General features: G+C 38.4%; 1 long non-coding RNA gene and 1 other non-coding gene across 2 annotated transcripts; both read right to left on the bottom strand.

Annotated features, from left to right (window-relative positions):
- Positions 1–13,828: 13,828 nt before the first annotated feature.
- Positions 13,829–103,725, bottom strand: LOC139355444 (uncharacterized). The gene is made up of 3 exons (XR_011606079.1): positions 102,355–103,725; positions 17,669–18,440; positions 13,829–16,826 (listed from the first exon to the last, which is right to left on the bottom strand). It is a non-coding gene; the product is annotated as an uncharacterized lncRNA (long non-coding RNA).
- On the bottom strand, positions 67,346–67,425 carry LOC112428686 (small nucleolar RNA SNORD11). Its single transcript, XR_003020741.1, has one exon. It is a non-coding gene; the product is annotated as a small nucleolar RNA SNORD11 (small nucleolar RNA).
- Positions 103,726–113,037: the final 9,312 nt, after the last annotated feature.

The following is a 113,037-nucleotide window of genomic DNA, read 5'->3' as shown; positions in this document are numbered from 1 at the left end:
TTGCTTCTTTCCTTCCTTCCTTCCTCCCTTCTTCCCTTCTTCCCTCCCTCCCTCCCTCCCTCCCTTCTTCCCTCCCTCCCTCCCTCCCTTCCTCCCTCCCTTCCTCCCTTCTTTGCTTCTTTCCTTTTTTAGTTCCTTTTTCTTTCTTTCTTTTTTTTTTTTCGCCAAGAGGGGGTAGTTACTTAAGTGAGTAGATATGTTTTGTGGGAATCTGAATGAGGGAATACATCTTCATCCTGAAATCAAATCCTTATTCTCCTACATTTTTTTTTTCTGTAGTATCATTTTTGGGGATGTTCTCCTGCGGTCCTCACTCCCTAGATGAGTTAAAGATATGTCCCCTATACTTGTCTTCAGTGTAAAGAGTTTGCAACTGATTCATAAAGGTTAACCTGGAGTTGAACTACATCATAGAGAAAACCTCAGCATCTCAAAACTTCTGATAAGTGTAGAAATACCATGCTAAAGCATGAAAGATGGGCGCTGATAGGTTAGCTAGGCTGAGAATTGTGAATAGATGGGTGGCATTGAATGCTTAGACCTTGAAGAGCCAAAATTAAGTACAAAAGGTGCGTTAAAAAAACAGGTTAGAACAAATATTGGTCGTCTTAATACAAAACACCAAAAGATAAAGGCTAAAAATGGAAGTTGCAAGAAGGGAAAATCCAGTGGAGTCTGGGTTGGTCTAAGAATTTACGGAGAAGGTGAAGTTTGAGTCAATCCCGGAAGGACAGATGTGTGGAGAGGAAAAAGCATGGCACAGCCCTTGGAGTGGTGGAGAGGTACTGTGCATGTATTTGGAATCAGTGAATAAGCCAAGCTGTTTTTAGAGTTAGGAAGCATGTGCATTAAGGAATATAGCATGATTTCAGGCAGGTGGATAGGGAGAACGACCTGGTCACTCGGGGTAGAATTCATTAAGGATGGGAAGGAGGAATGGAGGCAGGAGGTACTACAAAAGATGAACTGCCAGACTTGCCAAGGTAAGTGGTTGGTTGTGGACCACAAGGAGAAAGAACTTTCAAGAGCAGTATTTCATGGGATGCTAGTGGAGTTATTTACCCTTTAGTTATGGGGAAGGAGCATGTAGCATCCTTGATCCTCAGAAAGGGCTACTCAGAGGTGCTACTAATAAAGAAATTTCTTCTTCTTCTAAACATTTTATGGTGGCTAGAAAATAAATGCTTTTTTTTTTTTTTAAAAAAAAGTCAGATTTAGTGACATCATGTAATATAACTATAGAATGAACTAAAGCAATATTTTACTTTGTCATAAAATTAATGTATTATATAAAATTTGTGAAACACAGGAAAAATAGATCAAGGGAAAATTCCCATTTGGCCTTACCCCTTAATTGATTTTTTTTTCTTTTGGGCATTTTGGCAAATTTCTTTAGTCTTTCTTCTTTATCTATCTGGGTTATGTAATTGTATTTCTATTGTACATAAAATTTTCTATGCAGGCTTTAACCCTTTTCCTGTTTAGAAAAAAAATAAGTGCAGCTCACTGCCAGAGCTCATTTATTTTTACATAAACACGCTCCTTGAGGCTGAAGCAAGTCTAACTGATTTTCAATGTGAAAATAAAAGACAAAAACTGTTATGGGTCCTCTGTATGCTGAGCGCCGGTCCCCTGAGCCCACTTTTTCTTTCTTTATACTTTGTGTCTCATTTCTTTTCTCAAGTCTCTCGTTCCACCTAAGGAGAAACGCCCACAGGTGTGGAGGGGCAGGCCACCCCTTCATCTTTCTCTTGCCTGATTGCTCTGACCAGGACTTTCAGTACTTTGCTGAATCGTAGTGGTAAAAGAGGGCATCCTTGTCCTGTTCTGGTTTTCAAGAGAAATGCTTCCAGCTTTTGCCCATTCAGTATGATGTTAACTGTGAGTTTTTCATAAATGGCTCTTATTATTTTGAAGTAGGTTCCTTCATGCTTAGTTTGTTGAGGGTTTTTAACATGAAGCAATGTTCAATTTTATTGAAAGTTTTTCTGCATTTATTGAGATGATCATGTGGTTTTAAATTTTAGTTTTGTTTGTACAAGGAATCACACTTACTGATTTGCATATGTTGAACCAACTTTGCATCCCAGTAATAAAGCCTGCTTGAATATGGCAGATCAGCTTTTTGACGTGTTGCTGGATTCAGTTTGCTAGTATTGTGTTGAGGATTTCTGCATTTATGTTCATCAAGGATATTGGCCTAAATTTTTCTTTTTTGTGTATGTCTCTGCCAGGTTTTGGTATCAGGGTGATGCTGGTCTGAATGAATGAGTTAGGGAGGAGTCTCTCCTTCTCAATTTTTTTTTTTTTTTTAAATAGTTTCTGTCAGGCCTCTGAGCCCAAGCCAAGCCATCGCATACCCTGTGACTTGCACGTATATGCCCAGATGGCCTGAAGTAACTGAAGAATCACAAAAGAAGTGCAAATGCCCTGCCCCACCTTAACCGATGCGATGACATTCCACCACAAAAGAAGTGAAAATGGCCGGTCCTTGCCTTAAGCGATGATATTATCTTGTGAAATTCGTTTTCCTGGCTCATCCTGGCTCAAAAAGCTCCCCCACTGACCCCCCACTCCTGCCCACCAGAGAGCAACCCCCCTTTGACTGTAATTTTCCTTTACCTACCCAAATCCTATAAAACGGCCCGACCCTTATTTCCCTTTGCTGACTCTTTTCAGACTCAGCACACCTGCACCCAGGTGATTAAAAAGCTTTATTGCTCGCAGGGACGCGCATGACAGTTTCAGTAGGAATGGTACCAGCTGCTCACATTTGGTAAAATTTGACTTTGAATCCTTCTGACCCTAGCGTTTTTTTCTGGATGGTAGAATTTTTATTACCGATTCAATTTTGGAAACTTATTATTGATCTGTTCAGGGATTCAATTGCTTCCTGATTGAATCTTAGGTTATATGAGTCCAGGAATTTATCCATTTCTTCCAAGTTTTCTAGCTTGCGTTTATAGAAGTAATTATAGTAGTCTCTGAGGGGTTTTTTTGTCTGTTTGCTTCTGTGGGGCAGTAGTAATGTCTCCTTTGTCTTTTCTGATGGTGTTTATTTTGATCTTCTCTCTTTTTTTCTGTATCAGTCTAGCTAGTGGTCTAGTAGTAGTCTTTCAAAAAAAAAACCAACCCCTGGATTTGTTGATTTTTTTGTATGTTTTTCTGTCGTGTCTCAATTTTCTTCAATTTTACTGATTTTGGTTATTTCCTGTCTTCTCCTACCTTTTGGAGTTGTTTGCTTCTGTTTCTCAGTTCCCCTAGGTGTGATGTTACATTGTTTTTTTGTTTTTTTTTTTTTTTTGAGACGGAGTCTCGCGCTGTTGCCCAGGCTGGAGTGCAGTGGCCGGATCTCAGCTCACTGCAAGCTCCGCCTCCTGGGTTTACGCCATTCTCCTGCCTCAGCCTCCCGAGTAACTGGGATTACAGGCACCCGCCAACTCACCCGGCTAGTTTTTTGTATTTTTTTAGATGTTACATTGTTAATCTGAGATCTTTCTAACTGATGCGGGCATGTAGCATTCTATACCTCCCTTTTAACACTGCTTTAGCTGTGTCCCAAAGATTCTGGTATGTTGTATCTTTGTGCTCATATGTTTCAAAGAATTACTTCATTTTTGCCTTAACAATGAAACAATAAAAGTTTACCCATGAGTTATTCAGGAGCAGGTTGTTTAATTTCTATGTAATTGTATGGTTTTGAGTGATTGTTTTTAGTATCGATGTCTATTTTTATTGTTCTGTGGTCCAAATGTGTGCTTGCTATGATTTTTTTTAATTTGCTGAGGATTATTAGGATTGTTTTATGGATGATTATGTGGTCAATTTTAGAGGGTGTGCCATGTGCAGATGAGAATAGTGTACATGCTGTTGATTTTGGGTGGAGAGTTTTTGTAAATGTCTTTAGGTCCATTTGGTCAAGTGTCAAGTTCAGGTCCTGAATATCTTTGTTAGTTTTTTGCTTTGATAATCTAACACTGTCAGAGGGATGTTGAAGTCTCCTACTGTTATTGTGCGGTTACTCAAGTTTTTTCATAGGTCTCTAGGAACTTGCTTTATGAATATGGGTGCTGCTGTTTTGGGTGCATATACATTTAGGATAGTTAGGTCTTCTTGTTGAATTGAACCCTTTACCATCATATATTGCTATTCTTTGTCCTTTTTGAACATTGTTTAAACTCTATTCTATCTAAAATTAGAATAGCAACCCTTGCTTTTTCTGTTTTCCATTTGTTTGGTAGATTGTTCTCTATCTCTTTACTTTGAGCCTATGAGTGTCATTGCATATGAGATGAATCTCTTCAAGACAGCATACTATTTGTTTGTGCTTCTTTATCCAACTTGCCACTCTGTGCCTTTTAATTGGGCATTTAGCTTGTTGACATGGAAGCTTGATATTGTTATGTGCAAATTTGATCCTGTCATCATGCTGTTAGCTGGTTATTTTACAGACTCGTTTGTGTGGTTGCTTTATTGTGTTGATTATCTATGTACTTAGTTGTGATTTTTTTTAGTGGCTGGTAACAGTAATTCCTTTCAGGACCTTTTGTAAGATAGGTCTGATGGTAATGAATTCCCTTAGCATTTGCTTGTCTGAAAAGGATCTTATTTATCTTTTTTTTTTTTTTTTCTTGAGACGGAGTCTCGCTCTGTCGCCCAGGCTGGAGTGTAGTGGCCGGATCTTAGCTCACTGCAAGCTCCGCCTCCCGGGTTTACGCCATTCTCCGGCCTCAGCCTCCCGAGTAGCTGGGACTACAGGAGCCCGCCACCTCGCCCGGCTAGTTTTTTGTATTTTTAGTAGAGACGGGGTTTCACCGGGTTAGCCAGGATGGTCTCGATCTCCTGACCTCGTGATCCGCCTGTCTCGGCCTCCCAAAGTGCTGGGATTACAGGCTTGAGCCACCGCGCCCGGCCGGATCTTATTTATCTTTTGCTTACAAAGCTTAGTTTGATATGGATGAAATTCTTACTTGGAATTTCTTTTGTTTTAAAATGCTGAATATAGGCACCCAGTCTCTTCTGGCTTGTAGGATTTCTGTTGCAAGTTCCACTGGTAGCCTGATGGAGTTCCCTTTGTAGGTTACCTGCTCCTTTTCTCTAGCTGCCTTTAACATTTTTTCTTTCATTTTGACCTTGGAGAATCTGATGACTGTGTTTCTTGGGGGTGCTTATCTTTTGTAGTATCTCACAGGAGTTCTCTGCATTTCCTGAATTTCAACATTGGCTTCTCTAGGGAGGTGGAGGAAATTTTCATAGATGATATCCTGAAATATGTTTTCCAAGTTGCTTGCTTTCTCTTCCTCTCTTTTAAGGATGCCAGTGAATCATATATTTCATCTCTTTACATAATTCCATATTTCTTGGAGGTTTTGCTCATTCTTCATTAAACTTTTTTTTTTTTTTTTTTTTTTAATTTGTATCTGACAGAGTTATTTCAGACAACCAGTTATTGAGCTCTGAGATTCTTTCCTCAGACTGGTTGATTCTGCTGTTAATACTGGCGATTGTATTCTGAAATTCTTGCAGTTTTTCAGGTCTATCAGATCAGTTAGTTCTTTCTTAAAATGGCCATTTCATCTTTCATCTCCTGTATACTCTTATTATATTCATTAGAATCATTGGATTGGTTTGACTTTCTCCTGAATCTTTATGATCCTCATTCCTGTCCATGTTTTAAATTCTATTTCTGTCTTTTCAGATGCTTCAGCCTGGTTAAGAACCATTGCTATGGAACTAGTGCAGGCGTTTGGAGGTAAGTAGCCACTATGAATTCCAGAGTTTCTAGAGTTATTGCACTATTTATTTCTTATCTTTGTGGGATGATGTTCCTGCAATCTTTGAAATTGCTGTCCTTTGGATGGATATTTGTTTTTTCTTTTATCTTATTTGATATCCTCAAGGTTTGATTGTGGTATAAGGTGGGTTCAGTTGAGTGGCTTCATTTCTAGAATATTTTAGGCGGCCAAGGCTCAGCTCAGCCCTCTTGGACTGCATTCTCTAACTCTGAGTGGCTAGTACTGGGCCTCTATCTTTGTTGGCTTGAGATTAGGGACCTGGTGCTGGAGGGGTCAAGGTTGGGTGAGTGGTGAGGCCGCTGGCTTTTGTGTGTATGTTTGCACCAGTGGCAGTGTTAGTGTGATGGTGGGGTGCTGGCAGGTGTAGGGCTACCAGCCTTCATGCTCACATTTGTGGTGGCGGTGCAGGTCAGGGGATGAGGCCACTGGTATCCATGTACATGTCTGTGCCAGTAATAGAGGCCCAGCAGGGGAAAGGGGAGCTCATGCCTGTGGCGGTGGCATGGTAGGGTGCACATGCACATGCACATGCACGCTGGCTTGGGAGGGGAGGCAAGGTTCTCCTTCCTGTGTGCATACCCAGCACAGCAGTGGGAGAGTATCCATGGGCAAATGCATGCCAGCAAAGCAGTATGGAGGAGGTTGCAATGGGAAGAAGGAGGGTGTGGGTGGGCTGGTATGCATCAGTAGAGATCACTCTGCTGGAACTTTCTGATGGTCCGCCACAGTATTCTGGCAAAGGACTTATCATGCGTGACCTCAGGAGGCATCCTGGTTGGGCATCCAAGGCTGCGCTGCAACAAGGCTTGGACAGCCTGAGTCCCTGGAAGAGTCCAGCAGACAGGAGGTCACTCAGATCAGTCTGGTTCCATCTCCTAAGTAAGACCACCCTGCTCTGTTGAGGTCCAACAGCGCCCCCACGGTGAGTCTCCTAGGGGAACATGGCAAGCTTTGGGGAACGTGCATCACTGGCTGTGCTCCTCTACAGACATTCCTGCACCAAACCCTCTGGGTTCTGCACACCTGGAGTCCTGACCTTGCCACCTCTCTCAGCGGCTCTCCCTGCCAGCTCAATTGATTGTTCAAGTCACTCCTTCCCCAGGCGTCATTAGGGTCCAGGAATGAGCCCCAGTGCACAGTACCCTATGCAGGGCTCCCAGCTTTCTCTCCCTTCAGCCCAATGTCTGTATCCTCCCTCCTTCCTTCTAAAGATCTGCTCAGAGTGTACCAGTCTTCCTGATATCTCAGTCCCTCCGTGTCAGATGTTTCCCCTGGTTGTATCCAGTTGGCCATCTTTTTCCACAATCCACCCCAGATATTTTAACATGGATACTTAAAAAAAAAAATCTAAGGCTAATGAGTATTTTTAACTTTCCTCAATGAGAAGACATTAGAAAGCTTCAGATCGAATCGATCTTCTCTCAGATTTTATGCTATGGTTGTTGGTAGTTGGTTTAATTTTTCTTTAATTTGAAAAGGAGATGTCATTTTATACAATCAATATTTGTTCTGATTTACCTACATACTTACAGAAATCTTTGCCTACTATTTCTTTCTGTATTGGAGACTTTTCATTTGATATAACTTCAATAAGAAGCTCACTTTTGAGAATTATGTTTAATAAAACCTGTTGGTAGTCAATTCCATTACTTTCTGTTAACCTGAGTATATTATTTTTACTTCCTATTCCTGAAAGATAATTTAAAGACATATTTTATTGTTGGTTGAAAATTATTTTCCTTCAGCACTTTAAAGATGCCATTTGTCTTCTGGTGTTTATTATTTTTAAAAATCACACAATGAGGCTATTTACAGTGCCTTTGTAGAAATGTCTTTACTTTCTAGCTGCTTTGCAGATCCTCTCTTTGCCTTTGAAGTTTTGCAGTTTCACTATGATTTATATCTAGAAAAGGAATTCTTTTTATTTATCTTGCCTGGGATTTTTTGAACTTCCTAAAGGTGAGGATCATTGTTTGTTTAAAAGTTATGAGAACTTTCGGTCATTATTTCTGAAACTATTTCTTGTTCCAAATTCTCTTTATTATTTCCTTCTGAAACTTTAATTTAGACATACGTTAGAAATTCTCACTCTATCTTCAGTGTCTCTTAATCCCTTTCCACATTTTCTGCTTTTATTACTCTATTGCATTTTGCATAGTTCATTCAGGTCTGTATTCTATTTCACTGATTTTTTTTTTCCTTAGTCACATCTAATCAGTTATCTCATCTGCTGGAGTTTTTATTTTAGCGATTACATTTTTATTTCTGGAAATCTCAATTTGGTTATATTCACATCTGTTTAGATGACTTGTATTATTTTTTTCTTATATTTTTAAGCTTCTTTTTTTCTTTGGATATGTTAAGCATTCCTTTTGTATATTTTGTTTGATAATATCTTAATTCCTTGCAAGATTGAGTCTGAAGTTAGTTGTTTCTGGTTGGAAGTTCCTCTTGATGTTTTGTGATATTTTGCTGTTAGTGCATATTCCTTGGATCTTTATTTGTAGAAATTGTCTAAGAATTGGTTTGAGATTAGGTCTCTTTAGAGAAGAGTTTGTCTTTGCTTCTGATGTTGACTGGTGTATTGCCAATTCGTAACTCAAATAACTTCTGACCATAAACCTGTGTGAAAACTGGCTTGTGGTTATATATTTTGAAGGGAGATTTATTTATCGTCATCTTGCTGTTTACTTTTCTGCAGAATGAGTCTGTTTCTCATTTACCCTTACACTGAGATAGGAGTGTAGACCTTTGGGATTACAGCTTAATGTAGAAATCTACCATTAGATTCTCCTCCTTAGGGAGGTCATAGGCTGTATCTCCTGTCTCCGATACTGTGTGACCCTGGGCAGCTTTTAAATCAGAAGCTCAACGTCACCAGGATTTGGCAGATGCAGTCAGAGTAAATGCAGGGCTGCATGCTGGCTTACTTAGCAGTAATTGCCTCTGTTACTTGTTTTTGGTATCTGGAGAACCATTACAATTAAAAAAGAATATTTAGACTTTTTATTGTTTTCAGTGATTATTGAATGGTTATCGAGGAAGTCTGATGCACCATATTGCCAGGATCAAAAGTCAAATCAGAAGTGAGCTTTAAAATAAATCACTCAACATCATATCAAAGGTATTTCACATAAGATTGATGAGCATTAGGGTAACAAGTAGAAGTACTTAACAATTCCCTCAGAGTTAGATTTTATTTTTGCATTTATTTACTATTTTTTAAAGTCCTGCTATAAACACAGTTTTAAATAATGCTCTATAATTATATGCTTGAAGTTATTTTCGTAGGATAAATTCCTTGCGTAACATTGCCAAGACAAAAGAGATGCGTAGTTTTATGTCTGTTGATGGACTTCACAAAAGCGCTTTTCTGACGGGTTCTACCAATTTACATGATCATCGATAAAAATGACAGTGCTGCATAGCATCATCAGTAGTAGATGTTATTGTTAATATTTTATATTTGCTGATTTGATAAGGAATTGTCTTTCAAAACAAAAATGTATCTTTGTTGTCTCAAAAGTTATTTGTGCTAAAAAAAAAAAAAGCTTTTAAGCCTGAAAAATTCTGTTTTCCACATTTGCCTATGTATACATAAAATATATTATACATGAATACAGAAAGAATCACCTGAGTTGAGTGCAATAAAAATAATAAGGTTTATTTGACAACTCTGGAATACACAGTTGTTTGGAAATAACCTCATCCCCTTACCCCATGGTGTTTAAGAAAATGTCTTTAAGGGCCAGGCGCGGTGGCTCACGCCTGTAATCCCAGCACTTTGGGAGGCTGATGCGGCCTGATCACGAGGTCAGGAGATCGAGACCATCCTGGCTAACACAGTGAAACCTCGTCTCTACTAAAAATACAAAAAATTAGCCGGGCGTGGTGGCGGGCACCTGTAGTCCCAGCTACTTGGGAGGCTGAGGCAGGAGAATGGCATGAACCCGGGAGGCAGAGCTTGCAGTGAGCCGAGATGGCACCACTGTACTCCAGCCTGGGCGACAGAGTGAGACTCCGTCTGAAAAAAAAAAAAAAAAAGTTTTAAAATATTTAATATACTCTCTCTTGATAATCCCTTATTCTGGAGGTGTCTAGAGACTACCCAGGATCGTCCCCATATCAATCCTGATGAGCTCCTCCCTTTTTCTCTTTAATCCACTCCATATGGAAATAAACAAGTACATTTTTTTTTTTTTTTTTAGTAACTCATTTCCAACTGTAACACAAGAGAAGAGAAAAAATAGAAAACACATGTCTTAAAAAAGTAAAACTATTTTACCCTTGGGATTTTCTTTTAACTGTAAAGTCAAAACACTTTGTGCATATAGATGACAGCCTGAGAGACAGAAAACTGAGCAATCAATATTCTGAATTTTCTTTTTTCAGAGAATAAACACACTTTTTCCTACTTAGAGTAATTTTTATGTTCAGGCAGCGCAAAACTTTCCCTTGAAGGTGAGTCTTTGTGGCGGTAGCAGGAAGAGGAGGTTGCCTCTCAACCCTCTGGTTCCCTTAGAACCCGCTGCTCCCTTCTGCAGCACCTGAAACTGTTCCTCAGAGCCTCAAAGCTTTATTTTCAGGTCATGTGCCTCTTCTCCCCCTGCCCCGGGTGACTGGTTACTTCTCACGCAAACCCCAGGGCAGTCCTCTTTCTGAGAGTTCTCCAGCAAAACTAGCCCCCGACAACTTTCCAGCTTTCTTTGATTTCCTGAAGTGACTGGTTTCAAATCAGCAGCTGCCCGGTCTTGCATTCTCTGTGTCCCAAGCGGGATAGTCAGGCTCAGGAATGATTCCCACACAAGGTTGCGACAGGTACTGCAAGGGCCACCATGACTCCTGGCATCATTCTGAAATAATTGCTATTTTCTATTGAAATTCAGTTTTTAGAATACCCTGAAGGTTGTTCTATTCCAATTCTGACAGACTGATTTAAAAAATAATTGATGATAATTATCCAATCATTCTGTTTTTTTTAAAGGTCAGGTTTGATGGACTTTACCCAGAAGGACACCTGCATCTTCAGAGGGGAATTGTTGGTAGTTTGAGTTGTCTGCACATGTTCGATTTATTTTCTGAAAGCCAACTGCTCCCTACCCAGGCCACTGGCTGTCTCTTGGTTTTTATCACTTCTTTCAGTTCAGGATGAAGGAGATTATTTCAGTTCATGCCCTCTGAGACTTAGTAAATTCCTTTAACAAGTTTTAGCACTGGGGAAGGCAAAGTCAGCTGCCTTCTCAGGTCTGGTTCATCTTTGGGTAATGTTACTTGGCATGCGGTGCCTGTGCCTGTGCTGTGACTGGACAATTTAAGAGGGGACCATGGGACAGGCATTCGTTTTCAGGCCTCTCAGCTTGATTCATTTTAGCCTTTCTATCTCCAGTTTCTCTCCCCATAATGATGGCCAATGATACCCCTTATCTTTTTGTTTTGCTTTTTTTATTTAAAGGGGGAAATAAAAGTTTGTTTCCTAAGGAAGTTAATGTGGAATAAGAAGGTAATTTAGATTCTTGACATGCTTTAAAATAAGCTTTCTATAAAAGAAGCCGCAGAATACTCTAGCCAGAAACCATTGGTGAAAGGCTTTTAGCGAGACAGAGTTGAAGTTCATCCCTGCCACTTCTTAGTTGTGTGAGCTTGGGCTGTTTTCTCCATCTGTAAAATGGGATGGCGACCACTAGGTTCCCTACCACTATTCCCATTTATAGGATTATGGCCACTGCTGTATTTGTTAGTAAATTGGGTTCTTAGGAATATCTCTGCCGAGAACACTTAAGATACCTTATCTTAAAAAGGTCATTAGCTGTCTCAAAATGCTTCTTATATTGTTAGGCATTTAGAGAAACTAGTTAAACTCCTACTTTTCTGCATTAAGAAAAAAGCCTTAAGGTTATAGGCTCTTTTCATTTTTCAAGAGCAATAAAAAGTACAACTATTCTGATGAAGAATGATCCAGGTTCAAACTCTGGGAAATTTAAGAGGGAAGGGTGACTTTATAAAAACATTTGCATCTGGGAAGTCAAGGCAAGCATTTGAGGACAGATTATATAGATGAAACCTTGCATTCCTGCCCACCCAATTTATTTGACCTAATGTATTTTATCTGAATTGCCAGAAAAATACAAAATCATGTTTTCGCCTCTATCGTCTTAGAGTCTAGCCTTAACATTAGAACCAGAAGCCCTTTAAAAATATTAAGTCAGATCATGTTACTCTTCTGATTAAAACTCTCCAAGGAGTCCCATCCTACTTCAAATAAAAAGTCAAAACCGTCACAATGAGCTACCAAGTTCAATGTGACCCCTTATGCCTCTCCCCCTCACGCATTGTTCTACAGGCATGAACTGTTCTCAGGGTGCTTGCTTGTGCTTTTGCCTCTGCTTAGATCATTTCCCGCCCTGCCCCCGCACCCCACCTTCCCCAGGTAGTCACATGTCTCATTCCCTCTCCTTCTTCAGATGTCACCATTACAGTGAAGCTGTCTTGTTCACCCCGTTTGAAATGAAACCCTCCCCATCCTCAACTCTCTAACCTCCTTTTAGAATTCATTTATTCCCATAATGTTTATCACCTTCTAATACATCAAATAATTTAATAATTTATTTGTTCTATAATTTGTCCTTGCCTGGAAACTCCCTAAAGGCAGAGATTTGGTTAATTTTGTTCATGAATGATTCCTCAGCTTCTGAAACTATGCCTGGAGCATAGCAAGTAGTCAATGAATGTTTTTTGAATTAGGAGAAAAATTTTAGAAGCCTATGATGGATTGCAGACCATGGGTTTTTTTTAACCTCATTAGACAAAATAATTTCTTTCACAAAACAAGGTAAAACTTCAATGGGCATACAAAAAGTGGAGTTTGTAAATAAAGGGTGTGTGAAATGACGGAGGTTTAAAAACAGGTGCCCTCTTCAATGTCTGTTTTCACCACATTTAGAAAGCCTTGCCTAGGAAGTTGCTCATCTCAGACTGTGAGCAACTCGTACTCTGAGTTTTACCTTCTCTCTTGCAGTAGAGTGGCAGAGCAGAAATTGCCAGTCAACATGATATGAGAGTACTGGGAAGGGAAGAGCATGGTCCCTTTAAAATAACACGGAAGGGGGAAAGAAGGGAAGTGCTGGGTAGGGAAAGGTGGGTCCCTGGCTAGAGTTCCACCCCATGGGCCTAGGTGAGGACAGGAATTTCCTGCCCAAATGTTGCATTTCCCAAGACCACCCCGGCGGGCCACATCCCCATCTTGCGCCTATAAAAACATGAGACCCTAGCGAGCAGACACCCAGGAGGCCAGACGTCCAGAGGAGCACATCCATGGAAGAAGGCACAAGTGACTGGTCATTGAGAGGACGTCGAGAGGAGCTGGTGAGCAGAAGGGCACACTGACAGAGGCTGGCCCGCCGACAGGCCATCAGCTGGCAGGATGAGGAAGAGTTTGGCCAGGGCAGTCGGAGGAGAGCCGGGGCTGCCGAGTGGCTCAAATCCAGGGGAAAACCATTTCCCTTCTGGCTCCCCCATTGGTGAAGACCTTCTTACACTCAATAAAACTTTGCACTAATTCTCCAAGCCCACATGTGATCCGATTCTTCCAGTACACCAAGGCAAGAACCTGGGATACAAAAAACCCTCTGTCCTTGTGACAAGGCAGAGGGTCTAACTGAGCTGGTTAATACAAGCCACCTATAGATAACAAACTAAAAGAGCATGTTGCCGGGCGCGGTGGCTCAAGCCTGTAATCCCAGCACTTTGAGAGGCCCAGACGGGCGGATCATGAGGTCAGGAGATCGAGACCATCCTGGCTAACACGGTGAAACCCCGTCTCTACTAAAAAAAAATACAAAAAAACTAGCCGGGCGAAGTGGCGGGTGCCTGTAGTCCCAGCTACTCAGGAGGCTGAGGCAGGAGAATGGCGTAAACCCGGGGGGCGGAGCTTGCAGTGAGCCGAGATGGCGCCACTGCACTCCAGCCTGGGCAACAGAGCGAGACTCCATCTCAGGAAAAAAAAAAAAAAAAAAAAAAAAAAAAAGCATGCTGTAACACCCGCACACTGGAGCTTCACCTGTGAACATTCACCCCTAGACACTGCCGTGGGATTGGAGCCCCACAGCCTAACCATCTGTATGCTCCCCTGGAGGTTTGAGCAGCAGGGCACTGAAGAAGGGAGCCACACCCCCATTGCATGCCCTGAGAGGGGGACAAGCGAATCTTTCCTGTTTCAAAAATGCTGGCTCTCTTAAATGACAACGATACTTTCTATGTCCTGTGGGTACCACACAGTTTCTAACAAATGAAGCTGGAAGAAAACATCGCCTAGGAGATAAGGAGTGAGCAATTCTAGATATTGCCAATTCTGCATTTTTGGCTTGAAAGCCATTCAGTCTACATGTCTTCTCTGTCTGCGGCCACATACAAGACCCACATTTCCTAACTTGCAATGCTCCCACAGGAGAACGCATGCTCAATTTGCTGATGCAACTTCCAAGTCAATGTCTCCATTTCCAGGAAAAACTATAAAAGAGGCTGTTGCTCTAGACCCTGGGAGAGTTTGTCTCTTTGGAAAAGTGATCTCAGCTTACAAAATAATTAGCTCCTTAGTGCTAATCCATGTGCATTTACAAAAGCACTTTTGGGTTAGGAGAAATAAAGAGTTGATTAGATCTCCATCACTGAGGTGTAACACCAGGGAGCTCTTACCTGCTGGTTGTATTGGCAATAAGGAGACCCAAGACTCCTTAGGTCTGCTCACTAACCCAGCTCTCCTTCTCACTTAAAAACACACAAAATATGTGAAGCTTGCAGAAAACCCTGTAGTCATGGGTTGATTTCCTCTAGAATGTTATTTTGTTATTTATATTGTTGCTTCTATTGGGCTTTTTGGCATTTCTTTGTTCTTAGAAGTTTTAGGGGGTATGTTATAACAGCCCCACAATCCTTCTTTATAACTTGCTTTTAAGATGCTTTATTTGTTAATCTAGGCCACTTATTTCTAAGTCTCTAAAGAGCCATGGGTATGGTGCCTAGGCTTCTAAACAGAGGTATCCAATCTTTTGGCTTCCCTGAGCCACATTGGAAGAAGAATTTTCTTGGGCCACACATAAAATACATTAACACTAATGATAGCCAATGAGCTTAAAAAAAAAAAAAAATCCCAAAAAGCAATCTCGTAATGTTTTTAAGAAAGTTTTTGACTTTGTGTTGGGCCTCATTCAAAGCCGTTCTGGGCCGCGTTGGACAAGCTTGCTCTAAGATATCATCAAAAGAGGAACTGAGAAAGCAGAAATGAAGACAAGAGAGGACAAATTTATGTCAATGAAATCCCGTGACAACTTACTTGCATTTAGATATCATGCACATTTTTTTCCTTGATGAAAGGTTTTTTTAAACTCTTCTGAAAATGCTAATGAGACAAGTTTCATAAAATTGACAGTAATGGAAAACCCGAATGTTACAATGATAACTAAAAAGAAATTATTTCACTCATCTTAATCTTCCTGGAGAGAAGGAAAAAAATGTGAACACAGAAATAAGACAGCTGGCAATTAAAGCCTTGGGATGCCTAAACCTTCTCTTTTGTGCTCCCAAATGAACAAGGTTTAAGCTGCCTTCAAGAGAAAGTCAATCTAAAGTCCATGATGACTTTTCAAAATGAAACCTTAGGGGGCTTTTAAAACTTCAAGCTTCAGCCCAGCAAGGTCACTTTCTAAAGTGAAAATTCTTTTTAGGGTAATGATTGTGGGGTAAGAAAATGAATGAGGCAGGGGTGGCATGTCAAGGTTTGAGCTAAAAGCCATGTCATTGCATCCTCAGAAGTAGGTATCCTCCCTGCGCAGATCCTAGGGAGATTCATTATCCAGCTAAGTAAATAAAGGAGCCCTGTGGGTTTCTTTTGCATACTACTTGCTAAAAGCGTATGGGCTTGTTTATTGGTAGTTAGTTAGCTAATCTCTATTGAAAGTCAAAACTCTGGCCACTGGGGAGGTTGCACAGCTCTGGACTTGTCAGTAAGAGGAAAGCTCAGCTGTCACCAGGTTCCTAGAAAACAGCCTAGATTTATGTTGAATTCCTTTGAACTCTCTGCTTCTTTGTTCAATCTTCACACATTCTCAGTGTTTACAAGCTGTCTTGGTATTGTGATCTGTTGTTTCACAAATGTGCATTCTGAATTTCTGGTTATGCTGTGAGCTTCCAGGGGAGGAGATCATCTTTCAGATCCCATGTTCTCTACCCCGCCTTGTAAGTGGGAAGAGAATATGAGGGAGTGGCCTAGCGCTGAACTGGAGCCACCAGTGGGCAGCATGAAAATACATATCTGGAAACTAGGAAGTGAGTGGAGGACAAACCCAGCTAGCAATTCTGAGGGCTGGATTGGCCGGGAAGATGAGGAGGAGCTTGGAGGTCCAAGCAAGTCCAAATTCAGAGGCCAGTTTAAAGTTGCGGTAAGAATAAGGGCATGAAGTCCGGGCACAGTGGCTCATGCCTGTAATCCCAGCACTTTGGGAGGCCGAGGCAGGTGGATTACCTGAGGTCAGAAGTTCGAGACCAGCCTGGCCAACATAGCAAAACCCCGTCTCTCCTTAAAAAAAATACAAAAATTAGCCGGGCGTGGTGGCACATGCCTGTAATCCCAGCTACTCAGGAGGCTGGGGCAGGAGAATTGTCTGAGCTGGGGAGATGGAGGTTGCAGTGAACTGAGATCGTGTCACTGCACTCCAGCTTGGCCGACAGAGCAAGACTCTGTTTCAAAAAACATAAATAAATAAATAAATAGGCATGAAACAGAGGGCCGTGCAGAATCTGGCCAGATGGCTCTGCCACAGCTGCCTGTATCTCAGCCCTCTCTGAGGTGGATGTCCACCTGCTATTACAGAAAGAAATGAGGCAGCAGCAAGATCAAGAGATCAAGAGGGTCCTTTGATTTGCATCCATTTTTGTGTTCCTGATGGTATCAGGATCCCAGATGGCCCGTGGATTCTGGCTCCGTTACTTCCTTACAGAGTAACCTTGAGCACATTCTTTAACCTTTGCTTTTTATTTCTGCAAAGAAAACAATGGAACTGGAATTAAAATAGGGATAAAACGATCTAGTCATTCAACTTAATGTTAAATTTAGGTCAGTATGCAATAAGGATTTGCTTCTTTCCTCCTCCAGTTCACATGCTGACAGTAATTTATAAATATTTGTTCAGAAACAGTATGTTGGCCGGGTGCAGTGGCTCACGCCTGTAATCCCAGCACTTTGGGAGGCTGAGGTGGGCGGATCCCAAGGTCAGGAGTTCAAGACCAGACTGACCAACATGGTGAAACCCCGTCTCTACTAAAAATATAAAAAAAGTTAGCCAGATGTGGCAGTGCACACCTGTAATCCCAGCTACTCAGGAGGCTGAGGCAGGAGAATGGCTTGAACCCCGGGCGGTGGAGGTTGCAGTGAGCTGAGATCGCGCCACTGCACTCCAGCCTGGGCGACAGAGCAAGACTCCATCTCAAAAAGGAAACAGTATGTTGGTTTTGAGAGTAGAGTGTAGGAGCTGTGGAGCCTGAATGCCTAGGTTCAAACACTCTTAATAACCAGCTATGCGACCTTGGGCAAGATATGCAGACTCTCTGAGATTCCATTTTCTCATGGTAAGAAAATAATAGTGTCCCCCCAGTAAGTTATGAGGAGGATAAAATAACATAACGTGTGCAAATGTTAACACAATGCTGGTGATGCTAGCTTTCCTCATCCTCATTCTTGCTGGGTGGATCTGCCATCTCGTTCCCAGCTTCCCCACAAACAATTAAACGCCCTCTATTTTTCATGAGAAAAAGTGAGAAGAAGAAAGAACATTTAAAACAAATGTCATTTAATTTTACAGATGATACATTTTTAATGTTACCTAGGGAAATGTTGTCAAGGTAGAAAGCTCACACTGCGGAGTGCGGTAATTCTTCCATGATGACTTCATAGGAGTGTTGAGCTGTATGCTGCTGAACTCTTCTCTTTTCTCATTCCGCAAAATATATGTAAGAACGAGCTACGTTCAGTCCAAAGACTTCTGGAATGAAAGTTGTGACCTCAGAATCCCTGTTCTAGCTGGGATCTCCCGGCATCAGAGACCTTCACACATCTTCCAGGGCCCCTTGGCATGCAGTTGTGGTTTCACGTATCTATCTGCCTTCTCGAGCATCTCCTTCCTGGAGTGAACATTTTGGGAAGGAGTTTGCCAACTGAAAATTGCTATCCATGATGGCCATTTTGAGCCACACTTTACATTGGCTCCATATGTAATTCTTTTGGTAGCAGGTTTCCCTGTGAGTTAGGGAAGCTGTTTAAATTTCCTTTCTAAGAGCTCTGGGCTGCCAACTCTGGAGGAGGCTCTTTGATTTCTGAAGTAGGACGACATTCATCCAAACAATATTCACTTTTAAGGACTGAGCAGCAGTGCATTGTGAACATTCATGCTGTTCTCAGCAAGGAGTTACCTGGTCAGGTTGATAGAAGAGAACCTCATGGACTGGCAGGAAAGAGTGGAGCACGTTGATCTCCAGCGTTCACATTTTCAAACACAGGCGTTCACATATAATCAGGATAAAAAGGAGGGAAGGTAGAAGTGAGGAACAGGAGATTCCATTTTAGGTCTCTATGTGTGTGTTTCTCCTGAAATACAGCTGTAGTGTTAGGAAAAAAAAAATATGTGTAACTGAATCATACATTCTGAAGAAAACTCACTGTGGACTATTATTTTCCTGCAAAGTGGGAGCTTTAAATTTGTGATCCACAGATCTTTAGGGAAACTATGAAATTTGAATGTCTGTTGACTCAGGGATGAGGTTGTTGTTGAAAACATAGATTTTAGTGCCAAACTGCTTGGGTTGGAATCCGTCCAGCTCGTCTATTTACTGGATGACTTCTCTGTGTCTTACCGTCCCTGTCTGCTAAGTGGAAATAATAGTAGAACCTACGTCGTGGAGTTCTGACAATTAATGATATAGTATGTGTGAAGCTTTTATGGTAGTGCCTGCCATATAGTTAGCGCAAATAAGTAATAGCTGTCATTGTTCTTCTTTTTTGTTATCTTCATTTACATCTGTAATCAAATAAACTTCAGATTCACTGTTCTAGAACTTGATGAAACAAAACGTTGATGAATTTCTGTAACATCACCAATTAGCAGTTTAATAAATTAGTCTGGAAGTGATGAGGAAAAACCATCATACCCTAAGCTTATACAGTGATTTAGAGTCCATAAAATCCTTTTGTATACAGTGTCCTCAAATTGATCCTCACACTCACTGTGAATTGAAAAGTATTACCTCCGTTTTGCAGATGAGATAATTTGACTCAGGGAGAATAAGTGACTTGCCCAAGGTTCCACAGGGAGTTAACTGCAAAATCGAGGTCTGTTCCAATTTGGAAACCAATGTGCTTTCCTTCACATTATCCTGCCTTCCGCATGCCAAGAGATAAACAGTCTTATAATTAGACTATTGGCTGCATATTATAAATACTGTAACTAATTTATCAAGGAAAAGCCGAGGGATTTAAAAACAACACTGCAGATCCCCGAAGCAGTATCAAGTGAGCTTGTACGTGACTACCATTCAATCACTGTTCACGTTTGCTCTCCAATCACTCATTAGCGGAGGATTCCACAGAATGCTCCGCACTGAGCCAGCCCAACACAGATTGCCGTCTGGAGAGCTTTTGGAAATACATGCTTAGAGGTGGCATTCAAAAAATTCATCACAAATGGGGGACGAGATGACAAACTGCAAATCGAAGGATTTATTTATGTATTTATGCTCTAAGCATGCAGTAATATTGGGTCTTGAATAGACTGATTTGGTCCAGTCCTAAACTTGACCTCCAGGGTAGCTCTGGAACCCTGAAGGATTCACTCCCTAATTCCCAAACCCTACCATAGTTCCTCTCTGTCATTTTGTTGTATTTAGCAATCCAGGATCTATTCTTCAGGCAACAGTCTGTTCGAATGCTACCTATCTTGCAGATCTATACCACATTTTACCTCTGTAGCTAGAGCCCACGTTTATAAAACCTGCTCTGAGCTCCTAGAGAACTGATTTTCTAAATGACTTATTTTGTAGGTAGTGATCATTGGTGTACGTTCTCTTTTCATATACATGCACCCTGTTCTTCCTGCCGAATTACTTTTTCTTGAGAGCCAGGAATACATTCTTTACTTTTGTACATTCCTCACAGAACCTTGAATTGTGCCCTGCAATCTGAGAAGCACAGCACACTCAATTATCAACTGATTACATTAAAGGATAAATTTATACAAACATAGCAGCTATGTACCTGATTAAAATAGGAAAAACCAAGAAGCTGCATAAGTCAGCAATAAATACATTTTAAAAGCTCCGATTCCGGAATAGTCCTTTTTCTCCCAAAGTTTGTGCTTCTGCTGGCATGGAACCCAAGATCTGAATCCTAGTGCTTTTTTTTGAGGACTTATAGGTGGCTAGGATAAAAAAAGGGATATATGAGATATCAGACGGTTGGTTGGTGCTGTTATCTAATGGAGTGACATCAACAAAAATGATAAATTCACCTGTAACCCCTACTTCTCAGGGCTGTCATTCAAAACTAAAGCTAAAAGGGCCAAAAAGAAAATGTGATTGTCACTCTTATGATTCTTTCAAATGTCTCCTCTGGAAAGTAATTTCTGATGCGAAGGTTCGGGTGACAAAGGAGAGCAGGGGAGTGGCTAATCATTTAAGTGGGGAGAGTTCTGCCTGCCAGAGGTTCATGTCGTTGGTAGGGGAAAGGCGGTATCCCATGGAGACCCCTTGGTCCTTATGAAGGGGAATTGATAGAAGATTTGCTTTCTTATGCTGGAAGTGTGGATGGGAGGTGAGGTGAATTCCCAATAATGAAGAAAACTGAACCTGGACAGTTTGTCCTTTGTTCTGGTTAGAGGGTAGCTTTGCCTCCTTAGAACACTTGGATCCTGACTTGAGGCCTCTGACATCATCCCAAATCACAGAAGCAGAACCATGTTAGGAGTTTCAATCTATCTGAAACTGTTATCCTTTTCTTCATTAGACTGCAGTCACTTTATGTATAGGGACTCTATTTCCTATGTTTCAGTTTCTGCCTAGCCCTGGACCACCTCTGTGTGTATGTGTACGTACTCACACATACAATGTCATACTTTTATTTGGCACATGAGTATAATCCCTCAAAAGTTCATTGCTGGAAGCCATTTCTGTCAACGAGAATAGATGTGTATGTGGTTACCTAGTGGTAGTGGTGATAGTGAGACTGGTGTTTAAAATATAAAACCTTGGGCAGCTAGGAGAAGAAAATATTATTTCAGGGTCGTATGCTTGTAGTGAATCTGTAAGGTCAAAAAAAAAAAAAAAATGGCAGCAGGACTAACAAGCCTCAGCAGTCTTCCTCCTGGCATCCTACGTGAGTGTTTTACACACTGTGGTTGCAACCCAATAGTGACTCATGAAGTCAATTTAGAGAGTTACATCCACATTTAAAGAAATAAATACAATACCATATTCACTAAAAATATATATTTAAAATGAGATAGAATGGAAAGAAAATATCAGAATACATTGCATGCTGTAAGAGCATCATTTTATAAACTTTTGTTTATATAAAAGCACATACTGATTCATAATAAAATATGTGTTTCTTAAAGCGAGTCATGATCAAATGTGTTTAAAACCCATTGCTCTACAGTGTTGTGAGGCTTTCCTTGATTTAATTAAGTAATGGGTGATGAAGTATATGATTTAATAGATTGTGATCACCCACTTCTGCCTTATAGAAAAGTATTTTTAAAAGACACAGAAACTACTAAGCCAAAGAGAAAGATCTCTTCTTTCCTTAGAAGAAAGCGGGTATGAGCAGTCAAAGACACCATTCTGGAGCTGCCAACAGGGGGAGACAGACAGGTAACTAAGCAACGGCCCTGCTAGGTCCACCCATTATGGGGCTTTTGACAGCAGACAATAGCTTACACCACTCGGAGAGACTTGGATAAACAAATTACAGCATATATTAACAAACATATCCAACCATCACACGTGAAGGTGTGGATCTACATTTACTGTCTTCGAAAGATGAATGCAACATACTGTTGAGTAAAAAATAAAAGTAAATTACAAAACTAGTAGAAAATCATATTTGAATAAATTTATGTGATTATGTTATGTGAGCATGTGTTTGTGAAGAAATACATAATTGGTAGCATGTTCGCCAAATTAAAGATATTTATCTCTCTGAGGTAGAGTTTCAGTGCATTTTTTTTGTTCATTTTTATTCTGTTTAAATTTAAGAATTTTTTATAATATATATAATATATATTCAATTATATGTAATATATAATCATATATATTTCAAATACATATATATATATTTAAAAAATATGAAAGACCATTGTTACAATGCAGTACATGTAACATGCAGGCACAGGGAATAGAGGAGACTAACTGCTGGAAATGCATCATGGAAGGGAGAGCTCATGAATGGAGTCTTGAAAGAGAAAATGTGTGTGTTAGGCCTAATGAGGGTAACTCAGGTGGAAGCAATCGCCTAGACAGATGAGTGAAGGTGTGACAGAGCGTGACATAGTCAGTGGGTATCGCTGTCTAGGATTCAGGGGTAGAAGATAATCTTACAAGGTTAGACAGGAGACAATTTGTAAGCAAAGAGAAGGAGCTTAGCTAAATCTTAAGTTGGTGGAAAACCAATGGAAGGATCTTAGACAGGGGAGAGTCAAGCAGGTGCTGGTATCGTCCCGCCCATCTCCCACTGCCATCCCCCTCTTCTACTTGACTCTGGCTTCTGATGAAAGCCCCTGCAACTCTCAGCTCAAGAGCTTTAGAGGACTGTAGTAGCGCGTGTGGCTCACGCACAGAACAGTTCAGAAGTGTCAGGAATTAACCTCCTAGGAGCAGCCCTTGACCAAAGTTAAATAAGAGCCAGTGGATGAATAACACAGCTAGTAACTCATAGGTGTGGGCAAACAACTGTTTGATAAGGAAATTAGTATGGATTGTCCAAGTGCTAGTCATCAGGACACTGAGAGAATGACCCCAAAGACATTTCAGAGATCTTTGAGGCCACCAGTCCCACCAAAGGCCGGATGTGCAAGAGCCTTGGGGGCAGAACAGTTTCAAAGGAGGGGCCCATGGAACCTTGGGCTCACTACCCAGTGCTTTTTTAAAGTTCTGCTTCCTGATTTCCACCAAGCACTTTTTCTCTACCTAAGCTTCAGCTCCAGCAGGCCTAGGTGCAGTGGTGGTTGCCCCTCAGGACAGTACAGGCAGAAAACCTTGGTAACACCCATGTGGTGCCATTTCACACAGTGTGTGAGCTGGCAAGACATGGCTGCCTCCCATCTAGATTGCAAAGGATGGGGCTCTCAGAACCTCAAGCACTAAGCTAAGGCAGAGGTCTGCTGAGAGGGCAGGGCCCCTGTGGAGAGTCTTCAACTAGGACAATGCCTAGTGCAGCCAGGAGGGAAGTGCTACCCCGGAGACCCCAGACTGGAAGAGCCACTTGCTTGGGATTCCAGCCTGGGAGAGATACAGGCACCCAACTGCAAGCCACCCAACTGTAAGCCATAAAAGGAGTAGTGTGGGCTGTGCCCAGCTAAGCCAGAGGAGACCAACTTCTGTCCAAGTGTGTCCAGAAGACAACGCATGACAGCAAAGCAGATTATTCTCAAGTCTTCAGATTTAATGTTGCTTGTCCAATTGGGTTTGGGACTTGCCTAGGACCTATCACAATTTCCTTCTTTCCTGTTTTTCCTTGTTGGAATCGGAATGTCTGTCTTGTGTCTGTCATTTTATTTTGGAAGCACATAATTTGTTTGATTTCACAGTATTACAACTGGAGAGCAGTTTGCCTCAGGATGAATCATACCTTGAGTCTCGCCCATTTCTGATTTAGATGATACTTATATGAGACTGTGGATTTAAGTTGTTTGAAGTGATGCTGGAACAAGTTAAGACTTCAGGGGCTAGTAAGATGGAATGAACATATTTTTAATATGAGAGGGACATGAGGTTTTTGGGGGGAGTCAGGAGTGGAATACTATGTTCTGAATGTTTGTATCCCCCAAATTCATATGTTGAAATCCTAACCCCCAAGATGATAGTATTAGAAGGTATTAGGAGATGCAGAGGTGATCAAGTCGTGACAGCTCTGCCCTCATGAATGAGCTTAGTGTCCTTATAAAAGCGAACTCAGAGAGGTAGCGAGCTCCTTCCACACGTGAAGACACAGCAAGAAGACACCACTTATGAATCAGGAAACAGGTCCTCACCATACACTTAATCTGTTGGTGCCATTACCTTGGACTTCCTAGTCTCCAGAAATGTGAGAAATAAGTTGCTGTTGTTTATGGGCTATCCAGTCTATGGAATTGTGTTACAGCAGTCTGAAAGGATTAAAATACCTAGTTTGGGCCAGGTGTGGTGGCTCACGCCTGTAATCCCAGCATTTTGGGAGGCAGAGGCAGGCGGATCAATTGAGGTCAGGAGTTCAAGACCAATATGGCCAACAGGGTGACACCCTGCCTCTACTAAAAATACAAAAACTAACTGGGTATGGTGGCAGGTGTCTGTAGTTCCAGCTACTTGGGAGGCTGAGGCATGAGAATTGCTTGAACCCGGGAGGTAGAGGTTGCAGTGAGCTGAGATCGTGCCATTGCACTCCAGCCTGGGCGATAGCGTGAGACTCAGTCTCATAAATCAATGAATGAATGAATGCCTAGTTTGGCTCACAGATGGGACTCAGTCACAGTTACTGTTAGGAATAAAGACAATCTCTGGGCCTCCAGAAAGTGAGAAAGGCAAGAATCTGACTCAGGGCGCTCTCTTTACTCTGAAGTGGGAAATTGCCCTTAATATTTAAGGTGTATTGAATCCTGGAGGTGTGTGTTTAGTCCAATGTAGTTTAAGAACTGTAAAATCAGAGAAACACTTCTGAATTAATAAAACTTGAATGAGAAAAAAATTATTTTAGTCAGAACAATTAAGACAGATCTTTTAGAAATGGTAAGAAATGGAGGCTTCTAAATTTGAAGTTGCTCTAATGATTTAACTTAGCTGGAGGGAAGATGAAGTCTTCCTGTCAAGCATAGGTTGTTCAGCCAGGAAAAGTTAAAAAGCCACACACAGAAAGAACAAAGTCTGATGTTCATGAGAGGCGATGGTCTTTTCTAAAATGAAGTTCCAGCCAAAATGTAAGAAGTCAGCTAGAGGCAATGATTCCAAGAGTTTCTGAAGAAGGTGTCAGAGAAGACTGATAGAGATGCAAATTTCAAGCTGCTGGTTCAGCTCCAACTCTGTGGAGATCTAGAATGAAGAACTGTTTCCCCAAGACCATAGTGCCTGCCTATCTGGAAGTTAAAAAATGAAAACAGAACGCAGGAAAATAGAGTCCAATTTGGTGGTACTTTGAACTATGGCCAGAGGAAGGTCACTCAACTGCACATTTCCTATTAAAGTCCAGAGACATTATTCTCTTGAGCCCTTTATTCCCATGTTCCCATTCTTCTTCAGGAGAGTTAAGTCAGCCAACAGGACCACCCTCCATTCTGGATAGTAGAGCTGGGTGTTTTCTAAGGAATTCCACTTAGTAGCGGACAGTCTGTGAAGTAGATAAAAATGCACCACACTCTCTCTCTTCCTTTATGCGTGTGAGACAAGCACACTGTTCCTCATCCTTTTAAGGAACACTACAGTAAAACAGGGAGTAAGAAAAATAACTACACTGGTAAAGTTAATGGCTCAAGAAGGTTTTAAGTCCTTCTTGTCTGTCCCTGTTCTGAAGTGAGACCTGGAGGGAGCTGGCTAGCTGGCCTTTGGCCATCCAATATGTGCTAATTTTCGATTTAAGAATTAGTTCAATTAAACCATACCTGCCAGACAGATGGTCCTCATCCAGGGTCACGCGCTGTTGCAACTACTGATTATTGACTCTCATGTCCACCAGTGAAGTGGCCATACCTGCTGTTTGTTAGCTGTTTGGCGGCACCTGTTTTGCTGGGCTGGCAAGGCAGGAAGGACCCAGGCATGTGCTACGGGTGGCACTGAAGGTCAAAGTGCTGTCCAGAACATGCAGCAGGTCTGAGGGATGAGGCTAAAAGCTAATCTGTTCAGCCATAGAAGGAGACACATGCATGTGTGTGTTTTTTTTTGGGGGGGGGGCGGGTGGGTGTGTACAGTAAGTAAAGGGACATAAAAGAAAGGAAACTGCAGTTTTCTGTTTTCTGTCTTTCTTCCCTTGGACTCATCTCCTAGTCCCTGGTCTTCCTGGGAGCCACCTGCCACAGTCCTGGATTCTGTCATTCTACATTCTAGAAACCCTGAACTATGCTTCTGGCCAACTGCTAGTTTCCTTGGATCCTTAAAAATATCATACCACACAGGCCAGTTTTATTCATACATTAAATGACTTGCTGGGATTGCAGCTTTTGATCTTCAAAAAAAAACTGTGCGGATTCACAAGTGATTAAGCCAATAGCTAGCATTTAATTGAGCACTTACCATCTACCAGGCATTCTGCTAAGTGTTTTACCTGTAATATTTCCAGTGAGGTAGGTTTTATTATCTCCAGTTTACAGAGGTCAGAAAGGTTAAGTGCCTAAGGTTAGCTAATAATTGGCCAAATAAGATTCAGATCTAGGAAGGCTGAGGCCACAGCTGTGCTCTTCAATACCCCATCCAAGCCCTTCTCTATGTGACTCCCACTGCTGCTCATTCCCCTTCCACCTTACCAGTCACCTCCCTGTGTCCCTGCCGTCCTGGCTATGTATTCACTATGTGGCTATTTTTCTTGGCTTCGGCTTCTGTTGTCCTAAGTCAAAATCTCAGTCAAATAGAACACACTGCAACATTTTTAAAAAGTACCCCCATAGCTAGTCTTTCCATTTGTAAAATGAGATTGGGGTAGTCTCTATCTCTTGTGGATATTAGGAAGATTAAGAGATGGAATGCACTAAACTCTCAGCATGGTGCCTGGCACGGTAATAAGCACTACCTGAGTGCTAACTATTTTGGGATTTTGCTTACTCAAATGGCCCAGAGGTAATGTTATATTCATTTTGTGGATGTGCAACATGGATCATAAATGGCCAAAACAACTTGGCAAAAGGAAATCCTACTGGCAGAGGTGGAGGAGCCTGTGCCTTAATACTCATTTCCTCTCTCAGCTCCCTGCAACCCTCTAACAACTACCCACATGGTTGGGCATCCCATTGCCTTGGTGTTTAGGATTTGGGAAGTCATTTCCCATTCTCAGCTAATTTGAAGAGCAGAGATAATTTGAATTCCATTTCAGACGATCAAATGTTCAGGTTCGTTTGGAGATCATTCAGTGGCTGTCAGGCATGGAGTGAGGCAGCAGTGAGGAGAGAGACGAAGGCTCACTTCTGATGTTCCTGGGTTGGTGTGTCAGTGTCAAAGTACATCAAGAGAGGGCAGCAAAGAGCCTAAATGCAGGGAACTTGAGGGTGTTCGGTTGGTTGTGTGGTTCTCTGGGATGATAGAGGAAGCCAGCCACCTGGGAGAGGGGGACTCCACTGCACAGGAAGTAAACCTGCAACGGAGAAATCTGGCAGGCTACAGCAGTTCCCTGCCATAATCACAGAGCTGGGGTTTGCCTGGAGTTGGACAGCTTAGTGAGGATCGGATTCATCTATGTACAAAGTACACATCCCATCCCAGAGTCAGAAATAAGCTGTAATGGACAAGAATTACAGGACAGGAACATGGTGGAGGAGAGCAGAATGAAGTGGACTGCTTTCATTTCCTCTGGAAGATGTATCTTGGGCAAAAGGTCTAACTGAATTTAAACAATGTTTGTTTCCAGAAGGGGCTTTGGAATAGGTAGGTTTTGCCCTAAGAGGGCCCTTATTTTTACCTTAAAAATAACAGGCAACGTTTCCATGAAAGGAAGATAAAGTGGTATTGCTTTATGTAAAATTATCTAATGCTTAGAGATTTTTTTAGAAGATGAAGTAAGGCAAATTACTTTCTTATTTATGTTTATACTCTCACCCATATACCCTGCAGTACCTTAAATGCAAAGAGAAACTAAGAATAATAGAGTAAAAATATGATGCAATGCCTGATTAAAAATGCAAATTCGAAGTTGCCAGTGATCTTCTAGCTAAGCAGAGTAAACACCGGAAGGGAGAAAAGGCACTTTGAGGTTCGCTAAAGGGATAGAAATGATCATCCCAAAGAGGTGAGAAATAGGTACCAAGGAGGTAAGGAACATGGAGTCTAGCCTCTGAGGAATAAGAGAATATTGGGTAAGCCCTAGTGAATTGGAAGGGAAAAAGCCAAGTGACCAAAAAAGACAGATTTACCAGGATTGGGGCTTTATTTCTAAGGATTGAGCCAGTGATGCTTGGAAGAAATCTGGTCAGCAAATATTAACTGAACAGCCACCGTGTGCAAAGCATCGTGGTCTGCCTTTCCAGGGCAATAAAGAAGTATAAAGATGAGATAGTCTTGCAGTGTAACAACTAAAAATACAACATGTTAAGTAAGATAGAGAACTTGCACATATTGAAGGAAAGCAAATTAAAGCATGTTAAATGCAAAATAATGGTACACAAGAGAAGTACAAGGAGGCTCTGACTAGGGGGAGGTGGAGTGGCCAGGAAAGTCTTTTGGGAGAGGGTGGTACTTATGATAAGTAGGATAGGATGGGAAAGATTCCAGCCAAGGGGAGAGACAATAGCTTTTATAGAATCAGAACATATTATTAGATAGAAGCAACATTAGGAGTGAAAACAGTATCAGAGAGCCTTACTGTATCATTTGTTAGTGTGGCTCCGCTTGTCTCCCCCACTGCGGGCCTTCACCATCTGGGTCTGCCCACAGAGCAGGGGCAGCACAGTCTGAGAAGGAGGGGTGTGTGGCTTCCCTGAGTGGGCTGTGACTGTGGTACTAGGGTGAAGGGGCAGTGCCTAGTCGGGAGGAGCCATGGGTCCTCTGTGTGGGTCAGCATGACAGATACAGTGCAAAACACTTAATGAGGCAGGAGGCTGGACAAGCACAGAAGGATGGCCGTAGGCCAGAGAACAAAGTCCAGTCAGGAGGATCTGTACTCTGAAAGTATAAACCAAAGCACCCTTTTCTGTGGGATCTGCTGCTCCTTACAAATATTCAAAAATTGTCTATAAAATGTGAATGTGTCATTTAATATTTTCCATAATATGACAGATTTTAGTTCATATCTCTCATATTTTATAGTCTAAACAAGGGGCTCTTAACAGTCATTAGAATCACCAGGAAGGTTATCCAAAATATAAGTAATCAGGAATGAACTGGAATGGTACCCAGATGACAATATTTCTTGAAATCTTTCCAGCTAGACGTGGGAACCACTAGTTTAGCCAAACCGGGGGTCCTTGTTCTTCTTTAAATGTGCTCTAAAATTTCTCTCCTCTATTCTTATTCTTGTGAATTTCATTCTGTTAGAAATGAAACTCTGTTAAGGATGTGATCCTTCTTTATTTCTGTTGAAATTCTTACTTAGAAAATGCTGATAAAGGTAGTAGATGCCCAGTCCAACTTGCTAGTTAGATCATCTTCCTAGGTCTTGTAGATCAAGGGTCTGTGATCCCATTGGTTTTGGCTTTCCAAGGGCTGCTGTGAGCACAGTGCTAAAGAATGCCAGGAGAGGGCAGCAGAGAGCTGGGAAGCCCTTTGATAGAGGCTGAAGGAAGCGAACTAAATGGAGAAGGAGAAAATATTTGATCCTTTCTGGGGTGCAGGGTATGCCAGTTGTGTGTGCTCCATAAATTAACCAAAGACTAGAGTCACTGCTCAGATCAGAAACTGAAATCAATAGGGGATGCCATAGGGAGTGGTAGTTTTAAAACAGGAAGGGATCGAAATAGGCTCTAAGATATTTCTGGGAGCCTACAAAGGTAAGCCAGCTATGGCAGGATGCTGGGCACCTGATAGCTCCTAAGACACAGGCCCCGGTGAATCTATGCCTAGACACAGACCCAAACCAGGAGAAAAATCCTTTACTTAAGGACTGAGCAAGTCTTTGCAACCTAGGGGTGCAGGTGAACAGGATAAAGGAAACATTTTAGAGTAAGATTTCAGGGAACTGAAGAAACATGACATTTAGGAAAAGCAGAAGAAATTCTTATAAGGTCAGTGCCCACCTCATGAGAAAAAAATTCTCAGAAGACCAGGATGGGATTCAAGGGTGTTATGCTGATAGAGGCATGCAAAGGAAGTACTTAATGTGCAGGCCAGGACCAGAGACGATGCACTAGGTAGAGTGCTGCATCTAGCAAAGGTATTTCAAGGTAAGTTCCACAAAGGTTTGGGAATATCACAAGGCTTTGTTGTTGGTAGTACCAATTTAAATCCACCTTAGGCTAAAACTTCCACAATATGATCTAGCACCTTGCTACTTAAAAGTGTGGTCTGTAGACCAGCAGTCCTGGCATCGCTTGGGAGCTTATTACAATTTAGAATCTCAGGGCCTGCCTCAGACCTACAGAATCAGAATTTGCATTTTAACAACATCCCCAGGTGATTTCAATGCACATAATGCATATTAAGGTTTGAGAAATAGACTAGCATCCAGTCCAGACAGGGCTGGGTGGCATTGATGCCTATAGAAGATTAATAAGGACATTCTGTAATAAGAAAGTGAGGGAGAATAGCTGCATTTGAATCACAGTAGGTGCACCCATTAATAATATGTAAACTCGATACTTTATTTTGGTTTATTTTTTTCAAACCCTACTAGATGCCTTATAGTTACATGCAAAAGCAACCAACTGATGTCTTTTTCAGAGGCACCACAGTAGGGGAAACTGCATCCTACTGCAGTTTGAAAGAAAGCGTGAATCCAAATTAAAGGTGTTGCCTGGGTGAGCAGTGGGTTTATCAGAAGGTTTCTGCTATGTATGGTCCAGGGTCTGCATGTCCAGAAACTAGATTTTTAAAACATTTTTAGGCTAACTCAAAGCAATTAGATTCTTAGACAAAGGACCATTGGTACTATTATCACAAGGGAGTTTGTTTGTATTAGTTTGTTATTGTTGCTGTAATAAACTACCACAAATGTAGAGGCTTAAAACAACACAGATTTATTCTCTTACAATCCTGGAGGCCAGAAGCTCAAAATCAGTGTCACTGGGCTACAGTCAAGGTGCCAGCAGGGCTTGTTCTTTCTGGAGGATCCAGAGAAGAATTTATTCCTTGACTCTTCCAACTTCTAGAGGCTGCTGCCTAAATTAATTTATTTTTGTGACTCCTGGCTTTTTCCTCATTTTTCTTTTCTTTTCTCCTGTTCTTTTCTTTTTCCTGTTCTTTTCTTTTCTTTTCTCCTGTTCTTTTCTCTTTTTTTCTCTTCTCTTCTCTTCTCTGATGGAGTCTTGCTCTGTCACCCAGGCTGGAGTGCAGTGGCGCGATCTGGGATCACTGGAGTCTCTGCCTCTCGAGTTCCAGTGATTCTGCTGCCTCAGTCTCTTGGGTATCTGGGATTACAGGCATGCGCTACCACGCCCGGCTCATTTTTGTATTTTTAGTGGAGACAGGATTTTACCATGTGGGCCAGGCTGGTCTCGAACTCCTGACCTCAGGTGATCTGCCTGCTTTGGCCTCCCAAAGTGCTAGCATTACAGGCATGAGCCACTGCGCCCAGACTTTCCTCCATTTTTGAAGCCACCGGTGTAACATCTTACTTGTATTGTCACATTACCTTCATCTTTGTGTCAAATATCCCTCTCCCTAGCTCCCACCCTGATAAGGAAGGATCATCCTCCTATCTATCTCAATATCCTTAGTTGCATCCACAAAGCCACTTTTTCTGTAAAAGGTAATATTTACAGGTTTCAAGGGTTAGGGCCTGGATATCTTTGGGGGCTATTTAGCCTACCACAAAGTTTAAACCATAATTTTAATTAATTGATGAAATAAAATATGTTATTCCGTTGATGACACAGCCTAATCTTTCTTGGTATTGGAAAGTCAAAGTAGTATCAGAAAGTGATTTGGAAACTAGAGAATGAATGAACAAGGAGGTGCCTATTTTGCATGAGCCAGCCAGAGTCCTGATGAAGCACCCCTGACCACAGCAATCCCTCGGGATGGGATGTCTCCCGTAGTGAGGGCTTCTCTCCTCTGCTGTGGTCTTGCTTATGCTGTCCTGATTTGCTCTCAGACTTCCGTGTCCTGCCCTGCTCTCCTCCCTCAGTTGGAAAACTCTCTCTTTGAATGTACAATATTATAAATGAAGCCCCAGGTTTGGGGGCCACATACTATAAGTGCCCACCTGTACTGGTTCAGGGAAGAGAGCAGCTCAGGCAGAAAACCAGGCAGTACAGGCAAACTGCTAGTGGAGGACCTTAGAAGATTTTGAAGCTTCAAGGAAACTTAGAAATTATCTAGTCCAACCCCTTATATACTGATGGGAAATAAGTCTCAGAGAGACAGTAGCATGTACAGGGCCACACTTGGATTAATTATTTAGTCAATGAAAATTAATAAAGCAGCTGCCCTGTGCACGGGTTATGCAGAGGAATAAAATGTGAATGAAAGAAATAAGGAATGGTGACCATGGATATAACTGGCAGGAGGATCCAAGATGCCCACCAGAAATCTGGCAGGATTATCCAAGATGCCCACCAGCAATCAGGCTTTGGGAATTTCTGAATCCAGACTCTAATGCTCTGTAGGCTATGGACAAGTCTTATATATTTGGTGGTATTACACCATCATTGATAAAGTAGAAACAGTAGCATTTGCTTTCCAGTACACATTAGAAAAATAAAGCCTGACCCTCTCTTTTGCAAGGTAGAGAATGTTTGTTTACTTCCCCAGGAGCAAGCTCCCATCTGGCTAAGCAGCAACCACTGCCAGACCGCCCCTTGGGGAAGCAGCAGAGAAGCAATAAGCCAGCACCGTCCACTCCCATGGGCACCCTACAAGGAAATGCATGGGAGCTGATGGATGTGATTACCGTGATTACTGCAGCAACCTGGGTCAGGGTGAAGGGAGCTCTTCTCTTGCACGGAGCACCAATTTGCCTGAGCTGTAAGGAGAACTGAACTGACTGTTTCCCAAGGGGTTTGGGGCTGAGCAAATGATGCTGTTAACTGTCTCCATGTGCAACCATACATACCTTTCACCATATGTCTGTCAACCTGATGTTGGTTACTATATGTCGAACACATTCAAAATCATTTTTTTTTTTTTGCAGCTCTCAGAATAATATACTTAGGCATAATGTGATGGTGATGGCATAAAAGCTGTGAAGTTCTGAGTGAGTCATCTGTCTCATTTTGATTAAAGTCATAATCCAGTGATCTAAGGTTTAAATGAAAAAAATATATATCACAGAATACTTCAGATATAAAGGGATGCCTTAGGATTTGCTTTTCTGAGGAACTCAAAGGAAATTAAAGTCCTCTTACAGTAACAAAAAAGACATTCAGTTAGCATCATAAAAATCACAACCCGATATTAAAATGTCAGTTATTACCCCTTGTCTGGGAATTGAACATGCAGGCTTTGTATGTTTCATTTTGGGGACACTGTTGGCTAGCGAAACTGATTTCTACTATAATTAACTGATTTCTACTGTAACTGATTTCTACTATAATTGCAAGACCTTCTCTCAAGAGTAAGAAGGATGGCCAAAAGGTCTCCTCAGCACACATGACAAAATTATGGCTTTCAGGCACAGGAAGCCGGCAGACATGGGCTCAGCTTCTGTGAGGTGCTGGGACAGGAGAAGGAGTGGGAAGAGTGGCTCAATAGTCCCTTGATCCTGACATGACTGTCCTGTACATGGTTCCTTTAGTCTGGTCACCTGCATGTCCCCACTCCCCAGTGACCCTCAATCCATCTCCCAAGGGGAGGACAACTCAAATCTCCTATTCTCTTTCCAATCCATTATTTTGTCTTAAATCCTATGCCTAGCTCCCCTTGGAGTCTTCTGCTTTCATCCTTTTTTTTTTTTTTTTTTTTTTTTTTTGAGACGGAGTCTGGCTCTGTCGCCGAGGCTGGAGTGCAGTGGCCGGATCTCAGCTCACTGCAAGCTCCGCCTCCTGGGTTTACGTCATTCTCCTGCCTCAGCCTCCCGAGTAGCTGGGACTACAGGCGCCCGTCACCTTGCCCGGCTAATTTTTTTGTATTTTTAGTAGAGACGGGGTTTCATCGTGTTAGCCAGAATGGTCTCGATCTCCTGACCTCGTGATGTGCCCGTCTCAACCTCCCAAAGTGCTGGGATTACAGGTGTGAGTCACCATGCCCGGCCTTCTGCTTTCATCTTAACTGCCTATTTAGTAGATGAAGCCGACTAAAGTTTGCTAGTTTACTGTATCTTTGCCTTCCTGCTCTAAGAACTCCAATTCTCCTGGAGGCCTGTGGATTACTCCAAGTAGGGGAGGACTAAAAATAAGACAGCACAGGAAAGAAAAATTTATTATATTGTTAAATATAAAGAGGCAAAGAAAAATAACTGAAAGGCCATATATCAAAATAGTAACAGGAATTATTTCTGGGTGGTGGTGTTTCTTTTCTATTTTCCAAATTTACTTTTTATCAGAAACAAGGCATCAGAAAGAAAATGATATGTGGTGTTAGTGAGAGTAATTGTGCTTTACTTCACTTTGTAACTATAAGGTAGAGTGTGGAGAGAAAAAACAAGGGATGTCTTCGGTCACTGCAATGGGTCAGGATCACATTAGGTAAGTAAAGGAGAGAAACTGCTCCCACATCATTTTGAACAAAGCATAAAATCAAACTGAATTTGGTTTGGTAAATAAGAAGCCCCAAGGCCAACCCTACTTAAGGTTACTTTATATTACTTCACATAGTCTTGGCTAAATGGATCGTCCATCACCCTCCACACTAATTACATTTGATTAAGGGCTTCCTTAAAAGCTCTTCTTTCACAGTAAATTGAAAATGACCACTAACCTCCATTGACTGATGCTCTGAGGTCACCCTATGAATTGATTAGGGAATGTTGCATTGTGCTTTTGCGATTCTAGTTCTGTGGGGCCCCTGGAACCTTGGCCCATACATCAATGGGAAGGAATGGTGATTAATATTTTGTTGCTACTTCTGTGCCGTAGCCCCTCTATGTGATGTCACCATCTTATCCCATTCCAAATTGGCGTATTGTCTGCTTATCTAGTTTTTATCTTTACACTTCTCAAAGGTATCTTGCTCGTAGCTGATTGGTCAGCCTGGATCCATTATTTCCCTCATGGTTTGTTCCAGAGGGTTTTGTTTTGTAGCTTTATGTCTACAGAATGGATGTCAGGAGAGGGTGGGGACTGCTGAAAAGCAAGTGGATTTAATTATTACAAATGTCAAATTGAGACAGAAAATGTGAGGTGAAGTCTGGAGCTGACTAGTCGGAATTCATTGTTAAACAATATTGAAAACATATGTTGTAAACAGAATGATGTTGACTGCAGAATAATCTTGTTCAATAATGTGTAAGTATTATATGTATATTTAATCCAAATACATTTCTAAAGTTAACAAAAGCTTTAAGCTCACAGGCTTTGAAATAAAGATGATCTGTTTTTGGTATACAGATCTTAATCGAGATTTAATCATTTTTCTTTCCCTTTGGCGTCTAGCTCTAACTATGACTCACACATAGCCCAGGAAGGGAGAATGAGAGAGAAGAAAGAAACCAAGGGTCACACCATTAAAGCTCATTTCAAGTTTCAACTAAAGAATCCTAAAGGAAATTAAGCTATGGAAAAGGATGGCTATCCATGCAATAGATGTGGGCTTCTGGGAAGAGGAGAAAATTTAATTTTACTTCATTGGAATAACAGAATTCTCCCAGAAGTTTTAACTAAGCAGTCACTGCAGCCTCATGCCTGTATTTGATTCCTGGCTCCTCTGCAAACTGGTTGTTTGGCCTTGGGCAAGTTACTTAACCAACCTGTGCTTTTCATCAGTAAATAGATTATAGTAACACCTACATTATGATATTATTAGGATCAGTAAGCTGAATCTAAAATGCTTAAACAGTATGTGCTTCAAATTAAGTATGCTATAAGTGCTAGTTCTTATTGTTTGTGTAACTTTTATCCTTTGCAGACATTTTGTCAAAGTTTTCTTAAGAAAAGTCATGTGTTGGTGTTAGAAGCTTTGTGTGTGGTTTGAGGTGTTTTTTGTGGGTTTTTTTTTTCCTTTTTCCTTTTTTCTTTTTTTTTTCTCATTTGTTTTAGCATTTGTTAGGTTTCTAGCTTCTACCCAAATGCTGCACTGCATTTTGAGATTTCTTTGAGGAAATCGAGATATTTGGGCTATCATCTTTTCCAAACATCAAGCAAGCCCTTGCTATCAGAATAATAACAATAATCGCAAATGTTTACTGAGCACGTTTTATATGCCAGGCTTTATGCACATTACCACTTTGCATGGATTAATGCATCTGTTCCTCGTAAAAACCCTATAGCATTATCCCCATGTGACAGATGAAGAACTTGAGTATATGAAGGTTGAAGGATCTTGCCAGAGATTGTCCAGCCAGGAAATAGCAGAGACACAAGCCAGGTCTGCAGGCTGGCTCCAGAGGCACACCTCACTTTCTGCTGTAACTACAACCAGCCACCAAGTTGATCGCTTTTACTTTTTCTTTGACCAAATAAGAGTTCCAGCCTTATTGTATGATTGGTAACCAACCAGAATTTTTGAGTCTTGGCTCGTCAATGACTATGTGGAATTTACTAGTGAAATTCATAAAATGTAAGTATTGTTTTCTCCAACAATCAAATTGACTAGAGACACAAATGTTTTTCTAGTAGTGGTTCTTGTTGATTTGTCTCCATGTGATTTATCTGTAAGCTGCTCTTTCAGTATTTATGGCTTCACACATAAGAAGGGAACATATCTCACATTTTTAAATCCCTCTTGGTACCTGCAGTAGCCATGGATGAACACTTGTAATGTTGGGCCTCTCACCAATGCTACCGTTCCTTTGTTTCCCATGTTAAATTAGCTGGTGAATATTCTCAATCCATCTGTCTTATCTCTGGGTTATGTGTGAAAGAGACTTTGCTAACTTGCAGAACCTGGGTAGAAAAAATTGGCTGGAATTGTGCTTATTAAAACTGTTTGCCAAATATGTAAAGGAGCCCAGGTGTTAGAAATGAAAGGCTTCTTTCTAAAGGACAATCTCTCGGGGGCCTCTGTCTCTTGGCGGTGGACCCTTTAGAGGGAACTCAGGCCCAGAAGGAGGATATGCGTCAGGGTGACTGCTGGAAATTGATAGGTCGGTCTGTCCCAAGGGTTAACTCTGAGCTCTGTAGTACTTTTCCTGTCCTTTTAAAAAGGATATTCTTATAGCTAAATTTATCAACTTTAAATAGCCTATCTTCTTCTTATACTCTTTTAGTCAATATTTGCTTACTTACTTTAATCTTCTTTAATCTTTTCTGTTTTATTCTTGCCTTTTTTAGTATATTTTATCTATTCTGAATTTTTAGATTGCTATTTTATCTCCTTTATACTACAGTATTGCCTTTTATCTAAATTGTGTTTGCTTTACATGTGTGGTTTCAATTTTTTTCACACTTTATTTTATCTTTAACGGCAAAAGAAAGTACAGGCATAAGGTGATCAGCTGGAGGGAAACCCCTAGCCTGAGTGTATTGGACTCTATGTCCTTCCAAATATCTCACTCAATAATAGCCCTCTAAGTTTTCCACTGAACATTTCTTTTTCTTTCCAATGATGAAACTTCAGCTTAAAGTATATCAAGCTAATTGTATAGATTCACCTGTCAACTTCATTTTCTCTTACCTTTACCCCATATTTCCATGAAGATAATAATATGTATTTTTAACGTAAGTCACTTTGAGCTAGAATGGTGCTATCTCCTTACAGTATTTGCCCAAACTTTCTAAGTGCTTCTTGATCAAAATTTAGTTTTTAACTTTTTACAACTGCTAAATAATGTAGGACTTACACACAAATCACGGGCAATTGAGGAAAACACAGTGGGGAGGATTGTTCAGAATAACCACCTACTGCATGTTTAACCTTTCTCTAACATTGCACGTGTTCCTTCTCTTCTTTTCAATGATCTCCATCCCATTATTATTCTCTAACCACTCTGATAACTGGATACATGGTCTCCCCAGCTTGAGTCTCTTTTCCTGTATTTCTTCCTTATGAAACTCTTCCACATAGCTTTTCTTGAAATGTACCCATCTTCTCAAATGCCTCCACGGGTTCCCAGTGGCCCGTGGAATAAAGTTCAAACTCCCCAGCCTGTCATTTCAAGGCTTCAGGGTTGTCCCAAGCATTCTTTTCCAAAAAATGTCTCTAATTTTCTTCTTCACATTAGAAAAACCAAATGGGAGGGTTGCTATGCTTCATTTATGACTCAAACATTTCCACAGTAGTTTTTGTGCTTATATGCTTTCTTTTTAAAGATATATTTTTTCCCCATTTGTGAATGTCCATATTCTATTCTCTTTAAAGTTCATTTCCCACTTTTTGGCTTCCCTAGGTGAAAATAACCAACATTTGTGTGATCGTCCATGGATAAATACTATTTTATGAAGTTAATGCGAGCTTCAATTCTAGATGAATCTCAGTTAAAATCCTGGCTTTGCTACATAATTATTTCACCTAAGCAAGTGGTTTAACTTTTTGAGCCTTGCTTTCACATTTCTAAAATGAGGATAATATAACCTATTTCACACAGTGATTGTAAAGAATAAATGACATGAAGTCTTGAAGTACTGAGGTCTTCTTGGATTGAGAAAGCTTGAGGCTGTCACTGAGTGTTTGAGGAGGAGGAGGAGGAAGAGCTAGGAAGGGAACGTCTGTCACGTTAAGGGTTGCAGAGAGAGGTGCGCGCGGACGTGCGCACGCGCGCGCGCACACACACACAAAAGGAGCCTCAACTTCAACTCCTAAAGCTGAAATTCTCATTCGATACAGGTTTTTTTCTAGCTTGTCTGATCATATCTGGATTTAGGGGGCTTTTTACATATGGAGATACTTCTTTTTGTCTGGGAAATACCAAAGTGATCCTAGACAGACCATCTTGGAAACAAGTCAATTTGCATAACATCTTTTAATAATTGAGGTCTATTTGTATCTGGAGTAAGTTCAAACTATGCAAATATACTGATAATCAGTATATTAAGTATCTAAAATAAATTTAAAACAATAAAATATTAAACTAAAAAAGCATTAAAAATGACGTTAGTGAAGGAATTCTAGCATGTACAGGGAAATTGAGGGGACAAAAGGCTTCTTAAGGAAAATGTAAAGAGGCTAGCAGTCAACGATAGGTTTGTGAAATCAAAGCATTCATCAGCACAAGGAAAATGAGGATGACTTTTACCTGGTTATTCCAATTTTATGATGGAGGCTGTGTTATGAAAGGAATTCAGCCAATGTGGCACAATTTACATGAACACAGTCATCCCCAGGACAGCACCATGTGTCTAAAGCTATAGAGGCAGACGGAAGTTTGAAACAGCAAGCAAGCAAGCGAGTAGTATTTCAAGTGAAGACTAGTCTAAGGTGAAAGCTGGTTTTTACATTAAATCATACTGCTCTCTGATCTTTCTATGTTAATGTCACTTCAGGTTGAATAAATCAGATTGGAAAAGACAATACTATGTTTTGAAAATAATAATAATAATAATAATTATTATTATTATTTTTTTTTTGAGACGGAGTCTCGCGCTGTGTCACCCAGGCTGGAGTGCAGTGGCGCGATCTCGGCTCACTGCAAGCTCCGCCTCCCAGGTTCACGCCATTCTCCTGCCTCAGCCTCCGAGTAGCTGGGACTACAGGCACCCGCCACCACGCCCAGCTAGTTTTTTGTATTTTTAGTAGAGACGGGGTTTCACCATGTTAGCCAGGATGGTCTCGATCTCCTGACCTCGTGATCCACCCGCCTCGGCCTCCCAAAGTGCTGGGATTACAGGCTTGAGCCACGGCGCCCGGCCTGAAAATTATTTATCCTTCATAGAATGTATTAAAGAATGTGGAGATTTTCCTATTTTCCTTCTCTTTGTTCACAAGAATTGAGGTGCCAGATAGGCTTTTAAGCTTCCTTATCTTAGGGAACCTAGAGAGACTTCTCATCAGCTAAGAGGAGAAGGGAGAAAGATGCAAAGTGACAAAACATCAGAGACTGTGGCTGTGCAGGGCAAGTCCATTATTATATTTGAAGCATTTTAAAAGTATTAAGCATTTCTATGCTACATATGTCAGAGTCTTAAAAATGTTACCTATATGCATACTTATATATATGGTGTGCTATAGTAATTTTAGTTTCTTAAAACTAAATGTATTATTTAGTGTCTGATGTGTGCTATTTTATCAATATTATCTTAAATACTGAAAACAACTCTAAAAAGTAGATATTATTTCAACTTCGGAGATGTAGAAACTACAGCTCAGGGAGCTTAAGTCCCTTAATGAAGCTGGCTCTAAGTGGCAGAGTCCTAAGGTAGAGTCATAGTTCTGAGGTCGGTCTGATTAAAAGCAAAACAAAACAAAAAACAAAAACCACTTGGCACAACACTGAATCATCCACAATTTAAACAGTGCAAACTTTATAAACATCGTGTGTATCAGGAAATTTTGTGATTCTTTTTAGTCAATATTTTAGGTTTAATTATTATATGGACTAGAATATTGGTTTGTAAATTCTCCAACCTTTGCATGTTGACTGAAACTATTCTCTTTAATTCCTATTTTCCTAATGAGTCTAGTTCATGCAAATGGCAAAGTCACCAGGCTTCTCTATTAGTGCTACTGAAGCACCTGGCTCTTGCTAGCACCTGGTGACAGCAACATTCAAGGGATCAGGCATTGTTTTCAGTTAGACTTCTGAAACTTTAGATAACAGTAAGCACAAAAATGGTCAAAACTATAATAAACAATACAGTAGTTGGCTCCTGTCGTAAGCAGTGCTGAATCCTAACACCTGAGACTGAAGGCCAGCGAGTTTTCCTTTAGTTGGGCTATGCATTGTGCTAATTCAGCAGTCTCTGGCTGGAGCTGGGGAAAAATATCCATAAATCTGGAGCCAGACAGGTAGTGGAAAAGGCCAAAAAGGGGAGGGCCAGCATCAGCAAAAGAGCTAGGAAACTAGAACAGAGCAAAGACCCTAGAGGGAAAAACAAAGTCATCTGGTAGGGCACAATAGGATAACACTGCTATGTGTGCAAGCTGTCATGGACATACCACATCTCCTTCAGGTCCTCACATTGTCGGGGCAGACATGCACCTCTGAATACACTGTGTGTGCTCCTGGCTTGGTTCTCCCCATTTCAGTCAAATTATTTTGTGAGTAGAGTCACACCCTTTACACACATACTGATGAGATGAATATATGATATATACTGCAAAATTAAATAATTCATCCTTTTTAGGACCGGTGTCATTAATTTTAATGTTTGTCTTTGACAGAACAATCATCCTTCATCTTCGTTATACTGAAAGGCAGTTCCCCCAAACTGTCTCAGAAACATGTATCCATTTATGTTTTCAATTTACTTTGCTCTATTTTTCAAAAAGTCAGGTCACGACCTAATTTCTGAAGCAATCTTAACAGTGCTTTTTTGTTCACCAGTGGCTTATATGATTAAGGAATCCATCAGGATTTTTTGTTGTTATGTTTTCTCTAGCATCTCCTTTGCTGATACCTCATTCTCTGTGGTGTGCAGTTCAGCATCTTGAATAAAATTTCATGACTAGAAATGGGTGTTATGCTTTGGAAAATGGCAGCTTCATCTCAACAGCTATATAATTTCTTAGAATTTGTGCTTTCTTATTGTGAACTTCAATCATCTAAATATTAAAAAGTATTCAAATACTTGCAGTACAACATCTACCTGAGATGTAACAAGGTACCCTGGTTTTCTTTCAGCCACAACAATGGTACCCAAACACTCATTCCTTTAAAAAACTCAAATGATTCATCAAAACACAAATGGGGCTGGAAAGTTGACAATTCAGTTATTATATTACTGAATAAACCACTTTGGTAAGAATATTATGGAAGTTGCTAAGATATGAGAAAAGAAGACTGAAAATATGATACAACCATAGGTCCCTCTACTTTTAGAATGCCAGTAAAGAGCAATTCAGTTCAAGGCATATAAAATAAAAATCTTTTTAAATCCTCAATTTGCTAGCTGCCTACATGCCTTGCAGCAGGCTTAGGAAGGAAGATAGGCACTTAAAGGGGTAGTAAATGGACAGAGGAAATGAACTTCTCATTAAGTTAAATGGCATTCATTTAGTATGAATGCTAATGGTGCTAGGACATGTGGAATCAGGAATGACTATGATATCACTCCTTTTAGAGCTCATGTATTAAAGTAACACTGATGTGGAAAACATAAGAACAATTTTACAGTGGAACAGAAAACTGCCATGATATGTGGATTGAAATGAACTGTCTATAAGACTATAGTCTACATCTTAATATTTTCCTCAATTTCAGATATTGTCTTAACCATATCATATAATAAAAACCCCAAACACTGAATACCATCTAAAAATTGAAATATATTAAATTTTCTGTAACTGAAAAAAGGGCTACAGTGCCATAAGTTGCCAGTGCCTAGGACTGACCTCCCTGAAAGTAATCTATTGGTTTGAAATAATTCTATTATACAAGAAAGAAACTGTAGACATAGGGGAAAAGATTGAGTGTCAAACTTACCTAACATTAAATGCAATTTTTAATATGTCTTCTAGAATGCATTACTCTAAGTGAAATAGATTAGCTAAAATGGTCTCAAATGACTAAGACTCTTTACTAATAAAAAATGAATTAAGCAGATATACACTTAGTATTAACAATATAAATTTAATTATTTATATTGGTATATTTATTTCAAAAATGTCCATTAAATTTGATTTTAATCCATTCATTTATTCATGAATTTTATTTTAATTATTTTAATAGGTAGATTTTATAAAACTATATGTCATAATTTCAAAACTTTATTGCCAAAAGGCCAAGAAAATAATAGAACAGAAAGAAAAATAGTTTATATAATTAATTTTTAAAAAGTGATATAGAGCTTCTAAGTGGTCAGAGTAAAAGAGAATGAGATATAATTGATGATAGAACTTTTTTTCCTATTAAGAATAAAAGTTATATCAGTTTTTTAGGAGAAACAGTTTTCCTTTGGACTTTGGTATGAATTATAGTTCTTAAGTGGATCTTCTCAAATGATTATTGAGTAATGTATTGGTAAATACCATTACCTATATAAACATGGCGAATGCAATACCAACTTACACAGCATCTAGTGATTTGATTTCTATGTGTTTCGCCATAGTCCTAGCCCTCTTCCCTAGTGTGTCTCCCATCTTTAGAACAAAGTATCAAGTACTCTTCTACACACCCTCTCTCCTTTTCTAGCCCTTCCTGAATAATGGGGTCTTTATCCAATGGTTATATTGCAACACATGAAATACATGCTAACTTTTCAAATGATAAATGACATCAGAGAGTTGTGAAATCTCTTCCTGGCTACTAATTGTTGCTTTTACTATACAGTATTATTAAATTAATATAGCTTTTACATTATTAATAGCAGATTTCTAGAAAATCATAAATATATTCATGGTAGACAGGTATTAGGTAAACTGGGTAAGTAGCTAGAAAGGAAAGCTTATTGTGAAGTGGGGGAGCAAAAACCAGCAGGAACACAGAAAGACAATCTGGAGTCCACATCTCTCTCTTATCACCTTCAGCCTCAATAGTGCTGGTGACCTGTGGAATTAGCTAATGTTTTTTTACACAGTTTTCCATGTGATTCTGCATAAGAACTTGGAGAAGCTGAGGGAAAATATTTTGGAGGCAGCTACAGTAGTTGTGGATTTGGGTTCTGTCCATGTCAATAAAGTGAACCAGCAGATCAATAAAAGTCTACATGAGCAGCCACAGTGCCTAGCGTCCTGCACTAGCCTTCAGAGCAAAAAATTCATTGTTTCTTCGCTTCTGCTTTCCAAATCCTGTAGATAAGGTAAATGGCCAATTCGAAATCAATGTTATACAGGTAAGAAAAGTCTGGGACATTTAGTTCCAGTTTAGCTAAATTAACACTGGGAAAACCATCATGTTCCATTCTTTAACCTGGCATCCAAAAACAGCTATGTTGTTTATTATTAATCTCTTCACTAACCCTCTTCCAAAATAAGATACAAAGTCCTTTTATCAGTCTTTGGGAGATGTTCCTTAATCTACATGAGCATATTTGCATTTATTTACTAAGATATAAGGTTAACTACTGTTAACATATGGGAAATAGAAAAGGGAAAGACAAATGATTAATATAGTCACAATTTGTTTAGATCAAAATATAGAAGACATGAATAACTATTACAGTTCTCATTTCTATTACCGGTCACATGGTCATAGCTGGCATTTAAAACTATCTTCTTTCACTATCCATTTCATGTTCCCTTTGTTCTCAGCAAGGGCCTCAGATGTTAATGGTTTATTGCCTGGTGTGGTAACCCAAGACTTCATTTCTGAAAGGTGTGGACCTTTGACAGTCTAACATTTATTGTACTGCGTAGTTCTACATTAACTTTTACCATGAGACATGGAATTATTGAGATGTTCCTCAGTGGGACAATTTAATTTCCTGTAGGGGCAATTTAATTTCATTTCTGAAAGTCAAGATCCATCAATCTAACTGGCAAGGTAACTCCCTTCTTTGCTTATTGATTCATTGGCATGAGAATCCCAAAGTGGCTGGTGGCAGTATCAACTTTCAGTTTTAATGAAACCATGGTTATGGGATTCTTCCCTTGGGAAATAAGGTCTTTGGACTAGCAAACCCAAACTTGTGAGTTTAGGGTGAAAATCCGTTGCTAGCTCACCACTAGGAATGAGAGGAGACACTCCATTTTATTCTTAATTTCCAGAAACATTAACAGTACATATTCCTAAATATTTATTTCTGAGAGGTATTGTTATTTATTTAGCTTTATGGATGTATTATATGCAATAAAACATCTATTTTAAGTATATATTTTGATGTTTTTACAAATTTATACACTGTGTGACAACTCCTACCATCAAAATATAGAACACTTTTCATCACTTTTCCTTTCTTGAAAACTTCTCTTGTGCCCCCTTCCTGCCAATTCCCCCAAACCCTTACCCCAGGCAACCACTGATCTATTTTATGGCAATATAGATTATCTTTGTATTTTCTGTAACTCATAAAAATGGATCATAGACCATTCACTCATTGGTATCTGACCTTTTACACTCAGGAAGATTTTTTAAAAAAGATTTATCCATGTTTTTATATGTACGTTAGAAGTTCATTCTTCTTTTGAGTAGTATTCTACTGTATAAATGTATCATAATTTATTCATTCCTCAGTTTATCAAAATTTATGTAGTTTCCAGTTTTTACATATCTTCACCAACACTTGTTATTATCAGTCTTTTTAGTTTCGTCTATTTTAACAGTTTGGCAGTGATCATTCATTGTGATTTTAATTTTCATTTCCCTTATCCCTAATGACATTGAACATATTTTCCTGTGTTTATTGATCATTTGAGTGTCGTCTTTTGTGATGTATATGGTCAAATATTTTACTCATTTTTAATTTGCTACTTATTGAGTTGAAAGAATATTTTGGATGCCAGCTTATTGTTATATATAGAGATTGTTATTTATTTTTTCATTTTGCTGTACTTTTCAATTACTTAACCAGGGAATTCAAAAAGCAGAAGTTTTCAATTTTGGTGAAATTCACTTGATCAAATTTATGATTCATGATTTTTTAGCTTTTATCTGAATAATCTGCCTATTGTAATCTCACAAAGATTTTCTTCTATATTTTATTCTAGAAGTATTAGAGTTTTAGTTTCACATTGAGCTTTATTTTAAGAAAATTTTTGTTTATGGTATAAGGTAACTATTAAAGTTCAGTTTTTTCCATAAAGATATTTAGTTTCTTCCAGCACAATTTATTGAACACATTTTTCTTTTCTCAAATCTTCCAATATTAATATAACCAATCCAATATTCTTATTTTGACTGTACACTTATTTTCTTCCTTTTATTTTCAACTTATTGTATCCTTCTACTTAAAGTCTATTTCTTCTAGACAGAATATAGCTGGTCTTGCTTTTTTGAGCTAGTCTAACAATATCTGCCTTTTGATTACAATATTTAGTCTAATAATTAAAATTTAAAAAGAACATTTAAAAACATACAAATATATAAAACAAAAAAATAAAAAGTACAAAATGGTTGAGAATAAATTTAATAAACAGCTTTAAGAAAAACTTTTTACTGACAAAACTGTAGTAGGTTTGCCAATTCCTAAGGCTGAACTCTAATTCGACAGGATAAAATGAAAGAAATGGTCAAATGGATAATATCACATTTTCTATAGAAATAAAGATTATTTACTTTTCATTTATTTATTCCACAAATACTATTTGACAGCCTAGTAAAAACTATCTTTGCATAATTAATATTGAGAGTAAAGAAATGCTTCAGACCTGGTCCCTGACCTGAAGGAACGTACTGTTTATGGAAAGAAAGATACATAAGACATTTATAAAGTAAGTACTATATCAAGTTATGCTAAGTTATGCAGTGATAACACAGTAACCCCAAAATCTAAGTGGCTTTACGTAACAAATTTTTAGTTTTTTGCTTATGCATTGCCTGCTTTCAGTGTGAGTGTCTCTAGAAGGCAGGTATTCTCCATGTGTTAGTTACTTGTTCCAGCTGCTTTAATTTTGTAACAATCCCACATCAACAGGTAATTTCAGAATCCTCATGGCTAGGGAACAGAGAGCTGGGGAGTAGGGCATCAGAATTAAATACTCTAACAGGAAGTGACATTTGGCACTTCTATCCATATTTCATTGCCCAAGCAAGTTGTCTAGCCATGCTTAATTTTGCCTCAGGACTATACAACCACCCTATGTGACTGTAAATAGAGGAGAATTTCATGTTAGTGAAAAGTGCTAGTTTCTCCTGTATGATGTATAATAGAAGTATACTTAAAGAAGTATTACTCAGTAGTCAGTAACAGTGGACACTGCTTGTATTTTCTTATAGTTATGGATTGGAAAAGTAGGTTAAGTCCTGACATATATAGTAAAGAGGAAGGTAAAAATTTAAAATGAGAATCTTGCCATGCACTTTAAGCTCCAATCCATAAATACAAATATGAATTGTGCACCTATTTGGGCAAAGTCCTATGTGAAGTGCAATATAAATAGGCATAATTCTGACTCTTAAAGATCTTACAATACAATGGAAGAGGTGAGGCAAGTCTAAAGAAATGCAGTAAAAGCTGATTAATCTGATAACTTATGGGCTGGAAGTCTTTATTATACATGTATAAGACCATGATAATGATAACCTTAGAACTCTTCAAACCCCTAAAGTATTTTCAGAATCATTAAAGGAAAGTTAAATTATTTTCAGTCTACGTTTGAGACTATTATTGAATTTTAATACTAGACAATTGTCCATTCATGCATAGGATAGACTTATTTCTAGTAACTTGAACCAATGATGAACTAGAGTACACCATTCTCTGATCTTTTGTAAACAAAATTAGAGAAACAGATAAACATTTGCTTCCAGCAACATCTGCACAGAAATGGTTATGTGTATTGAGCAATCATAGTGATTTATAATGAGAGCAAGATGGAAGTAGATTAAGTAGGGATTTATGTAAAAAGGCTATCTGAAGGGTATGTTTTCAGGAGAGGCAAGAGGTGTTTTGGTGCATAGGAAGATGAAAGTGGTGGAAAGCATCTCAAGAAAAGAAATGAGATAGTTTAGAGAGAGATACGTGACCTTGATCACATTCATTGTTTGTGTTCGGAAAAGACTATATAATGGAAAGTAGGAAGGGGAAGAAAGTTCCATTAATAGTCAACTTAAAGTTTTATCATAAGGGTTATTTTATATGGTTTAGAGTGCAAATTCAAGTCCATTCAGGTTCTCAAAAGCAGGCTTGGAGATAGATAGTTCCTGGATTTGTTTGTAAGGTACTTGTACAAGGAAAAGCTGCCAAGATGGATGGTTCTGGAGAGCAGACATCAATGACCAGGAGCTGCCAGAACGGAATGTAAAACTAAAGACTACAGGGAACGATCAGTAGATTGGGTGTTCTTTAGTTTCTGTCTGACATAACACTTTTTCACTATTCCAGTGATCACATTCATGGCAAAAATATCAACTATCCTCTATGTGCTTACATAATAATTCTTATGTGAAACAGAAAAAAATGCACAATATAGTGTGCACTCTGGAGACTGCCTAACTTGGAATGCCAACTAGACCACTAGCTATCTGTGACATTCAGCAAATTGTTAAACTTTTCTGAGTTTCAGATTAGTTTCCTAATTTGAAAACAAAGATAATTATGTCTTCTAAACTAACAGTGATATTGTACAGATTCAATGAGTTAATAGACATATTTATAATAGTACCTGTTATATGCTAAGTAATCAATCAATACGTGTTTGTTATTATTATATGTCTCCCAAGATCTATTTTTTTCTAAGAGAAAAATTTGTATGTCTATCTGCTTTTCAGATCTCTCCATTTGGATACCCAAGAGAAACCCCAAGTTCCACAAGACAGACACATCCTCTCTCTACCCAGGCCCACTCTTGTGCTGTATTCCCCTTCTATTCAACCTATTGAAAATATCTCTAATATGTTCATCATTGTTTCTCCACATTGTTTGCCTACATATAGTGTATGACAAATATATTAAATTCTGAACATTTCATATGAATAAAGACTCTTTGAGGGCAATAAAGGAGTTGAATTGTGAGCATGACTTCAAGTCCTAAACTTAGATAGAAATGAAGTTGGAAATTGGAGGGAAAAGAATGTGGGCATGAAAAACAGGTCTCAATTGTTGATATTACTTAACAGCTGCTTTCCTTAGCAAGTGCTTTAAATTGACGAAGCATAAAGCTTAGAAAATGCAGGTTTTTCTACAAGCAATTATTTATTGCTTTTGAGCATTTCCACACCTTAACAATTTTGTCTTCCACTCCCTTTGAGAAACAAAACAATGTTTGACAAAGAAAGAAAGAAGATAAAACTCTCTTCCATCAAGGAATCACAGCATCTGCTTGACTTATATTACCTTAAAGATAAGAGGTTACATCCTCTGGAAAGATTCTTAAAGGACACAAGTTGACATAATTTTATAGGAGAATAAAAGGGCATGCTTTCATGGATGGATGATAAAAGCATGGGGGAAGAAGAGCATATTTCAGGTGAAGAAAATGACAGATAAAAAGAGATTAGTGAAGGGTCAAAACAATATATGAAGGTATCAACATTTCTTGCACAGTCATTCAATAAAAATGTCAACAAGCAAAATGCTGGCTGGCAATAATACAACCAAAATGGGTAATTTAAGTGAAGGAAGTAGTCTAACTGAGCTCAACATGACTATTAACACTTCTTTACTGGTCTCAGTGGAATAAAATACTGAAAGACAAGAGCTTGAAGTGAATAAAATTGTATCCAATTTACAATCAAATGAAAAGATGATGGGCTTAGAGCCAAAAAATATTCCTCAATTAAGCTTCTTTTCAATGGCTTCAGTTTAACCAGCTGGATTTTTATTTAAAATTTAAAAAAATCTATATTATTCAACCTTTTGAAAAGCAGGGTTTTCCTTTTAATGGGTAATTTGTTTCTTTTTATAAAATGAAAGTCAGCAAAAACTGGTGTTCTGCACATATGGAAGCATAATAAAACTGGCATAGAGAAATGGAAGGTGCCGCCCCTGCTCTCAGAGACATGACATTCTATGAAGAAATATGTGGCAAATGGGATATAAAGACAGGTCATGGGCAGGCAGCTCAGTGGACTTACCTTTCAATTCAAAGGTTTGCCAGTCAACTTAGGTGATAAGTGATAATTGTGGTTCTATGCTTAATATGGTATAATGATTTTGAGGATAACTCCTCAATAAAAGGGTAGCTTAAGGTCAAATTGTTCCAATTAAATAGTACTCTTACCATATATCAATACATGCAGTGCAATTTCATGAAAATTTCATTTCTAAATGTATAAAAGTAATTTAAAATTCTGGAACTCAAAGAGGTAAGCTTTTATGGAAGCTTACCTGGAAGATTCTCTGGAAGATTCTCTTTCAGCATGAAACTGAATAAATTGAATGCTGCTATAGTAGGAAACATGTTTTATCTTCCACCCTAAAATTTCATAAGTACAAATTTATGAAAATTTGTATTTTTATAAATATAAATTTAATATATTTATATATAATATAAATATACATGATGTCCCTGTTTAGTAAATTCAATATGAAGGGACAATTCAATAGGTTAAAGTACTGATTTTTTAAAATGTCAAATAATTAAAAATAATGTTCCATCTCCACACATGTAAATGAAGATGAAAAACTGTAAATCTGCAGATAGTCCAGTCTAATCAACAAACATTTATATGCCTTCCTTAGCAAGTCTGAATGCTCCAAATGCCATAAAGGGCAATCTCCATCCTCACTGACTCACTCATTGGACAACCACTGAGATATTTCTAGAAAAAGAGAAAATATTATAAACGTACAAATAATTAATATGAAACAGAGTAAACTGTGAAGCAAAGTAGAAGGGAAACACATTTAAGAAAATGAGCAATGGCTCCATAGAGATACTGGCATTTAAGAAGGGCTTTGAAAGATAAGTAGAAGTGACCCATAAGATAGGGTGTTTCAGGGACTGTAACAGCATAAGAAAAACTAAACAGGTGGTAAATAATGAGATGGATGGGAAATACTGAGGCATACAGTTCTAAACAAAGAATATTAAATAGGGAAATTGGTAGATAAGCTTGGGTAGATTGGCTTAACAGGGTAAGACATTGAATGACAGAGTAAGGCTTTTGTATGCCTTTCATGTAAAACATACTTGTTTTATCATGCAATTTGCCTTAAACCAGAGACTCTCAAAGTCGCTTTTGAGTACAAATGGTTCAGGTGTCAGAGCTTCTACAAAAAGCTAGGAGATATGTATGATCAGGTTTCCATGTGTTATTAGTATTCTTAAATGAATTCAGGTGAATTATTTCTTTCCTTGCTAATTTACGTCCTATTCAACAGTTGCTTCATTGGTCTGTGCTGTTTTGGTTACTATAGTCTTGTAATATAGTTTGAAGTGGGGAAATGTGATGTCTTTGGCTTTGTTCTTTTTGTTTAGGATTGCTTTGGCTATTTGTGCTCCATTTTTCTTCCATATGAATTTTATAATAGTTTTTTCTAATTCTATGAAAAATGACATTAGTAATTTGATATAAATTATGTTGAATCTGTAGATTGCTTTGGGCAGTATTGAGATTTTAATAATATTGATTCTTCCAATCCATGATCATGGAATGTGTTTCCATTTTTTTTGTGTGTCATCTGTGATTGCTTTCAGCAGTGTTTTGTAGTTTCCCTTGTAGAGATCTTTTACCTCTTTGGTTAGGTGTAATTTTGTTTATTTTGTAGCTGTTGTAAATGAAATTACATTTTTTATTTGGTTCTCAGGTTGAATTTTATTTGAGTATTGAAAGGCTACTGCTTTTTGTATGCTGATTTTGGAACAAAACAGAGAACCCCAAAATAAAGCTTCACACCTACAACCAACTGATATTTGACAAAGTCTACAAAAATAAACAATGAGGAAAGAACACTCTATTTAATAAATGGTGCTAGGAAACTTGGCTAGCCATATGCAGAAGAATGAAATTCAACCCCTACCTGTCACCACATAAAAAAAATTAACTCAAGATGGATTAAAGACTTAAATGTAAGATCTCAAACTAAAAATCCTGGAAGAAAACCTAGGCAATGCTCTTCTGGACATCAACCTAGGCAAAGAATTTATGATTAAGTCCTCAAATACAACAAAAACAAAAATTGACAATTAGAACCCAATTAAACTAAAGAGCTACACAGCAAAAGAAAATATCGACAGAATAAACAGACAACTTACAGAATGTGGGAAAATATTTACAAACTATCTGACAAAGGTCTAATATCCAGAATTGACAATGAACTTAAACAATTGATCAAACAAAATACAAATAACACCATTAACTTTGGGAGGCCAAGGCAGTAGGATCACTTGAGCTGAGGAGTTCAAGACCAGCCTCGGCAATAGAGCGAGACTCCGTCTCTCTTTAAAAAAAAAAAAAAAACAGGCAAACACTTTTCAAAAGAAGATATACACAAAGCCAAGAGATATTAAAAAAATACTCAACATCACTAATCATCAGAGAAATGCAAATTAAAACCACAGTGAGATACCATCTTATACCAGTCAGAATGGTTATTATTAAATTTTTTTTAAAGCTGATTTTTTTTCATGATATTGTGGAGAAAAGGGGACACTTATATATTGTTGGGGTGAGATTGTACATTAATTCAGCCCCTGTGGAAAGCAGTTTGGAGATTCCTCAAAGAACGAAAAATAGAATTACCATTTGACCCAGCAATTGCATTACTGGGTAATATACCCAAAGAAAAATAAATCATTCTACCAAAAAGAAACCTGCACTTGCATGTTTATTACAACACTATTCACAATAGCAAGGTCATGGAATCAACCTAGGTTCCATCAACAGTGGATTGGGTAAAGAAAATTTGCTACATATACGTCATGGAATACTATGCAACCATAAAAAGGAATGAAAGCATGTCGTTTGCAGCAACATGGATGCAGCTGAAGGCCATTATTCTGAGTGAATTAACACAGAAATAGAAAACAAAATACCACATGTTCTCACTTATGGTGCTAAAAATTGGGTACACACAGACATAAAAATGGCAACAATAGGCAGTAGGGACTCTAAAAGGAAGGAGAGAGTGAGAGGAGAAGGGCTGAAAAACTCCCTATTGAGTACCATCTTCACTATTTGGGTGACAGGTTCAATAGACCCCCAAACCTCAGGATCATGCAATATATCCATGCAACAAACCTTCACATGTTGTTTCAGTGACACCCTTTACAAATACTTATGAATGCAGTTTTTTTATAACAGATTTATTGAAATATTATATAATTCATGTACCATAAAAATTCACCTTTTTAAGTTGTATAATTCAGTTTTTTGCACATTTGCAGAGTTGTACCCTAACCATTATCTCATTTTAGAACGTTTTTAATCACATCCAAAAGAAATTTTTTTTTTTTTTTTTTTTTTTTTTTTTTTTTTTTGAGACGGAGTCTCACTCTGTCGCCCAGGCTGGAGTGCAGTGGCCGGATCTCAGCTCACTGCAGCTCCGCCTCCCGGGTCTACGCCATTCTCCTGCCTCAGCCTCCCGAGTAGTTGGGACTACAGGCGCCCGCCACCGCGCCCGGCTAGTTTTTTGTATTTTTTAGTAGAGACGGGGTTTCACCGTGTTAGCCAGGCTGGTCTCGATCTCCTGACCTCGTGATCCGCCCGTCTCGGCCTCCCAAAGTGCTGGGATTACAGGCTTGAGCCACCGCGCCCGGCCCAAGAAATTTCATATCTATAGGCTATCACATATCCATTCTTAGTGCCCCCAATCCATGGAAACTGCTAATCTGTATTGTCTCTATGCCTTTGCCTATTCTGGACATTTCATAGAATACATGATGGAATTATATTAAATATAGAATATATATAAGAATTATGTAGAATTATATGATATATGGCCATTTGTGTCTGGCTTCTTTCTTAACATAATGTTTTTAAGGTTCGTCCATGTTATAGCATGTATCTGTATTGCATTCCTTTTTATGGTTAAATAATATTTCGTTGAATCAATATACTACATTTTATTAATTCATTTGTTGATAGACCTTTGGGTTTTACTTTTTGACCATTATAAATGGTGCTGCCAAGAACATTTATTTATTTCTTCTTTGTCACTTATGCTTTTGGTGTCACATCTAAGAACCCGTTGCCTAACCTAAGGCTATAAAGATTTACTCTTATGTTTTCTTATGAGACTTTTTATAAGTTGTAGATCTTAAATTTAGGTCTATGATCCATTTCCACTTAAGTTTTCTTGTGCGATCAGGTCCAACTTTACTCGTTGACATGCTTTTATCTAGCTGTTCCAGCTAAATGGATTTTTATCTAGCTGTTCCAGCAAGATCGATTTTTATCTAGCTGTTCCAGCACCATGGATGAACTGTTGTGGTTCTACAGATGTGATTATATATTTAATGGTCACCATACCTGTTTAAGCACATACTTAGCCTTTACCAAATTCTTTCATAAGTTTTAGATTAAGTATACTATTTTCCAAGTGGAAGTTTATGAGAAACATGGATGGATTAATTTCTTGTATGTAACTTATGTGGCCTTAGAAATTGACATAAGAAATTTGGCCTTGTCTCTAATTAGGAAAGAAGACCCCTATTAAAATCCCAAAGGCTAATAATCTTTCTTTCAGCATTTGGTTCTCAGAGAATCAAACGAAGATATCTCCAGTGAGGGGATAGGACCTCTCAGTGGACAGGCTTAGACATGGTCAAACACAATTAGGAGCCTATCATCTCTGTGGCAGTCCCACTCAGAAGATGAAGAGGAGAAGAAGGCTCCAGCTATGCCTGTCCTGTTTCTCCTTCCAAAATCACCAAGAGTAAAGTGGAGGATTGGAGGGAGACCAGGATTGTAATACTAACACATAGTCTCTTGTATAAAAGGAAACCTAAGAGATGGAGAATAAGCATGTTCCCTAAACCATGTACCAAATACCTCAGGCAAGGTGGCAGGCTCTGGTGCAGGTCTTAATTTTTTCCTGCCCGCCTCTCCACTCCACCCAACCCATTACTCAGTAAGAACAATCTGACACCCATCTTGTTCACCTATGATGTTAAGATGAGGGATTCCTACAAACATGCTGATCGAGAGTTAGGCTTTGTGTCCCCACCCAAATCTCATCTTGAATTGTAATCCCCATAATCCCCTGGTCAAGGGAGTAGACCAGGTGGAGGTAATTGAATCATAGGGGTGGTTTTTCCCATGCTCTTCTCATGAAAGTGAGTGAGTTCTTACGAGATCTGATGGTTTTACAAGTGTTTGGTAGTTCTTCCTGCATTCATTCTTCTTCCTGCCACCTCGTGAGGAAGGTGCCTTGCTTCTCCTTTACCTTCTGCCATAATTGTAAGTTTCCTGAGGCCTCCACAGCCAGGTTGAACTGTGGTCAATTGAAACGTTTTCCTTTATAAATTACCTCGTGTCGGGCAGTTTTTGTTGAGACGGAGTCTCTGTCACCCAGGCTGGAGTGCAGTGGCACAATCTCTGCTCACTGCAACCTCTGCCTCCTCGGTTCAAGCAATTCTCGTGCCTCAGCCTCCTGAGTAGCTGTGATTATAGGTGCATGCCATCACACCCAGCTAAATTTTGTATTTTTAATAGAGATGGGGTTTCACCATGTAGGCCAGGCTGGTTTTGAACTCCTGATTTCAAATGAGCCGCCCACTTCGGCCTCACAAAGTGCGGGATTACAGGTGTGAGCCACCGCATCCGGCCTCAGGCAGTTCTTTATAGTTGTTTTTATGGATGAATACACATGCTATAATTGCTTCTTTATTGTAATGCTTTTTGTGCAAACAGTCACCTCAGGCGATGTGTTTCTTCTTTCCTTTCACCCAGTGACCAATTGACTTGTGATGTGCTCAAAGCAAAGGAGAACTTTGTTAGGAAACTTATTTTTTTCTTACGCTACTGTAGGCAAAGAGGACATTATTGCTGACTTTTTGAACTAAATATACTCTAAATTTTGGACAAAATTCATGGTAATTCTATTTTTAGCTGAGAATTCACTTCTGGGACCTATGAAATGACATTTTTGGCTCTACTTTGTATGAAGCAAAAATAAATACTTCATTAACATTTGCAAGCAGTTTCTTTGCATCCACGGTCTGATGGAAATGACTTGGGAGCCAGAAAATGTGAAATGAATTTCTACCTCCATTATTGACCTTGTGTGTAATCTTAGAACTCTTAAGTTCCCTTAAGTTACTTCCTCTACCTGTAAAATGGGAACAATGATATTGTAGATATATGCTTCACGCAGTTTATTATATATGATTTTTTTTAAAAAAACTCTTTCACTAGTGAGCAGGATACAATTAAGTTGCTCAATTAAGTTACTTTCATATAAATGCAATTTTTATGAGAAACATATTCCTGAAAATTTGTTATAAATTTGTTATATTTATATAAATATTTGTTATAAATATTTGTTATAAATATTTGTATAAATATTTGTTATATTTGTATAAATATTTGTTATAAATGTTTGTATAATTATAAATATTTAAATATTTGTTATAAATATTATAAAATATAAATCACTCTTTTTCATTTTCAAAATGTTAATGTGTCCACATTAAAAATTATTGATTTCAGCACATAATAGCAATTGTTAAATTACATTTTTAGCAACTTGGCTTTCTTATAAATCAGATGTATTCTTATTTCCAAAATTTCAGTGCAAACCATTTTTAAATAATTTCTAGGTTGCAGCAGACTTTTGTTACATTTGATTTTGTGTTTGAGAATAGCATAATATCCAAGCCTACATAATAACATGATAGCCATTATGCAGTTCTACAGTGCAAAAATCCATTAAAACAGACACATTTGGAGGTGGTTTTAGATCTCTAAATATTTTTTTAATTCAAAAAATAAGCTATTTTATGCTTCTTTAGATAGCAAGCCCATTTCAACTAATGAAAAGATTCCAAGTTTGCACAAATTTTAAGAAACACATCTGTCATAAGACCAGGGCACACTCTACTCTCAAGTTGTGAAATGAAAACATTTCAGATTGCTTGCTGGATCCTTGGGAGCAGGAGAGTCTCTTTAGATGCAGCATATAGCTCTAGTTCTTTCAAGTCAACTTTCATTACAAGGATACCCAGTGTATAAAAGAAAAGCTCTTCGTTATTTCCTCAACCATATTGTAGCATTTATGCATTGAAACTAAAGAGGTTTATTTTGGCTCCACTTTCATTTTATGATATTCAGAGATGGAGCATATCACCGAGTTCTTTCATTCTGCATATTCTTTTAGTTATGTGACTAGGTGGGTGTTAGGCTAACCTTGTTTTTGCAGAAATAATGGTAACAAGGCTACTCCAAGGGACTTCATTACCCTCACAAAGCAGCTCCCAGAGTAGATGACAGTCGAGTGGAGGCTATATTGCTTGTTTAGCAGTTATTCTCAAATATAAAAACAGATTTATTAGGACCCTCCCATATTATTTACTTGGTTGGGGAGGTGATTCGGGAGTTTGAATTTAAAGAAAAAAAAACCCTCAACTCCCTTCCATTAATTAGCCTTCTCTTACCAGCAGCAGGAAAGTCAGCTCAATTCAGCCTCCATCCCTGACTTCCATCAGCCATAGAAGACCCAACCCCAGTCTCAGATCTACTCCACTCCAGCACTATAGCTGTAGCAGGAGTTTTCCTGCTCATCCACTTCTCCCCTTTAATAGAAAATAAACTATCAATCCAAACCTTTGCATTATGTCTAGGGGCTATTACTACCTTATTTACAGTAATCAACAAAATCTTTTCAGGTCTTTCTGATATCAAGCCATGTGTGAGAATTACTGCCTTAATTTCTTGAAGGCCTCCTAGATCCAGGGCCAATGTCACTCTGTATAGTTTCTGTGTCACCCTGTAGTTCCAACATCAATGTTCTGAATGCCCAGTCTGGGCTTTATGTGGGCTTCTTTCGTACCTGGACATGGTACTTGTTCACACTACCATGGTACTTGTTACTTGTACACAGCTGTTGCTTGGTCTCTTCCTCTTCATTTGTGCTATAAATACCACATTGATTTATTTTTCCCAATTATGGCGTAACATGGAAGAATTTGAGATTTAGGCCAGCATCCAAGTACTTAGTCCATGTATTCTTTCAAAGTCTGTCAAGTATGTAATATGTATCCTGGCAGGTACATTTATTACATACATGAGAATGCAGAGGAGGAGACACCCAACCTCAGCGAATCTCTTCTACATCACACAGAGATGCTAAAGTGGGCAAGGTAGAAAGGGGATAAAAATCAACTAAAATCCAAACACCAAAACAATAAATGCAGGATGACAGAAAGGTATCTTATTCATTCTTGATCCCTGCCAACCTCTTACACACATTCTTTATCCCCTTAACATCTTACCAGTATAGGTTGTACATATTCACCAGTTAATGTTGTATTTCTTATTTCTTAAAAAAAGACTGTCACCTTCATTATGGAAGGTTATTTCAAATTCCTAATTCAAAATGCCTGGGAAATATTAACACCAAGCAGACATTTGAAGGTCATTCCTTAAAAACTACCAGATTGAGTAGCTCTAACTTCACTATGTTCTGCATCCTGCATATCATTACATTCTTGAGGATATTAACTGAAAATTATTTTGGATTTAAGTCATCCTTTTATGTCTTCAAAGTAGAATACTCATATAGGAATCTTTTATTGTATAATTTTGTTTCTGCCATAATATGCCACTCTTCCTATTTTTTTTTTCTTTGAGACAGGGTCTTTCTCTGTCACCCAGGCTGGACTGCAGTGTTGTAATCAAGGCTCACTGCAGCCTGGAATTCAGTCCTGGGCTCAAGTAATCTTCCTACCTCAGCCTCCTGAAGAGCTGGGACTACAGCTACAATTTTTTTTTTTTTTTTTTACTTTTTTGTAGAGATTGGGGTCTTGCTGTGTTGCCCACGCTGGTCTTGAACTCCTGGTCTCAAGAGATTCTCCCACTTTGGCTTTCCAAAGTGCTAGGATTATAGGCATGAATCACCGTATCAGGCCCGCTCTTCTTACTAACTGTGTTGCCAACTGTACTATTAACAATAGAGCTTGAGATTAAAGTGAAGTGTGAATATAATGACTGCTGAATTGAAACTAAATTCTGGTTCAGTGAAGTTAGCTAATATATTGACAAAGCTCCTCACGATCTAGACTTTTGAGAGCTTGTTCAGCATCGGTCCCTCAGGGCTGAAAGTTGTCTGGTCAGCAGGTTGGCTGTGGGGAAAGTCGTCTTTTCTTTCCTTCTTGTAGATATGCCCCTGCTGAACTGAACGGCACTCCCTTTATTCCATGGATAATAAGATGTGCTTATCACAACAACTTATTGGAAATAAGCCACACATTCAAAACTAAAATGATAATTAAAGGAAAAAAGAGAAGACAGCTCTGCACACAGTGCCAGAAATTCAAGGGACCAATCCTTGGAGGACAGAGAGATCAGGATTCAGATTTGATGAGTACATTTCCTGGGCTATGTGGCACCAAAAACATCATCTGACACACATCTTGCTTTGATTTCCACTTAGGTTTAATGGTTGAATAATCATGGCTCATAAGTTTATCTTTCATAACATTCACAGCAGACAGTTTATTAGCAGATTCTGTAGGCTGCAGGGTTGTCATTTGCTGTTATAGTGATTGTCTGTTTTAAATATCACAGCTGTTGGTGTTTTTATTTATTCATGATTTGATTCCTGCCTCTCCCACATCTCTGACGCTCAAAGGCAGGCTATTCTCTTTTGCTCTTTGAATTGTGAAAGACTGCTGTGACAGCCCCTAGCCCGGGCCGTGGAGTGTCACACAAGGTCCTATGGTACTGAACAAAAAGCCACGTCTTCCTGAATCAGGCAGAGCTCTTTATGAGAGCGGAGCCTTCTGGTGGGGGGCTTTCTCTGTCAGTGAGTGGCGGGCATGAATGGAATCCTATCAGGGGCTCTGGGCCAGTGAAGACCCTTCTTCATGTGTTTCTTGGCCAGGAGAGTGGAACCAGGAGGAAAAATGCAAATGCCTAGGCCTTACTTTCCTATGCAAAATTAGATGCCACTGTGAATGAACATAGGCAGCACTGTACTCTGCGGTTTCTAAATTCAGCTGGAAAGAGAACTTGGTCATTGTATATGGCACCTTTCATTGAGTTGTTGGGGGACAGGCTTGCATTAAAGAGATGACATTATTTCATTTGTCTTCAAAAAGGCCCTGTGAGGCAGCGTGTCTATAGAGGGATACTATTTTATAAAGAAAAAATTAGGGGTTCAGCAAGCATTACTGGTCTCTGGATTTCTGATTTAGCTCTGTCATGAGACTGGTGTCCTCATATTCACAGCATGACCTGGAATGAGGCAGGGAAGGATGCTACTGCTAGGCAGCTGATCTGGGGAGCGTGGACATGCCTCAACTAGCAAAATCCTCCTCCTCTCTGCTGAGGAAACATGCTGTGCTCCCCAGATCCCCTGAGTAAATAAAATAGCACCCTGCCCTGATGGCTAAGAGGGATACAAAGTCTGCTCTTCCACAAATTAAGCTTGGAATGTGCGTTCCCCAGATGGAGGGCAAGCGGTGACTTAAATTCACTTTGAAATGTTAATCACTAACCTCATTTAATTTCCTATGAGCAGACTTGGATCCCTGGGAGGCCACTGGAAGCAGGGGGAAGAAATATGTAAAAGGAGAAGAATGAGGAAGGAATACAGCAGTCACCTGTCACCCATTTGTTAACCTTTCTAGGGACATATTTTGCTCACACACCCTGGAAGATACCTACCAGTTTCTTGCCAAGTTCAGCAAAAAGGAGATTCAGGAGATCTCTGTAACTCCTGTTGCTTTGGGAGAAGCGATGCCACAGTCTGGAAAGAGGCAATAGTTCTCCCCTTTACTACTATTAACAGAGTTTGTCCTCCCTACCTTTAAGTAAGTGCTTTTGTACAGTAACAGTAAAAGCTAACATGCAATCATATTTCAGAAGTTGATGATGAGTGCTAAGGATTATGAAGCACTTTAATTTTGCTGTTGCTTTGCTAATATCTTTATAAAAATAACTAGTGCCAGAAAATGGTATCAATTACTAAGCAGAGCCACCTCCAGGGCTTAGTACAGTAATCCTTTCCACCTGGCTGGCTCCGACTTCCTCTCCAACGTAAGGCTGAAATCAGATAATGATATTTCTTTGAACAGGTGAGATACCCCCTCACAGCCCCTGTCATAAATTAGTTTCGGTATCAGTATCAACATTCACACATGTATGTAGCTTAGTGGTTATCAAACTCTCTCCCCGCCCAAAACCCTAAGTCAGTAAGCTGGGTGTCAATGTTCTGAGGCTGAAATCAAATAATTAAGTCATTGTCAACATAATTTAATACATATCATGCTAATTTAACAAATGTGGTTTTTGTTTGAAGTTTTTTTTTTTTTTTTTGCCCATAAATGGTTATTAAGCCTTTGGTACTTGATGATGCTTGCCTGCTAATGAATATTGGCCAATATTTATCCATTTAAAGTATTTGTTGAATCTGTCTTAAAATTTTTTGGCTCTACTTTGATATATTTATCATCCAGCTAATTTTCATCATGGCCACACCTACTACCTTGGTCTGAGCCACCAGATTATGGCAACCAACCTGAACAGGTCTCTTTACTGCTTCTGTGTTTGCCACCACATAGTGGCCACATGGCAGCCAGAGTGAGCCTGTAAAAATGTAGCTCAGATGGTGTGGCTCTTGCTCGAAACTCTGCAGTGGCTCCCCATTTCACTGTGGAGGGAAGCACAAGTCTTTATCACGATTTACAAGGCCCTGCCTGGCCTGACCATCCTGGCCTTGCCTACTCCCCTTCCTTGCACTCACAGTGCCCCAGGCACCTTGGCTTCCTGGATGCTTTTTGACATGACAGGCAAGCTTGCATCTAGATAGTGCCTTATTCTTCTGCCTGGAATGTTTAGCACCCAGATATGTGCTTTGCTGAAATCATTAGTTTTTCAAGTTTTTGCTGAAACCTCACATTGACAGTGTAATCGCTCTGCTTAATTCCACAACCTGTTTCTAACTCCCATCCCCCCTTATCCTGCTCTGCTTTTCTCCATTGCATCTATCACCTTCTAGCCTTTTAGCCTGCTAGAATTAGAATGTAAGTACTTTAAGAATGGGGATCTTAATCTTTCGTTTGCTAGATCTCATGATTTCCAATAAGTGCTCCAGGAATATTTGTTGAATAAATGTCTATTATGTGCCAAAATCTATTCTCAAGATACAAGAATTAACAAGACATGGGTACTTGGTAATAGTTTAGTGAGGAAGACACACAATTAACAAGAGGATATAGGAAAACAGGATAACAAAATAGCAGATGCATAATAATGGCAAAAATTACTAGGAGACAATTGAACTAAATTTAATTTGTGTGTGTGTGTGTGCGTGCACGTGCGTTACACTAATGGTTATAATCTCATTCTGCATCACATTGTTATATTTTCTACCCTTAAAATGGTTCCTCTAATGCAATTCAATACATCAGTATTCATTTTGGTCTCCAAGGACCACTATGACTTTCAGGTGCTCCACCTCTGGGGAAATTTAGGAACTGCTATTTGATTGTGTGATTTTCAAAGGGCGTAAACATATTTTTTTCACCTAATCCTCAGAACAACCTTCAAATGTAAGTATATGTGTTGTCTTCTTTAAGATGTTTTTCTCCTTTTGACTTTGAGGCACTAAGTGATGGAGTTTAAGGTAATTTTGTAAGTTAGGAGACAGATTCCTATATGTTGCATTTGTTAGTGGCATGGCTGCTACCCTGTGTTCACTCTTTCTTCTTTTTTTTCCCCAATTTCAATCCACCATTATGGGTCTTTCTCTCAAGATAAGAATAAATTCTGCAGTAATTGCCAGGAGTGGGAAAAGTGCATCTTAATAGAAACTTTTGTTTTCTTACTGTGCAGTCAGCTTGACCCTGGATATTAGATCATCATCTCTTTCAATTCCATGGGCGTTTATTCTATAAGTAGTAAGTAATAGGCATGGCCTAAATATTTGTAGGAGATACAAAGATGAATAAAACAACATTCTTATTTCAGGGTTTGTTGTCGAGGAGAGGTGCTTATGTCAATCCGTAGTAGTGGTGAAATGCACTGTGTGTGCAGGGTCTGTGTGTGCGTGCGCAAATGCACATGTGTGCACATGTTTAATGTTTAAATAGACTTTTCATTTTAGAATATATTTAGATTTATAGAATAGTTGTGAAGATAGTACTGAGACTTTCAATATACCCTACACCCAATTTCCCTTATTAACATATTGCATTATCATGGTACATATTAAAGCTGATGAAACCAATATTGATACACTATTGTTAAAGTCTATACTATGTTCACACTGTCTTATTTTTTTCTTAATTTTTTTTTGTCTGTTCTGACTCATCCAAAATACCAAATTACATTTAGTGATCATATCTTTTTAGGCCCCTCTTAGCTGTGACAGTTTTTTAAATTTTTCTTGTTTTTGATGACCTTGACAGTTTTGAGGATTAATGGTCAGATATTTTGAAGAATGCCTCCTAAGTGTGATTTGCATAATGTTTTTCTCACGAGGAGACTGAGGTTATGGGTTTTGGGGAAGAAGACCAAACAGGTAAAGTGACATTTTCATCACATCAAGTGTACATGCTATCAACATGACCTATCACTATTGATGTCATCTTTGATCATCTGAGGTCGTACTTTCAGATTTTTCCACTGTAGTCCATATGATACACAATATTCAATCCACTGAATATTTGCATATGGAAGATTTCCTTCCGTTAAGTTAAAAAAAGTAGCTGACTCCAGTTGGAAATTTTAGTTAGGGGATTTATAACTTTTTCCTTTGTAATTATGTGATGAATACATTTAATGCACAATTTGAGTAATCTTTGATTGCATTTTTAATTATTTTCTTATTATAGTATCTGTGTCAAGCTTATGGTATCTGTGTCAAGGTGGGCTGAATTATATGCTCTAAAATCACAGAGCTTACTGTCTTCCTGTCTTCCCTGTTTGAAAACTAAGGCAACTAGACTGAAGTCTCTGAAAGAATACAGTATGACGTACTGTTCTTCCACCTATAAGATTCCATGAGTCTGATTTTTGGCTACTCTTAGTTTTTTAAAAATGGGTTATCATATTTTATACAACTAGGTATATGTATAAATAAGACATACATATTCCTTAGTGTGCATAATACCAACTTAGGGTAAGACCCTACACAAATTAATTAAAATTTAAATATCCTTAGAAATTGAATAAATTATTAAGCTTGATATTGCAATTGACATGTAAAGTATAATTCATTAAGGAAGAATTTAAAAAAACATTTTGGGGTAGGCAAATAGAACTTGAATGCAAGCTTATGGGATTCTTTCAGTCAAGTTTTATATAAACATGGTTGTATAAGGCCTAAAATATGAGGTAACAGTCAATAACACATGTCCGCCATTCAATCCAATCTCTAAAAGGTAAGCTTTGGAAATATGAAGTGATTCCTCCAGCATAGTTCGTGTTGCTTTAGTCTTGACTGCTATTGGCATGAGACTCATTTTAACCCTATTATTGATCTAAGAAATAGAGAATTTGGATGGGATCCAGAGGAAATGAGATAAAACAACAACAACAAAAGCAATTAGAGGGTTGACTGGGAAACAGAACTTATTGAGATTGTTGAGTTTGGAGCAGTCTGAGGAGATAATTAATGGCAACTTCTAACTCTGTAGGTGAGACTATGGTGTAAGTAACTGTGTGTAACTTCCTTCAGCATCCACCTAGGAAAAGGCACACTTACATGAGTATGGATTTGCTTTGGTCATTGAAAAGACATTATGGGTTATGAAAGAGCTGCAATTTGTTATCAACTCTAGGATGCATCATAGCCAGGAGAAGAAAGGCTCACAGCTTGCTAGGAGAGGTTCCTGAAATGGATGGAATTGCAGAATAGAACAGTGGGTGGACAGGAAATGATCTCTGCCTCCCGGCCCCGAAAGTTTTAGTTGGCGCCCCAACTAATGATGAAACCATCTGTTCATGAAAAACAAACCTCCCAATACTGAGCTTCACCCCACCCTACTTAGCCCTTTATAATTTGTTTTGGGGCTATTGAATATGGACCATTGTACTCTGTTTTTCTGTGCTGGTGATTGAGTGATTTGCTTCTTATTACTGTGCATTAGCAGGAATTGATTGGAGACACTTCACTTTGTTTATAAAGACAGCTTCTGCGAATTGCCAGCGTGGTGCTTTCAGCTCATGTAATATACAAAATATGTATTTCTGTAAGTCACACTGATTTAGAATGTTCTTCCACGGTTCTCCAGTATAACAAGTTACTCCTTGGGCGAATGTTAAACTCTTTTAGGAACTTCTTTTGATCACTGGATCAATAATTTACTGTTTGATAAAAATAATACCTTGATGTATATTATGTAATAAGGTCAAGTTGGTGAGTTATACAGATAGGAAAATTGGGAGAGGGGTATTGTTCATTCCTCCTTAAGAATCTAGGATGTAGTATTATGTGGATAAAATAATGGTGCTAAAAATGCAGATTTTCTTAAAAGTCAGGAAACCTCTTTTTATTTAGATCAGGGTAGGCACAGTCCTTTTCATGATCTCTGGGTTTTCTCATTGCTCTCTGACTCCAACCATGACTCCTCCATTCAGACCATTCTCAGACTCTGCTTCTGTTTGTTTCCTCCAACAAATTTTTGCCCGATTTGTCTCATGGATTCTTCTTTTGAAACAACATAGTGAGGTGTTTGACCTTGTGTAAAAGAGTTACTGCACAAGGTCAAGCATGCAAAACACAAGAGTATCAGTATCAGAAATACGCGTAGCTTGCTATAAGAACATGGCCTTGGAATTGCTAGATTGCTATCTCATAACTCATCATATGTGCTTATTGATATTAAGTTATGGGGATTTTTAAAAGGAGGATGTCAATATATTGGATTCCGTATACTTCATCAGAGTGAAGTACTGAATTTGGGGGCGAACTGGGCTGAGAAGTCTGGGACAATATGCTGCACATAAGACTGCCTCTTCACACTTGTCCCATGCACCTTAGAACTTTTTGGTAGAAAAGCCACATAGTATATGGTAATTTAGGACAGTGATTTTATTGGGTTAAATCATAACTAAATTATTCATTTACTTGAGGCTGCATAATCATTGAGCTATATCCCTTGGTAATGTTCCTTTAGACTTTCTGGGAGTAACCAAATTTAGAATAATATGCTATCATACCACTTTTAAGAAACATGTTGTATGCCATCCTTGATGACTGGTTAGAAATGTCTCAGAGAATATTGTTAGTGTACATTTCATTAATCATTTTACTTCAAACGTGATGAAAGTGTCTTTAAATTTCAGATGATATCTAAAACAAAACCAGATGTAATATGGAATTCAGAGCCGTGAAGGAGTTATGAAGGGTATCTGAAGTTTATCATTTAAATTACCAAGTATTTGTAAAGCTACTGCATTTAAAATATGTTAAACGTTTTTATAGAACCCTTCAGGCATTTGGTATCAGAGAAAGCTGGTTTAAAATAGTCAAATGTTGAAAATGGAAGTACTAGTTATTCCATAGCTACCACTCAAAGTCTCACTGCATAATTATATGAGAGTTGTTGTATGTTCCCTAGAGGATCCAAGTCAGCCATGTAATCGCATCTCTAAATTTATTTCTCACAGTCCTGTTGGCTATGGGGGCCTTAGGTAATCACCTATTTGTTTATAGTATCATGCTAGACATACAGCCATAGCATTTCTGTAAGGACTATTGGTATTTCTTCTGAGTTTTGGGTTTGCCGAGCAAATAAATATAGATACTTTTTCCTCTTCCCACCAGCTGCATCTGTAATTCGGATAAACTATCAACAGGTGCATAGTGATAGCTTTACAACACTTCATGGTCCAGCTGAATGGATATGGTTATCACCACAGTTAACTGAGACTGGTGTTAGAACCCACACTTCCTCATACTTTCAAATTTTATAAACACAACAAAAAACTATGTGTTAAAATGACAAGTTATATCCATGAACCAATTTATAATGAATAGTGATACTGTTCCGGGGGAAAGACTAGAACAAAATAAAGACACCCAAATATTAATTGTTAATCTTAACCACTGTTTAAAATAATTTTGGTTTTACCTGATATTGGGTGAAATTAAGCCTGAAGATTTTCTTGGAGTCTAATGCCATTTTGCGAAGATGTAGCTCTGATACTTCAGGGCTTCTGCATGGTTTTCTTACTCTTCTAATCATCTCGCTATGTAAATTGTTTCATTCTTTATATGCTTTTGCTTCTCCAGGGAAACTATAATGCAGATTTCCCAACTTGCATCCTCTAATTGTGGTAAAGTATAAAGTGAGAGGAAATGCTAAAACGTTCTGTTTTCCAAACAGGTTATATTCAGTTTGATGCCATTAATCCTGTCTCAGGTCACCCCTCAAAGCCCTGGGCTCAAGCAAGCCTCCTGCTGCAACTTTCCAAGTAGCTGGGACTAAAGATGTGTGCTACCACACTTGGATAGTTTTTATTTTTTCGTTTTGCAGAGACGAGGTCTTGTTGTATTGCCCAGACTGGTCTTGAACTCCTGACCTCAAGTGATCCTCCTGTCTCAGCCTTCCAAAGCACTGGGATTTCAGGAATGAGCTACCATGCCGGGCCTTCAGGTTTCCATTGTTCTTTTGTTAAAATTTTTTTTACACAAATGTCTCAGAAGAGATGATGACTAAAGATGCCTTCATTATCCAAAAGGAAATCAGGCAAATAAAAATCATAGTTGAATCAGGACCCTATTCTTAAGAGCCAATCTTATTGCGTGTGAGATAAAGTGTACAAGTTCAGATATTTATTATTAGTTCTATTACTAATTTCTAGCCAAAGAAAGTGAATTTCTCTTCTTCATAATACATTCATTGGTTATTTATTTTTATTTTTTTCTTTTGGATTCAGGGGCTACATATGCAGGTTCGGTATATGGGTATATTGCATGATACTGAGGTTAGGGGTGTGAATGATCCTGTCACCCAGGTACTGAGCATAGTACCCAACAGTGAGTTTTTTAACCCTTCCCTCCCTCCCCCTTCTATGAGTCCCTATATTTAGTGTTGCTATATTTATGTCCATGAATACTTATGGCTAGCTCTCATTGTAAGTGAGAACCTGTGGTATTTGAGTTTCTGTTCCTGCATTAATTTGCTTAGGATAATGGCCTCCAGCTGCATCCATGTTGCTCCAAAGGACAAAAATTCATTCTTTTTCTAGCCCTGCATAGTATTCCATGGTGTATATGTACTATATTTTCTTTATCCAGTTCACTGTTGAAGGGCACCTAGTTTGATTCCATGACTTTGCTATTGTGAATAGTGCTGCAATGAACAATTGCATGCATGTATCTTTACGGTAGAATGATTTCTATTCCTAGAAATCATTAGTAATGGGATTGCTGGGTCCGATGGTAGTTCTGTTCTAAGTGGTTGGAGAAATCTTCACATTGCTTTCCACAGTAGTTGAACTAATTAACATTCTCACCAAGAATGTATGTGTTCCCTTTTCTCTACAGCCTCACCAACATCTGTTGGTTTTTGACTTTTTAAAAATGGTCATTCTGCATTGGGAGTTATACCTGATGTAAATGACGAGTTGATGGGTGCAGCACACCAACATGGCACAAGTATACATATGTAACAAACCTGCACGTTATGCACATGTACCCTAGAACTTAAAGTATAATAATAATAATAAAAAAAATGGTCATTCTGACTACTGTGAGATGGTATCTTGTGGTATTTGTTTGCATTTCTCTGATGATTAGTGATGATGAGCATATTTTTCATATGTTTGTTGGCCACTGGTATGTCTCCTTTTGAGAAATTTCTGTTCATGTCTTCTGCCCATTTTTTTTTAATGGGGTTGTTTTTTGCTTGTTATTTTGTTTAAGTTCCTAATAGATTCTGGGTATTAGACCTCTGTTATATGCACTGTTGACAAATATTTTCTCCCATTCTGTAGTTTGTCTGTTTACTCTGTTGATAATTTCTTTTGGTGTGCAGAAGCTCTTTAATTAAGTCCCACTTGTCCATTTTTGTTTTTGCTGCAATTCCTTTTGAAAAGTTAGTTAATCATAAATTCTTTCCCAAGGCTGCTGTCCGGAATGGTGTTTCCTAGGTTTTCTTCTTGGATTCTTGTACTTTGAGGTCTTACATTTAAATATTTAAGTTGTTTCGAGTTGGTTTTTATATTTGGTGAAAGGAAGGGGTTGTTTTAATCATCTGTGTATGGCTAGCCAGCTATCCCAGCACCATTTATTAAACAGGAAGTCCTTTCCCCATTGCTTATTTGTGCTGACTTTGTCAAAGATTAGATGGCTGTAGGTGTGTTCATTTCTGGGTTCTCTGTCCTGTTTTATTGGTTTATATTTCTGTTTTTGCATGTTCATTTTTGTTTCTGTTATGTAACCTATGAGTATAGTTTGAAGTCAGGTAGTATAATGCCTCTGCCTTTGTTCTTTTTGCTTAGAATTGCTGTGGCTATTCAGGCTTTTTGGTTCCATGTGAATTTTTTAGAATAGTTTTTTACAATTCTGTGAAAAAAATGACTTTGGTAGTTTGGTAGGAATAGCATTGAATTTTTAGATTGCTTTGGGCAGCATGGCCATTTTAATGATATTGATTCTTACAATCCATATGGAGTGTTTTTCCATTTGTTTGTATCATCTTTTTCACAGTACATTTATGATCAGCAAATGAAATTTGTTTTTCCATCATATTTCTTACTTCAGGGCCTATTTCAAACCCTACCTATGTCCTGAATACTTCTCTGATAAGTCTGGCATAGCAAATTCCCTTTTCTGAAGTTGTATAATTATTTTCCACTATGGATTTGGGATCCTGACTACTAGCAGTACTCTGCTTTCTCTGTGAATCCTTGAATATGCATATGGAAGTTGAGAGTTGAAAGATGATTTTTATGTTGAAAGAATACCTGGGTGGGGCCTCCCAGGCTGAGATTCCAGCCACCCTCCCCCTGGGCTCTTGCAGGGTAGCAGCTCTGCACTTCCCTGGGGTGACGCTTTCAGAATGAGCAGGCAGGCCACTATTTTTACTGCAGCCCTCACTCCTGTTGCCCTTAGGCTTGGAAGAGAGTTCAGTGATTAGGAACTAATGTGAACCTCTAGGACATTATAGTTACCTTATGGAAAAGCAGCCAGACTATTTTCCACATGGATCTCCAACCCTGCTACTCCTCCCCGGACAGTACCTCTTGACTTGGGTTTCCAGCACGGCTACCCTGCCTCCTCCTGAACACTTCAGTTGGTGGTGGCTGCTCTACCTTTATCCCAGAGACAACCCACAGCCCCTCGGCCATTGCAGCTGCAGTGGCACCATCCTTGCTGCCCTTGGGCTAGGGGAGGAATAAAGGCCCTGATTGCTATGGTGGCACCTCCAGCACACCACAACCACCATATGGAGAGGAGCCCAGGAGCTCTTCCCAGTGAGCCCCTATCCCCCACTCTACACCAGACAGGACCCCTGGCTCAGAACCACAGAACAGCTGCCCCACCCTCAGATGAGGATTTCCACTGGTAGTGGCTCTGTCTTTCTCTGGAGTGGTACTCTCAGAGGCAACCAACAGCTCCTCTGCCATTGCTATGGCAGCAGATCTGCCTCTGTTGCCCTTGGACTAGGGAAGGAACAAAGAGACTGAGGGCTTTACTTGTGCTTCCAGTATACCATAGTCACCATAAGGAAAGGAGCCCAGTCTCTTCTCCCATAAGCCCTCGACTACCTGCTCTTCACCAAGTGGGGTCCCCAGCTCTCACCAGCAACATAGCTACCCCACCTTCTGGCTGAATATTGTCGGTAGCAGTGGCTCTATGTTTGTCTGAGGTGGAGCTCCCACAGGCAACTGAAAGTCCCTCTGTACTGGTATTGCCCTTGCTGCCCTCAGACTGGGGAAGGAACAAAGACCCTGAGTGCTTTGTCCATACCTCTAGCAAGCTGCAGCTGCCCTAAGAAGAAGAGGCTAGTCTGTCTCCCCCATGAGTCCCCCTGCTTATGAGTAGGCAAGTCCTCCCTCCCCACCATCTTGGGTCCACAACACAGCTGCCCTGCCTGTGGGTTGATGGCACTGATTGGTAGCAACTGTTAATTTCTCTGGGCTGGAACCCCAGGAGACAAGTGAAAGACCGTCTGCCACAGCCACTACCAAACACTCTTTCCCTGCTGCCTCCAAGTTGGAGAGAAAACCTAAAGCCTAAGCATACCCCTGGATAGTGGTGTGCAGCACAAAAGTGCCAAGCCAAGATCTGCAGCCAGCACTTGAGTGAGAAAGGAGTCCCCACTTTCAGAACATTGAGACAGAGCATGGCTGCAGCCCTGAGGAAATACAGAAGAGCCATACGGCTAAGCAAAAACCTACCTACTGGTAATTACACTTAAGTGCCATCTACTCTTCAAAATACTTTGTTAGTATAGTCCCCTTTGAAACAAAGGACAAGAATTCAGCTACAAAGACCCTGCACAAAGCCTTGCGCTTCTGAAAACCTATAGAAAAGAAGTCAACTGACCATACTCAAATTTCACCACAGTTAAAGGAACATTACCCACACAAATGAGAAAGGACCAGCTCAAGAACTCTGGCAACTCAAACAGCCAGAATGTCAGAATGTCTTCTTTCCTCCCAATGACTATATTAGTTCCCCAGCAAGGGTTTTTAACCAGGCCGAAATGGCTGAAATGACAGACATAGAATTCAGAATATGGATAGGAACAAAGATCCTTGAGATTCAGAAGAAAGTCAAAACCCAATCCAATGAATCTAAAAATTACAATAAAATGATGCACAATCTGAGAGATGAAATGACCATTATAAGAAATAACCAAACTGATCTGATAGAGAATTTTATAATACAACTGGAAGTATTAATAGCGGGATAGATGAAATTGAGGAAAGATTCTTAGAGCTCAAAGACTGGATCTCTGATCTAAGTCAGACAAAAATAAAGAAAAAAGAAATTTAAAATAATGAACAAAACTTCTGAAAAATATGAGATTATATAAAGAGACCAAATCTACAACTCAGTAATATCACTGAAAGAAGATGAAACAAAGTTGGAAAACATATTTGAGGATATTATTTGTGAAAATTTCCCCAACCTCACTAGAGAGGCCAACACTGAAATTCATGAAATACAGAGAACCTCTGTGAGATACTGTGTAAGATCATCCCCAAGACATGTAGTTATCAGATTCTCCAAGGTTGAAATGAAAGAATGTTAAATACAGCTACACATGAGGAGCAGGTCACCTACAAAGGGAACCCCATGAGGCTACAGAAGATCTTTCAGCAGAAACCCTATAAGCCAGAAGAGATTGGGCCTATATTCAGCATTGTTAAAAAAAAAAAATTCCAACTAAGAATTTCATATTCAGCTAAATTAAGCTTCTTAAGTGAAGGAGAAATAAGATCCTCCTCAGGCAAGCAAATGCTAAGGGAATTTGTTACCACCAGACCTGACTTACAAGAGATCTTGAATGGAGTGCTAAATATGGATAGGAAAGACTGATATTAGTCATTACCAAAACACACCTAAGTACACAGACCATTGACACTATGTAGGAACCACACAAACAAGTCTGCATAATAACCAGCTAACAAGATGACAGGATCAAATCCACACATATGAATATTAACCTTGTAAGTAAATTAGCTAAATACCGAATTAAAAGACACAGAGTGGCAAGTTGGATAAATAAGCGAGACCCAGTGGTGTGCTGTCTTCAAGAGAACCTTTTCCCATGCATTGACACGAATAGGGAATAGGCTCAAAGTAAAGAGATAGTAAATAATCTACCAAGCAAATGAAAAACAGGAAAAAAACAAGGGTTGCTATTCTAATTTCAGACAAAACAGACTTTAAACCAACAAAGACCAAAAAGACAACGAAAGGGCATTTCACAGTGGTAAAGGGTTCAATTCAACAAGAAGACCTAATTATTCTCAATTTATATACACCCCAAACAGGAGCACCCAAATTCATGAAGCAAGTTCTTAGAGATCTATAAAGAGACTTAGATAACCACACAATAATAGTAGGACTCTTCACCCCACTGAAAGTACTAGATAGATCATCAAAGGAGAAAACCAACAAAGATATTCAGGACCTTAACTTGACACTTGACCAATTGAACCTAAAAGACATCTACAGAACTCTTCACTCCAAACAGCAGAATATACATTCTTCTCATCTGCACATGGCACATACTCTAAAATTGACCACACAAGTGGCCATAACACAATCTTCATCAAATTCAAAGAAAATTGAAATCATACCAATCACACTCTGAGACCACAGTGCAATAAAAATAGAAATCAATACTAAGAAAATTGCTCAAAACCATACAATTACATGGAAATTAAACAACTTGCTCCTGATTAACTTTTGGGTAAACAAATGAGAACAAAGATGCAACATACCAGAATCTCTGGGACACAGTTAAAAGGAAAGTTTATAGTACTAAATGCCCACATCAAAAAGTTAGAAAGATCTCTAATTTACAACCTAACATCACACTTAGAGGAACCAGAGAAACAAGACAAAACCAATCCTAAGGCTAGCAACAGAAAAGAAATAACCAAAATCAGAGATGAATTGATAGAAATTGAGATGCAAAAATCAAACAAAAGATCAGTGAATCCAGGAGCTGTTTATTTTTTAAAGAACAAATAAGACCACTAGCTAGATTAATAAAGGAAAAAAGACGATCTGAATAAACACAATCAGAAATGACAAAGAGGACATTACCACTGACGTTACAGAAATAAAACATCCTGAGAGACTACTACAAACACCTCTCTGCACACAAGCTAGAAAACCTAGAAGGAAGGGATACATTCCTGGAAACCTACAATGTCCCAAGAGTGAACCAGGAAGAAACTGAATCTCTGAACAGACCAATAATGAGTCCTGAAGTTGAAACAGTAATAAAAAGCCTACCATCCAGAAAAAGGCCAGGATGAAATCACAGCCAAATTCTACCAGATAGATGAAGAGGAGATGGCACCATTTCTACTGAAACTATTCAAAAAAATTGAGGAAGAGGAATTCCTTCCTAATTCATTCTATGAGGCCAGCATAATTCTGACACCAAAACCTGGCGGAGACACAATGAAAGAAGAAAACTTCAGGCCAATATTGTTGATGAGCATAGATGCAAAATAAATACTTGCAAACTCAATTCAGGAGCACTTCAACAAGCTAATCCACTATGATCACATAGGCATTACCCTGGGATGCAAGTTTGGTTCAATAAACACAAATCAATAAATGTGATTCATCACATAAACAGAACTAAAACAAAAATCACTTGATCATCTGAATAGATGTAGAAAGGCTTTCCATAAAATTCAACATCCTTTCATACATAAAAACCCTTATCAAATTGGCATTGAAGGAACATATTTCAAAATAAAAAGAGCCATCTACGAAAAACCCACAGCCAATATCATATCAAATAGGCAAAAGCTGAAATATTCCCCTCAAAAACCAGAACAACACAAGGATGCCCTCTCTCACCACTACTATTCCACATAGTCCTGGAAGTCCTAACTGGAGCTATCAAGCAGGAGAAAGATAAAAGTTATCCAAATAGGAAGAGAGGAAGTTAAACTATGCCTATTTGCAGCTTATATGATTCTACACCTAGAAAACCTGATAGTCTCTGCCTTAAGCTCCTAGATCTGATAAACAACTTCAGCAACATTTCAGGATACAAAATCTATCTATAAAAATTAGTAGCATTCCTATACATCAACAGCATCTACACGGTGAGTGAAATCAGGAACAAAATCTCATTCACAATAACCATGAAAAGAATAAAATACTTAGGAATGTAGCTATCCAGAAAGGTGAAAGATCTCTACAATGAGAATTACAAAACACTGTTCAAATAGAGAGGACACAAACAAATGGAAAAACAAGCAATGCGGAAAGGACACCCTATCAATAAATGGTGGTAGGATAACTGGTTAGTCATATGTAGAAATTGGAGCCATTTCTTACACCACATTCGAAACTCAATTCGAGATGGATTAAAGCTTAAATATAAAACCTAAAACTATGAAAACCCTGGAAGATAGTCTAGGAAATACTATTCTAGACACAGCCCTGACAAAGATTTAATGATAAGCACACCAACTCAATTGCAACAAAACCAAAAATTGACCAATGGGACCTAATTAAAGAGCTTCAGCAAGGGACACTATCAACAGACAACCTACTAAATTGGAGAAATTATTTGCAAACTATGCATCCAATAAGGATCACTATCTAGAATTTGTAAGGAACTTAAATTAACAAGTGAAAACAAATAACACCATTTAAAAAGTAGGTAAAGGACATAAACAGAAACTTTGCAAAATAAGACATACAGGTAGCCAACAAGCGTTTGAAAAAATGTTCAACATCACTAATCATTAGAAATATAAACCAAAACCACAATGAGATACTGTCTCACACCAGTCAGAATGGTTATTAAAAAGTCAAAAAATCATAGATGCTGGTGAGGTTCAGGGAAAGGAAACACTTATAAACTGCTGGTAGGAATGTAACTTAGTTCAACCATTGTCACAAGTAGTGTGGTGATTTCTCAAATAATTTAAAACAGAGTTACCATTCTAACCAGCAATCCCTTATAGTGATATCCAAAGAAATATGAACCATTATACCATTAATATACATGCATGAGTATGTTCATCGCAGCACTATTCACAATAGCAAATACATGGAATCAATCTACATGTTCATCAGTGGTAGACTGGATTAAAAAAAGTGGTATATATACATCATGGAATACCATGTGGGCATAAGAAAGTACAATATCATTTTCTTTGCTGCAACATGGATGCAGCTAGAGGCTAGTACCCCAAGTGAATTAACACAGGAACAGAAAACCAAATACCACATGTTCATATTTATTAGTGGGAGCTAAACATTGAGAACACATTGACACAAAGACAGAAATAGACACTGGGACCTACTTGAGGGTGGACAGTGAGAGGAGGAAAGCATTGACAAACTACTTAGCAAGTACTATGCTTATTACCTGGATGATAAAATAATCTGTACACCAAACCCCTGTGACATGCGATTTACCTATTTAACAAACCTGCCCACGTACCCCTGAACCTAAAAGTTAAAAGAATATGATGAAGTTTTGTTATTAGAATGCCAACTACATTATAAAACCTCATTACACCTATATTAACTTCCATGTGAAATAACACACTATTTCTTTTACATTCTTTGTTATAGGCCAATAGATAAAATGAAGGCACATCATCCATCAATGTTAGATCAAATTTTGTGAAACAGTGATCTTGGGAATCTGTGAGACACCAAAGAACCAACTTGACTGATATATGTATATACATACATATATGTATATATACATAGGTACTATATATGTACATATATGTAGACACCCGTGTGTGTATATGTACATGTTGGTATGTGTGTGTATATATATGTACCAACACACATATTTATGTAATATAAACAATGAACCAGTAAAATTCAAATCAACAATTTTGTGTGATACTATTTTGTTGATCTCCACTCAAAACCCAGATATAGCATATATATGTAAATTTCAACATACCAACATATACACGTTTCAATTTCAACTTACCAACACACATATATATATGTGTATATACACATGTATCTATGTACATATACATATATACTTGTATATATGTACATGTATATATGTATATGCATGTATATCTACATAGATACATATGTATGTATATACGTGTATGTGTGTTAAGTTGAAATCGACATATATATGTATATCTGGGTTTTGAGTGGAGATCAACAAAATAGTATCTATCACACAAATTTGTTAATTTGAATTTTACTGGCTCACTGTTTATATTTATTATATGTGTGTGTTGGTAAGTTGAATTTTGGCAAGCTCAGGATATACGTATGTGTGTATATATAGATATATATGTGTGTGTGTGTGTATATATGTGTGTGTTATTCTTTTAGATTGCAGAGTTTATATCAAAATCAAGCATCAGTTAAATTATAGCCCCTAGCTACTGTATAAGAAAGCCCACCAAATTTACTCAGACACTATACTTATATATGGCCTTCAAGGAGTACAGCCAGTGCTGATCCTCAGGGGTGCCAGCAAATTCTTCGTAGTAGTCCAAAGTCTAGTAGTGTGGAAGGAAGTGATAGACACAATGATATATTTTGTGCTGTTCTTTTAAATAAAACACCATTTGATCTGGGAGCAGAAGTACATTTTTTTCTTAAGAAGTTTTCATATTTCCCAATTAACAGGGTTACAAGGGGAAGTAGAAGAAATATTAAAAAATAATTTTTTCAAAGTGGCATTGATTGATTATTAAAGTAAATGGCACAAATGACTACATAAATAAATAAAATAAAATACATAGGAATATTTCATCCTTCTTCCATTTCCAATTTTACCATAAGGATTAAAGTCCAGGCCTGCATTGCCAAGTTACAACTATCACATACAATTAACCACAGTATTATTAAATTTATAATATGTATTAATAGTTTTATAACATATAAATGTATATGGGATATAATTTATTATATTGTATGTGCTCAATTCCTATTTGTTAATTATAAAGTATTCAATTCAAATACCAACTCTTTGATGTATAAGTGTAATTAAACACTCATATTTTGGAGCTATTCTGCTTGCATTACAGTTTTAGCTCTATTACTAATTGCATGCCTTTGCATCTCAATTGCCTTATCTATATAATGATGAAAATAATAACTATCTCATTAGTTTGTTGTGAAGATTCAATAAGATAACACCCAACCAATGATTTGCACCTATCAGGCACTCAAGAGTATGTGTGAAATGTAATAAGAATCATCATTACTTTTGTTGTAATTATTTTTAAATTGGGCTTCACTTCCCAGTCCAATGAGATGTGCTCTGCTACATTCGTACTTTCTTAACCCTATTAACATAGCCACAAATTGTAGCTCTTTGGATATATAATTTATAGCTGAACGTTTAAAGTTTTAAAAATTTTCCCTGACCAGGGATTGTGCAGCATTGATCATAATCATTATTTGCGATAGTTAATACATAGAAAACATCCTTTTTTGTTGAGTGAATGAATGCATGTATGAATGAGAAGAAAAAAATAGTAGTTTCTATATCTGCTAAGAAAGCAAAATAATATACTATACAGTGTACTCAGCATCTGAGTTTATTTGTTTTAGTTTATTTTGATTAGTAATACTACATTAATTATCTAGGAGTAATAAGAAAAAAAGGATTGCTTAATATTTAAATGTCATTCATGTTAATGCAAATGAAAGCCAAATGCCCTCATGGCATATAATAAAAGGGTCAGTTTTGCATTAGTTCAAATATAAAAGAGTGATTGAGAATTGAGTCACCACAAGGCACACAATGGGTTGGGCATGATAAACTCAGCAGAATCTCTGCCATAGTAGCCAATATCATATCTTGGGTTTTGAGTGGAGATCAACAAAATAGTATCATTGGTCACACAAATTTGTTGATTTGAATTTTACTGGTTCATTGTTTATTTTATAAATTGCTTTGTTGTTTTAATTGTATAAGAGCTGATAAGTATAAGAACTTATGTTTAAGTTCGTAGTTTTTACATGTGTAAGTATTTAACATATTAAAATAATTTTGGAGTGAGAGTTCATGAGACTTGTTTTCCTTTAAAAAGAAGCCATGTCTTACTCAAACTTGCATAAGCACCACACAACCCAAGTACTTACTCAGTGGAACTCCATTTGAGAACAGCTTGTTAGTGTGTAGATTTGCATATATGTGCCCTCAGAAACATCACAGCAACATACCAAAGCCCAATATATCAGAGTTAATCTGTGGTGCAGGCATCAGTCCAGCTGGTACATTTTACTGCTGTGAGTGCTTCACTCTATTTTTAGTGGTAATTTATCTGGCATGCAGATTGAGATCTTTCGTGGGAATAACAAGATGACTCATATCTTCAGCTGCCCGATTCTCCTAAGAGCCACCATGTGAGGCTGCACGATTGTGGACCTGAGACAGTTGGTAAGTGCCTCTTTTCCTCCCCCTGTTCTACACTTGTTTGAACTCTCTCCAATAAATAATGAATAACTTCTTTTTTCCACTACCCCAACAACTAAGTCTCATAATTAGAATTTGCTACTTCTATTAATACATTCAATTATGTGCTGATTCAAGCATCTTCAGGTCAAATGTGTTAGAAAACAGCTAATTATGCCCTTTCCCATGGGTAGGAAAATCTTTAAATTTAATTAAACGACCTTAACTCAACTCCTTCACATTAGGGTCTACATCCCGATGGATTTCTTACTGGGTGACTTAAAGAGCCAAGCTCAATATTAAAACCAGCAGCAGTTATTACTTTTTATTCTTTAAAACAAAATTATTTTTGGTTTAAGAATATTCTGACCATTAATTTCATTCTCAATCATGCTTCTGCATTCACTCCTAAAAACACAGATTAGTAGAGAAAGCTTGCTTTTCACTTTTAAAGTTGTTTACTTTCTATTTCTTGCACCAATAAGATGCCTTAAGTACAGACTACCATTCATCAGTCTTGATATTCTCTTTGACATACTAATCGACACATAAGCAAAGGTAACAGAAACAAATCTTAAAAAAAGAAAAAAAAAAGGCATGTTAAGCACCACATCTGAGCCATGCAGGGTTCAAATATACAGAATGTTCTGTCTTTTATGAGAGAAAGCCACAAAATATTTTTCTATTTCCTGTTTCTAAATTGGAAAATTGGAATAGAGAGAGCTATTTTAGTTTAATATTTTCCAGGAAAGCATTAAAGTCAAGTCAAGTGATTTGTTTTTTCTTTAGTTTATAAATTTTACTTTTTTTGTTTTTACTTAGAACGAACTTGATTTTTCTTAAAAATTGGACTTACACAAAAAGAGAAATCAAGATGTTCAAAGGAAGTAAGCAATCTGGAAAGAGGCAATTATGTAATAGCCTTAGATGAGTTTCTTTCTTTCATCTGTTCTCTCCCCATCCTTCCCTTCCTCTTCTCCCCTATCTTTTCATTCTTTTTCTTCTCTTTCCTCCTCCTCTTCTCATACTTTTTTCTCATTTTTCTTCTTGTTTGGCCAAGTACTTCTAGAAGATGATTAATTATGGGTACAACATATTGATACCTCAACATTCCTGTGATGGGCCAAACCCACTTCAAATATCATTTTTCTTGCTTGTTTGAATCAGTCATTAAACAATAATTAATGATACTAACTCTTACCAATTCAACAATTACGCAATGGGAGCCATTGGAGATTTTTCAAAAGGGAAATGATATTAAGAATCATCTATCAATGATGGGCAGGAAGAATTGCAAGATGGTAGACTCAGAGTTTGTAGTACTCGGGCAGAAGGTATGGAGGGTTTTGAATAGGTTAGCAGCGACTATGGAAAGGACTTCACATTGAGAGGCATTTAGGAAAAAGAATTAACCAATGTCATACTGGATATGAAAAAGTATAGAAGTATGCTAAGGATTGTTTTTAGCTTTCAAACATGAACTACTAAGGAAAAATAGAAGTGTTAAAAATGGGAATTGATCAGGAGAGCAAGTTGGGTAAACAAGGTAAATTCAGTTTTAGGCATATTGCCATTCATGTTACAAAACTACTTATAGGTGGAAATGGCCAAATCAGTTTGGAAAATTTTCAGAAAGTTGGAGAAATTGAGTAAATTCAAACAGACTAAAAACACCTCAGGGGCTTGTTGACATAGAGTCCCTGAACTTCTTGACAGCTTACCCATTAATATCCCTACATGATTATTTATCTGTTTTTGTGTGATCAGAAAACAATAATGTTAATTCAAAAAAGTGCCATTTACAAGTCCTTGTCTGTTTTCTGAGGCAGGTGGATCCTGGTAACTGGAGGATCTTTTACAAACGTAAATATTTTATTAAATGAGGGTTTCAGGATGCCTGTTTGAAGGAAAGAAACACATGAGTAATAAATAGCAAATGCTACAGAGAAGCCAGGAAGGAAGAAAGGTGCATAGGACTGTGGTCAGGGGAGCTGATGAAGCTATTGTTAGGAGACAGAGTAAGTGCTGGTAGTGGAAAGTGAGGAATCTTGGGCATAAAGATTGAACTACTAGTGATTAATTTTTGAGTGAAATGCTACACATGTGTTACAGTACAATCATTTCATATATGCCCCTATGATCCCTATGGATTTTGAATAACATATGTATTTCTCATTAAGTATGGTAGACGTTTCTTTTGTATGAATAAAATGTTATGAATCCTACATTAAGGGTAGCATAGAATAGGTAAAAATATTCTATCCGAGGGGTCAGTCATGTATCATTAATACTTGTGCATGATGTGCGTTGTGCAATGGGAAGTTAGAAATTCCAGATGGAGAACCTACAAGGTGAAGTTAGCCTCTACAGCAGGGATGGATACAATCCTTGTAGTGTAGAATGGGCTGGCTGAAGAAAAGTTGAAGAAATCGAGGGTGTGGATCTCCATGATCCCAGGTAAAATTTCTGATCAGAAAGAAGTAGGAGAACTACTTTACCATATTGCTGTACATTAGCAGAAAACACTTGAAAACAAGTTAGTGACTTGGGGATATTCTCATAGTTCAGCGAGACCCAGAAATCCCATAGTATTTCAAGGCGAGAGTGAGGTTTGAGGAATTTAGGCCTAGATTAGCTGCTGCCTCAATCTATGGGAAGGGATGTGGAGGTAGGAGTAGATGAAGGAGTCATGATACTTGTTGTTTGAGCATGCCATGTATTTTATGCCTCCGTGGTTTATCCCTCAATCTGGAATTCCCATTTTTAACTGCATATGGAATAATCTAATGCTGGCACATTTTGAATGGGATATCCTGGGGGAATCCCCCTGATAAAATGGAGTATACTTGTCAGAGAAAGCCTCAATCATATTGTGATTTATAGTACCTACTATTGGAGGCAAAGTGCTGTTCTTTGCAACAACCATATGAGGTCAGTGCCTTTATCTTTATTTCACCAATGAAAATAACTTGCCCAAAGTCACACAGTTGTAACTGGCAATGTCTATATTTCACCCTAAATCTCTCAGATTAAAACTCCTTGTTCTTAACCATTATGCTTTCAGGAAATCACTTCTCAAATATGTTAGTAAATATATGAAATAACAAATGCTTAATCAGGATTGTATTGACCAGTTTGCACAACCACTCCTCTGGCTAATACTGTTACCAACACACGACACCATCACTGTTTAGATCTAGTTGTGTGTTAGGGGAGGCTGAAGACAGGGAGCAGACTATGATGGCTTTATTGGTCTCCCCAAATATTCAGCACATTTTCTTATTCTCTTAATCCTAAGTGTTTCACCATATTTTCGGGCTATAATTCAGATTAGTTTACTGTCCAAGAACTTTTGTAATTTGGCCTCACTTTATTAATCCAAATTTATACAATTCATTTCGAAACCCACAGATACCTATGGAGAGGTAGCAGTGTACCAGGCACTACAATAGGGAGGAGAAACAAAACAAAAATAAGTACATTTTTCTCTAGAATCCTAGGGACTTGTTGACTTTTAAAGGCAATGTAAGTGTTATATTAAAGAATATGCCAAGTGCTAATAAAACACAAAAACTAGCATGGGCAATGAAGTGGGGCCTCATCTCTACAAAAAATACAAAAATTAGTGGAGCATGGTGGTGTGTGCCTGTGGTCCCAGGTACTTGGGATACTGAGGTGGGAAGACTGCTTGATCCCAGGAGCTCTAGGCTGCATTGAGCCAAGATCACACCACTGCACTCCAGCCTAGGCACCACAGTGAGACCCTATTTCAAAAAAAGAAAACAAACAAAACCCCATAAAGATAGATGGAAATAAAACTACTTGAAAAGGTAGGATAAGGTAGAGAATGTGACATTTGAGCTGGGTATTGAAAAATGTAACAGAAGTGTGTCAGGCAGAGAAGGGATAGAAGGACATTTTGAGGAGCAGCATGAGTGTGTGAGTAGTAAAGTATGTTCAAATACTGACAAGGGGCTCAGTTAAGGATGAACCAATTATGTGCACAGAGAAGAGTAGTTAAACAGAAAGGTTTAAAATGTAGCATGGGGCTAGACTTAGGAAGGTACTTGCTTGTCTTGCTAAAGAATAAACAGTAGTTTTATTTTAAAATAACATTTTCTTTTTAGCATTTACTTCCAGTTATGTGCAAGACAAAAAAAAAATGTAGCAAACTTTAATTTGACCATGCCCCTTGACTGTAGAGTAATCTCTTCTCTAGGCTGCAATAAGGCCCAAAGAGAAATTCTCTCATCTATGTCTCCTAATATGATTAATTTTGTACATCTTTACAACTTGAGATGAGTACTTAGAATTTTGACTCCCAGGTTTTCTGGAAGAAAGTAAAACAGATTAAATCATGAGTTTCATGCTTCTGGACACTGGCCTAAGCAAATGATTTATGACCAAGTCCTCAAAAGCAAATGTAACAAAAATAAAGTAGACAAATGGGACTTAATTAAACTAAAAGGCTTCTGCACAGGAAAAGAAACAATCAACAAAGTAAACAGACAATTTACAGAATGAGAAAAATATTTGCAAACTATGCTCTGAAAAAGGGCTAATATCCAGAATCTAAAAGGCATCAAACAATTCTGTCAAAAAGTGGGCAAAGGACATGGACAGACATTTCTCAAAAGTTGACATACAAGCAGCCAACAAACATAAAAAATGCTCAGCATCACTAATCATCAGAGAAATGCAAAGTAAAACTACAGTGAGATGCCATCTCACACCAGTCAGAATGACAGTTACTAAAAAGTCAGAAAACAGATATTGGTGAGTTTGCAGAGATAAGAGAACACTTATACAATGTTGATGAGAATATAAATTGGCACAACCTTTATGGAAAACAGTACAAAGGTTTTTAAAAGAACTAAAAATAGAATTACTGTTTAATCCAACAATCTCCAGTACTATATACCCAAAGGGAAAGAAATTATTCTATCAAAAAGATACCTGTACTCATATGTTTGTTGCAGCACTATTTACAGTAGCAAAGATATGTAATCAACTTAAGTGTTCATCAATGGAGAACTGGATAAAAAGAAAATGTGGTACATATACAACGTAGAATACTATACAACCATAAAAAAGAATGGAACATCTATGTAGCAACATGGATGGAAATGGAGGTCATTATCTTAAATGAAATAACTCAGAAAGTCACACCCCACATGTTCTCACTTATAAGTGGAAACAAAACAATGGGTACACATGGATATAAAAATGAAAATGGAGACTCCAGAGGGGAGAGAATGGGAGAAGAGTGAAAAATTACCCATGGGGTAAAATACTCAAAATATTGCATGATGGCTACACTAAAAGGCCAGACTTCACAACCACCCAATTTTAATCCAGCCATAATGTTCTCTTCACTGTACTCTAGTACACCACACCAGTTTGGACTGAAACCTTTTTGTTCCTTTTCTTATGTTGTTAATTCTACCTTCTCAGTAATAGAGCTGTTCTCCCTTCTAACTTCCAAATCCAATCCTATCTCTTATTCAGGCTCCAGAGCAAGTCCCAACTCCTTAATAAGGTGCATTATATCAGATTCTCCAGAAGGAAGCCTTAAGACAAGGATTCCTAAGCACATGATTTGCTAAGAAGTGTTCTCAGGAAAACTGGTAAGAAAGCGGGGAAGCAGTAGAGGGAAGAGGAAGAGGGCAAACAAGAGTTCCGGACCCCACTTGATCCTGTGGGGAGCTCTGGAGTGTAAATTATACCTCAAATTTGTCTTGTCTTCAAAGGAGGCTGAACTTTTAAACTCCCACGAGTCAATCATTGACTGTTAGCTTCTCCCAGAAGGAAGGTATTGGCAGTGCAAATTACTGCATATTTTTGATTCTTTGCACTGTAGGCAAAGCTGTTTTAGTTGGCTAAGGTCAGGCCATTGAAGACAGTTGCAGGTGAAAAGCATTAAAATTAAAGCACACACGACCTTTGCGTTGGATACACAGAATGGGTAAAAGGGATTCTAGAGCATCTGGATGGAACAATGACAGGGTAAAAAAGGCTCTCCTCCTCTGCTTCAGCCAGACCAGTATGTCCTCTAAAGTTCTCTGAGTTATTTTGTCTGCCACTCAGACAAACCTGTGCTACTGAACCTGTGCTTCTTTGGGGTGTCCCTTGGTGTCTAGCTTACTGCATATAGAATAAAAGCATTTGGTCCCAAGTAGTCTTGGATATCTAGGAAGAATTTCAAGCCAGTTTGCCTCCTTCAGATATTTCCAAATCTGAGGAACCAACCAAAGTCCTGGGAAGACCCTTATAGTATAAGTGTCAGCTTAAGTGGGCCTTTGTACCCATTTCACTCTTTATATGAACCCTATGCTATTGCTCAGAGTCTATAATGACTCCTAGACTTCACTAGTGTGAGATCATATGTCCATCAGTTCAAGTATAAAACCATAGAAATGGAGACCAATTTAGTCAGCTGATGGTAAAGTATTGAGAGATCCTTGGTGGCTCCAAAATGCAGTTTGCCAGCATGGAACCTGATCAAATGTAACAGCTCTTCCAGAAATGCATTGGAAACTATCTCAATATGCACATTTTAAAATGAAAAGTATAGTAGAAAATTGACTGTCAGCCATGTGTGGAGACAGTAGGTCTTTTCTTTCTTTCATTTCTCTATTTTTCATGGATAGATAGCAATCTAAGACATTTACATGTAGAATGAAGCCTGGGAGATTACTTAACTAAAGCACCTTCCAACCTACACTGGTAGGAACAAAGTGATGTCCACTGATTTTTTTTTATCCAATTCCAAAATGAATATATTGTATTTATGCATATATTTTCTCCCTTTACCTTTTTGAGGGGAAAAAAAAGCTTACAGAAAAGTGTGTTGCTTATATACAATCTTGCCTTTTATCTGCTGTCAAGATTAAAACGACAATAATAGCATCTTCCTTTTTGTGATGTGTGAAACAAAGAGCTAATTCGGGAGCATATAGGCATCTGCTATCTGCTAGAGTACAAAAGAGCAGCTTAAGAGCAGCTCAGCATGTACCCTTGTAGCCCAACTTCTTTCATATTCCTCCCTAACCTGTCTTCTTACCTTACCATTTGTTTGAGATTTGAGATACTGATTTCTTAATGCTTGTCCAAACTTGTCCAGCTGGAATACTGAAAGAAGACTGCAGGAGCCATCTGAGATTAGATACAATCTGCTTTTCAATCATCAAAATTAAAATATAAGGAAATTCTGCACATAAATGTCAACCCTCAATAACCTGTAATCTCACCAATTCCTCTTGCTCTCTGTTACAATCATGAACTTATTTATTAACCATTTACTGAGACGGAGTTCACTCTTGTCGCCCAGGCTAGAGTGCAATGGCACGAGCTCAGCTCACTGCAACCTCTGCCTTCCAGGTTCCAGCAATTCTCCTGTCTCAGCCTCCCAAGTAGCTGGGTTTACAGGCATGTACCACCACGTCTGGCTCATTGTGTATTTTTAATAGAGACAGGGTTTCATCATGTTGGTCAGGCTGTTTTCAAACTCCTGACTTCAAGTGATCCACCTACCTTGGACTCCCAAAGTGCTGAAATTACAGGTGTGAGCCACCATGCCTGGCTGAACTCTCTTATTTTTTTAGATGTTTTACCCAGAGAAATGAGAATATGAGAAATAAGTTTCAAGGGTTAAGAGCATTAGAGTCCATATAAGTTTTCCATGGAATGCTAAGGTTATGCAGTTATGAGGGAGTCACTATTCTTTAGTTGATAAGGGTTAAAGTTTGATAAATTACTAAAATCTTCCAAAAGTGGCAGCAGAATATATTGGGGAGTTCAAACCATAATGAAGGTAACTATGACAGACATCTTAGCATCAGGCAGAAAAAAGAAAATTCATTTTCTAACATCAAATGGTTATCTAAGATAAAATAATACTTTATGTTGTTTGTGCAAAGGTTTCCTATTTGTAGAAATATTTAGAAACAATTATTAGAATACCTATTATTAGGATTATATTAGTATCTTAATGCTATTCCAAGTCTGATGTACTAGTTATTATTTTAATTACTGACTCTCATTGGTTTTATGGCAAATATATTTCTCATATCAACATCATCTATTCATTTATTTATGAGACAAGCATATATTGAGTGGTTTCTACCTTCCAGGCACAACAGTATGCACTCTTGTGATAAGAGGCACAACCCTTCCTCTAAAATCCTTCAGAGTCCAGATGACTGTGGCAGTCAAAGCTCTTAGTTGCAAGCTGCAAAAGCTATGCTGTCTAAGTTAAGTGGGAAAAAATTTACTAGAGGACATGAAGTAACTCAAAGAATCTACAAAATAACAAGAGAATCAGACTCAGGTCAAAACAGCGAAAAACAAGTCCAAAATGACATCGCTGTAGAAGCAGCAAGAACATCAGTGTGGCGAACACAAGCACTAGACCCAGTGTCTTGTCCTGGAGATACATCTGGTATTGGGCACTGGAGACTGCTACTTTGACCTCTATCTCTGCTTCCCTAAGCAACCTGATCTTGCTGCAACTGCTGACATCATCTGAAAGAGTTCCTCCCCATTTCTGCTTTCTTGCATTGGGAGTCTTGCTTTAAAAGTCAGTGTGGGTCTGTTTGCTGGTGAGCCTAGGTGAGTGCCTTGCTCTAGGTCCAAGAGAAGCTAGGGAAATGAAATTTTACAGAAGCTGAAATTTTCAGCTAAAATATGAAATTTCAGCTTCTGTAGAGTTCTCCAAACTTAAAAATGGTATTGGACTACATGACCATCACAGTGACGAATATCCAATACATCACTGATTTTGGTTATTCCAAATCAATGTGCACTCTTCTTTCCTTACTTACACAGACTGCTTTGATAACATGTATGTCTATAAAGAAATAAGCTTACACGATTGGTTGATATGGGAATGATGTCAGTACAATACAAAAGTTTCATTGATCTATTTATGATTTTTCTCACCATACAAATCTTTTGTGCCATCAAGTAACAGTGAGTGAATGCTCACACAGTTGAACACAGAAGGCTGTGGAGGAGCATAATATTATAATTATACATGGTGTTCATTCACATTACTCCCTCCTCTTTTATTCTGGACATGTGCTGTTCTCAAAAAGTGCTTATTGAATGGTTTTGCTCAGCATTTGTGCATTTCGGCCATGTCTTCATAAGTTAGCGAACTTGATCCTTTTTTATATATAACTTTCTTAAAACAGTACAAGGTTTCCTCTAGTTAAAAATGTTAAGAATTACAATATCTTTCCTTTTAAATTGGACTGGAATACTTATTTGGATTGTTATTGCTTTGGTTACAAATGGCATAGATTTTGAGTGTTTGTCGCAAACTATTATTTCTAATAAGCCCTATATTTATTTGAAAATGATTTTTCAGGACATGAGGTTTCCAGGAACATGTCAATCTGTTACAGTAAAAACACTTGGACTTTTAAAAAAGTGCTTTCAGCAAAATGATGCAAAAATCTCTCCTACAGCCATAAAGCCTATTACTCTCTTTCCAGAAGTAAAATTCACAATTTTTGCTTCTAGCAACAAGCGAAGATCACTGGCTGATGTTCATTCTCCTTTCGTTCTGTCGCAAGTCCAGATATTATGGACTAGACTGGAAAGTTTACTACCACCTAGAACACTGTATAAGACAGAGGGGAAAGGGAGAGAGAAAAATAAAGTAACTTAAAATTTCTAATTATATACAACACGGAGCAAGAAAGAAATATGAATAAGAGCTGTAGTCTTCATTTCTGAAGTTGGTCTAGAGGCAATAATTAATTGCCACAATTTCCTTCTTTTATCACCAATTCTACATTCCATTTGCTTTCAGCCACTTCTGTTTGTTAGGGTTCTCTGACCAAGCTGTTATCACTAAAGTATCCGAATGCCTTGTGGTATTGCTTATATAGATTTACTGTTGTCTTCTATTACATTTTACCACTAGAAAAAAAATTATGGGGATTTTATATGTCCTATTCATTCTCCTCTCTTTTCCATTTTGTAGCAGCAACCTATTTCCTGTTTATAGTTAGCCAAGATAAGAGACCCATGATGGAAAGGAGCATTTTGTCTTTGAGAATTGAAAACTTTAGCCAAAGTCACAGGGCAAGGTAAGCAAATTTTTTAAGTAAATCATTAGCTCACTGGATCTAATAGTAAGAGGGGCCTCTTCCACTTCCAACTTCTGGTTCCAAGACCCATATATTCTGGTGATGGGAGAAATAGCATTATATATCAGGTAATCATTCAGAGAATTTACTGCCGGTATAGTGCCTGAGTCTTTTAATATGCCATGCCACTGTTTTCCATGTCCAGCTTCTTTTAGAGAATGCAGTTCTAAGCCACCGTCTTTACCTCATTTCCCATAAAGTGAGTGTTCCTTGGTTAGAAGCAATGTTTGTGATATACCACCTGTTTAATAGGGCATTCTGTGATTCTTCACTTGGTGATACGGCTTTTTAGTATGGTGTGCAGAGAAAACAAAACAGTCACCAAATAGCCAGTTTCCATCCCTTCCACATCAAGGATCCAGTGTAACTGAAATTCAGTAAATGACTGGCTCCTCTTAGACAGTATTCCACATTGAAGGGGGAGCGTAAGGGAGGTCACTCAACATTGGTTTCTGCTACTCACTGACTGATTACTTATCAGTGGAAGTAAACAGCTTTAGGGAGGTGAGGTCTATAATGTTAGGCTCCGACATCTCTTTTATCCTTGACACCAAGTCTGCTTTGTTTCTGAGCCTATTGATTAGGGGTAAAAGAGATTATGGAAAGAGGCTGATCAACATTCACAAGGAGAGTGATGCTGATTATTGAAAGCCACCTGATGATTGAAAGCCTTCCCCACCAAGAAGGCCTTCTGATGAACAGTCATATCAGAACCAAGTTTCTTCCATTTTTTTAGCCCATTCCAAGAGGTCCATCCATGCTCCACTAAGCCACTTTGACATTAGTCTTCCAATTTTGTTATCTCAGGATGCAGAGTCTTCACTGAGGCCTTAATTCCTTCAAGGAATAGTGAACAATCAGATATACTATCCAAAGTTCTGCCTCATCAGAAGGATTTATTTCCTCTTTTAAGAAAAAAATCAGTTGCCTCATCTATCATCTGAGAGGCTTCAGTTGTCACTTCCTTCAGGGTTTGCCTCAAGTGCAAGAGCCATCTTGTCCAAGGACAGAACTTTGTCTAGGGAAGCCCATTTTCAATGACTGAGTGAAGTAGAAATATAAAGGCCTCGTTATTTGGGCCCAAAGCAGGGTAATCGTGATGAATATGCTTTTAAGTTCTCCATGGGGTTGACCAAGTTTTGTTTATCTTCTGTCACTGTTTGACTTCTTCCTGTGCTCAATCCTGCTTTTCATCTCTCCCTTTAGCAGGTATTGATTCCTAACAAACATTCTGCATTCCAGACTCCATCTCAGCATCTACTTCTGGAGAACCTAACCTGTTGTGTAAATTCAGTTGGAATGTTTTTTTTTCTCAATCAACTAATCTAGGGAATAACCAACAGGTAGGAGCTGAAGGAGGTTTGGTTAACGTCAGTTGCACTGGGTTAAAAGCTTTCTGCTCATGCAAAATAATTATGCTTTCAGGACTTGCGTAATCCAGGCCTTCTTTGTACTGCTTTCATATGATGATGGAGTGATTCAGGGCATCCCTGACTTTCTGGTTAATGTATAGATTAAACCTAGTTTGCAGTGAATTGCCCAGTACATAAACTCATCAATGAACCCATAATTATATGTTTAGTTACAAGGGGAAGAGCTGACTCTAACAAAGTCTTGTAACTTTTTCAAATGGGCATGACTTCCCTCTCAAACCTTGCAGACCTTATTTGAAATTCTCTGTTGAGGCTTACCACTCTGTCTGGGCACATCCAAATCTTCCACTGAACTGTACTATACTGTATCATAAAGAAGTAAGCTCTACTTTTTACCTACTCTTATAAGTGACTAAGTGAAAAGCATTTCTTAAACATTAAAAGAGAGCTTAGATCCAGGTGACAAATACCCACTACTAGGCCCATCTTACTATTACATTTCAAAATAGTATGATAGGTTTTTTTTCATAGGGCAAAATACATCAGGTTAAAGATACCCATTGTGGTGATGGTGGCTCATCTAAGCCAACTTGGAGTAGAGGATGATTTGATTTAGGTAAAGGTCCCTGGAGGCAGTGACATCTGGGATGGGATTTGTGGAAACAGTTTGAGTAAGGAGATAAAAAAAGAAGCAAAGAAAGATTAAAAAAGAAGACATTCTCAGCTGAGAGGAGTAGTATTTGTCAAAGCAGTACGGTGAGAGAAGACAAGGCATATTCACTGTACTGCAAGTTTTGAAATCAGCCATATTTCTCATCTAATGTACAGGAAGACTGGTCTGTCTGGGGAAAATGTAGCCTGTGTAGATAAAGACTATTTAATATTAATGGGGAGGTTCCAGGAAAAAAAAAGTCTAAGGGTTACAAATAAATATTTTTTTGCCCTCTCCTAACCAACATGAAGGCATATTTGTGGTAACATTGCATAGATTTTTATAAAGGAGAAAAAGAAATTGAAAGTCCCCCTTCACTCCCCCTGGCCACATACACACACCTTGCTCCCTTTCAGTCCTTGGGGGTTTTCCCTGGAAGGAGGTTTATACATGCATACGCTACCGTATAATTGTCACAGCAATTAAGATGTAGGCTCCGAGTTCACGGCTCCATAATTTATTGGCTATGAAACTCTGATCAAGTTACTTAACTCTTCCAAACTTCAGTTTCCTTGTCGGTGAAATGGAGAGAATGTGTCTCTAACTAATAAAGTTATTGTAAGAATTAATTGAGACGGGGTTAATAAAGTGCTCAGCAAAGTGCTGGGATATGAAAATTGTTTCAAAATTAACTAATATTTTATTATTATGACTTTTTTCTTCAGTCCTTTTTACCATGATCTTGACTATTTCACTTCTTCTATGATTCAGGATAACTACAGACAAGGTTTTAAGTGCCTATTATGATTATAATAGAAATTCCATTCTCTTATGCCATCAAATCATTACATTTACATATGTATTCAACACTGCCAAATCCCAAATGAAGGTTAATGTTCATGATGGAGAAGAGCCATTAGCACATTTATGAATTTGAATTCGACTTATACTTTCACAGATATTTTTATCAATAAAGCTAAGTAACTAATTTGTATTAATATCAGGAATACCAGGCATATTTGTGATATCTGGACTAAACAGGCATTTGGACTCTCAAACCCCTGCCCTCTGTATCTTACTGAGAATCAGGAAGCATGCAATACAGAAAAAATAGAATCAAGGTTTCTCATCCCTTGAGCCTTAAACACTGTTTTCCGAAGTGAGTTTATTTAAACTACTAGCTGTTGGAGAGTATGTATAGTTTTTATGTTAAAATAAATCCCATGGTCAATGAGATACAGGAAATACAGGTTTTAACCAAGTTAAACAGAGTTTATTATTGTGAGACCTCAGAACTCTTCTTATGTAATTATATATTGTAGATTTCCAAAAGTGACTACAGTGGTGCCATTCTGGAGATTTTCTCAGTTATTTATAATGTGAGCCACATTTTCCAGAAGGCAAAATAAAAAAATTATAAATTTATTTTAATAATATTTTCTTAACCTGGTATATCAAAAATGTTATTTTAGCATTTAGTCAATATAAAAATTATTGAGACATTTTATATTTTTCTTCATTGTGAGTGTTCAAAATCAGTGTCTACTTTGAAGTTGCAGCACATCTCAATTCAAACTAGCCACATTTCAAGCACTCAACGGCCATGCATAGTGAGTGGCTACCACATTTAACAGTGCAGGACTGACTGGACTGCAGTATTTCTCAAATTTACTTTTCCATAGTTTACTTTTCATGGAGCATATTAAGGGATTATATTCCAGAAACAGTGATGAACAAATAGTGATGTATGAAGGGGACCAATGGAGAAATTTCCAGATGCAAGAGAAATGAGGACATGGAAAGTGCCATTAACGTATGAGATCTGGGTAAAAATGAAGGCTTACATCATGGTTACTGTGAACATTAACTTAGCATCACACTGGTATCATACAAAGGAGCAGATTGACATTCAACTGGATTAACTGCTGAGCAGGCAGAAGAAACATGAAATTGCAATATTGACAAGACAAATAAGAGAGTGAGTAGTTCTCAGAGTAAAAGACTAGCGAGCAGAACAGCTTTACAAGGGAGATCCTGGTGTTCAAACAGAAGGATCCTCCAACCCACTGCCTCTAAAAGGAATGGTAATTCCTTCTAAATTGAGTCATTTTCCCAATCAAAGGAAAGCCTAGATTTTTTTTAAAAAAGGATTTATCTCCCAGAATTTCTTATATATTCTGAGTCATTCCTAGACATTCTAGGTGAAATCTAGTACATGACGGTTACTAGAGAGGAATTCTGAATTTTTCATCTCAAACAAAGCTTGGCTTAGACCCATAGGGATTTATTATTATTATTATTACTATTTTTATTTTTATCTTGAAGAATCACAACCCCAGATGTTCCCCTACCACTCTACAGTAGGTCACAATGATTGCCTTGGCATTAAATTGTACCTTACTGGCCTATATGAGTTCATTGTTTACCTCCCCAAGTACCTATATTAGTCACAGGGTTTCAGGACCAAAGAGGAGTCATGCAAAATGATTAAAACAGGCTTAAGCATTCTTCATGTTTCCACCTCAAATAGAAATTACAAGAGAATATTTTTCAGGGATCATGCCAAAGCCTTTTTCTGCTGAAAACAGGCTGATTTAGCAAGGCAAATAAAAACAAAATCTTTTTTACATTTGATTAGGAGGTCTTGAGTTTAAACTTAAAGAGGAGAAGAAGGAGGGGCAAGGTGAGGGGAGATGCAATTTGTATAATTGTATTGCTATGGATGGGAACACCAATACCGCCAGATTTAATTATTCCTTTCATCTTGCCTTATTTCACTCTCGAAGATCAATATGCTTGTTCTCTTCTTAAGCAGCAACGATTTCTACAATCTGAACATAAATTTAATCATGTGCTGCCATCTCAGTGTTTATAGACTCTGTCAAAGACATAGCCCATTATAATTATTTTCTCAATCATTCGCCACTTCTCAATCATTCGCCACAAGAGAAACACTTTAGGCAACACTAAAACTTAACTTAATCACTAGAAACAATATCAGCTCAACAAATAGATCTTATTAGATGGCCCATTTTTTTTTTAAAAAAAAGCTCATTTCCCAATACTTTAATTTTCTGTTAAATGTCAAATTGTGTTTACCTACAGGAATTGAGCTATTGCCATATTATATATGAACCATAAATGAAATAGTATCATGAAGATTATTATTAAAACTGATTCCCAATACAGCATATGCAAACTTCTAAGTCATAAATCATTAGGGGTAGTTTGTTTCCTTCCTCCCTGAAAAAGAAGTGTATGCTAATGCTAAAATGAGTGCAGCCTATAGAAATGACTAAAAGTGAGTAAATTGAAATGTCAGGAGACAAAACATTTATCACAAAATTGGCAGCTCGGATGACCTTCAGAACTTTCAGATCTGAGAGGTGAATTAAATCGCAAAATGAATGTAGAATTGTGAAAGAAACGAATGGTATTCTAGCTGTGATCACATGATCCAGCAATGCCACAGACATACCTCATCACAACTCTGTCTTATGATTCTGCAGCACAAATAGAATCAAACTCAGATATGTATACATCAACAAAAAAGAATGAGAACATGTCCATTGCAGGAACATGGATGGAGCTGGAGGCCATTATCCTTAGCACAATGACACAGGAACAGAAAACCAAATACCACATGTTCTCACTTGTAAATGCAGGTAAATCGAGCAAATGGATACAAAGACAGGAACAACAGACCCTGGGGCCTACTTGACACTGGAGGGTGGGAGGAGGGAGAGGATCAGAAAAAGTAACTACTGGATAGGTAGTTAGGTGACAAAATAATCTGTACAACAAACCCCTATGACACAAGTTTACCTAAAAGACAAACCTGGACATACACTCCTGAACCTAAGATAACAGTTTTTTTGTTTGTTTTTGTGTGTGTTTTTTTTAAAGGACAATAGTTATACAATTTTATGTAAAGTAAGGTACAGTAAATATCACATTGCTATAGAGAAATTAGGAGTATGTGTATGTGTGTAGATGAACATGTATATAGGTGGGTAGGCATGTGCATATGTGTTCACATATGTGTGTATGTGTATGTTTTGTTTAGGTGTGAGGCTGTTTGTGTGTTTAAGTGTGTTCTTGTTATTCTTCTATATTTTTCTCTGGAGGGAAAGGCAGCTTGCTTAAAGTTGTTTTAAAGACAAAAGTGGCCAGGCACGGTGGCTCACGCCTGTAATCCCAGCACTTTGGGGGAATGAGGTGGGCAGATCATGAGGTCAGGAGTTCGAGACTAGCCTGGCCAACATGGTGAAAACCCATCTCTACTAAAAATACAAAAATTAGTTGGGCATGGTGGCGGGCACCTATAATCCCAGCTACTTGGGAGGCTGAGGCAGAAGAATTGCTTGAACCCGGAAGGTGGAGGTTGCAGTGATCGCACCACTGCACTCCAGCCTGGGCAACAGAGTGAGACTCCGTTTCTAAAAAAAAAAAAAAAAAAAAAAAGCACACAGAAAAATATGATTTGTTAACATCAAATATTTGTTTCTAAAACTATGAACTTAACAAGATCTAGAAATTCATGACCAAATCAGATAAAATTCTATTAATTTCTTTTCAAAGGAGTAAGGAAAGATTTCTTACTAAAATAACTTTAGAAGATGCTCTAAATAGTACATTTTATTCTTTTATTTATTTTCATTATTACATATTTACAACTCACACAATATGTCTAGAGAAAAATAAAACAAATATCCTGAAGCCACTGCCAGATTTACTTAAATCTACCATTTTGCCATATTTCCTAAAGAAAATGTGCCACATTTAATAGAAGGTCCTGTATATCCCTGCAAAGCCATTTTCTTTTTCCCTTCCCCATAAAGTAAGTACTGTTCTGGAGTTTTACATCCTTCCTGTCCATGATTTTGTACTTTTAATATTTAATTGTATTAAACATATAAAACATGAGGTGCACATTTTTATACCTTATGGATATGACATCCTATTGTAAATACATTCCATATTTTTCTTTTTTCCCTTAAAATTACATTTTTGAAAATTATCTGTATTAATATATATTTGTATTGATAGCACTAGTGAATTTAACTGCTGTGTAAGTGAATTCTTAATTCATTTTTCCCCAGCCTTTATTTATTTTTTCTTTCTTTAAATATACATTTAACAGAGTGATGTCAGCAAGATAGCTGAAAAGTTGCCTGGTGCTCATCCCATAAAAAGGGAACGAAACAATGAATAAACAACTATATTTTGAGTAGGTGACTGAAAAAGCATGCTGAAAAGCACCAGAGGGGCAGCACAGTCCCCACAGAGCATGGAAGTGCAGGATAGCGCCATAGTGAGGAGTGTGAAGCATCCTGCTTCTGCCACATTCTTTCTTCACTAGGATTGACTTGAGCCAAGGAGTACTTCTTACGAGGAAAAGCTAAGCTGGAGGCTCTCAGTGGTCCCCATTACTGTCACAGATGCTAAGAATACTTGCTACGGGAGAATCCCCCAGTTTTTACAGGCCCTGAATCCTGTTTGAAGAGTTGATGGGAGTGTGTGTGGCTGCACTGCCCCAGAGTAAGAGCCCATTTTACATCTCCTCCTCCCATGACCTAAGCTCCTATGACACACTGCCATATTGAAAGACTCACTGCTAGAATGTATCCTGCCCTCGAGGCCAGTAGCTACTAACTCTCTCCCTCCCAAAGGTTCTGCCATCATTCCACCATGTTCATGTGGGTACCTGCAGCCTCGTGACCCCAGCTTCCTGGCTTGAGGGAATAACCAAGACCCCAAATCCAAGTGGCAACCAAACTCCTGTGACACATGTGCACCTTCACAGTGGGGAAGCTGCCACACAGCTGCTGGCCCACTGCACTCATATACACCACCTCAGCCTGACAGCCAATGCAATGGTTGTCCCACCCCCCAGAGAAACTGCCACACAGATGGCTAGCCCACTGGGTCCACGATACTTGCCCAACCTGACAGACAATGTGGCAGCAGCCTTGCTCACCAAAGAATCAATTGCACAGTCAGACAGCTGGTTGTGCCTACATATGCCCCACAGAGAGCCTGTTGGACAGTCAGCCATCCTGCTACACTCATGCCTGGCCTGGCAATCGGTCCAGTGCTTGAATTCTTTGAAAAATTGTGCCACCACCATCACAAACTCCCATAGCTTAGGCCACTGAAGCAATTACAGACATCACTGATGAGGATTATGGCTGAAGAAACTGTACAGAGCCACATGACTGAATCCACCCAAACCAAAGCCAATGTACCACCATACCTAACCAACACTCTAGCACCCATATACAGAAAAAGCATTCTCTCCCTACTAAGGCTACTCTATAAAATTGAAAAAATTAACTCTTTTACTAGATGCACACACATCAACATAGGGACACAAGAAACATGAAAAAGCAAGGAAACCTGACACCTCCAAAGGAATAATTTTGGAGAATAATAGTTCTCCATTAACAGACCCCAAAGAAAGGTTATTTACAAGTGCCTGAAAAGGAATTCAAAATAATAATCCTAAGGAAACGCAGCAAGATCCAACAGAGTACTGACAAACAATTTGAAAGAATCAGGAAAACAATTCATGATGTGAATGAAAAGTTCAACAAAGAGAGATAATAAGAAAGAATCACACATAAATCTGAGAGTTGAAGATGTTAATGGATAAAATAAAAAATACAATTGAAACCTACAATAATAGACTGCACTGAGCAGAGGAAAGATTTTTTGAATTTGAGACAGGTCTTTTGAAATAACCCAGTCACAGGGGAAAAAAGGAAATAAGAATAAAAAAGAATGGAGAACTCTCTAGGACTTACGAGACACCATTAAGTGAAAAAATATTTGCATTATAGAAATGTCAGAGGGAGAAGAGATAGAAAAAGAAACATATTTAACACAGAAAACATATTTAATGACAGCTGAAAACTTCCCAAACCTGGAGAGAGAGATGAACAACTAGATCCATGAAGCTCAAAAATCTCCAATTATATTCAAACTCAAAATATTCCTCCAGAGCACATTATAATAAAAACATCAAATATAAAGGGGGAATTCTAAAAGTGACAAGAGAAATACATCAAGTCACATATAAGGAATCCTCATTACACTGAGTAGATTTTTCAGCAGAAATCTTGCAGGCCAGGAGAGAATGACATAATATATTCAGAGCTGTGAAAGAAAGAGAGAAAGAAAAAAAACCTCTAAGCCACAAATAATGTATTCAGCAAAGCTTTACAGCAAAGGAGGCGAAATAAACACCTTCTCAGATAAGCAAAAGTTGAGGAACCTCACTGCTGCAAGACTGGCCATACAATAAATGCTTAAGGGAGTGCTACGACTAACAGTAGAAAGAAAATAATTACTATCACAAAACACGTAATTGTATAAAACTTACATTTAAAGGTAAATTTATAATCAAACTCAGAATACTCCAGTGCTGTAATGGTGCTATGCAAAGCTTTCAATCCTCTAGTATGAAGAATAAAGGTCAAATTAACAATAGCTAAAATTGGTGGCAAATGAACACACAATAGATACGTAAATTAATATAACCAAAATATAAATTGTTGGCGATAGAGGGAGAATGTTGATAAAATCAACAAAAAGTTTCAGAAACTGTATACATGAAAATTAGAAAACATGCTCCTAAATAATCAATGGGTAAATAGCGAAATTAAAAGGAAAACTTAAAAGTCTTTTGAGGCAAATGAGAATAGAAACACATCACACCAAAACATGAGATACAGCAAAAGCAGTTCTATGAGGAAAATTCTTAGAAATAAATGACTACTTCAAAAACGTAGAATGATTTCTAGTAAACAACCTAATGTGACACCTCAAGAAACTAAAAAAGAAGAACAAACTTACTACAAAATTGGTACAATGAAGAAAGTAATAAAACTCAGAGAAGAAATAAATGAAATATAGACTACAAAAATAATCCAAAGGAGCAATAAAATGAAGAGGTTTTTTTTGAAAAGATAAAATTGACAAACCTTTAGCAAGACTTAAAAAAGAGGAAAGACTCAAATAAATAAAATTAGAAATTAGAGAAGACATTACAACTGACTTCACAAAAATTACAAAGAATCTTGAGACTATTATTAGCAACTATACCATTGTTGTTCAAGTATTATGAGCAACTACACATGAAGAAAGTTGGTAACACAGAGAAGTTGATAAATTCTCAGATCCAACCTACCAAAATATGAAGAAATAGAAAATCTAAACAGACTAATAATGAATGAGGAAATTGAATCAGTAATAAAGTATTTCATAGAAAAAAAAAAAACTTGGGATCTGATGGTTTCACTGATGAATTCTACCAATTAAAAGGAAGTAATACCAATTATCCTCAAACTATTACAGAAAGTTAAGGAGAAGAAATGCCTCCAAACTCATCTTACAAGGCCAGCGTTCCCCTGATTGCAAAATCAGTCCAGGACATAACACAACAACAAAAATTAAAAGCCAACATCCCTGATGAACATAGATACAAAAATTCCTGACATGATACTAGCAAACTGCATTCAACAACACAGTGAAAAGATTATCCACAATGATTATGTGGGACTCATTGGAGGGATAAAAGGATGCTTCAGCATATGCAATTCAATAAATGTGACATACCACATTAACAGAAAAAGAAAAAAAAAGACAAAAACCAGACCGCCATCACTGTGGCTCTAGTCAGCAGTTTCCCCTGGCCAGTGCTAGATAGATCGGGAGGTTTGGACTGGGCACTATTGCTCAGAGCGTAGCACAGTGGTTGTGGCCAATTGTTGCCAGACTCCTTCCTTAGGTGGGACCCAGATCCATCCCTCCTCACTGGGCAGGGCCTCCCTACAGGAATTCCAGCAACTCTAGCCAGGGGCTTTCAGACAGAACTCTCATCTCCCTGGGACAGAGCACCTGTGGGGAGGGGTGGCCAAAGTCTCTGGTTCAGTGGACTTAATCTTTCCTCTCTACTAGCTCTGAAGAGTCTGGGTGATCCTTACAAGGGGGCTTCCCCCAGAACAGTGCACCAGCTCCACTAAGAGACAAACTGCTTCCTTAAGTGTGTCCCTGATCCATGCCTCCTGACTGGGTGAAGCCTCCCAACAGGGGTTGCCAGACACCTCATACAGGAGAGTTCCAGCTGGCATTAGGTCAGTGTCCATCTGGGATGAAGCTTCCAGAGGAAGGAGCAGACAGCAGTCTTTGCTGTTCTGCAACTTCTACTGGTGATAACCAGGTGATACCCAGATATGCAAAAATTAACTCAAGATGCATTAAAGACTTAAATGTAAAACCCCAAACTATAAAAACCCAGAAGAAAATCTAGACAATACCATACAAGACATAGGTATGGGCAAATATTTTATGATGCAATCACCAAAAGTAATTGCAACAAAAGCAAAAATTGACATATGGAATCTAATTAAAGAGCTTCTGCACAGCAAAAGAAATGATCATCAGAGTGAACAGACAACCTACAGAATGAAAGAAAATTTTTGCAATCTATTTATCTGACAAAGGTCTAATATTCAGAATCTATAAGAAACTTAAATAGATTTACAAGAAACAAACAACCCCATTAAAAAGTGGGTAAAGGACATGAACAGACACTCCTCAAAAGAAGACATTCATGCAGGCAACAAACATATGAAAAAAAATCTCAACATCACTGATCATTAGAGAAATGCAAATCAAAACCACAATGAGACACCATCTCAAGCCAGTCAGATGACGATTATTAAAAAGTCAAGAAATAACAGATGCTGGTGAGGCTGTGAAGAAATAGAAACACTTTTACACTGTTGGTGTGAATGTAAATTAGTTCAACCATTACGGAAGACAGTGTGGCGATTCCTCAAAGATTTAGAACCGCAAATACCATTTGACACAGCAATCCCATTACTGTGTATATAACCGGAGGAATATAGATCATTCAACTATAAAGATACATGCATGTGTATGTTCACTGCAGCACTATTCACAATAGCAAAGACAAGGAATCAACCCAAATGCCCATCAGTGATAGACTGGATAAAAAAAATGTGGAACATATACACTATGGAATACTATGCAACCATAAAAAGGAACAAGAACATGGCCTTTGTAAGGACATAGGTGAAGCTGGAAGCCATTATTTTCAGCCAACTAACACAGGAACAGAAAGCCAAATACCACATGTTCTCACTTACAAGTGGGAGCTGAACAATGAGAATATATAGATGCAGGGAGGGGAACAACACATACTGGGGCCTCTTGGGGGAGGGCAGGAGGGAGAGCATTAGGAAAAAGAGCTAATGCATGCTGGGCTTAATACCTAGGTGATGGCTTAATAGGTGCACCAAACCACCATGGCACATGTTTACTTATGTAACAAACCTGCACATCCTGCACATGTACCCTGAAGCTTAAAAACATAAATTTAAAAAGATAAAAACCCATATTATCTTTTCAACATGTGCAGAAAAAGCATTATGACAAAATTTAACATTTCTTAAAGGTAAAAACTTTCAACAAATGAGGTATAGAAGTTGTGAACTTCACCACAATAAAGGCCGTAAATAATCAACCCACAGCCAACATCATACTGAATGAGGAAAGATGAAAGGGTTTTCTCTAAGATCAGGAAAAAGACAAGGTTGCACGATTTCATGACTTCTATACAGCAAAGTACTGGAGGTCCTAGCCATAGCAATGAAGCAAGACAAGGAAATAGAGGGCATCCAAACTGGGCAGTAGAGAGTCAAACTGTCCCTGTTTGCAGAGAACATGATTACATATGTAGAAAGTTATAGAGACTCCATGAAAACACTGTTGGAAATAATAAACAAATTCAGTTAAGTTCCAGGATAGACACAAACTCAGCATACAAAAATCAGTGTTGTTTTCACACACTAATAGTGCGCTATATAAAAAAAGAAATCAATGAAACCATTTCATTTACAATAGCTACTCCTCAAAATAAGATACCTAGAAATAAACTTAACAAAGGAAGTGAAAGATCACTATAGTGAAAACTATAAAACCCTGATGAAAGAAATTAAAGAGGGCACAAATAAATGGAATAATATCCCACGTTCATGGATTGAAATAATTAATATTGTTAAAATGGCCATACTACCCAAAAAAAGCTACAGATTTAATGGAATCCCTATCAAAATACCAATGACATTCTTCACAGAAATAGAAAAAGAAAACTTCTAAAATTCATATGAAACTACAAAAGACTAAATAGTCAAAGCAATCTTGAGCAAATACCTGGAGGCATCACACTACCTGACTTCAAAATATATGCATTCTACAGGCTGTGGAAACAACAAAAAAGTGTGGTACTGGCAAGAAAAAATAAACAAAAAGCAAACCAGACACATAGACCAATGTAACAGAAAGAGGGCCAAGAAATAAATTCATGCACCTACATGATTTTTGACGAAGGTGCCAAGAACACACATCGATGAAAAGGCAGTCTTGTCAATAAACGGTGCTGGAAAAATTGGATATGTACCTGTAGAAGAATGAGACAAGACCCTTATGACTCATCATATATAAGATTCAACTCGAAATGGATTGAAGACTTAAATGTAAAGCCTGAAACTATGATACTACTAGAAGAAAACGTAGGCAAAATACTTTGCAACATTGGGCTGGGCAAGGATATTTTAATAAGATCTCAAGAGCACAGGCAACAAAAGTAAAAATAGACAATAATATATAAAAGTAAAAATGTTTTGCACAGTGAAGAAAACAATTAAAAAAGAGACAGCCACAGAATGGGCAAAAATATTTGCAAACTGTATATCTGACAAAGGATGAATATCCAGAATATATATTAAATAACCTAACAGCAAGAAAACCCCAATGACTCAATTAAAAACTGGGCAAAAGACCTTAATAAACTTTTCTCAGAAGAAGAAATACAAATGGCCAACAGGTATATGAAAAAAGGCTCTACGTCACTAATCACTAGGGAAATGCAAATGAAAACCATGATGAGATACTACTTCATTTCAGTTGGAATGGTATTGTCAAAAAGACAGAAGAAAACAAATGTTGGCAAAGACATGGAGAAAAGAGAACACTTACACATCGTTGGTGGGAATGTAAATTAGTAGAGCTATTATGAAAAACAGTCTAAAGTTTCCTTAAAAAATACAAAATAGAACTACCAAATGATTTAGCAATCCCGCTCCTGGGTATATGTTCAAAGGAAATGAAATCAGTATGTTGAAGAGATAGCTGCATTCTTAAGTTTATTGAAGCACTATTCTCAATAGCCAAGACATGGAATATACCTAAGTTTCCAATAATGGATGAATGGATAGAGAAAATGTGGTATATATACACAATGGAATACTATTCAGTCATAAAAAGAATAAAATCCTGTCATTTGCAACAACACAGATACATCTGGAGGACATTATGTTCTGTGAAATAAGCCAGGCAGAGAAACAAATACTGCATGATATCACTCTTATGTAAAATATATTTTTTAAAAGTTTATTTCATAAAAGAGAGTAGAAGAGTGGTTACCAGAGACTAGGGACAGGGTGAAGGAGAGGAGAATCATTGGGTAGAAAGTTACTATTAGATAGGATGGGCTGAGTGCGGTGGCTAACGCCTGTAATCCCAACACTTTGCGAGGCCGAGGAGGGTGGATCACCTGAGGTCAGGAGTTCAAGACCAGCCTGGCCAACATGATGAAACCCCATCTCTACTAAAAATACAAAAATTAGCCAGGCATGGTGGCATGTGCATGTAATCTCAACTACCCAGGAGGCTGAGGTAGGAGAATCGCTGGAAACCAGGAGGCAGAGGCTGCAGTGAGCTGAGACTGTGCCACTGCACTCCAGCCTGGGTGACAGAGCAAGACTCCATCTCAAAAAAACAAAACAAAACAAAAAAACAAAACAAAACAAACCCAAACAAGAAAGTTATTGTTAGACAGGATGAATAAATTCTACTGTACTTTTGCACAGCAGGGTGCCTGGTTAACCGTAGAGCATTGTTTATTACAAGACAGCTAGAAGAGAAACTTTTTAATGTTCTTAACACAAAGACATAATAAATTCATGAGATGAAGGATATGCTAACTACCCTGACTTGCTCATTATACAACATATACATGTACTGAAACATCAAATTGTACCCCACAAATGTGTACAATAACAATGTGTCAATTACAAAATAAACACACATTTATCTTGGTTTCAAGACTATCTTTTGGAGGCAATAATTCATTCAAAGCAGTAATTTAAATAGTATGGATTTTAAGAATAACAGGCTGAAGTCTGTAACAATTCTTTTAAAGTGAGAGGATTCTTTTGGATTCTTTGAAATCACATAATATGTGTGACCAGGCTGCCTAGAGGTTGGGGCAGGCTTTGCATACATAGTAAAAATGTAATTGTCCCTGAGCTGTCATGCCTAGTAATCATGAACAAGTACTTTTCTGAGTTAAGAAACTTCAGCTACACTCCTTTAAGTCTGTCTTATAAATTAAAAAGTTAGATTTTTGTTTAATAAGGCCATCAGTGAACCTCAGTCAGCAGAACAACTTCTAAAAACATGACTATATGACTAGGGAGTTATCCTTAGATGCTATCAGCTTAATCTGGTATCTCCTAATTACATCTCTCAGTACATGCCATTGTCCTCGGAGAGCAATCAAATACCCTAACTGAATAACCTCCCTTTTGAGGATGTGAAAGACCAGAATGGTTTAAAATATGTATAAATATATGTAACATTTCTTCTTTAAAGCAAATGACATACCAACAGCGAGTTGATGCAAGCTGATTCTACAGAGATGAAACCAAGCCCCTTCATTTACCAAAGTTAATTTTTTCTCTAAGAATAATGTTGAAGCTCTTTGTAGATTCTGGATATTAGCCCTTTGTCAGAAGGATAGATTGCAAAAATTTTCTCTCATTCTGTAGGTTGCCTGTTCACTCTGCTGATAGTTTCTTTTGCTGTGCAGAAGCTCTTTAGTTTAATTAGATCCCATTTGTCTCTTTTGGCTTTTGTTGCCATTGCTTTTGGTGTTGTAGTCATGAAGTCTTTGCCCATGCCTATATCCTGAATGGTATCACCTAGATTTTCTTCTAGGGTTTTTATGGTTTTAGGTCTTACATTTAAGTCTTTAATCCATCTTGAGTTAATTTTTGTATAAGGTGTAAGGAAGGGATCCAGTTTCAGCTTTCTGCATATGGCTAGCTAGTTTTCCCAGCACCATTTATTAAATAGGGAATCCTTTCCCCACTGCTTGTTTTTGTCAGGTTTGTCAAAGATCATATAAATCATTCTACTATAAAGACACATGCACACGTATGTTTATTGTGGCACTGTTCACAGTAGCAAAGTCTTGGAACCAACCCAAATGCCCATCAATGATAGACTGGATTAAGAAAATGTGGCACATATACACCATGGAATACTATGCAGCCATAAAAAAGGATGAGTTCATGTCCTTTGCAGGGACATGGATGAAACTGGAAACCATCATTCCCAGCAAAGTAACACAAGAAGAGAAAACCAAACACTGCATGTTCTCACTCATAAGTGGGATTTGAACAATGAGAACACTTGGACACAGGATGGGGAACATCACACACTGGGGCCTATTGTGGGGTCGGGGAAGGGGGAGGAATAGCATGAGGAGAAATACCTAATGTAAATGATGAGTTGATGGGTGCAGCAAACCAACATGGTGCATGTATACCTACTAACAAATGTGCACATTGTGCACATGTACCCCAGAACTTAAAGTATAATAATAAAAAGAATAGTGTTGAAGCCTGAGGTTTATCAATAAGACCATTTGTCTTATGTACATAACACCTACTAATTTTTTTCTTTTTTTTTTTTGTGAGATGGAGTCTCACACTGTCACCAGGCTGCATTACAGTAGTGCGATCTCGGCTCACTGCAACCTCAGCCTCCTGGGTTCAAGCAATTCTCCTGCCTCAGCCTCCCGAGTAGCTGGGACTACAGGCACGCACCTGTGTGAACCACCTTGCCCTGCTGACACTCACTAATTTTTTAACAGGTTTTTAGGCTTTTTTCTTTTGGTCTTTTATAAATATTTTACAATTCCAAGTCTTTATCAAATAGTCCATTAGAAATTTTCCCCATATTCTTTGCAGGTGTGATAGCCATGCATTACTACATCTTATAGAGCACTGTCTTTACAGATTTATTTCTCATTTAGTAGTTCCATTTAAACTGGTTTCCATTATGATTGTTTTCTGGGTTGCAGATTATTTTAATCTTTGAAGTCTTTATTTACCATTGTGTTCCAGAAAATAATTTATTGTTTTATTATGCCTTTATTATGAGGCAGAAAAACATTTTTATTCCTCCTTTGTCTTATTCTTTCTTTTTTAAAAGTCTACAAATGTGGATAACACGGAGAATAAATCCATCTACAAAACCTCCATTCTGTGGACCCCACAAGTAATTTCTTGAGAAGAGATTATAAATTAGAAGTACAATCTCTACTTAGGAATGAAATATTTAGGCTGGGTGTGGTGGCTCACGCCTGCAAGCCTAGCACTTTGCTAGGCCAAGATGGGTGGATTACCTGAGCTCAGGAGTTCGAGACAAGCCTGGCCGACATGGTGAAACCCTGTCTCTGCTAAAAATACAAAAATTAGCCGAGTGTGGTGGCCGGCGCCTGTAATCCCAGCTACTTGGGAGGCTGAGGCGGGAGAATCGCTTAAACCCTAGAGGTGCAGGTTGCAGTGAGCTGAGATTGCACCACTGCACTCCAGCCTGGGCAACAGGGCAAGACTCCCTTTAAAAAGAAAAAAATAATAATAATAATAATAAAATAAAAATGCCAGGCGCTGTCCCACAGTGATGAGCTTCTTCAGCTAATGTGTCATGACGACGGACTTGCCACCCAGTGCCAGAAGTGTTAAAGGGAGAACTGGTAGCCATTTTAGTGTTTGCTAATGAAACTGCTGTGCTCCCGGTTCCGCTCCTCGTTTGCCCACCTCCATCAAGACATATCATCAGTACATGCCAATCAAAGTGACTGCCAACAATGGATCCTAAGAAGAGAAGTTGGCCAGGCGTGGTGGCTCACGCCTGTAATCACAGCACTTTGGGAGGCCGAGGCAGGCAGATCACGAGGTCAGGAGATCGAGACCATCCTGGCTAACACGGTGAAACCCTGTCTCTACTAAAGTACAAAAAATTAGACGGGCGTGGTGTCTGGCACCTGTCGTCCCAGCTACTTGGGAGGCTGAGGCTGGAGAATGGTGTGAACCCAGGAGGCGGAGTTTGCAGTGAGCCGAGATCGTGCCACTGCACTCAGGCGACACAGCGAGACTGTCTCAAAAAAATAAATAAATAAAAAATAATAATTGCCTTTTTTACTTTTTCTTTTTTCATTTCTTTTTTTAAAAGAACCTACATGGGTATATTAGATAAAAAGTAGTTGGAAATGTAGTTTCCAGAGTCGACCACAGAAATCATTGGCCAATTTTCTGTTGCTAGATTTTTTAGTAGTCATCTTGTACTGCAACAGCCACAAGTTTGGTTTTCTTTTCCCCCATTAGAAGGCTATAAATTGCAAACGTTATACACTTATGCTACTAATGAGGATTGAGTCCAGTGGTATGCTTCATAATTATTTAACAATCAGCTTTCTGGAGAATGAAAAGCTCTAATTTTTAGCCTTTGCTGCTTTCTTCAGTGTAAATAGTATCATCAAGTCTGATTATAAGTTCTCAATGTGACATCACTAAGGAGAGAATTGGGAAGGGATTCACAGCAGTATGCTATTATGTAGTATTTCTACCATAATGATTGATTAGATGTAAATAATCTAAACAGCACAGATAATATTAAATTAATTAAGATGTAATGAATTTTTATTACCTTTAATATAATTTATTTACTTGTAGGTTTATATAATTGATTTTAAAATAATGTCAGTCTCTAACAATTGACTCTCAAAATTTAGTGATTGGCTCTCTTGAGCCAGTATGAGCCACCTCCAGCACACAACTGGTTCTGCCTTTCTCTGCTTCTTTGGTTTTATGACTTGATTTTAGAAATGGCTTTAGTTGAAATATAATAGTTGGGGTTTTCAGGAAAAAATTCTCATATATATATGCTTTACTGGTATTTAGTGGAGAAAACTTTTTCTGTGGTTGAATTTATATTCATATTAATCGTTGTTTGAAGCAGGCAGATTTTATCATAAAGAACAAATTTAAAATTGGGATTCTTTGTTGTTAAAATTTATTTTTGTAACATAACTAAAATGCTTTCTTATTCCCTCATGGATTTTGAAAGATAAATAATATACTATAAAAAATAAGGCTTACATATCAAACTGTCTTCGATTCAAATCCTGGCTCTGCTATTCACTAGCTGTGTGCATTTGAACAATTTAGTGAATTCTAAGAGACTCAGCTACTTTTCCTTAGAATGGAAATAATAACACCCATTTCTGAGGTTGGGTAAATAATATGGATTTTTATATATATATAGATATATACACACACACACTCACACACACATATATATTATATATACACACACATATATATTTATATATACACACACACATATATATATATTTATATAAAATAAAGACAAGTTTCTCTCATGTACTGGACCCTTGGTGCCCCATCTCTGGAGTTACACCTTCCTATCAAATTCTCCTGGATGCTTTGTCTCTTCACAGAAATAGTCAGTGCACACTCAGACACATCTACGTATGTTCCGCACCTTGTTTTTTCACATAATATGTCTTAGAAATTGTTCCATTAAAGTGCACATAGAACTACCTCGTTCTTTTGCCAGCTTCATAGGACTCCACTGTAAGGATGTACCAATGTTGATTTGATCAGTCTTCTGTTGATGAAAATTTAGGCTTTCAGTATGCCTTTCCCCCCAGACATTATTACTGTAAATATCTGTTTTTTATTTTTATTTTTTGAGATGGCATCTCATTCTGTCGCCAGGCTGGACTGCAGTGGCATGATCTCGGCTCACTGCAACCTCTGTCTCCCAGGTTCAAGAGAGACTCTCCTGCCTCAGCCTCCTGAGTAGCTAGGATTACAGGCATGCACCACCACGCCTGGCTCATATTTGTATTTTTAGTAGAGATGGGGTTTCACCATGTTGGCCAGCATGGTAAACATCTTTGTACACATATTGTAGTACATAATATGTGTAGTAATATTAGTATAATAACTTTATAGAAGGGAAATTATTGAATCAATAATTTTTTCATCAACAATTTCTTAATTTATACCATGCAGAGTTACTGTGAGAACTCAATGAGATAACAGAGGCTGTGCATGGTGGCTCATGTCTGTAATCCCAGCATTTTGGGAGGCCAAGGTGGGTGGATCACCTGAGGTCAGGAATTTGAGACAGCCTGGCCAACATGGAGAAACCCCGTCTCTGCTAAAAATACAAAAATTAGCCAGGCATGGTGGCCCATCTCTGTAGTCACAGCTACTGGGGAGGCTGAGGCAGGAGAATTGCTTGAAGCCAGAAGGTGGAGGTTGCAGTGAGCCGAGATCTCACCACTGCACTCCAGCCTGGGTGACAACAGCAAAACTCCATCTAAAAAAAAAAAAAAAAAAAAAATAGATAATGGAGTTAAAGTGCTTAATACAGAGTTCAGCATCTAGTAAGCACTCAGCAAATGTTAGATATTATTAGCAGGGCACCTGTGGCTCTCAACCCAGACAAAGCAGGACCCACAGACTCAGGGCAGCTGTCAAACAAAGGGACACGTGTGCAGGCCATTCTGAGTCTGAGCACTCTCGGGGAGGTGTACAGAACAACAGTAAAGAGATTTAGGAGAACATGTCATTACACAATTTCATTTCCTTTAAAGAATGACAAGGATGTCATTAGAAATGGTCTGACTGGATCTGATGATTAGGTGCTAGGCTTAAATGGCAGATCGCTCAGCCAACTGGTTGTTTCTGTTCTGCATGACACAACCAGTGTGACTGAAGTTTTTCATTTCTCAGTTGATTACTTTGGCAAGTTTTAGACATTTTTATGTAAGCATTGAAGGCAAAAGAAGTTCAGGCCTTATAGTTAATTCACTAATATTTACTGCTGAATTTAGGACATTAAACTACCTCCTCTGATGAGAAAGCCAATAGACTAGAAGCTGGCTTATGATCACCAATATCAGGCCTCCATGCCATTGGCATTAGGGCTGATGTATCAACTCTGCCGTGTTGCTCATGCCAAAGCAGGGGTTTCACAAATCCCACTTTTAATTGGATTTCCCCCCTATTTGTAACAAACAACCCTCTGTCTCTATATTAGAATAAATGCTTCTTCCCTGCTGAGTGCTTAAAGTCTCGACGTTCAAGAAAGGAGGCAGATTTATTCTAGCTTTCTATTTTCACTGAGCATTCAAAATGTGAAAAGTTCTGCAAACTAAGATACCTTGCTTCCTGTCCCTGAAGCCAATCATGAAAGAAAAAGAAACTATTGGGATTAATTAGCTATTTATTTACATTTAAAGGAAAGAACGCTGCATGCTCTTCCTCTTTTTTTTTTGTTTTTTTTTTTTTTTTTGAGACAGCGTCTCACTCCATCACCCAGGCTGGAGTGCAACTGGTGCGATTTTGGCTCACGGCAGCCTTGACTCCCAGGCTCAAGAGATGCTCCCACTTCATCCTCCTGAGCAGCTGGGACTGCAGGTGTGCACCATCACGCCAAGCTAATTTGTTGCATTTTTGTAGAAGTGGGCTTTTGCCATGCTGCCCAGGCTGGTCTCCAACTCCTGGACTCAAGGGATCTGCCTACCTCAGCCTCCAAAAATGCTGGGACTACAAGTGTGACCTACAGCACCTGGCCAGTGCCTCTTCCCTGACCCCCACCCTGCCCTAAGAAAAGACAGTCAAAATATGTAACCTCCTTACCCATCACAATATCCATATTGAAGTTCTACAGCTACCCTGTGGTGAGCCTAGGTTGAAGCCAGGTATCCTTCTGGTGGTTTTGCTATGATGGGCATAAAGTATGTCCATTGTGCTAGCTACTTTCAGGGAGCTTAACCAAATCAGAACCCAGATCCCACTGATAGATCTGGCTACTGAGCTGCTTCTGCTACTAGGCTATTTAAAACATTTTGTGAACAGTTTTGTTTTTAATAACCCGGATGCTAGTCAATAAATGACAATGAAAATGGGAAGAAAGATTATTATTGGAAGGCAGGAGGAGCTTTAGGAAGAGGACAGAAGGGTGTTTACCTGGTTGGGAGGCACAGCTGAACTGTACTGATATAATCTTTCCTTTCTTCTTACCCTTCCCAAATTTTCTTAAATCGCTCTTCACTCTCCCATGGATCCCATTCCCACAACCATGACCAAGAGTATTCCTTTCATCAAAGCTGATATCATTTATATAAAGAAGTACATGATTCAGAGTCCAAGGACCTTAACCCTTCAAAAGGATATTTACATTCTTAAAAAAATGTTTGCTAATGCCTTCCAAACAGGTGTATTATGCTAGGGTATTTTAGGCTCAACTCTCTGATGCTTCCTGTCTATTCCACAGACTGTGCTGCTTGTTCTTCCTCTTAAGTATTTAGGAGATTAAAAAAAAGAAATATCCACAGGATCACTACATTAAGGCCCTGACTTCAGAGTGTGTGTGTGTGTGTGTGTGTGTGTGTGTGTGTGTGTGAGAGAGACAGTCAGTGGAATGAAGGGGCAAGGAGAGCAGAATTAAAACCTGAATTCCAACCAACTATCTGCCTATTGCTTCTTCCTCTCTGTTTCTCCTTTGTACTTTCCATTTTTTCACCTCTACTGACCCTTTCTTTTTTGCCTGCAAACACGTTCAACTGACCTTCTAAGTACAGTTTTTGTCCTTATTTTCCCTCCAGAATTTCTAGAGCGAGTGGTCCTCACACCTTTCCTCCACCTCCTTCTTACCACCAACTTGCTCATTTCCCAGCCCTTGCTGTCTGATCTATGTTCTTACCACTCAACTTTCTGGCATAGCTAATAGGCTGTCCCACTGAAGCTCCCTAACCTTTCAGAATCTTCACCGTGGCAACCTGCTACATCTTGACCTCTCTCCTCCCTTCCCTCAGCAACTGCTCTTGCCTAAGACACTAATGATTCCTTTCCATTATATTCAATACAGGCTTCTCCATTGACCTCTTGGCAATGTTTACTACAGTTAACCCATTGTCCTAGCTGACACATTCCTTCCTTGTATTCTAGAACACAGACTCTCTTCTGGTGTTTCCCCTACCTCTCTGGTAAAAGTGGCCCAGCCTTTGTTGTCGTCTTCCTTCTCATCCTATCCCTTAAATACTGATATTCCTCAGGGATATATCTTGGCACTTTCCTGTATTTGCCTGGGAATGTGTCTAGTAAGTACGTATTCTTCTGAGGTTCTACTTTTCATTTATGTGATAAAGCCTTCAAAATTTGTAGCCTCAGATTGACCTCACTTATGTCCATCAAACACATATTCAACTGACCATTGGAAATCTCCCTTTAAATATAATCTCAAATTTAGTATCACAAGACGAGGTCTCTTCCTACAAATCAAATTAAACACACACTCATACACACACACACAAACACTATCCCCCGCTACTTTTGTATTTGTTACTTAGTGAATGGTAACACCGACCATCTTGTAGCCAAGAAGAAACTTGATGTTTTTCTTGACCCTTCTCTCCCACTACCCCTACTCCACAAAAGAAATAGTGAAGACTTGTAACTCTATCTTTTGAGTCAATTCGTATTTCTCAGTCCACATTGATACTATTCAAGACCAGGTCTCCTGAATCTCACTGCCCTGTGTTTCTCCTCCTTCTTTCTATTCCCACATTGTTGCAGAGCGATTTTTACCTAGTTAGACAGAGCAAGACTCTGTCTCAAAAAAAAACCAAAAAAACCAAAACAAACAAACAAACAAAAAAACAAAGTTAAACTAGGATAACACCAATCAGCGACTTCATATGATTCGCTGGATAGAGTCTACATTCCTTAATGTAACCTTAAGGCTCTGAATAATTGGCCTCAACTTTCCAGCCTTCTCTCTTACTATTTTTCATCTTATATTTTCTGCCCATTTGCACCTTGCTGTCA

This window comes from Macaca nemestrina, chromosome 7 (genome assembly GCF_043159975.1).
Source record: "Macaca nemestrina isolate mMacNem1 chromosome 7, mMacNem.hap1, whole genome shotgun sequence".
In the NCBI taxonomy this organism is placed as follows: domain Eukaryota; kingdom Metazoa; phylum Chordata; class Mammalia; order Primates; family Cercopithecidae; genus Macaca; species Macaca nemestrina.
Note: the sequence above shows the minus strand (reverse complement) of the source record. Positions and strands in the feature narration are given on the sequence as shown.